Below are 144,179 nucleotides of genomic sequence, written 5' to 3' on the forward strand. Positions count from 1 at the left end.
TTTGATCTTGGATGTAGTAAGCGACGTACGAAGAACGGGCCCCTGTTTCTGAGAGACTAATAACACCAGGATCCTTTTCTAGCTGACAGCTGGTAACTGTGCAGGGGCGGGTCTAGCAAAGTGTTGCCAGGGGGCCAGGTAGGGCATTAACAGGGAGAGGGGGGCACAAGGAAATACTTTTCTTTCTTATTATCATTTAAAATGTCTCACTTTTATTAAATAATTATCTGAATCTTACAACCAAAGTTTTTATCAGATGTAAAATGTATAGAAATCATACATATACCAACAAGACTGTACATCACTGTCACAACAGCGTTTGTTTTCATTCAAAGGCTTTATGGCTTTAATACCTGGGGGGCCGGTCTCTAGTCAAAATGCCCAGGCTGATTTTTTTGTCCCAGTCCAGCCCTGGGCACGACACGCAGTGAGTTAATCTGAGCAGGTGCATTAAAAAATAAATGGCCGGGCCAGCAGTGCACATCGCAAATTAGCTCGCATACACACATTAGTTGTGCTGCTTCTTAATGACGGTATCTTAGCTAACAACCCCAACTACCAGATTCAACTTGTAATTGGCTAAAACTAACTTCGCCAACTGGTGAGAGGGACGTTGTTAGCTGGCAGTTTTTTCAAGCGATGTTGAAATTTCCACATTCCAACACTTCAAATGCTTCAGGAGCTCTCCGCTCAGCGCTGCAACTGTTAATATAGAGCGTTATTAAATTTATTGCTAATGCAATCATATGGCACATTGACTTCTGAGGAAATTTTAGATGGGACTCGTCATCAAAAAGGTTGCCGACCCCTGCTTTAAAATGTCACTGTATGTGTATGTGTGTTTGTGTTTTATGTGTATAGACTTTAAAAAATATATTACTGATGATATAACATTGTCCAGACATGCTCTGTAAGGACATGATGAGGAAGCAGTGACAGAAGAAGCTGTGTGAGGCAGCGGATCCCTCAGCAGCTGGATTACAAAGAGCACAGGTAACAATAACATCTGTACCAGGTGTTGCGTTGCAGAGGTATTCAAGTATAAAAACAATAATAAACACAATGTGTTGGTTCTATAACCTCTTTCAAGAGTTGCTAAGTGTGAATAATTAAATAATAGATTAATACAATAGCAGATTGTGCCTTGTTCTCCGATGGACAGCAGGTGGAGAGTGATAGATGGAGGAAGAGAGGCAAAGAGTGAGTCACAGGCAGAGCTTGGTTTATTTCTCACTGTTTTGTTGTCTTATGGTTCCAAGCGCTGTCACCAATCTTTGCATTTTATTATTATCTCATAACACTTAATCACACTTTAATCAGCTACCATCTCTCCTGTGGACTCTTTAATGTCTACAGGCTCAGATCAACACAGCCCTGCCCTCCTGCACTATCAGCAGCAGGACCAGCAACTCTTCAACAGCAACATTGTACCCATCAGGTAAAACATGGGCTACATTTGCTTTGCATTGTCCCCACCTGGTGACAGTGATATAGTATGATGTGATTCCATATTTGATTCTTGGGTTGTTGTTATTTAGCCTGGTTCTATGTGCCCCTTTAACTTTCAAACGTCTCTGCACAGCCCTGCTCTCGATCCTTTAGTAAAACCAAAACCTTTAGAAGTCTTTATTCAGGATTTTACTCCAGTAACTGGTACATCCTGCTCCAGTCTGAAGTCGCACAAAAAAAGACTCACAGAGATTATGAATGCACAAATCACACAAATGTGTTTTACTTTTCCAAGGTATATTGTTTTAATATAATTAAGGTGTAAAACTTGCCAAACATACTATATTTAATGAATTAAGTCACAATTATATTGCTATGCTTTATCTTAAAAAACAAACATCATTCTTGTAAAACTTGATATGCTATGCCTTTTCACTTTCTTTTGGTTGTCTTGTTAGCAGATCCATTATACTGACACAAACAGTAAAAGCGAAAATGACAGAAATACTAAGTAAACACTAAAACTGCACATCTCATACAATAAGGCTTTGAAAGAATGGAATATTGACAAAACATAGGTGTGCATCACACAATGTTCCTGACACCTGTAAAACAGGAAGGCATAAAAGTTATTAGAAACGAACAGCTGGATTTGAAGATAACCCAAGGAAACGTCAGCTCACACAGGTTGTCTCACAAACTTTCGAGACAACCTTTGGCTACATCCAGGGTGACGATGCTTTAGTGGGCCACTAGTTTGCAGAAAGCACATTAACTAGGCAAAACAAAAAAAAGTGTTTTCACAAGTTTGTAAGCTCTGCAACTGAATCTTACCTCTTATTCTGATGGGTCTGTGTTCACAGAATGATGCAAAGTCTCCTTCAGCTGAAACACAGGATACACAATCCACAGTAAAAAGCAAGATCACATTCACGTAAATATTGTAAATCATTCTGTCAGTTATCTAGGTTTCAAGAAAATGTCACTAGTTCTAATGTCAAACTCCCGTGTACCATCTTAAATTAAAAAATGCCTCATAAGCTGAGGAGTTCATGTAAAATGTGGATTTTCTGAAAAGTTACATTAATTTAATACTCATATTTTAATTTTTCATAGTATAATTAGTCACGTGGACAGTTTAGAAACGTCTTCTATTTCACAATCAGGTTCAATTTAAGAGCTCGTAGTGCAGGCAGCCGAAGATATAGAACCCATGACTTTTGTCACAGTTCGGCTGTGTGGCAGGCAGGATTTATCGACACATGAGAAGATAAAAATGGGATTTTTTTTCTTACTCTCTGCAAGAAGCCTACTATGTCTAGCTTGTCTGCTTTGGTGGGAGAGCCGCCCTGACCATCACAGATGCTCTCAGACCCAGGAAGTGACTGTCTGTTGGAATCCAGTCCAGGTTTCAGAGTCTTCCAGCCTTTCCAATCAGAAATGTGGCTACTCTGTATGTCAGCTGCCGTGAGCAAGGGTAGCAAAGAGCACTGAGTGGCTACTGTCCTGTTGGGCATTGGTTTAGATGATGGTGTGGGGACTGTTCCAGGTAGAAAGACTTTAAGTTGAGAGCAGAGGAGAGACTGTTCATCCAGCAATCTGTGCATCTTCTACTCCAAAACACAGAATCAGAAAACATAAAGTTAAAAAAAACAAAAATATATCGGCCTGCCGATCTGTCTCAGGAGATGAATTTTGTTACCATTTTCAAGCTTTCATCATACTCATAGGCCAGTTCTTTTAACTGCCTCTCCAGCTCACCAGCCTCTCGTTTTACTGCACGCCTCAGCTCTTCGATGTCCCGAATCTTCTCTCTAAACACGCACAACACACACACATTTATTGTTGGGTGCATGAAACTGTATGGTAATTATCACCATGCCAATGCTCGAAGCTGGTTATCATGTGGACCAAAAACAATTAAGTGTTTTCCAAGTGTACACTCATAGTTACACTGCAATGGATGCATCTGGGGCAATTCAGGGTTCAGTATATTGGCCAAGGATCCAGAAAATGCTCCAATAAATAAATATTGGTGATCATTTAAAACTGCTAAATTACTACCTATGCTAATGAACTCCCAGGGTCTATAACTTGAAAAAATAGTATGAAGATAAAATATATGACATATTCCATAAGCAAAAAGAACAATCTGATTCTGAGGTGGGCAGACAGTCAGAACGTTATTAGCACCTCACTCACTGATTCTATGATAAAGCTGCACGTCTACTGCATTCTCGTAAAACAGAGAAATTCCAAGAGAGTGACACAACAGCAGAACCATAACTACCATGTGTGGGAAAAGCTTTTAGGACCTCACTTTTTTGCAAGATCTGGGACCCAGACTAATGTTTTTGTCAGATTTGACTTGTGATTCTATACGTGCAGTTTTTATATTAAATTAAGGTTAAAAATGAATACTTTAAAGAACAAAATATATTTAATTCCTAGACGCGGTTCAAGTGGACTGCTAACTGATAAAACCTGTTTCTGAAAGGACTTTGGTTGTGCCTGTAGCCAGAACACACTAGAAATGTATAAACTATTGTTTGTACCTGTCCTGGTCAGAGAGACAACTGAACACAGCAGCCTGGTCTTCAGAGAGTTGCTCCTCCATGTTACTTAGCACAGACCAAAACTGCTGCAGACACAGCAACATCTCCTCCAGCTCATCCAGAGAGTACTATAGAGAACAAAGACACAGTTATCATTAAAAAAAGAAAACACCTATCTGTCGAAGACATTTCTCCGATAAGCTTCTTCAGTTCTAACAACAGACGGTGGAAAGTCCCAGGTGTTTAGGCCCTAGTGAGACTTGTCACTAAAGAGGGTTTTCGACCTACTATTGATCATAGTCTCATCACATGAGCCATGGAAACTGTATTCCCTGGATACTATGGAAAAAAATGGTTCACCAGTGGTTTGAAGAGCACAAAAACAGGTTTTAGGTGTTGACTTGGCCTCCAAATGATCCAGTCTCAGTCCAATCAAGCAAATGTGGGCCTCCATGGATAAGACTTCTTTGGCAGTAGTTGGGACCAAGAAGTCTGATCCAGCAAAGAGGCCCCACCTTGTAAGCTGCAGAATTTGAAGAATTTCTTGCTAACATCTCGCTGCCAGATACCACAACACTCCTTCACACAGCTTAAGGTTGGTTTGTTTTATAATACACATTATACTTTTGATGGATATGTTATCAAATATGTTACTAAATATTAATTATAGTCTGTTAGTAATAATCCAGTTGCACAAGTGACACAACAGAGAGCATTATTTCTTAACAAGATAGAAGTATATATTGATGTTTTCATGGCTCAAGTGTCTCTTTAATTCAATTCAATTCAATTTTATTTATATAGCGCCAAATCACAACATAAGTCGCCTCAAGGCGCTTCATAGATACAGAGAAAAAACCCAACAATCATATGACCCCCTATGAGCAAGCACTTTGGCAACAGTGGGAAGGAAAAACTCCCTTTTAACAGGAAGAAACCTCCGGCAGAACCAGGCTCAGGGAGGGGCGGGGCCATCTGCTGTGACCGGTTGGGGTGAGAGAAGGAAGACAGGATAAAAACATGCTGTGGAAGAGAGACAGAGGTTAATAACAGATATGATTCAATGCAGAGAGGTCTGTTAACACATAGTGAGTGAGAAAGGTGACTGGAAAGGAAAAACTCAATGCATCATGGGAATCCCCCGGCAGCCTATGTCTATTGCAGCATAACTAAGGGAGGATTCAGGGTCACCTGGTCCAGCCCTAACTATATGCTTTAGCAAAAAGGAAAGTTTGAAGCCTAATCTTAAAAGTAGAGATAGTGTCTGTCTCCCGAATCCAAACTGGAAGCTGGTTCCACAGAAGAGGGGCCTGAAAACTGAAGGCTCTGCCTCCCATTCTACTTTTAAATACTCTAGGAACAACAAGTAGGCCTGCAGAGCGAGAGCGAAGTGCTCTAATAGGGTGATATGGTACTACAAGGTCATTAAGATAAGATGGGCCTGATTATTTAAGACCTTGTATGTGAGGAGCAGGATTTTGAATTCTGGATTTAACAGGAAGCCAAAACAGGAGAAATCTGCTCTCTCTTTCTAGTCCCTGTCAGTACTCTTGCTGCAGCATTTTGGATTAGCTGAAGGCTTTTCAGTGAGTTTTTAGGACTTCCTGATAATAATGAATTACAGTCGTCCAGCCTGGAAGTAATAAATGCATGAACTAGTTTTTCAGCGTCACTCGGAGACAGGATATTTCTAATTTTAGAGATGTTGCACAAATGGAAGAAAGCAGTCTTACATATTTGTTTAATATGTGCATTGAAGGACATGTCCTGGTCAAAAATGACTCCAAGGTTCCTCACAGCGTTACTGGAGGCCAAGGTAATGCCATCCAGAGTAAGAATCTGGTTACATACCATATTTCTAAGCTTTTCAGGGCCGACTACAATAACCTCAGTTTTATCTGAATTACGAAGCAGAAAGTTAGCGGCCATCCAGGTCTTTATGTCTTTACTGGTATTGGCCAGAGGGGCCGATGGCGCGATATGGCAGCCTCGCTTCTGTCAGTCTGCCCCAGGGCAGCTGTGGCTACAACTGTAGCTGTCTCCACCAGTGTATGAATGTGAGAGTGAATGAATAGTGGTATTGTAAAGCGCTTTGGGTGCCTTGAAAAGCGCTATATAAATCCAATCCATTATTATTGTTATTATTTAAGACATTCCTGCAGTTTAACTAATTGGTGTGTGTTATCTGGCTTCATGGACAGATAGAGCTGGGTGTCATCAGCATAGCAGTGTAAATGTATGCTATGTCTTCTAATGATGCTGCCTAAGGGAAGCATGTATAATGTAAACAGAATTGGTCCTAGCACTGAACCCTGTGGAACTCCATAATTAACCTCAGTGTGTGAAGAGGACTCTCCATTTACATGCACAAATTGGAGTCTATTAGATAGATATGATACAAACCACTGCAGTGCAGTACCTGTAATACCTACAGCATGTTCTAATCGCTCTAATAGGATATTATGGTCAACAGTATCGAACGCTCCACTAAGGTCTAGCAGGACAAGCACAGAGATGAGTCCACTGTCAGAGGCCATAAGAAGATCATTTGTAACCTTCACTAAAGCTGTTTCTGTGCTGTGATGAGCTCTGAAACCTGACTGAAACTCTTCAAATAAACCATTCCTCTGCAGATGATCTGTTAGCTGTTTGACAACTACTCTTTCAAGGATGTTCGATATGAAAGGAAGGTTGGAGATTGGCCTATAATTAGCTAAGACTGCTGGGTCTAGAGATGCTTTTTGAGTAAAGGTTTAACTACAGCCAGCTTGAAGGCCTGTGGTACATAGCTGATCATTAGAGATAGGTTGATCATATTTAAGATCGAAGAATTAATTAATGGCAGGACTTCTTTGAGCAGTTTTGTAGGAATGGGGTCTAAAAGACACGTTGATGGTTTGGAGGAAGTAATTATTGAAGTTAGTTATACTTTAGTGTTGTATTTTTCATACTTTGGATTTCTCTGTCTTTGGCTACACTACGGTTGGTAGAAAAAGCTTTTCTTGTGTAATAGCTAGCTAATTACTCACTGATGTATACACAGTAGACCTTTCCAGGACTGGACTTCTAATCTGGCATACCGAGCAGTTGCCCAGTGGGCCGATGCAAACTTGTGGGCAGAGATTACAGATTAGATTCATGCAGATTAATAGCATGCTCTGTGGTCAAATGGTTCTGCATGTGGGGTCATTACTAAAAAACATATTACAAAGAACACTTTTGTTAAAAGTAAAGCAATATGTTACTCAATTACTCCAAGGAGAAAGTAATTTAATATACTACTCATTACATAACTTTTAATGTTACCCACTTAAATAGCTGAAACAAACTGTCTCAGGACCTCAAATTGGCTTAGTAAGCTCAGTGACCCCTGACCTACATACACAGGTGAATCCAATAATGACAAAGAGTATTTAAGGGGGTCAATTGTAATTTTCCCTCGTCTTTTAATTTTCTCTGAAGAGTAGCAACACAGGGGTCTCAAAACAACTCTGTAACGACCTGAAGACAAAGATTGTTCATCATCATGGTTTAGGGCCAGTGTTGGTCAAGTTACTTGAAAAAAGTAATCAGTAACTAATTACTGATTACTTCCCCCAAAAAGTAATCCCGTTACTTTACTGATTACTTATTTTCAAAAGTAATTAATTACTTAGTTACTTAGTTACTTTTTAAAAACACGATTTACAACCTGAAGAGGTGATAAAGCGATAGATCTTTCAGCCCAATTCTACTTTTTCTACATAATCCATCATACAAAATGTAGTTAAAAGGAAAAGTCTCTTTTTTTAACTTGTTTTATCAGTTTTAATCTTTTAACTTTATGCATCAAGCAAAAATTTAATTATATGCAACATTCTCTGACTTGAATAAATTAGTTTAACATTTAAACCTATTTTCTGCACATTCCAGCACATAAAATAAAATATTTTTTGTGTTTACACTCAGTCTTTCAAATAGATGCAAGTAAAACACAGCAGAAAATAAATAAAGTCAAAGACTCAGCGGTCCTGTTGCTCTATTTTCACCTGTAAAGCAGGAGTGGGGCAGGCGGAGGTTTACCCTGGTGCAGGTGTGCCGCGGTCAGTGGAAGAATCCGTGAGTTTCTCTGAGTTTCCCATTACGTCGTAGCTACTCGGTGCTTGTTTGGAAGTTTAGGGGTTTTTTTCGCTGTAAAAATAAGTTTTCTTCCCACACACAACGGACACTAATGTTTTTGTCACTTTTTATGGAATCAAACTCAAAGTCAGGTCAGTACTTCCACGCTTTAAACGCTGCACGCTCATACTCTCTCCCACAATCGATATGTGATCCATTGTTGATCTGCACACAGCTGTTGTCACTAACGGCGCACTCGCTTACGTCACTGTCGTGAGACATTCTCGCAAAGAATCACGGTTTTAGTAACACAGTAACGCAGCGTTACTACGGGAAAGTAACGGTAATCTAATTACAGTTTTTGCAATACTAATCCCTTACTTTACTCGTTACTTGAAAAAAGTAATCAGGTTACAAGTAACGCGTTACTGCCCATCTCTGTTTAGGGCAGCGGTTCCCAGACTTTTTTTGCTGGGCCCCCCTTTGTTTTACAAGAAAAATGTTCGCGCCCCCCTGCGTGCACGCACGCACTAACACATCCTCCAACCACACACACCCATATTTTGCTCCATTGTGGTTTATTTCACACCTCAAACATTTAGTAAATAATTAAGCAAATACAAGTAATCTGCAATAAATTACAGGTAGTAAGAAAATAAACTACTAACTCTTTTACGCTACGTCCGCACCTACATGGGTATTTTTGAACACGCAGCTGTTTCGTCCACGTAAACGGCGTTTCGAATCACCGAAAACTGAGATTTTTTTAAACTCCTTTTTTTTTCGTTTATGTGTGGACGAGGAATACAGAGTTCGTCACGCAACGTCAAAGGTATGTGTCTTTTTTCACGTCACGCTGTGGCCACGTTATTGTTTACATGAGATGAATTGCAGGATGGCAGATAGAGACAAAATACTGTTAATCTGACTGTCTGCAGGTTTTACACGCAGTTACTGTCCCTCCATTTACAAAGGCAGAGGCGTCACGGTGTCATTATTTTACTGTAGCTGTTTTTTTTTCCTGTGTAATAATATTCAACATTGCATCAATACATTATTCAAAAAATGCCTCTCTGTGCAAAATGGGTTCAAAAACATAAACAACTGTGGGATCCTGTTTGTCCGTGATTTGAAGAGCCCAGCGCTGCTCCCGACGAAGGGAAAACCAATCCTGCAGGGAGACCTACCTCGGCACTTGTGCAGGTGAAGCCAAAGGGCAGATTTGCTTCACCATATTTTCTAGTCTTTGGCTTAGAATGAAGTTGGTTTGGAAACATATTCAGCGATGCTTCATCTCCTGCTTTGCGGGCCCCACACTTTGGGAAGGTCTGGTTTAGGGGAAGGATACAGAAAGCTGTCTCAGAGGTTTAAGCCGTCTGTTTCCACAGTTAGGAACATATTGAGACAATGGAAGACCACAGGCTCAGTTCAAGTTAAGGCTCAAAGTGGCAGACCATGAAAAATCTCGGATAGACAGAAGCGACGAATGGTGAGAGCAGTCAGAATCAACCCACAGACCAGCACCAAAGACCTACAACATCATCTTGCAGCAGATGGAGTCACTGTGCAGCGTTCAACCATTCGGCGCACTTTACACAAGGAGATGCTGTATGTGAGAGTGATGCAGAGGAAGCCTTTTCTCCGCCCACAGCACAAACAGAGACACTTGAGGTTTGCTAAAGCACATTTGGACAAGCCAGCTTCATTCTGGAGTAAGGTGCTGTGGACTGATGAAACTAACATTGAGTTATTTGGGCATAACAAGGGGCGTTATGCATGGAGGAAAAAGAACACAGCAGTCCAAGAAAAACACCTGCTGCCTCCAGTAAAATATGGTGGTGGTTCCATCATGCTGTGGGGCTGTGTGGCCAGTGCAGGGACTGGGAATCCCTTCATAGTTGAGGGACACATGGATTCCACTCAGTATCAGCAGATTCTGGAGAATCAGTGACAAAGCTGAAGCTGCGCCGGGGCTGGATCTTTCAACAAGACTACGACCCGAGACACTGCTCAAAATCCACTAAGGCATTCATGTAGAGGAACAAGTAAAACGTTCATCTCAGTCCCCAGACCTGAATATTATTGAAAATCTGTGGTGTGAGTTAAAGAGAGCTGTTGATGCTCGGAAGCCATCAAACCTGAATGAACTAGAGATGTTGTGTAAAGAGGAATGGTCCAAAATACCTTCAACCACAATCCAGACTCCCATTGGAACCTACAGGAAGTGTTTAGAGGCTGGAATTTCTGCAAAAGGCGGATCTACTAAATATTGATTTCATTTCTTTTTTTGTGGAGCCCAAATTTATGCACCTGCCTGATTTTGTTAAAACAATTATTGCGCACTTTCTGTAAATCCAATAAACTTCATTTCACTTCTCAAATATCACTGTGTGTGTCTCCTATATGATATATTTAACTGACATTTTTTATTGTAACAACCAACGATTTATATAAGAAAATAATGACTATTAACAAGGTTGCCCAAACTTTTGCATCCCACTGTATAATCTTTATCTCAATATTTGGATCTATAATTTTATAATTTTGCTCTCCAATGCGTCCATCAGAGTGTGAATGTGTGAATGTTTTTAGATTGCACTTGAGTATAGAAGTGTTTGTATGAGTAGGTGTGAATAGGTGAATGAGGCATGTTGTATACAGTGTTTTGAGTCCTCAGAGAGAGTAGAAAAGCGCTATATAAGAATCAGTCCATTTATATAAGAATCAGTCCATTTACATGAGTCCAACACCACAAAGCAAAAGTGAAAACCAGCAAAACGATATTTCAAACCAATTATCACAGTGATTTTTCTTTAGAAACAGAAGCTGCAGCAGGACCTCTCATGAGTTTGGTCAGCTTTCACACAGCTTTCAGCTTCCATCACTCTGGACTTTTGGCTAGCTTAGTGTTTGCATGCCGTCTTGCTATCTTAGCATTAGCATGCTGTCTGTGCAGATGCTTGCAAAAAGCCAAAGTGATGTTAGCAGCATAATGCAGCTGTTTCTGTCCTGGAGGCAGCTTCCGCTTTACCATCGCTCACATCCTTTTGTGCAATAAAAATAAAAGTTGTCCATATACACTAGCATTTTCCTCCTCTGACAAATGAAGTCAAATCACCTAGTTGTAGTGTAACCAATAAGCAAGATTGATAGGCAAACAGCCTAACAATTCCAAGGAACTGTGCTTCTGGAACCGGTTCTTGATTTCCATCCCTAATAAACAGCGCTGGACTGGTTATCCGGCATACCGGGGATTTTCCCAGTGGGCCGACGTACTTTTAGGCCAATGAGTTGAATGCATTGGGACAATGAAAGATGTGCAACATCGGGCGCTGACAGTAGCCCATTTGTTCATTTTCATTAATGACACTTTTTTGCCCAATCAAATCTCATAACGCAACCGGGCGCTCCCCTATCTTCGCTGTGTGTTCACGCACCTTGTAGAACAGATTATTGTGTGGAAGATTATTGTGTGGAAGATTATTGTTAGATTATTGTGTGGAAGAATGGCCGAAAAGGTGGAGCTCAAAAGCTAAAACAGAAAAAAAAAAAGAAGAAACTAACAATAAATGTAGCAAAGTGTTTCAAATTAATGACATTAGCTTTTGGTGATGTTGCACTGTCAACAGTAGTACCAACAACAACTAGTAACCAGCCCTCACGGTCACAGGAGGCTGCTGTTTTTAGCACCAGATGTGGAGAAGTGTAGGAGGAGTGAAGCAGGGTTTTTTTGTGTGTGATTTGATTTCTTGAGCAAACATGATGGGCTGCCTGAAACAAAATTACCAGTCCCATTCTAGCCTTGCAAATAAATAAATAGGTTTCAGTTAGATTGCAGGGTTGCCGCACACCAGCCCCACAAGCACTGACAGCAGCCCATTCTTGCCCAATCAAATCTCTTAATGCAACCATCCCTGCCCCTACCTACCCTGTGTGCCTTATTGAAAAGTTTCATGTGGAAGAACTGGTTGATACAGGCAAACTCACAGTCATAAGAACCTTCTGTTGGTAGTACCAGCTGTGGGGAAGTGCAGGATGAGGGACAGCAGTCCCAATAACTTTAGTCCTCGGGCCCTAAAGGTTCAGAATGGAACTCAAATTCTAAACTACTTTCATCAGACACTGCCTATCGGCCTTGTTCTGAACCTGAAAAACTGTAAGACTATAGACGTAAAATAAAACCAAACCTTACTCACTGTGGTGCTTGAATACATGTAGTCCAGCAACTGAAGTTATACGTAAAAGGGTGTGAATTTTATATGAGGGTATCAACATAAATCTATTTGGCTAAATACACAAAATTAAGTAAGGATACTGGACAGTGTGGTATTACTCACAGGACTGTTTCCGAAAGTGGGTTCCTTGTTGTTACTCTTGTGAATACAGCAGGTATGGTCACAGGAGCAGCAGCATGCCATGGTGTCTTGCTGATTGCCCTCCCAAAGTTGCTTCTGAGTTTCATTTCCATTTCTGTTCATGTCTTCTTCCTGCTCATCCGGCCACAATCCTGTATCTACAGATACTGACTCTGGCTTACAATTTATAGCCATCTCAGGGATAGTCTCCTGTGATTTCCAATTATTAGACAGGTGAAAGAAAGAAGGAGATGAAGAGAAGAGCTCTTGATGTGTTGGTCTTTGTGTCATTCCTGGGCAACTCATGGACAAATTTGTTTTGTTTGGAACAGCATGAAGAGCCCCATATGATAAATTCTTGGTCAGAGTATTGCGCTGAATTTGCAGGTCTGTCCATGACTGGACAGCACGAAAGGGGCTGGAGGTGTCCAAAGGTAGAATGATAGGGAGACGAGTGCTTTTTGACTCAGGAGTGTATGGAACATCCTTTCTGTGGACAATATGAGAAGACAGATATGACGGCATTTGAACTGAAACAGAACGATTTGATGGTCTGACATTCGGGATTGCAGACTGGGATGTGGATGTCAGTGAGGAAGGTACATCCAAGGAGCCATTTGCAGCTCTTGAGGTCTGGCCTCTGTCTGTGTTCGCTGAGTATGACATCGGTAAAGGGATGGCATTGCCTGTGGAAGAAAATGAATCTACAGGAAGATTTCCAGGAGTTCCATCTGAGATTTCAAAGCTTCCTGACGCTTCAGGGGTTGGATTGGACAACTGGATGGGTTCTGCCCAATAGACTCGCCCTTCAGTATCAAGCTGCTGAAAAAAGTCATCTAAATCTATATTCTCATTGTCAGAGTCATCTACTGAGGTTTCAAATACCAGATCTAAGTTCTCAATTGCAATGAGATTATTGGGTTTTACTTCATCTCCACTGTGTGCCTGTGCAACTTGATTGTGTAAGCGTATGTAACTCCCGGGTGATTCACTTTCTTTACCAGCAACGTGTTTTTGATAGAGTTTTCTAATATCGTTGTGTTTTGTCTTTGCTGACATGTCATCATGCACAGTAGAGGAGTTGACCAGTGTATCCATTTCTGACTGGCTTTCTACTTCAGAAGGTGAAGGTGCAGAACCTTCTGACAGATTAGCGGGAGTTTCTGTGTCTGAGATGTAAACGACAGCTTCTTGAGAAAGTTGGGGACCGTGTCCCTCACTTTTTTCCTGTTGTTTTTCATTCCTCTGAAATTTTTCCAACAGTATATCATTCATCTTGGCATTTGTACCATTTTGGATCTGACAGGATAGAGCAAGATCATTGTTATCATTGTGAGAATGCTGTCTGTTCTCTGGGGGTAAGACTGCACTATGCTGTCCAGAGACAACTTGCTCTGACTGGTCTGAAATTTCTCCTGAAGCTGGGTCTATGAGGTCATTTTGATGATGTGATTGTGATGACACATCAGGCTGACAAACTGGGATGTCAAGTTTATAAGAAAGGGAGGAAGGTGTGGGAAAACCTTCCTCTAATTTTGAGAAGTCCAAAACAGGTGGTGCTGATGGATTAGCTTTGTCCAAATGAAAAGAGAGCAAAGGGAGACTTTCATCCTCTTCCTTTTGTGTATCAGCAGTTGGCTTTGAAAAACTTATTCCATCAGAATCTAGAAAAAAAGATTTGTTTTTGTTGCTTTCGGGAGTTTGTGAGATTAACTTGAGTAATTTGGGAGAGACCAAAGTGGGTGGAGAACAGATCTCTCTGTTAGCAGAGTGAGGTAAAGGAGGAGAAGTGGGATGCTGAGACGATATAGGACCAGAAGAAAAACTTTTTATTGAAGCGGGTGGAGACTGATCCGGATTTGGTACTGTTTCAGTGTTTGCAATTTGCAGGTCACAACTTGAGAGAGGCAGTGAGGCAGAAGCTATGGAAGAGCTCGAGTCTATAGTAGAATCTGGTGAAGGGCAGGGTGAGGAAGGGAGATATTTATTAAAACCACAAGAGGTCATTGTTGAGGCAGGGATGGGAGATTTGTCAGTATGAGGAGAAAAAGCAGAAGACTCTGGTTTCTCACTGTCCTGATTGTCACCACTCATTTCTGAAAACCCTGAGCGAGCCTGAAATCAAACAGGAAATACAGTCAAACATCTGAACATTCAAATGCTCTAAATATCCTAAATAGCAACTTAGTATACTCTACGATCTAGTGTCAGTGTTATGAATTAGGGTAGTGCGCTGCATTTCAATAAACTTGACAGACTGTGAGAAAAGTGAGACTGCATTGACAAGAGAAGAGACCTTGATGATTTCAGATCCTGGTGATGCCAAATGAGGGACCAGTGGTATAAAGGGTTCTTCTAGAAAGCCACTGCTGTCTGACTGGCAGCTGTTGGTCCGCATTACACCTCTCACTGCTCAAACAAATGAAGGAGGAATGAGAAGACAAAGAGAAAGAGGACATGGAATTATATCCACAACTTATCAAAATCTCTGGTATTTGTCTCAACGCTGGAATTTAAAAAGTTTTGAAAACATGTTGTGGGAAATCTGTTTTTTATTCCAAACTTTCTAGAGGTCTATTGTTCCCAGGCCAGCTAATAAAAACAATCTCTCCAGCATGTCCAGTGCCTGCCCCAGGATCAGACACCCTTCAGAGAAAGACATTTGCATACATAGTCTCATTCTTTCCATCAGCTCCCACAGCTCAGGGTCATAGGATGAACCGAGATCAGTCAACTCTTGCTAGTTGAATTGCTGCGATAATTGTATGGAGCTGAATATAATGGATTTAATTGTTTTTAACCCTTGTTCATTGTAGCTTTTTGTGTGTTTTTTGTGTGCACTGTTTTTTATAAGATTGTGACCTCACAAACTTTGAGTTTTTTGCAGGTTTCCTCCAGATTGGTCGAATCCATGTATATCCATGATATTTGGTACTTTGAACATATGTGCATGTCAAAACCCCCGGTCCCCAACAGCTTTTCCCTTGCAGCAAATGACAGCAGCAACATTATTCTCTTGCGCCTTGTGGAGAGACCCTTAGCTTTGCTTGGCCTTGTGTCTGTGAGCTGGTTTCTTGCTAGTAGTTCTTGTGCTTAACTTACTCATTGTGTATATACACAGATCACTGAAACGTAAGAGCTGAACTGCTTTTTTGCTCTGAACACTTGTTCTCCTGTTGTTCATCTAGGGAGTTAGGTTTAGCATATGCCTTCTGTTTGTTTAGTTTTTTGCTTGTTTTTTTGTCACATAGGAATAAGGTAGCACAGCTCCTTGAAAGATAGCCGCTTTTGATTGTTGTTTTGGCATTGGTTCATCCTGGAGTCAGTTACTGGTATTGCTTGTGACCAAGTATGTATTAATAAACAATGTCTTTGACAGAAAATTACTGGTTAGACTCCACCTGTTTTGTGACCACAGTAGGGACTCTCTTTGAAGTTTATACATTCCCAGTGATGTGCAAGATGTCCTACTTATCCTTGGTCTTTGCTTCCTTCCAGGAAGGCATTTTAGTGCGAATCGGGAGATTCTCAAAGTATTCCCTTCACTGCCCTACCTTATATAAATGCCCTTAAGCTAAACATAATGTTTATTATAGACAAACTGAAAGAATCACAAAGGTTCAACAATAAAGACGAGACTCTGTACTCTCAGGATTTAGATTAGGCAAGCTGTTCCTCCCAATCACATCCCTCCAGTAGTCCAATCACACCGAAGTCGCCCAGTTTGACAATGGATGCCCCAGACCACTTTGATCTTGTAGTAGAAAATGAAAAACAGGAACTTTTCTGTCATTTAATTGTTTATTGCTTAATTACTTTGTGTAGTATGAATGGCCATAGGGTGAATTTTTATCAGTAGGAAATGCTGTGAAACCTAGCAGATCAAACATGTTAAGAAATATTATTATTATTATTATTATTATTATTATTATTAATGCTCAATACTGAACTGAGACTTATTTTTATGCATTTACTACTAAGCTTAAATCCAAGCTCTCCCATCTATCCTGCTCTCAAACCCTTGCTGTTTTAGTCAGATGTAGTCCAGTTTATTGTCCAGTGAGCAGACCACACAGTGGGAATTTAGGGACTGCTGCATCTTTGTTTTTACAGAGATGCAGCATGCAGCATTTTACAGAAGCATGGCTCAGTGACAGAGCTCCAGACACCACCATTCAGCTACACGGGCTCATTTCATTTCGTGCAGACAGAAATGCAGCTCTGTGCGGTAAGACTCCTGGTGGTGGCTTGTGTGTCTACATAAACTTGGAATGGTGCAAGAACTCTGTGCTTGTTTCTTACTACTGCTCTTTGTTGGTAGAGTTTAGGACTGTTAGATGCAGACCTTTTTAACTTTCCTCGGGAATTCACTGCGGTGTTCATTACAGCAGTGTAAATGCCACCCAGCACTAACGCTAAGGGGGCGAGCTGCAGAACTCACACCCGATGGACTGTTTATTATCGCCAGAGATTTCAACCACTCAAATCTCAAGTCACTGCTTCTGAAATTGCATCAACACGTGGACTTTGCGGTGAGGGGAAAAAATGGGCTGGATCTTGTTTATACAAACATTTCAGCATGTAGAGAGCAAAGTCTCGCCCCCACCTCAGATACTCAGACCACTTGTTATGCTATTTACAGCATGCAGACCGCTCGTCAGACGCTGGAAACCAGTTCTGAACAGATGAAACTTGGCCTGCAGGAGCTCTCTCTGCTTTTCAGGACTGTTTTGAGCACAGTGACTGGGACATGTTCAGGGAAGCTCTATGAAATGGCGACTGCACCAACTTGAAGGAGAACACATCATCTGTGTGCTCAGCCCAATGCTGTTCACTCTACTGACTCACGACTGTGCAGCGATGCACAGTTCAAACCACATCATCAAGTTCACCAATGACATGACTGTGGTGGGTCTCATCAGCAAGAATGACGAGTCAGCATACAGAAAGGAGGTGCAACAGCTAACGGACTGGTGTAGAGTCAACAACCTGTCTCTGAATGTGGACAAAAGAGATAATTGTTGACTTTAGGAGAGCATGGAGAGATCACTGTCCACTGAACATCGATGGATCCTCTGTGGAGGTGGTCAAGAGCACCAAATTCCTTGGTGTCCACCTGGCGGAGAACCTCTCCTGGTCCCTCAATACCAGCTCCATGACTAAGAAGGCCCAACAGCATCTCTACTTCTTGCAGAAGCTGAGAAAAGCCCATCTCCCTCCATCCATTCTCACTATGTTCTACAGAGGGACTATCGAGAGCATCCTGAGCAGCAGCATCACTGTCTGGTATGGTAACTGCACCGTATCCGATCGCAATACCCTACAACAGACAGTGAGAACAGCTGAGAAGATCATTGGAGCCTCTCTTCCCTCCATCACAGACACTTATGGCACCCACTGCATCTGCAAAGCCACCAGCATTGTGGAGGACCCCACATACCCCTCACATACACTCTTCATCTTGCTGCCTTCAGGCAAGAGGTACCGGACCATTCGGGCCCTCACTGCCAGACTGTGAAACAGTTTCTTTCCCCAAGCCGCCAGACTCCTGAACACTCAGTGACTGGACCGACACACACACACCTTCATACACCAAGTTACTTTTTGCACATTTCTATTGCACTATTGTGTCAGCACTGTCTTGTCTCTGTATTGTTCTGTTCTGTCTACTGTTGCACTGTCTTTGTTTTGTTTTTGTGCAATCTTTGCACATTGCACTTTATGTTATCCTGTGTTGATATGTAGCACCATGGTCTTGGAGTAACGTCGTCTCTGTACTGTACCACTATGCATGGTTGGAATGACAATAAAGCCACTTGACTTAACTTAATGGGAGAACATACATGAGGTTTAAGCCTTGGACAAGTTTGAAACATTATGTCCTCCACAATAAAAGTGGCTGAAAATAAACACCGGTATCACTTCATCCAGTTCCTAATTTTATAAATTCTGCACTCCGCTTTGCAGTCTCCAATATCATTGAGCTGCAGCCAGATGCTGCTCATTTTACATTTTTCACTCAGTTCTCCACTTTTTTCTTGACATGCTTGCATTTAAATCTGGCTCCCCGTCTCTTTGTGCACCTGGCCTGTACCACTACACTTGCTGTCTTCGGAAGGTCTGCCTTGGCATATGAAATTATCTCGTGGGCCGGATATGATTGTATCACAGATAAAGCAGGTCAAGTCCAAGGAATTTTTTTTGGTTGTGCAAAGATCTTGTAGAAGTTCCTCTTAGTGCTGCTTAGTGCTTGTTTAATCTTTAGACCATTGAAAATGTAGTAAGTCTAATAGCTTTTCCAGGAAGAAAAAAGCATGAAAGTTAAGTTGGAAACTGAAACAACCCATGTAGCATTTTTTTTTTTTTTGTTTTTTTGCCTGTCCCGTTTGGCTCTTTTGCATCAGAATTATTGTCTAAAGGCAAAGAAAGATGCCCAACGGATTTACTTTACCAAATTGACCATCCCAGCCTTGCCATAATGGTCCATTTGATTCACCTTTTATTGTTTATTTTATTTTCACTTGCTGTATACGGGACAGACTTGACTGGAGAAAGAAGGAGAGAAAGAAAGAGGGAAAGAGAAACAGCTGAGAAGAGGGACGGGGGAGAAGGGCAAAAAACAAAAACCAACAGAATGAGCAGAAAAAATAAATAAATAAATAAAAAAACAAAAAAAGGAAAAAAAATGCATATATCGATCACCTGGATCACCTGTTGAGAAAGAAAAAAGAAAACAAGCAAAAAGGAACAAGAGTAATAGAATAAACAACATCACAATGATATATGGGAATATGACAGTAAATATTAAATATTAAACATTATTGTGCAGCACATAAGATCAACAGAACACAGTGTGCTTTGAGGTAGGAGCCAAAAAGGGTGTAGTTTGTGGGTGTGATCACCCGTGTGTACACCTGTGAGCATGGACGCGCTTGGTTTTTGTTTTTTAAAAGGTTCCTTCATGTAATGATCTGCTAGAGGGTGTGGGGGGGCCACAGCCCCGTCCTCCAGGGCATGAAGCAGGTATGGAGGAGATCAAAACTCCAGACATCCAGAGGCCCCCAGAACACAAGAGACCAAGGAAGACCAACAGAGGGGCAGCCGCGCCACTGTCCCAGAAAGAGCTGAGGAGAGTCCCAGATGAGGGTTTACCCAGCAGCCGCGGAGCAGAAGCCAGGGGGAGTTGCAGTGACGCGCCCGTGTGCTCCGCCGGCAGCCAGCTGTGCCTGAGTGACCGAGCCCCAGGCCGAGAGGCCGGGGGCACCCCACCTCCGAAGTGGCCTGAGCGAGCCCCAGGCTCCAGGCCCCGATAAGCGGCCGCCAAGGAGTGAGCTGGCGTGTACCTGGACGCCCATCCCCAGACACAAAGAACCACCAACGCACCGATGTCTGAGGGGGTCCGCCACTGGCAGGGGAAGTGGTGGTGGGGGGAGATAGGCCTCCAAACCTTGGAGGGCCTGAGATGTCCCCAGAGAGGTGGCGTCTGATATCCAACCTGACATATAGACACAGACATACAGGCACACACAGACACAAACATCCATTCCCACCCTCATGCTCTCATATGCACTTACTCCACACTCAACCAACGTGGAGACAGACATAAAGAGACGCTGTACACACGATCACACTCCCCAAGCGTACTCTACGAACCGGGTCTAGGTACCCTTGCCCCTGGAGGGGGGAACTGCACCCAGACCCAGGTGGTGTTACCCTTTTCCCTGCGGTGGGGGGAGGCAGACCGCCCCGACTCCGCAGCAGCAGGGAGGCCCCACACTCCAGACCGCAGTCGGACGGCCAACTCCTCCTCCTAGCCCCCCCGCTCCAGCAGGTCGCAGAGAATGGGGGTGGGAGAAGACTCCAAACCTCCCTCCACCCGCTCATTGTAGTGTTGATGCATGTGTGTTCTAAGGTGCATTTAAAACCCAGGAGGGCATGGAGCTACCTGCCAGAGAGCAGCAGGTAAGCGCATGGTCCCTCCTGCTAGCCCTCAATGTCTACGTGTATTTAAAATTGAGAGGTGGGCAACGACGCCAGGGGTGGGGTGTACACCCTGATGGTCTTTTTGGACTCCGTGTATCGTGCCCACCCCCAAGATCCTATATGTATGTGTAATGAGAGTGTGAGTAATGTGAATGTCTAAGTTGTGGGATAAAATTGAGGCAGAGGCAGCCAGAAGGGGACAGAGGGGGGGGGGGGGGGGGGGGTAGCCTCCTCTGCACCTTGGTGACATACCCCTACTCCAAGGCCCTGCATGTGAGGGTGGTTGTGGTGGAGCGGGAAGAGGGAGGCAGCTGGAGATGGGGAGGGAAGGAAGGGAGGGGCAAGTGACCCCTCCCTGGGGCCAGCTCCCCCGCTGACCCCAGTTGGCACTCCCACACTCCGCGACCCGCCAGGGAAAGGGGGCCCAGGCCCATCCAGACCGGGGACCAGTGCAGCAGCGCCTCCCGGCCCCACAGAGCCCGGGACAGTCCACCCAACCCCACCACAGAGAAAACTGCACCCACCCCACCATCCATTCATCTTCCAGACTACATAAGACAATAAACGCCCAGGCTGAGATCTTCCTCCACCTCTCCTGTATTTCCCCTTCCTGCAGAGAGAGTTCCTGAAGAGAGGAAAGCTCCTGCAAGATGTGACAATCTCCCCCACCAGTTGAAGAGCCCCCCAGGTGGCTCGATGCACCGGCGGCACCCCGCGCCAGGGCTGGGCCCCCATGCACCCGCCCGCCCACAACCCCGGCAACACACCAACCAGGACCCAAGCCCCCGAGGCCCGGCCAGGGCCCCAGCCCAGAGACGGAGCGCCCCCAGAACCTCACGCCCATCCCGGACCCACCCAGGGGCAGCCAGGCTACCAGGTCAGTAACCCACGTCCGTCAGCACAGACCCTCCCCTAGCCCCGCTGCACGCAGCCACGAGGAAACAGTCACCTGAGAGCCAACAGAGCCCCTAACCGGACATGACCGCTACCCCGGGTTGAGCCCCCCAAGGAAGATGCCTCCGGGGAACCCCCCGACGCCCTAAGCCTGTCCCTACCCCCACACCAATCACAACAGTGAAGGCGGGACCAAACTATGCCCCCCACCCCCACTAGGTGATGGAGCTGATCAAAGGAGCCCAGAGCAATTGATCTGATGTGGTGGCAGAGGCCGTATCAAGACTAATGTAATCTAATAGATAATTTCTATATTGGTTAGAATTAAGATTATTTTTATTTTTCCAGTTCATGAGGACTGTTTTCTTGGCTATGCATAGGGCAGTGAAAACCATATGGGCTATATTCTTTTCTGAAGTGACATTATCTAAGCTGCCCAACAAACACACTAAGGGGGAAGTTGGAATGTTACATTTCAGACACTTTGATAAGTCTTCACATATCTCACGCCAAAACTTCTGAACTGGTGGACAGAACCAAAGAGCGTGGATATAATTGTCTGGTGAATTGGTTTGGCAGTGTGAGCAGTTGTTGGTAGACGTAAAGCCCATCTTGAACATCCGATGACCTGTATAGTGCACTCTAACCCATGTAGCATTTACCATATAGGTCTATAAATGGACAACATCTCAAGCTCTTCAGTGTAGGTTCAAGTATAAGTCAAGTGTATTTGAAGTATAGTATGGTCAAGTGTATGCTTTTTAAGCAAAAGCTTAATTAGATGTACCTAAAACACAACTGTGTAAATATTAAACATGCTCTGGTCTCTGCACTTGAGGGTGCAAGAGAGCAATGCAATAAAATTCCCTCGATCACATATTAATGCTGCAATTACAACATGATGTAATACTTGGTTTGACAGCAATGATCCAAATATGAAAATGACCAAAGCCTGTAACGACTTTGCATCTCTGGATCATGGTAGACTCTTCCATGATGGTAAAACTGCATGCAAATAATGTAATTGTGCTCTGTTTATGTCCATGAATTACATACCTACAAAGAATCCCAGATGTTTCATGTATGAGGAAGTTTTTATCCTTTTATAATTGGGACTGAATAAAAAATAGTGAGTGAATAAAAAACAGCAAAGAATGAGAAGGTATGCAGAGATTTAACAGATCATGTAGCACCTGAATGAAGCATCCACTTTGTCCTCTTTCCATGTTACTTCTATGAAGAGAAAACTTTGCTGATATTTCTTTAATTGCTACAGTCTTGTTACTTTGTAATTGTACAGTTTTACTAACCAAAGTTTTCTGCTCCTCCCACGTAGCTCACTGCAACACTGCTTTCATCAAAGCTCTGTATCTAGAATGAGATATGAAATATAATGTGTATGATTAGTAAAACTCACAGGAAGTCAACACAGAAGGAAAAATATTAGATATACAGGGTGGGCCATTTATACGGATACACCGTAATAACATGGGAATGGTTGGTGATGTTAACGTCCTGTTTGTGGCACATTAGTAGATGCGAGGGGGCAAACTCCTCAAGGTGGGTGGTGACCATGGTGACCATTTAGAAGTCGGCCATCTTGGATACAATAGGAAGAGGGCCATGTGACACATCAAACTTATTGGTAATGTCACAAGAAAAACAATGGTGTGAAAAACCTAATTAAATTGCACAACACTTTTTTAAGCAATTATTTAAAAAAAATACCAGATGTAGCATAAATGATACAAATGAAATATATGGAAATTAATATGTAATTAATTTTGTAAACAAAATTGTTCACTAAACTCTCTATTTTAAAAAAAACTGTCCATTGTTTTCATATTTCAGGTTTTAAGGGCTTCTCTGTTCTATAACAGACTTCAACTTGCCTCCTCCATTTCAAACGATTCCCTGATCTGTCCTTGGCTCTTCTTCCTCTGTAAGAAAGATTTAGCTGCCAAGGGGTGACCTTCTCTCAGGGGTGCAGATTTGAGCGCTCCCTCCTGGGATAGTAAATAAACCAAGGGATGTTGGGATTGAAGGTCTGGATCATTTCCTTGTTCCTCTGCCAAAGTACTCAGAGACGCAGTCTCTAGAGAGCCTGGTTTAACTCTTTTTAAGCAGACGTTTTTGTCTCTAGGGCTGGATGTGGGTTGCTGTGACTCAGATGCAGGAACACAGTTGGCAGCAGGTATAGTCAGGCCATGGGTTTTATTCCTGTGTATTTGGCCAAGTGACTTTTTTGATGCTCGTCTGAACAGCATGCTCATGCGCCTTCTCCTCTCCTGGGCCTCAGGAGGCAGGTCTTTTCCTTGTGTTGCTTTCAGTGGAGAGGAGGAAGATCCTATAAAGCTGGAGAATGCTGTAGTGACCTGCTGTAGAACCTCAAGTTGTCTAAACCGATCTGAGATAGGAAGAAAAAAAGTCTTGTTTTCAGAAATATGGACTTGATTATACAACGTACAGCATCACGAAAACAATGTCTCTCCATTGTTTGTGTATTTGTAGCACAGATTTAGTATTCCTTGTGTGTGCTGAAGTCTGATGCCTTCAAAATACTTTTGAAAACAGGCTTTTGTTTGTTTTTTCACTTCTATCAACAATCTGAGTTTGATGGGGGCTTGACTGTGAACCAGATCTCATCAGCCTCCATTAGTGTGGACCTCACTGATGACAGTATGAAAGCAAATATTTGTCACCAGATGTCAATATTTTATATAAGAAACAAGGAATCAGTTGGACTCACTGCTGACGTCTGGGTTCTCCAGGTCCAGACGGTTTTTCTGAGCCTCTAGAAACACTTGGAGATTTATTCCTCTTGCATGAGACTGATAATTAATGAATCGTGCCGGAATGCGTCCAGAGAGGTCAGGCTCATCACAGCCAAAGCCCAGGTCCAAGAGAATCTCTTCTGGGTCGTCGTTCCATAGGTTAAGTACATCCATCACACTGCAAGTATGAGAAGGTATAATTGCTCAGAACCGATTCAAATAGTTCCAGTTGTATAGTTCTGTTGTGTGTCGGTCAGTGTTTAACCTGAGTGGTCCAGAGTGACCTGAAGTTGCTGAGCTAAAGCTGTTCCACCTACTAAGGGCTGGACCTGAGCTGCTCCACCTGTATGATACAATCAAAGCACGAGGTTTTATTTGATTTAATGCATTTATATATAAATCGAGGATACTTAACAGTATTTTAAAATATTAGATTTGAACTTATAAACTAGTTTCATGATTTCAATTTGCCATGAAACGGCTGTGTGCAGGCAGGAGAGTCCCAAACGCAAACTGACTGAGGCAGAAACACAGCTTTATTTGCGGACACAAGGAAGTACGAAACTAAACTAGACTGGGTAGCTCTAAGAAATAATGCCTACGAGGAAACACTGGGACCACACAGCATGAGGGAGGGCACGACACAGGACTGAGGGAAGCGCTGACCTAAATACACAGAGGGATAACAAGGAGGTGAGAACACACGAGGAACACAGCTGACATGAAAAACATAACGAGACAGGGGAGGCTGGACTGAACAGAATGACATGAAAACACAGCACCTTCAAAATAAAACAGGAAACATGATGTGGGAGTGGAGGAGAGCACGAGAGAGAGCACGGACATGACGCGCTGCAGAAACATGGAAAACATGACAGAGTAAAACACAAAGGGAAACACGACACAAGAACTCACACCACAATAAAAACAGACACACACACGTCGCTGTGTCCTCAGTTCAAAAGCCACCGTTTGTGTCGAATCTTTACTTTGAACATGTGAAAATAGTATAACAAGAACAACACGAGAGGAAAAAGTGACAAACAATCAAAGCAGAACAAAAGGAAAACAAACAATAATAATAAATGACTTACATGCAGGAAGAAGCCTATGCTTATTTAATCCCGCCCCCCTTTCCACTATAACTCATAGTCTGCACTTTACTTCCTGTTTATGCTCAGTCCATCACAAATTCTTCATTAATATTCTTTCTTTCTTTATTATTTTTATAACCCCATTAACACATTAAAAAATGTACAAATTTACACATACATATGTATATACTTATATAAACGCACCCACACACACATATACACATTGCTGTTGTGAAAATGGTGATCAAAGCCCCGCCTCCTCCTCGTGCTTTGCAAAAACCACATTCAGGTCCTGCTGGGACGTCTGTCTCCACACAGAGCTGCAATCACTTTTTAGATACAGATACAGGGATGTTCCCTTTTAGAAAACAGAGTATTGTCAACAAGCAGGTTGTTTATTGCTTTATACATAATGTGTGCAGTGAGAAAATGAACCCGATCTGTGAATTTTAGTATTTTTGATTTTAATAGGGGATTTGTATGATCTCTGTGACCAGTTTTATGGATTATCCTTATGGCCCTTTTTTGCAATATGAAGGTTGATGATAGCGAACATTTATAAGCTTTGCCCCAAACCTCTGCACAGTAATGCAGAGATGGTGAAAGCAATGAACAATAGAGACTCTGGAGTGACTTGTGGTCCAGAATGTCTCTTACTTTACTTAATATTGAAACGTTATGTAAATTATTTATATGAGACTTCCATCTTATTTTATCATCTATTATCACACCAAGAAACTTGTATTTCAGAACTCTTTTAGTCTCCACACCATGAATCAGCAGTTTTACATATTTAGTGACAGTTTGTTTATGTCAAACCTCTTTTTAATTTTGCACATTTCTGAGTCGATCATATCCAGCAGGTCCTTTGGATTCCCTCCCAGAACAAAAAATACTTACAAATAATGCTAATTTTAATATATCAGATACCTTACAAATATAATTTATAATAAATTATTATAGATAATGAACATTTTTTGACCCAGTACAGAGCCTTGTGGAACACCGCATGTGATGTCCAAGCATGATGAAGAATAGTCACCCAGCTTCACAAATTGTTTCCTGTCACCCAGTGCAGTACAATCCCCCTGATCCCGTACTATTTACCGTTTATTGATTAAGACATGACTGATTGTGTCAATCCAGCTGCATACTGTTTCTGATCTATAGCATTTGTAATCTCCTCGATTGACTCAGTTAATGCCAGTGATATTAATCTTTCAATCTGAATCCGTACCAACTGTCAGAGTAATTTATATTTACAGTAACTAAGAATCATCACTGATGATTAGTGGATTAGTGGATCTGCGAAAGCCTATTAACACACTATGATGAACATGGATTTTAGAACAGCATATATTAAATAGACAGACACACCACTTAACCTTTGAATTCAGGTGTTTTCTCCCCCATTGCCATGGGTCTATGAAACCAACCACCAAGCAGTGTGCCTTTAAAACATTTGTGACAGAATGACTTATTGGAGTTTGTTAAACGATACCAAGTGTATACAATTTGTAAGAAATGAGTATAAAAACTACTGTGAACAAAATGATAATCAAGAGGTGTCCCCAAGTGTTACATGGGATGCATCCAAAGCGGTAATGAGAGGAAAATTGATCATGTGGTCCTCGTACAAAAAGAAAGAGAAACAAAGGCAAATTAATGAGTTACTACTTACATTAAAGAATTTAGAGACTAAACACGCCACTGTTGAAGACTCTCAAACATTGGAAGAGATAAATTTAACAAAACGTAAATTAAATGATATATATGACAAACAAGAAGAATTAAAGGCCAGATTTGTTAAGCAAAAGTATTATGATTACGGCCCTAGAGCAAAGAAACTATTAGCCTGGAGAATTAAAAAACAACAAGAAGAAAGAGGAATTTACAGTATAAAAGATGATGAGACACAAAAAATGTGTTACACTGCTAAAGAAATACAAAACTCATTTGAAAACTATTATAAAAACTTATATTCAGAGACACAAAAGGCTGACCCTCTAAACATTCAGAAATTTTTGCACTCTCTGGATTTACCTAATATTGGACGGGAACAAAACAAAAGACTAATGCAACAAATTACTAAACAAGAACTGGATAAAGCCATTGCGAAAACAAAAACAAATAAGATGCCGGGTATGGACGGATTTACATCAGAATATTATAAAACCTTTAGAGAGTTATTATCATCACTATTATTAAAATGTTTTAACTATGTGTTGGAGGGAGGGGAGTCACCAGCATCCTGGAGACAGGCAATCATTTCAGTAACTCCAAAGGTGGGCAAGGACAAAAGGGAATGCAGCTCATATCGACCAATTTCAAATCTGAATATGGATTATAGATTATTCACCTCAATAATAGCAGAAAGGCTTAAAAATATTATACCAGAAATTATTGACGAAGATCAGACAGGATTTCTCAAAAACAGACAGATACAAGACAGTATAAGACGTGCCTTACATTTAATGGATTATATGAATAAATCCCAAACGGAATCAATTGCACTAAGCCTTGATGCAGAAAAGGCGTTTGACTCCGTCCAGTGGGATTATTTATTTTTGGTTATGGAACGGTTTGGTTTCGGAGACCCTTTTATTCAGCTGATTAAAAATTTATATTATTCACCTTCAGCAAGAATAAAAATAAATGGGAGCTTAACTGGAGTAGTGGCCTTGCAGAGGGGATGCAGGCAGGGATGTCCGCTTAGCCCACCCCTGTTTGCTCTATTTATTGAACCACTGGCGCAAGCTATTAGAGAGGATGAACAAATTAAAGGGATATGGATACGGAATATAAAATGGGATTATATGCAGATGATGTTTTGCTGACCCTCACAGACCCAGAAGGAAGCTTACCTAAGTTATGGTTAAAGATGGAAACGTTTGGAGAACTTTCTGGATATAAAATAAATATACAAAAAACACAGGTGATCACATACAATTACGTACCCACAACAAAGATCAAAAGTATGTCTAAATTTAATTGGAATAATAAAATAATTAAATATTTAGGTATTAAGATTCCCAAAACACTGACAGAAATCTATGAAATAAACTACTCACCAATTACAAGGGAATTGAAAGAAAATATTCAAAGGTGGAACCTACTGCCACTTGATCTGTATAATAGGATTGACCTGATTAAAATGAATATACTTCCACCATTGCTTTTCCTTTTTCAATCTATATCGGTACACATACCAGCTAAACAATTTGCATTATGGAACAGAATGATTTCGGGATTTATATGGAAGGGCCGCAAACCAAGAGTTAGATATATAACCTTGCAACTACCTAAGGAAAGAGGTGGACTCTCCCTCCCAAACTTAGAAAGTTATTTTAAAGCAGCACAATTAAGATATTTAATTTATTGGTGTGATCCAACGTATGAAGCAAAATGGAAATATTTAGAGGTGACACAATTAAAATTACCACTACAGACAATATTAGGAGATAAAAAATTATATTTGGAACAGAAAAATAATTTAAATGAATGGACTAAAACTCCTTTAAAGATATGGTTTGATGAGTGTGAAAGTCTTAAACTAGGAACTGGTCTCAAACAACTCAGATGGGTCTCACATGATAAGGAATTTATCCCTGCACAAATAGATAGACGTTATACAATTTGGTTAACAAGGGTAAAAAAAAATCTATGGCTTCCAAAACTATGGCAATGAATTTGCTCAGCTCGTAACATAAGAAAACTCTAGAAATAAATGAAAAAATAATATCGAACGAGTGCGCTGATATGTCTCGATCAGCTAGCAACCGGAATCCTCTGATTTTTAGCATAAACGGGGGAGGAGATAGCTCAGTAGGTAGAGCGTTCACACCACGATCAATGGCTACCCTGAGATACCCCTGAGCAAGGCACCGTCCCCACACACTGCTCCCCGGGGGCTGGATTGGTGGCTGCCTCACTGAGTGAATGGGTTAAATGCACAGTGTCATTTCCCTACAGGGGATTAATCAAGTATACAAAAAATTAAAATAAAATAGAAGTACAGCAGAGCACTGTATGTGAGATAAGATACTGTAACTTATTGCTGTTTAAAAGAGAGTATAAAGTTTAATAAGTCATTTTATTATGAAACCTTTTTCTGTTGAAGAGCTTTTATTTGCATATGCTGTCAGTTATACTTTGTAGAAAGGAAATCAGACTCTGCAAAACTTGATTGGACAGGTTCAAATCTGAATTAGCGACGATGGTGCAGCTCTAGTTTAAAAAGCTTTCATAGATGAAGTCATTCAGTTACATATTCATTAGTAACCAGGTGGTTTGAAGTTGAGAGCCAGAGACAATGACACCTGTCATGTGTGGATTATTGCATTATATTTAATGGCCTAGCTTCTTTCTTACCGATGTTAAATGAAGTGACCTGTAGCTCATCAGAGTGACCAGCTTTTTATCTCGTATCTCCTTCTATATATGTGCGCATGCAACCCAAACCAGAAATCCCATTATATTCTTTAAAGGCTCAAACGCTATGATAGATACCTACATTTAGTGTTATTTTATTTATTATGCTTATTTGTAAACATTCAAGTTACATTAGAGTACAGTGTTTGGGTATTTAAACCATATTAGATCTGATATTTTAAGCTGCCAAAAGCACACAATCTTTCCAGACCTGCTAATCAAGACTAAAAAAAGAGAAAGAAAAGAGAAAAGACACGTTTAATTGTGCACTCACATCTTCTGCTGGTCTTTGGTGATCACTGCCCGATTGAGCCTGTTGTCTTTGACCCCTTTGCTCTTGGCTGATTCATATTTATTGTACAGCTGTCAAGCATCCTAATAGCTTTTCCATGATCCTTTTACTTTCTATGCAAACTATGTGCTTTGCAGAGGGGGAGTGTGAGCTCATTTGCCTAGTAAATATTACTTGTAGTTGTGCAACTATATTTGTAGTTTTAGGCGCTGGTATCACTGTAACATGTTTTATTAATTCTAATGAAGCACAGTTTTGAAGTGGCACTCACTCACCACTTAGCTCTGCTTAATATAAGGATGTGTAATATCTTATAGTCTGCTTCAACTGAAAGTTATGTAATATGTGTTTGTAGCAGCCTCTCCCTGGCGCTGAGTTAAACCCTGAAAGTCTTTGCTTCTTTCTTTTTTTTTAATTTAATAGTTTTATAGTTTTTAGCAGGTTATAGATCCATCCATTCTCCTTGTCAGGGCTGAGGGGGGCTGGAGCCTGTCCCAGCTAGCATTGGGCGAGAGGCGGGGTACACCCTGCACAGGCTGGCCTAACACAGCGAGACAGACAACCATGCACACCTATGGGCAATTTAGATTCAACACTGCATGTCTTTGGACTGTGGAAGACCCACACATGGGGAGAACATGCAAACTCCACACAGAAACAGCCGGACTCAGAGCCTTCTTGCTGTGAGGCAGCAGAGCTAATTACCATGCCACCATGTCGGTTATAGTCAGATTTGGAAACTCCTCTGAACTATAATAAACATCTTACTGTTGCCATTGTGCACCCTAACATATTGTTCATTGAGAAATTCAATGTTGGCACATACCTCGATTAATTCCCACCTTAAATTTCACCATATTAAATTTGATCCAACCTCTAAAAGCATCATCAATAGTTAGTCCTTGATTTAAAACGATCAGCACTTTCATATTCAAACCACCTTCACTGATAACAACAAACTCATCCGTCTATGCGGGTTGATTATGAGCTATTCTTCTGTAAATACATTTAAGTGGAGCTCTGTGCTGTGTCACAACAGACTCCCTCTGTACTGCTGTCTGTGTGGTTCTGTATGACTGACAGAAACATGGTGAAGAAGAGCGATCTCCTTACCGCAGAAACTCCTGGACCGTCTTCACTCCTTGTTTGGCGTATAAAGACGCTGCAGGGAAGAAAGGTCGTGTTAGCCAAATAGCAAAGCAAATGGAGCATGTGGAGCTATAATGACAGAAACACAGACAGAAACATCAGGAAGGCAGAAACAACACATTTGCTGCTCGTTGAAAGTCGGTACAACCTGTAAAGGTCTGCTGTCAAAGTCCCTGAGCTATATTAGGAAAGTGTTTCTCTGTCCCTCACCCTCCCACCCTTTTTTCTTCTGGAGGATGTTTAAGCTTTGGCACTTGCCCCTGCCTCCCTCTCCCAGACTGGGAGTCCAGAAACAGTCATTTCCATGTGTGTGCTTTGTTGTAATGCTCAGGCCAAAGGTGGTCTGTAGCTCTGTGATCATTATGTCCTCAGCTTCGTTGCTTTGAAGCCTCAGTAAACCCGTTCATGGTGATTTTATGAGCTTAGTTGTTTGTTTAATGTTATACTGAATAAACCATGTTGATGATGATAATTATACGAGTAAGCCAACTTCCTGACCTTTGATTGACAGGTCATCAGCAAATGAGCCGCAGACCAAGACAGCAGTGCAAACACACATAGTAAAAAGAAAGTACAGGACATGGGTTTAAAAATCAGTGTGTAATAGAAAACCATGTGTGCAGTCTTACCTCAGATGGGCAACAACACGCTACATATTCCACCGTGTCATTGTTTATCTAACACACATGAAGCCAAAAAGCAGTGTGTGAAAAAAGTCAATACATGATGATGATGTCATTCCTATAGCTTCTCTCAGGTTTCCTCATTTTAAGACTTGGCAGCAAATAAATGACCCTTTTTATATCCTGGTACATCAAATGTCAGATTGGTTTGTGATGACTGTAGTTCATGTTTGTGACTAAACTTGAAAACGGTGAAATCTGTACTCGAAGAAGTCTGTCCTGATTTCTATGAGCTAAACACTGAGATAGTTGTGGTGAAGTGTCAACACAGCAACTCTGTCCTCAGTATAAATACACAAGATATTCTGGCAACTTTCTGCTGGTGTTGAAAGATATACACTGAAAGATTAAGCAGTGACTTATTTTCCTAAACTGCGAGCTCTGTTTGCTTGTAAGGAATCCCTGCTGATGATGTTGCCTTACAAGTCCAGGAAATGACACTATTTACCTTCTACACCCAGCGCCAAGTCATCGTCACTGCTGGGGTTCCTCTGCAGAGGCCCTAAAGGGAAGATACAGCATTGTGAGAACCAGAAAATACTACGGCAGTGTGCATCAACAGTGTCAGGGCCTGTGCAAGATTTACAGACAATCCCAGGAGAAAGTGCTATACAAGCATCCACTTTGGCTTCCTCCCACAGTCCAAAGACATGGAAGGTTAACTGGTGATTTTAATTGGCCATTAATGGGAGGTAGATCAGGTGTTTACAGTAAGAATGTCTTTGATGGTCATTTAGACATTTAGAAAAGTGCAAAAAGTGTAAATGCAGTTTCCATTTTCTGTTTCAGCCAAAGCAGATACACTTAGATGAAAGTATGCCGTTTCACTGACTGGAACATGAAATCACAAAGATGTCTACATCTCTACAGTAAGCATTTTACAGGGCCAGGTCAAAATGGAAAGAATCTTACAATTATATGTTTTCCATGTGGCACTATGAATCACATCACTATTTCTGTCAAGCTCAAAGGTTCATTTTTCCTCCTGAATATAGAGGGTTAATTGTCATTTAAATGTAACTTTTGTTTGAAATTGAACATGGTATATGTAAGTGTACCGTACAACTGAAACTATGTTGCAGTCATCAGGCATAACATCATGACCATGTGCCTAATATTGGGTCCCCCTTCAGCTACACAGACCTGACCCAGTGAGGCATGGACTGACCCCTGAAGGTGTGCAGAGGTATCTGATGCTAACATGTTAGCAACAGATCCTTTCAGTCCTGTGAATTGTGGGCTGTAGCCTCCATGGATTGAGGCTCATTTCTGCTTTGTGGCAGGGCACAGTGACCTGCTGAATACAGGAATACAGTTTCCATGGAATAGTGCAACAATGCTCAGGTAAGTGGTACGTGGCAAAGAAACCTCCACATGGATGGTTGAAGCCAAGGACTCCCAGCCACACATAAACATCACACTGACTCCACCAGCTAGTTGTCTTCCCATAGTGCATCCTGGTGCCATGTCTTTTACAAACGTTTCCACGAAAAGAAAAAGTGTTTCATCAGATGAGGTCACCTTCTGTCTTTCATCAGTTTGAGCTGCTATAGTAACTTGTCCGTTGTGTACGGACCAGCCTTTGCTCTTTAATTAGTCTTGGCTAATTAAATGACCCTTTCGCTTGTTCACCACTGTTCCTTCCTTGTAGCACTTTTGAACAGTACGACAGTGTGCGCAGTATCTTTGTGTTCCTAGGACAGAGATCTCAGATGTCATTACTGAGATCTGCTGGAGCCGCTCACCCAGTTTGGGAGTCCCTGCCCAGAGTGCTCTGATTACCACAGGGACCACTATTGCCACTGTTACTCTCAACCTCTTCTCAAGATCCTCTCTCAGACCTTGGTATTTCTTGAGTTCCTTGTCTTCCTTCTCCCTGATCTTGCTATCACCATGTATAGCTACATCTATGATTACGACCTTCCTTCTCTGCTTGTAACTGTGAATTTATCTTGTATGTCTGGTTGGTTAGCCATTAGCACTTTGTCCGTCTGTATCTGAAAGTCCCATGGGAGCTTAGCTTGGTTATTCTCAACCACCCCTGGGGACGTATCTCCTTTGGACCGCAGGTCTTCCAGACCAAAACCACCACAAATGTTACTGGAAACTATGCCAGCCACTTGGTTATGCTGTTGCATGTATACCATGCCTTCTAGCATATTTTTCATTCACTTTTTGTTCACTTTCATTTAATAATAAATAATAATAATAATAATAATAATAATAATAATAATGAAGAAGATCTTTGTCTATTACTTTTCCCTTTCACACATTAGATGCTAAGCTAATGGGCCAAAAGCAGCACAGACATGAACAAACCATCTGTTTGTCACTGACAGAACAGCACATTGATTTGAGATCTGTAACGCCATGTTAAAATACATGGTTCCAGCGCAGGTACGTAGAAATGTTCAAGAAACATGTGTTTATTCATGATTGTTGAATAATAATGGCACAAATGACCAGTCACCAGTGTTTTTATTCTCTTAAAGTTATATTTTCTTCTCTAGATATTGTAGCCCAAACTCATCATTCTGTAAAATCCACAGAATCACTGTGAGTGACTTGTTATAGTCAAACAGAGAATAGTGTGGGGTTCTTTTGATTTAAACACGTGTAACAAAGAAGCAACAGTGCCTTGAATTACAGACACAATAGCGAGCTGGATGTTTTTCTTCAGGGAGCCGGAGCGGGAAAGAGGCATAAGGACTATTTGTTGTTCCCATGGTGTTCTCAACCACTATTTGCATGCTGTTTGAATAAGCTTGCCTCAGGATGGGGTGAGGCAAGAAGGCTTACATAATTCATACTGCTCCACAACAACATGCATAAATGTGTGCATGTTGTTGGAACAGCTTTTAATTTCCAAAGCACCAGATTTTCAGTTTTAGTTCAAATGTAGTTATAGTCTTCAGTAAAAAGCATAATGATGACTGTGGCAGCCGTTTTGGATAAAAACAACTCATTAAAACATTAAACAGCACATGATGTTGAGACTGGATCATCTAAAATAGACTGTATAAAAAACGTACAGCAGGAACAACATCTATTGATCAGACAGCTTCGTCTATCAAGGATTTGCAGCGTCTACTCTACAGGATAGAATAACCAACATTTTCTGCTCGTATTTGCAGGCGGAGCTCTCTGCCTCATTTAAAAGGGCTCTAGATGACTACAGAAACAACCGAATCCAAACAGACAAAGTACTCACCACTCTGTAGCACAAACTAACACAAAGAATAAAACAATATACAGCTGAGGCGGAGTGAAGGCGTGAAAGAGCTTACAGGCAAAAGAGAAACAGAAGGATTCCCATTGTTCGTACCTGCGTCTTCCTGCAGTGGCTCTTGCTTTGCATCTTCCCTGCAAACACAGGTCACATTTTATGAGAAGGAGGAACAGAGTACTCACACACAGAGGTAAGTTTCCATCACTTCTGAGATCATTACGCTGAGTCGGGATGGGGATACGTTTACTATCACCACCTGCCATATTCTAAACATGCTCTTAAAATATCCCTGCAGCTCGTCTTCATGCTAAAAATAAACTATTTATATTTTTATTTCATTCATAAAATAAAGCCAAGTCACTACATCCTAAGTAGTCCACTTAAGCACACATAATGTGGGCAGGATACGGTACTATTGTCGTGGGCACCATCCTTTATAAACATTGGGTACTGTGTGTGAAGAGTGGCAACAGTATGCTCCATCTTCATCCTCAATCTCCTCCACAAATATGACAAAAATGAGGTCAATTATACAGGTATTTACTATTTCTTTAAATAGTAAATACCTGTAATAGTAGTAAAGTAGCAGAAGTAATAAACTATTTACTAAGTAGTAGTAAATAGTTTATTACTTATTTTACTTTAGTCAAGAGTTTGAGTACACCTGAGGATGTTTCTCATGATCAATCAAATAAAAACTATGACGCACAAAATGAAATTCTGACTACTATCCACAGGAAACATTTGTGTTTCTTAAAATGTGTTCTCAGCAAAACAAAACAACAATGATGTTAGGAAGTGACATCTCAAAATCATATTGATCAGTGTGGCTTAGTTCATCTTTTGTCTTTGTTTAATTTAATGCCCCAATGAAAAGTCATCATCTATTAAAAACAGTCCTCAGACCTGACCAGCTGTCTGTACTGGAAGAACACATAAAACTGTTGGTGTTGTTGCAACTTAAACTGACAGTATACCGACTACTGACCCTAGTGCCATTGTAACTTTCAGCTTGTGATCATAGAACCAGTGAGTTAATAAAGCCATCGAACCAGAGAAGGTTACAATGATCACCTTTCCTCTTGCATTAGTATGAAGCCAAGTCAGTAAAGTGGGTCTTCACATACATTCTCCCATACAAGGATGTAGTTCATGTTTCAACATTATATATAAAACTAGGTCCAGGATACTTTCTGTGAATCATTACAAAGCAGCTGGGGGTGTGACCAGGTGAACACAGGTTTTCTGGGTAATTGAGATTTGATTTAAAAAGAAAAAAGTCATTTCCATAAAAATCTAGACTCCAAAACGTTTGATTTGAACCCTTAATTTTGCTGCCTAGCTTAGTCACTCATTAGACGAGTAATTTAAAAAAATAATTGTGTTTTGGGCTTAACAGTTCCCAACTAGGCGTGTGAAAAATTCACCGCAAAGTACGCGGCGTTATCACGGCGAAGCGTGTAACAGGCACGCCGTGCCTCTCCTCAACATGAAATGGACACACTTGCGGAAGTTGCAGTATGTTGCCAGCAGAGGGAGATATGTTCAAGCCATCATGAACATAATAATGGGAACGCATTATTACATTATTATCACATTTATATGTATGTACATATCAGTCCCTTAGCTTGATGGTTTCTGACAATGAGGACCCTTCACATGTTTTTGTTCACTACTGATATCATCTCTCCCTGCTGCTAATGCTACTTCTGCAGGCATGAAATGCTGTGTCTATTATGCGTTTTTCTATGATATTGGGTAAGGTCAAATGTGACAAAACTGCAAATAAGTGAAGTGGTATTTTGTAATCTTAGAGGTTGATTGCTAACTGTTTACACTGACAAAGCAGTCTGTATTCATGCCTTGATACTCACTGAGTGACATTGGTGCTGAGCCACTTCCCAACACTGTCCTGACTTGGATTTCCTGCGGTGGACAAGCAAATTATAAAGAAACCACTAACAGTAAACACAAAGAGACGGCAGCAGGACGCTTCCACTAACAGATTGCACCATAACAGCAACAGTTGAACTGACATGGTCATTTTACACTTTAACAGTAAAGACATCCTTTCTAATACAATAAGAAGCATGTGGCTATTTTTGGAAACAAGTTGGAAGTATTGAGGGTCACATGTCAGAAAAGTAATGAAAACACTAACATGATCTGGGGAACTATTATTGTAATTCATCTTTAGTTATCTTTATATTAGCAACATGAGGTTTTAAGCAAACGAGAAGAAAACTGGCAAACAACTAGTATTCTTTAGTTTTGGTATGTAAGTGCATGTAGTTTCCATACCGTGAGTGTCCTGGTCCATAATGGAAACACATGGGCCCGTGTTGCCCCAGTGGACCCTGGATGCAACGAGTTTGGCCCTTTTGGCCGCAGCTCCTTCAAACGCCATGAAAGGAAGGTAGGACGGAGACAACTACAGAGAGAAACTTCAGAACATCAGTATGAAGTATACAGAATTATAGGCTGATGTACACATGACTTACCAGTGTGAATTTCAGGCACCAAGACAGTTGAGCCTATAACTGGATCAACACAGAGAGCAGCTTTCATCGCGCTCTCTTCCCACACTGTAAACATGACAGAGCAAAGGACGGACATGCAAATGACCTGGTTAGACTTTTCAGCCCTACAAGGAAATACTGTTTCCTGGTTGAGTGATTAATGCCTTTGAATACTTCCTGCTCTTATTTTATCAGTGTGTGCCTGCGTACATCCACATGAAAATGTAAGAAAATGTCTTTGTACTCCTCCCCAGGATATGTCGTAAAGGTTTATTCTAAGAGTGTTATAAAAACATGTAATTGTGTGAAACGATCTCGCTCTCATCAGAGTTTTGTTCATTTTTTAATTACTTATTACTTCCTCTGCTGGTTACAGAGTTCATGTCCTAATACAAGCTTTTGTTCTCTGTAAATATCATTTTACAAAATGTTTCAGATTTTCCTGCTGATAGGAAGTTGAAGTATTGTTCTGTGTTTTTCTTTTTTGGGGGGTAAAGGAAAGTTTTGGTCATTAAAGTAGCATGTCGGGTTGTCTCTGCACAGTGGCTTTCCTATCAGGGACACTTTGCATGAACATTAATGGCAGCAGGCGTCAGCAGGCAGGAAGAGCTGATAGGCTGACTTTAAAATGCAAAGTGATTTTCTTTTATGGGCAGTTTTATGAGTAATGTCTGCCCTAAAGTTAGAAAGAGGAAAAGGGAATTAAAAGGATGCATGCAGTCCAAAAATGTACCTTTCCTGATAACCGTGAAGAGAAGCACAGAAAATCCATGTGCACAGCCTTCAAACAGAGAATGATACTGATGTGGGTCTGCTGTGGTAACAGTCGAGTCCTGAAGATTATTGTGCTTGTTCACGCAAGTCATACAGCAGATAAACTACCAGAGAAAAATATATCTGAATTATATGCTGTTAACATATTAATCAGGAATAAATAGTGAAAAGGTTTGTTATACTGACATGAGCTGTATTCCCGCAGACATTCCCTCTTCCTGGTGGAGAGGTTGTGTAACTCCTGCCTTTCATGAAGCCAGATTAAATGTTCACAGTCTGCTTTTGAATATCATCAGATTTTGGTGTGAAACGGGAAAAAATGACAATTACAGACAGTATCAGTCTAAACTGTTTCCTTTTTTATATTTCTTTGACTTTCATAAAAACCAATGTTGAGTGTGTCCTACGGCGATGACAGTAAAGAACAAACTCTTATTATGACCGTTACAGATAGTTCCAGGTGCCTTTACTCCACTTAGAAACCTTTGATCACACCCTAAGTTAATGTCTTTTTTTTACCACTAGGTGTCACCAAAACATCTAAATCATACATAATTCTTGAGCTAACAAGCCACCTGCAGGACTGAATGAAGCTGCCTTCCATAAAACACAGCATGTAAACTGTCTCAGGGTAACTAAAGTAATCTGTAAATTAATCTCTGTGTGTTTCCTAATGAAGGATACTTTTTACAGGGTTCTACTACAGAGTAGTTACAGGATACCCATACGGCTTCGTTTACTCTCATTTCAGCAGTTGGAGTAAGTGGTCACGAGACCTGTTACCTAACGAGTCAGCTCAGGGTTTCCTGGTCTGTCTGTGCACATTCACACACACTGGTAGCATCAGACCGGTCATCAGCAGCAGAGCAACTGATTTTACAAACTACAATATGTTAAGAGAGAGACACACACCACGAAGACGTTAGGCACAGACTGAAAGCAACACAGGGAAATGAGTGGTGTGTTTGAGAGCAAACGTATGCTCTATAAGACAGTTTACGTTCTTATTCTTTCAGCTGCAGCCTCACGGCTGTTTAACCAGAGACAGCAGGTTAAGTTCAATGAAAATGTAAAAAAACAAACAAAGCTGATGTGCAAGGGTCCACAATTACGTGAGGCTTTACAAAAATTACAAAATATACAATCAAAACATTACAAAAAAATAAGAAATGAAAACAAAAATGATGCACTGATCGCACCTGGGGGGTCATATCAAAGCACTCAACCGCTGCTGGGTCAAGTTAACCGTGTGAGCTCTGACTTATCGCAGCTGGCTAACCTGAAGAGAAGCAACCAAGGCTTTTTATGGGAAAACTATTTCATTTTTGTTATTTATCTTTTTATGTGTGTCGGTGGTTATTGGGGGAAAGCTTCTCAGAAAGGCCTGCCATGTGCCCAGCTTGTAAGTGGGTGGCATGTACAAGACACCCAAGGGAGTTGTTATAGGCAGTGGGAAGGATACAGTGGACTGTATCCATTACTAATCAGCACCCTGAGAAGGCTGCCAGATGGGCCTTTTGGATCATCTGTGGCCCGAAGAGACAGCTAGCAGCCAACCAATCAGATCAAAGATTGACAGAAGGAAAAGTGTGCACACCATTTTGTTGTTACACAATTTTCTGGCTGAGAAACAACATGACATTTTATTTAATAAATAACAAAATCATTATGATATCATCAAGATGATATCAGGGGTTTTGTATGTGCAACTACTTTAAAAGGCCTCCTGACAGATGGAAGTGCACAAGTCCACTGTCATGGTAAATATTACTGTTGCTGCTATTAGTAAGAACATTATTATATTGTTATTATTCTTAAATATTACAGTTACGTTTGTTACTAACATTACTAATTACTAGCATTTATTACTGAAAGCTAGTTATAGTCAAACAAAATGAAATTTGCACAACACCGTTGTTGTTTGGGGTGGTGTGTGCATGCAGAGGGGCTACAGGTGGCTCTGAATTTACTTATGCTGAGTGACATCGTTCAAAGCTGAAAAACACTCACACATTGAATAAACAGAAGGACATGATGTTATTAGGAGCCCGATTATTGTTGTGTGCTGTTTTTGTCTTTGTCTGGTTTTGTGTCTCCTTTTTTGGCACAGGTAGGCGGGGCTACACTGAGCCTCTGGCACACCTGTTCTTCACCAGACGCATTCATCAGAAGCGTTCTTAAGGAGCAGCGCGACGCATGTCTAGTGTCGGAGCATGGTCCTTTCAGGAGTGCCTGTGTGCCTGCTCACCCGTGGAGATCATCTTTATTGGGGCTGAAGTTTTGGTTTACATCCCAGCATCCCGCCTCTCGGTCTCTCTCCGTGCCGCCCAGTCTGGCTTCTGATAACGTCCTGGCTCTGCGTTTCTATACACGTCCTGCCTTGTAAATACACTGTGCCTGTAAATAGCTCTTCACTGTTAATACATTTCCTCATTGCAAACCCTCGTGTCTCCTGTGTTCTGCTCTCACTCTCAGATATGTTCTGAAAGAGCCCAAAATAAGGAGCCTCCTGCCCAGTGGGGGTTTCTGTTGTTATTGTTAGGTATGACCTCGCTGTGGATCATTTTCTTCAGCTACCTCGTTTTAAATCAATGAACTGAAATTGGGATTTCTTGTACTATGTCCTTTTTTACAGACCGACAGCTCTCACAGGCTCATATGCTCAATGAGTCCCACGTTCATTATTGCTGCTGTGTTGGCTCAGTGGGATCTCTGCTGTCATTCATTCCAGCCACACGCTGTGACAGCCACTAGCACTTACACAGGGGTCTTCTCTTGTGTACTTTGTGTAAGAGCAGCAAATGTGATAGTTATCTGTGAAAGACTTGTAGAGGCTCAAAGCTGCCACAGCCTTGAGTTCATTACCTCTCGCTTTCTGTGGTATGTCAGAGGTTGGTCACAGTGTGAGAACGGAGGCTATTTGGGGCATGCATGTACAGCGGTGTGTGTGTGTGTGTGTGTGTGGGGGGGGGTATGTAACACTTAAATATTTCAGATCATCAAACAAATTTAAATGTTAGACAAAGATAAAACAAATAAACACAAACAGCACTTCCTGCAGAATGTTCTGGTAGCACCACACTTCTGGCTGCCTTCCCCATCAGTCATCAGACAGGTCTCCAGTTTAGCTCCTCCACCGGCGCTGTAGCGGCTTTTCAGTAAACTGCAGAATGAACTCTCCACCAAGGTGGTGTTATCCCCATGTGAACAACTCACCGAGCACTTTAAGAGCCTGTTTGTACATGGGGCCATCATCAGCATATTTCATTTATGTGTGTCCTTGGCGGTGGAAGCCTTTGGCCTGATGTGAACTTAACCGTTAACTACCTGCTTGCTCCTCTGAAGATCAACTCAAAGACTGTGATAAACAGAATTGTCACGGGCCGTGCGATTTCCGTGAGTCATCTCGCCTCGACTTCTGCAACAGCCTCTACTCTGGTGTTAGCTCGTCATCTATTGGCCGACTACAGCTGGTTCAAAATGCTGCAGCAAGGCTTCTGACTGGCACGTGGGAGCAAGAGCACATATCCCCTATACTCACCTCGCTACACGATCTTGACACTTGTCTTTAAAACATTGCATGGACTAGCTCCTATATATCTTTCTGATCTTTTAAATCGGTATACTCCAGCAAGATGTTTGAGGTCTGCGGACCAAATGCTTCTAGTTGTCCCCAGGTCCAGATTAAAACACAGAGGAGATCAGGCTTTTGCTGTGACTGCTCTGTGGAATAAACTACATATCAGGACCTCTCCAGCACTGGATACTTTTAAAACTCGTTTAAAGACCCATTTTTACTCTTTGGCTTTTAATTCTGTCTGAGTCTGTCATTATTTTATTCTTATTATTTTCTTTCATTTTATTTAACTTTTAAATTTTATCTGATTATTTTATTGTTCAGTACTTTGGTCAACAGTTGTTGTTTTTAGTGCTATATAAATAAAATTGATCGATTGATCAAATACTGATAATCTATTGATTAGTTTGAAATATCAGGACATGGTGTTCTTGACATGACCTGGTGCTGTATCTGATCCCAGACCAGTGGGATGATTGATATTACTTCCACCCCTCTAATGAAGCCAGGCTCTTACTCCCCTGTAGTTAAAGTACTGCTGGGTTTCCCAGTCCATGATAAACAAAGACAAAGCAAACTTTTTTCCCCTTTTTTGGATAAATATTTAAGTTGTTATAACAACAAAAAGAATAGCTGAGCTTTTCTAAGGCAAAGACACAAGATTAAAATTATATCACAAAATAGAAGCAATAAAAGAAAACAGTGCAGAGCTTCCATGTGTGGCATTTGCTTAAAATTGAAAAGTTAAAACAGAAGAGAAGAATGATGAGATGAATGCATGGATGGGTGGATGTGTGATGGAAACTGGAGCTTTGAAACAGGAAGTAGTTTAAATGTATAACAGTAAGTATCCCAGTGTTTCTCTAAACCTTTACAGGATTACACACGACAATCCTGCCAAAACAAAAGGTGGGACAGTGCCAACCACAGAAACAGGATGGCGTCTTCTGGGTCCAGAGGTCATGGAAGATATATCAAGTCATCCCAAAGTGATTCGGATATAAAATGCAAATCACCTGTTGACTGGCTGTTAAGCCACATCCCACGAGGGCCTCTGAGTACTTTCTTATTGAAATGCTCCTGGCAATATTCAGCTTCCTGCTGCTTTGGTCACCCTGTGACTCTGGAGCTTGTTGGAAACCTCTATCAGCGACTAGCTTCACGCATCACAAGTTCAATTCATTGCTTTAATAACAGAGAAAACTCTGCATCTTCTAACTGTAATTCACATCAGAGCTTTAACATTTTCCATCAGTCCATGAAGATCTGCTGTGAAAAAGACGGACCAATGTCCTTTGGGGCTGAATTTGTAATGTAAAAATTGTAGGAAGAGGAAATTGTTCATTAAATGTACTGAGCATGTGAACAGCTGGGAAGACGTTTATCGTCAGTGTTTAGTGCATGACCACTGTAACATCTGACATTAGTCACATACTGCTTTAAATGCAATTCATTATGATGTGTGAGTTTTATTAACATAGCACCAGTTAACAATTACATTTCACTCAAAGTGCTGCCTGTGCATGTAAATCTTCTCTTTGACCACTGGAGCCGAATCTGCCAAATATCTGCAGAGTTCAAGAATCAATACTTCAAATATAATTGTTAATGCTAAGCTGAAGTAAACAGTAACTATTGTTGTTACATTTATTTGGGCCAAATTAATTACATTTAACACAGTGCCAAATCACAACATCAATCACAAGGAACATAATAAGACTTTAAATGATAGTAAATAGTACACATAGTTCAACATAGCATACACGTCCATGTACACAGTATATACCTGCCTGAAGTCAGCTCTGGAAAGCTGCTGAAACACTGACACTTTCATCATTGTGTAACACAATGAATCCAAACATTATTAATGAAACAGAGACTTGTTGTTATCAGCAGAATATTATTTTCATCATGTATTTGTCAGTGAAAACAAAGCTGTGACAAATGTGGTAAAGATGTAATGCAGAACAACAGCTCACCATCAAACATTCACCCAGCAGCTGCTAAAACAAACAAAGTGGAGTTACAGAAACACACAAAATGCATTTGACATCCTTATAATAATTTACTACGTAAAGCAAAACAGAGAGGATCACAATATCACACCACATTTGTTCTGTTCATCCAGCATGCCAGCTGCAGCAAAAACACCATGGAAACGGCCGTGCATTCAATTTAAATGTAGTTTCAGGGAGCAAAGTTCTGGATAAATGCCCTGATATTTTAAAAGTATTCATGTGTTTTGGGTAAAACCCTCAGCGATTTGGCCCACAAGAAGAAAAAGTCATTATGTAGCTAACAGATTATTATTATTATTATTATTATTATTATTATTATTATTGTTATTATCATTATTATTATTATCATTATTATTATTATTATTATTATTATTATTATTATGGAACTCTGCATGTTTTCCTTGTGTGTGTGTCCGTCTGTGTCTGTCACATTACAGGTTGTCGTCCGCAGACAGTTCAGTGAAGATGACTTACTACTTTCTCATCATGCACTCACAAACCCTAGCTTTTTCCCTGTTATTGTTGGCACTACTGAACTTCTTAAGAACTCATCCATTTATATGCTGTTTATTAATTATGGAAAGGCTTGTTTAATTCCCCCTGCACCTGGTAAAACTGTCCCCGGAGTTGGATGTCATAGGGACCAAGGTCTGAGCTGGAGGCCTGATTGATGGGACAATAGCGGAGACCATTGTGACAACTTCGGTAGTCGACCGGTTCCTCGTGTTTGAGGGTGAAAAGCCCACTGAAGTTGAAGGGTGGGCTGAGAGTCCCCATATCCAGAGAACCAGAACTGTCTGGAGAGGAACTGTCGTTTACAGACTCAAAGGGGCTGCAGAAAGAGCCAAAGGGCCGCAGAGACCTACCGCTACCCGCTGTGGTGGAGCCCCCAGCCTCGGGACCAGGATGGTGATCATAGGCTGCGTACAGAGACAATGACTCCTCGTCGGGTTGTGAGATGAGGCTGCAGGTGTTGAGCTGGAGACAGCCAGCGACAAGGTTAGTGGTTGGCTGAGAGAGACCTTTGCACAGAGTCTGAACGAATGTGAGCAAGTCCAGCCTTTTGCCAGTGCTCAGGATCTCACTGAGAAGCCAGATGTAGTTCTTGGCCAAGCGGAGGGTTTCTATTTTGGACAGCTTTTGTGTCTTGGAATAACAGGGAACCACCTTTCTCAGGCTGTCCAATGCATTGTTAAGTCCATGCATACGTTGTCTTTCCCGCGCATTTGCTTCAATCCGTCGTAGTCGAACCCGGTCCAGGCAAGAGTAGCTCAGTTTCTTCTTTTGAGAAGCCCTTCTTCTGAGCCAAGCTGGATCTCCTGCTTCACTTTCCTCCTCCTTCACTTCAACATCCCTCAGTTCATCCTCCCTCCTGGTATCAAGGCTTTCCTCTGGGGCTCTGTCAATCTCTGGCTTAATCAATTTGACTAATTTGTTAGAGGTCCAACTCATCCTTACTGAACTGATGGTTTGATTGGAGGACTGTTCATCAAATGGCAAAGTCAGCATGCTGTCCTGCACGTTAATGGTGGGGAAAGAAAAATTAGATACAAGGCTTCAAACCTTAGAGGATACAAATCCCCAAATTAGGAAAAAACTGGGTTTTTAGCAGAAAATTTGACTGTACACATATGAAACATCATAATCTCATTGTGCAAAATATCACAACAATTACGAACAACTGGGATATAACAAAAGTCCTTATCATGTGAAAAATACCAGTTGTGATAGATACAGCTGAAATTAATTACCCGGCTTACCTCTTTTAATTAGTAGGCTGTTATTATTTTTCAATGACGCACTAAATAACTTGGCTCACCCGGCTCTGTTGTTCAATTTTAAAAGGTATCGTCCTGAAGCCTCCAAGTATCTCGACAAACACGTTCTCCTCCCTCTTTCTCCTGCTAGCGTCTTCTTCTTGTTGCAGCCTCACAGACACTGATGCCATCTGCTGATGTCCTCTCTCTCCCTCACACACACATGCAAACTAGCTTCGTATCCCTCTTTTCTCTCTGCATCACTCTGCCTGTGCCTCTTTCCCTCTGCTCCTAACATGGTGGATGCTGATCTGAGTTTTTAGACTTCACATTGAGCTGCTATAGTCACACAGTGAGCTGAAGCTAGTTGGGCACTTGTTCCTGTCAGCTGTCTAGCTTACACCTTGCAATGTGCTGTCACATGCATATAACCAGTGGTGGACTGGCCATCAGAGGACCAGTAGCCTAAGGGTCGTTTTGGCCTGCTGTGAATTTTCAACTTGATCTGCACATAGTTTATGGACCACAGAGAGTCCATGCATCAGGTGCAACTCTCGGCACAGACGAGAGCCATAGTGATGCCTGATTTGCCAATATCTTTACTTGTATTGGTAAAAAGACTGTGGTGAGCAGAATTTAGTAACAGGGTATTTATTTATGTACTCATTATCAGTGTTGGGTAAGTTACTTTAAAATAGTAACGTAGTTACATTACTAGTTACTTCTCTCAAAAGTAACTCAGTTACTTCAAGTTACTCGTTACTTTTAAAGTAACTAGTTACTAGGGAAAGTAACTTTGGTTTTACTCAGAATTCTCTTGTTAATGTGTTGCTTCCATAACTTTGCAGTCTTCTAGCTTGCTTACTTGCCACAGTGCACTGTGCCACCTACCAATAGAAAGGAAAAGATAATGTGCACATTTCCACGAGAGAAATCCCACGCCTGGACCGTCATTGACTGCTGCCATGATTCTAGCCTACGTCACAGCGTCATGTGCACCTTTTACATCCAACACAAAAACTGCAGTCGTGGTGCTTTCGATTGTACTCAGAACTCGGAAATTCTGCCTTCTGAATAGGAAGATGTAGGCAACACCAGACTGCAGATGAGCTGCATACAGGGCTGGACTGGGACAGAAAATTGGCCCGGGCATTTTGACTAGAGACCGGCCCACCATTATAGGAAAAATCATAAAGCCTTTGAATGAAAACAAACACTGTTGTGACAGTGATGTTCACTGTTCTGATGGTATACATGCATCAATCTATCAATCGTTTGTTGTAAGACTCAGATAATTATTTTTTTTAAAAGCGAGACATTTTAAATGAGAATAAGAAAGAAAAGTATTTCTTTGTGCCCCCCTCTCCCTGTTAATGCCCTACATGCCCCCCTGGCAACACTTTGCTAGACCCGCCCCTGCACAGTTACCAGCTGTCAGCTACTTAGAAAAGGATCCTGGTGTTATTTGTCTCTCAGAAACAGTTCATAACTTCAACTCATCCATGTCACCTAAAAGGTAAATCTGTTTCTCCATCACAGCTCTGATGATCCAGTAAGGACATCTCCTGGTTTCATCTTCATGTTTCCCTCTCACCAGATAACCAAACCATATCATGACCAGCAGCTTTACAGCTGTGGCTCCAGCAAACATCAGCTGATACTAGAAATTAATATTAAATAAATTCTAACAACAGCTGATCAAGCTTAAACGTGCTGCTGTTGTTTATCCGCTGGTTTCCTCTTTCGGCGCAAAGTGAGCAATAAACAAACAAGAGAGCCGATCAGCTGATCATTGATCAGTTTCATGATTGAAGTAGAAACGGGAGAGGGAGGGGAGAGAATGAAAGAAGAAGAGACAGCTGTGCAGCAAAGACATAGAATAACTCCAGCTTTGTGTCTTTTTCATTGTAGCTGAATTACGGGACAAACTGTTCCTTTTCACCTCAATAAGAAACGCGTAATATTTTCTCTGAATACCAGACGGGACGGTTGGCAACTCTAATAACTTATGAACAAAATAAAGTTCAACATCATTAACTTCATAGCACCACCCAGCTGTATAGAAACTCCGTCATGCTAGCTAGCACGCAGTACGGAAAAAGTCAGAATAACGAAAATAAACTCCGCCTAAACTTGGTTCATATCTGACCCAGAGAGACTGCAGGTTATAACTTCTTACCTGAAGTTCAGTTCACACTTGGACCGGCGGCCGCCTCGGGTCTCTTTTCCTTCTGTGTCCCTTTTCCTTCGAGCCTATCTAAATCCCAGTAACGAGTAACGCGTTCCTGATTTTGCCATAATAACTAGTTACCGTGCTCGTTACCACAATAATAACGTAGTTACTGTAACGCGTTACTTAATAACGCGTTAGTCCCAACACTGCTCATTATAAATAAAAGTGCAAATTCTTTATCTTAGTGCATCCTCAAATTGGACAGAGAGTATTTTACCAACTGAATTGTCATCCATGACCTATTCCTATTCCATACTACAGTCAGTGTAACAGATTCAAATACTCATTATGCCTTTTTGGTTAGAGGCAGCATTTAGACTGGCCCTGCACCATGACAGGCCTCCAACGTGTGTTTGATGAATGCAATGCTCATCTATCTGGAAGCCCATTAGGGAAGAAAGAACTGGATGTTAAATATGTATGAACTGATACTCTCTGCACAAAGTAGATGACATTTGTCTCTTCTTAACTTTGGATAATCTGGAACTATTTGGAGTGGCCTGTCATCCAGGCCATTTATAATGACAGTAACTAGCTCTTAATGAGAAGTCCCTCCTAACCACATTAGTTTCTTCTCCCACATTCAACGTGAAACATGGTAAAGTAGACCCCACAACGATGCAGCACAGTGCAGAGCAGCTACCTAAACTCTCCATGCACAGAGGTTGTTTCAACAGTACCCAGAGTCAATATGCGACACAGGGTACTGTTATCATTTTCCTGAATACTATACAAATAAGTCTTCTAAAAACAGCACGCCCAGGCACTCCAGGCCTGTTGCAAGCAAAAGCAAAAACGTATTCGGTGGAGAACACCTGACTGTTCTGTAAAAAGTTTGAAAAGGTTTTAAAAAATAAAAATAAATTTAATAATAGCTGCATGTAACTGTGTTGTTTTAAAACTTGTGCATAGTTTTTTAAAATGTACAGTTTCTATTTCAAGTTGTGATTCATTAAACATGTTTGTGATTCTTACAGTAAAAACTTGTTTCTACTCTGATTTTATGTTTTTTGTCTGATTTTAGATCAATTGTGGTAATACAACATGTCAAACTAAAAAAACATATCTGCTTTTATCACAGGAAGATGCGGTGCTGTGGCTGTTGTCCTCAGCTCCCTCTGTGCAGCCAGAGTTTATACTGTGTGTTGATGCAGAGAAAGCCTTTGACCAAGTAAATGAGATGAAAAACAATATTGTTGTTACTTGGAAACAGTTGTACTGGCTCAGGTCTTTGTGGTCCCAACAGTGCTCACTGGGACCTGGTTCTTCTGTAACCAGAGCAATCAGGCTGTTTTGCTGCAAGAAGCTTGTGAAGCGCTTGAGAGAGCTCTTTAGTTTTATCCATCATGGGTGTTTCTTTTGTGACAGCTTAGTAATGAGAGTAATGTCGTGCAGTTTGAACACTGGATTTGATGACGATGAAATTCCATGAAGAGATTAAATCCAGCAGCGACTGAAGAATTGTGGTGTTGTACATTTCTCTGAGGAATCCAAACTAATTAAAATCGAGTTTTTAATTTAACCTGCTTGTTTTTGAGGACTGCCTTTGCATTTCTCTCATTTCTTACTCCATGACAGAACACAAAATAATCAATACACTGGCTACTCATTTTTAATCATTAAAAGGGTAATAATTCAGGGAACAGCGTGCCAGTGATGTGCATGGTGCTGGTCTGTGTGTGTGTGTGTGTGTCTGTGTCTGTGTCTGTGTGTCTGTGTGTGTCTGTGTGTCTGTGTGTGTCTGTGTGTCTGTGTCTGTCTGTGTGTCTGTGTGTGTCTGTGTCTGTGTGTGTCTGTGTGTGTGTGTCTGTGTCTGTGTCTGTGTGTCTGTGTGTGTCTGTGTGTCTGTGTGTGTCTGTGTGTGTGTGTGTGTGTGCGTGTGTGTGCACCTGGAGGTATTTCAACGGTGAAAGTCATGCAATTCAAAGGTTTAGTGGCATTGTAAAGCGCTTTGAGGGTCTCGAAAAGCTCTATATAAATGCAATCCATTATTATTATTATTATTAAAATAAAACAGGAAACACTAAGGTCGCTAGAGAGGAACGCACATGAGAACATGATTGACTGGGGAGACAGAGGAAGGAGACACAAAGAGGGAAACATGGAAATAGTCAAGGGAGACGAGACATGGAGGGAGGGATGTAAACACAGACGACATGACAGACACATACTGGCGACACAGAGGACAGACCCAACGGGAATCTCACAGACAAGAAGCTACACAAGGAATATAAGAACCTCAAAATGCTGGCTCAAATGGCCCAGAACCATGACCATGTTCCTCCAGACTGACTTCTACTGGGATTTAGGTGCACAGACAAACAGGATCCTACAATTGTTTATGTTTTTGAACCCATTTTGCACAGAGAGGCATTTTTTGAAAAATGTATTGATAGCAATGTTGAATATTATTACACAGAAAAAAAACAACTACAGTAAAATAATCACACCGTGACGCCTCTGCCTTTGTAAATGGAGGGACAGTAACTGCGTGTAAAACCTGCAGACAGTCAGATTAACAGTATTTTGTCTCTATCTGCCATCCTGCAATTCATCTCATGTAAACAATAATGTGGCCACAGCGTGACGTGAAAAAAGGCGCATACCTTTGACGTTGCGTGAAGAACTCTGTATTCCTCGTCCACACGTAAACGCGGTGATTCGAAACGCCGTTTACGTGGACGAAACAGCTGCGTGTTCAAAAATACCCGTGTATATAATCAAACAGCATATGAGCGACTTTGGTCTTTGCGATGCATGGCGCTCCCTTCACCCCACCAGTAAGGAATATACTTTTTTCTCACATGTCCATCACTCCTACTCTCGTCTGGATTATTTTTTGGTCAGCAGCTCACTGCTGAACGACATTTCAGACACTGAGATTCACCCTATAGCTGTCAGCGATCATGGTCCTGTATCTTTAACACTAATGCACAAGAATAATACCACGCCAAGAAAAAACTGGAGATTTAATATATCACTACTTAAAGATGAAGACTTTATTAAATATTTTAAAAAAGAGTGGACTTCATATTTGGACTATAATGACACTGCCGAAACATCAGCTTCTGTTCTATGGGAAGCAGGGAAAGCTGTGATGAGAGGTAAAATAATTTCTTTCTCATCACATAAAAAGAAAAAAGAAAACAAAAATATTCAGGAATTAGAAAAAAACATCAAATCACTAGAAGAAGCCTACGCGTCCCACCAAGATCAGGAAACATTGAACAAAATACGCAAAACAAAACTAGAATTAAATGAGATAATTGATAAAAAAACAAAATTCTTAGTACAAAGACTACGCCTACAAAATTATGAACATGGTAATAAATCCGGTCAATTTCTAGCAAACCAGCTAAAAATAAATAAAGAAAAAACAACTATATGTGCTGTTCAAGATTCATCTGGGAACACAATATATGATCCGATACAAATAAACAACATTTTCAGGGATTTCTATAAAACGTTGTATTCACCACAAATAAACCATCTAAAAAAGAAATTGATCAGTTTTTGGACAACATAACTCTTCCAAAATTATTGGACACTCAAGCAATGGCACTGGATTCACCACTGACACCAGGTGAACTCCAGGAAGCCCTGATAAGTATGCCCAATAATAAGGCTCCAGGTCCAGATGGCTTTCCTGTAGAATTCTACAAAGAATTCTGGTCAATTCTAGCACCAGTTTTCTACAGAACGTTGTTGGAAATTAAAGAAAAGGGCAGACTTCCATCAAATATGAATTCTGCAAACATTAATCTCCTGCTAAAACCAGGCAAAGACCCTGTATATCCCTCAAGCTATCGTCCAATATCCCTTATAAATTTAGACCTTAAAATAATCTGCAAAGCTCTCTCAAAGAGACTGGAGAAAATAACCCCCCTCTTAATTCATCCTGACCAAACTGGTTTCATAAAAGGCAGGCACTCATCAACAAATACACGTAGATTACTTAATTTGATAGACTACTCATACAGTAAAAACCTAGAAACTACAATATTCTCTTTAGACGCAGAAAAAGCATTTGACAGAGTTAACTGGAAATTTCTATTTGCAACTTTACACAAATTTGGTTTTGGATCCTCTTTCATAAACTGGTTAAAAATATTATATAATTCCCCAACAGCTTGTGTTAGAACAAATGACCAGACATCCTCCAGCTTCTGTCTCTTGAGGGGCACCAGGCAGGGATGCCCACTCTCCCCTTCACTGTTTGCAGTTTTTATTGAACCACTAGCAGCAGCAATCAGACAGAATTCAGTAATTAAGGGCATAAAATGCAAGAACGTGGAACATAAAATCAGCCTTTATGCGGATGATGTGTTACTCTTTCTCCAAAATTCACAAACCAATATCTCTGGGGTGATTGAATTGATAAAGTCTTTTGCAAGAATATCAGATTACTCAATTAACTGGTCAAAATCTACAGTCCTACCGATTAATTGTTCCCTCCATAATTCCTCTTCTACACCACTGCAATCGGGAAATATAAAATATTTAGGTATTAATGTTTCTCCCAAGCTTGCAGATCTAACTAAATTAAACCATATCCCACTTTTAAAGAAGGTAGAAGATGATCTGGCTAGATGGAAATGTCTACCCATATCACTCATGGGAAGGGTTGCCGCTATAAAAATGATGGTCTTACCAAAAATAAATTATTTATTCTCAATGATCCCAACTAAACCGCCACAAGATTGGTTCAGATCTCTAGATTCATGTATGTCCAAATTCCTTTGGAAAAATAAACCCCCACGTATAAGCTTAAAAACACTACAAAAGACCAAGGATAAAGGAGGACTAGAACTGCCTAACTTTCAGCACTACTTCTTAGCCAACAGGCTTCAGTTTATCTCAGGATGGCTAAAACACACCCTCTTAGATGAACCTTGGCTAGATGTAGAACAAGCACTTTGCAATAATCTAGAGATCTCAGACCTACCATTTATCAGCTCAAACATCCAACGACATGAATGCTTTAAAAGCATCAACATCAGCTCTTCTCTGACAGCATGGTGGAGTTTCTAAAATTGACGGCGTCTTCATTAATCCCATGCAAACGTACACCTATCTGGAACAACCCTGACATATTACAAAACAATAATATGATAAACTTTCCAGATTGGAGTGGTAAAGGAATCAAATATTTAGAACATATACTAGAAGGAACAGAATTTATTCCATTTGATGGACTAGTTACACAATATGGGATCAACAAGAAAAGATTTTTAGAATATCAACAAATTAAATCCATAGTAAAAAAGAAATTTAAACCGGGTCAAGTTGAACTACAAACACCACCAAGTGTGGTTCAATTTCTTACTCTTAAAACCCCCAAATTACTATCCAAAATATACAGAATGCTTTCTAAAACAGATGAATCAATATCACTTCCTATTGCAAAATGGGAAGCGGATTTATCAGTTAACTTAGACCTAAACTTCTGGTCTCAGATTTGCTTAAAAACCTTTCATCTAATTAGAAATCCCAGTCTTCAATTAATTCAATACAAAATATTACATAGAGTACACTATACAGATCATCGGATGTTCAAGATGGGCTTTACGTCTACCAACAACTGCTCACACTGCCAAACCAATTCACCGGACCATTATATCCACGCTCTTTGGTTCTGTCCACCAGTTCAGAAGTTTTGGCGCGAGATATGTGAGGACTTATCAAAGTGTCTGAAATGTAACATTCCAACTTCCCCCTTAGTGTGTTTGTTGGGCAGCTTAGATAATGTCACTTCAGAAAAGAATATAGCCCATATGGTTTTCACTGCCCTATGCATAGCCAAGAAAACAGTCCTCATGAACTGGAAAAATAAAAACAATCTTAATTCTAACCAATATAGAAATTATCTATTAGATTACATTAGTCTTGATACAGCCTCTGCCACCACATCAGATCAATTGCTCTGGGCTCCTTTGATCAGCTCCATCACCTAGTGGGGGTGGGGGTCATAGTTTGGTCCCACCTTCACTGTTGTGATTGGTGTGGGGGTAGGGACAGGCTTAGGGCGTCGGGGGGTTCCCCGGAGGCATCTTCCTTGGGGGGCTCTGTTGGCTCTCAGGTGACTGTTTCCTCGTGGCTGCGTGCAGCGGGGCTAGGGGAGGGTCTGTGCTGACGGACGTGGGTTACTGACCTGGTAGCCTGGCTGCCCCTGGGTGGGTCCGGGATGGGCGTGAGGTTCTGGGGGCGCTCCGTCTCTGGGCTGGGGCCCGGGCCGGGCCTCGGGGGCTTGGGTCCTGGTTAGTGTGTTGCCGGGGTTGTGGGCGGGTGGGTGCATGGGGGCCCAGCCCTGGAGCAGGGTGCCGCCGGTGCATCGAGCCACCTGGGGGGCTCTTCAACTGGTGGGGTAGATTGTCACATCTCGCAGGAGCTTTCCTCTCTTCAGGAACTCTCTCTGCAGGAAGGGGAAATACAGGAGAGGTGGAGGAAGATCTCAGCCTGGGCGTTTATTGTCTTATGTAGTCTGGAAGATGAGTGGATGGTGGGGTGGGTGCAGTTTTCTCTGTGGTGGGGTTGGGTGGACTGTCCCGGGCTCTGTGGGGCCGGGAGGCGCTGCTGCGCTGGGCCCCGGTCTGGATGGGCCTGGGCCCCCTTTCCCTGGCGGGTCGCGGAGTATGGGGGTGCCTACTGGGGTCAGCGGGGGAGCTGGCCCCAGGGAGGGGTCACTTGCCCCTCCCTTCCTTCCCTCCCCATCTCCACCTGCCTCCCTCTTCCCGCTCCACCACAACACATGCAGGACCTTGGAGTAGGGGTATGTCACCAGGGTGCAGAGGAGGCCCCCCCCCCCCCCCCCCCCCCCCCATCCCCTTCTGGCTGCCTCTGCCTCAATTTTATCCCACAACTTAGACATTCACATTACTCACACCCTCATTACACATACATATAGGATCTTGGGGGTGGGCACGATACACGGAATCCAAAGTACCATCAGGGTGTACACCCCACCCCTAGCGTCGTTGCCCACCTCTCAATTTTAAATACACGTAGACATTGAGGGCTATCAGGAGGGACCATGCGCTTACCTGCTGCTCTCTGGCAGGTAGCTCCATGCCCTCCTGGGTTTTAAATGCACCTTAGAACACACATGCATCAACACTACAATGAGCGGGTGGAGGGAGGTTTGGAGTCTTCTCTCACCCCCATCCTCTGCGACCTGCTGGAGCGGGGGGGCTAGGAGGAGGAGTTGGCCGTCCGACTGCGGTCTGGAGTGTGGGGCCTCCCTGCTGCTGCGGAGTCGGGGCGGTCTGCCTCCCCCCACCGCAGGGAAAAGGGTAACACCACCTGGGTCTGGGTGCAGTTCCCCCCTTCAGGGGCAAGGGTACCTAGACCCAGTTTGTAGAGTACGCTTGGGGAGTGTGATCGTGTGTACAGCGTCTCTTTATGTCTGTCTCCACGTTGGTTGAGTGTGGAGTGAGTGCATATGAGAGCATGAGGGTGGGAATGGATGTTTGTGTCTGTGTGTGCCTGTATGTCTGTGTCTATATGTCAGGTTGGGTATCAGACGCCACCTCTCTGGGGACATCTCAGGCCCTCCGAGGTATGGAGGCCTATCTCCCCCTACCACCACTTCCCCTGCCGGTGGCGGACTCCCTCAGGTGTCGGTGCGTTGGTGGTTCTTTGTGTCCGGGGATGGGCGTCCAGGTACACACCGGCTCACTCCTTGGCGGCCGCTTATCGGGGCCTGGAGCCTGGGGCTCGCTCGGGCCACTTCGGAGGTGGGGTGCCCCCGGCCTCTCGGCCTGGGGCTCGGTCACTCAGGTGCAGCTGGCTGCCGGCGGAGCTCACGGGCGCGTCACTGCAACTCCCCCTGGCTTCTGCTCCGCGGCTGCTGAGTGAGCCCTCATCTGGGACTCTCCTCAGCTCTTTCTGGGACAGTGGCGCGGCTGCCCCTCTGTTGGTCTTCCTTGGTCTCTTGTGTTCTGGGGGCCTCTGGATGTCTGGAGTTTTGATCTCCTCCATACCTACTTCATGCCCTGGAGGACGGGGCTGTGGCCCCCCCCCACACCCTCTAGCAGATCATTACATGAAGGAACCTTTTAAAAAACCAAGCGCGTCCATGCTCACAGGTGTACACACGGGTGATCACACCCACAAACTACACCCTTTTTGGCTCCTACCTCAAAGCACACTGTGTTCTGTTGATCTTATGTGCTGCACAATAATGTTTAATATTTAGTATTTACTGTCATATTCCCATATATCATTGTGATGCTGTTTATTCTATTACTCTTGTTCTCTTCTGCTTGTTTTCTTTTTTCTTTCTCAGCAGGTGATCCAGGTGATTGATATATGCATTTTTTTTCCTGCCCATTCTGTTGGTTTTTGTCTTTTGCCCTTCTCCCCCGTCCCTCTTCTCAGCTGTTTCTCTTTCCCTCTTTCTTTCTCCCCTTCTTTCCCCCAGTCAAGTCTGTCCCGTATTCAGTAAGTGAAAATAAAATAAACAATAAAAGGTGAATCAAATGGACCATTACGGCAAGGCTGGGATGGTCAGTTTGGTAAAGTAAATCCGTTGGGCATCTTTCTTTGCCTTTAGACAACAATTCTGATGCAAAAGAGCCAAACGGGACAGGCAAAAAAATAAAAAAATAAAAAATACCCGTGTAGGTGTGGACACAGCGTAAAAGAGTTAGTAGTTTATTTTATTACTACCTGTAATTTATTGCAGATTACTTGTATTTGCTTAATTATTTACTAAATGTTTGAGGTGTGAAATAAACCGCAATGGAGCAAAATATGGGTGTGTGTGGTTGGAGGATGTGTTAGTGCGTGTGCACGCGCGGGGGGGCGCGAACATTTTTCTTGTAAAACAAAGGGGGGGCCAGCAAAAAAAGTCTGGGAACCACTGGTATAAGACCTTTCAGAGTCTTATATTCTATCTCCTTTTTGTTGTCTTTATAGAAGGCCAGCGAAAAGGCTGGAGACATGATGGTACACTCAAAAGAATGAATGAGGTGGATTGTTCAGTGTATATTAATTATTTTCATTTTACTTAAAATATATGTTTTTGGTAAGTTAAAATATGTTTTTCTAATTAAGTCTACGTAATTGTGTCTATTATTGTGTGTACAGAATACTAATGTGTTACTTGATGGCATAACATTTAAGTTAATTAGGATCGATATACTTCGTATATCCACAATGTGGCGGTAATGCAAAAACAGTTGCAATAAAACTGCAAAGAACAACAAGGTTTCAGGGCTTGGGCCTGCTCATGCGCAAGACTTCAAATTTAACTTAAAAACGTTGTTTTTGGCACCAAGCTGCTGTTTCTTTTTTTTCCAAATAAGTTGGATGTACTTAATTCATTTGTGTGGAACCTGCTGACAAAATAGACAGACTTTCAAAGTAAAACAGGAAACATAACACAGACGTGAACTTGACAAGGGGATACAGCTGACAGGGGAGACAGAGCAACTAGAGAACACAGAGACATAAACCATAAGACAGAACTCAAAGAAACCAAAGGAGGCTGGACCAGACGAGGAGGGTGGCGCTGCAGGCGACGGCGTGGGAGCCGCAGGTGGTGGCGCTGCAGCGGAGACAGGTTGCTGGACGGACCCCTCGGACCCCTCGGACCCTCCAGCGGAGGCGAACAAAGGCTGGTGCGGTTCTCCAGAACCCCCAGCGGGAACAGAAGGCTGGACGGGCCCCTCGGACCCTCCAGTGGAGGCAGAAGGCTGGACGGGCCCCTCGGACCCTCCAGCAGGACCAGGTTGCAGAACAGATGACTGGGGAGAGGAGTGGCGGTGGCGATGTTTCCTTCTGGAAGAGGGAACCGGTGGAGAAATGGAGACGACCTCCTCATCCTCCGACCACATAGCCGCCAGGGAAAAGGCAGGCGAAAGGACAGGCGAACAAGGTCCCGGCTGGCGTGAGGAAGGAGAAGAAGTCCGTGGCAGCGTTGAGGCAGGTGGAGAGTGTGTGTTGTCCTGGGTCAGCGGTAAAGAAGTGGAGGTGGAAATAGAGAGAGCAAGCTCGCCAGCCCGGACTTGCTCCCTCCAGGCAGCTATGGAGTTGCCCAGCACAGTGTCTGTAGAAAGCTGAGTTAGCCGAGGGTTGCTCCGAATGACAGCGTCTACTGCGCTTAGCCCAACCGCCATGGTCCTTAAATCCTTGGACTGGGCAATGCCGTCAAGAAGCTTAATCATCCGCTCCATCTCAGCGTTAAACTCAAAGGCTGAAGAGTCGCAGGGTCCATGTTCTGGTCGCGATCTTCTGTCAGGTGTCGCTGTGTGCAGGCAGGAATAGGACCCAAAGTGCAGACTCACGGCAGGCAAAACTGTATTTCAAAACTCACGTTTTGCCCTCCAGCAATAAAAGCTAACAAAAAGCCAAAAAGTAGTGATATGATGTTCTGTATCGAGGCTTCGAAGCTTATGTCGAGTAATTGAGGGGGCGTTTCCGCGATGCGCATATCGAGGCTTGCTTCATTTATGGGAGGAGCTGAAAATGATGACGTCCGAAGCCTCGCTGCCCGGCTGTACCACGTGACTGGTTCATGAAGCGGTTCGAACTTTGCCGCGAGCTATGACGGCGATATAAACCCTCAGACTTCAATCAAAATGTGGGTGTTTGATGGAGAGTTGTTAGTGAGAGTTTGGAGACAGTTTGGAGGTTTATGAGAGTGAGGAGAGAAAGTCAGGAGAGAATGGAGCCAGCTAAGAAGAGGAGGATGTCCTCCCCTGTGTGGGAACATTTTGATCTTATTCCTCCCAACAAGGTATTTCTACAGAAGATGTATTTTCATAATACTGATGGTGCAATACAATTTATGTTAAGCTGTCTTGACTTTTGTACAAGGTGAAGTGTTTGCTATGTGCCAGGGAGCTGGGATATAACAACAACACCTCATCCATGCTTAGGCACTACAGAGCTTTGCATGAGAATAAGGGGAACACCGATTGTGGAGCAAGACCAGGTGAGCCATCAAATGCAATGATAATATAGGATGCAGTAATGTTACTAAATGATATAACAATATTATACAACTGTTATAAGTTACGTGTGTGATATTTATATTTGTGCTTTGTCTTTATTGTCTTTCCTCAGGAGAACAATCTCCAATAGATGAAGACCTGGTTACCATGGTGATTGAGGACTCCCAGCCATTTAGCATTGTGGAGGACAAAGGATTCAAAAGATTTGTTAAATCATTAAATCCTAGCTATGTTCTCCCCACTAAAAAGGTCATAAAAAATTTAGTTTTTACAGAATAAAATGTGAACAGGCAGGACTGAGGCTCAAAGCCTCAGTGTGTAGCTGTCCATACCTCAACGTTACAAAAGCACAACCACTGTCCACACCCCAACCACACCTCACCTCACAGTAAATGATCATTTCCATTTAAGCATTTCCAAATGATCATTTTCCATACTGCCAGTATAAATATACACAGTATACTGCATCACTACAATATAGATGTTTTACACACTCCTTTTGTTGTTGACATTTACAGGCTGTGTGCAAAAGGCCACACTCTTCAAATTCATGCCAACTAATATTTTTACGTCCAGTAGGTGTCCTACTAGAGCAAATGAAGCTTCAAGAAGCTTCGCGTTGGGGTGAACCAATTGGATGAAAAGCTTCAGTGCTTCATGAAGCTTCATCTGCCCATCACTGCCAAAACACCAAATAAACTTACATGAGCAGGCAGACAGAACACACAGCATAAATGAGGGTAAATCACGACACGGACACAGAGAAACACAGGGCTTAAATACACAGAGGGCGCCATCAGGGAATGGGTAACAGGAGGGAAACACAGTTGGGGCAAATCAGGCCTAACGTAACAGGGGAAGCAAAACCAGACGCATTTACATGAGACAGACTTTCAAAGTAAAACAGGAAACATAACACAGAGACGTGAACTTGACAAGGGGATACAGCTGACAGGGGAGACAGAGCAACTAGAGAACACAGAGACATAAACCATAAGACAGAACTCAAAGAAACCAAAGACTAGAAATGATAAATATAATAAACTCAAAAACCCTGGGCCAACGACCCAGGCATCCTAACAAGAGGTTGGTGCAAAGAGTGATGAGCAGCTAATATGTTCTTGATATTATGGGTCTCATTAACACAGAAAGGTTTCACACTCTTTATTTGACTGAACAGTTGGAGCAGGACGTGCAGACGTGACAATGTTTCTGATTGTGTCAAATAAAACTTCTGAATTCTCTTGCTGTTTGGATAAAATACGTGGCCTTCACATTTGTGATATTATTAGAAGAATGTAAGAGCTCTTTATATCACAAAGATGCAAGTTTATTCTTTGATTGTTTTTTCTGTTGGGAACAAAACATTTTTACAACAATTTGTTGTTCTATAAGGATCGTGGTCCTTGATGGACCTACACTGACCTCATGTCAGATTTGTAGATAGATTTAGCCTATGTTTCTATTTTCAAACCCTTTAAGCTGAGAGAACATTTCATTTACAGCTTGTTTTAAGTGTGATAGAGACTCAGTCCTGGGGGGAATACCCTTTATATGTGCAGGTGTACAGAACTAAAACTGCTGAGTGGAACTGCATGCATTGCACAGAAACGTGCACAGTTCCTGTTACTGTAGAGAATCCCATATTTGCTTTATTAGACTGTAGGACAGAAACCCCAGGGGAAACCGTGGGTTAGCTGACCAAGTTAATAACAAGCTTTGTGTGGCTGTTTGTCCTGATCACCAGTGTTGGGTAAGTGAACTTAGATAACGAACAGAAACCCTGAGTATGCCAAACTCACTTCACTGCATAGGGCCCAGTTACACTGCTGTGTAAATGAAACACTTTAATGATTGGTTATGTGTCAGTACTATTAGAACAGCTGACACATACCTTCTCTAAAGACCAGGTTTTTATGGCTTTTAACCCCAAAACATGCTACGCCAAAAAGCAGTCCACCCACAGTCTCCCGGCACAGATTAGTAATACACTATTAGAGTAGTAATACACCAGTAAGTGCCAGGATGATTGTCCTGTTTTATACATCAAGGAAACCAAACAACCTCTGGCCAAGCACATGGCTTAAGGCAGAAGAGCTACCTCATTATCACCATCATTGATTATTATGTCTAAAGCTGGGTTACATCTTAAACTAATTGAGCTAATTTAAGTTAGAATTTAACTTCTATATAAAAAGAACTTTACAGGTACTTTAAAATGACTAAACCACAAAAACAACACATGCTATTGTAAAGTAAGTGCAGCTTTGATTTAATATTACACTGCGTTCACATGCTTATTTTTTGCATAGACATTTAGACATGATGATTTGTTTTTTGTATGTACATTTATTCACTGACTGTTTTCATTCATTGTTACTGATCTCTTTGGCAGTTCATCCATTCCTATATGCATTTGTACTTGACGCGTCAAAGTAAAAATAGATAAATAATAATGATGATAATTTACTATTATTATTATTATTATTATTATTATTATTATTATTATTGCTGTTATTATTATTGCAGCCACAGGTAGGTGGCAGTAATGCATCTCTATAGTCGTTGTCAGCCGCCGATACAGAAGAAGAAGACTTCGTCCGAAAGACCGTGGAGCGCAGGCCGGTCGTTGTGTCCCAGTCATGGCGGGTTTCAGTAAATATCTGACAGCTAGGAACTCCTCCATAGCGGGCAGCATTTTGTTTGTGTTCGTGCTGCTGAAGCACAGGAAGCGGACCAAGTCAAACAGGTAAGCGGCTGCTGTGTGTCGCTCAGCAGCTGGTTGTCAGCGACAGTCATGCTACTGAGGAGCGGCTAGCAGCTGACAGGCGACCTGCCGCTGCTCGGCGCTCCCGAGGCTCCTTTCTAAGCAGGCACGTTTTCTGTGTGCTCTTCGGGGTCCTCTTGTTTCGGCATACATCCCAACACGAACAGAAATAACGTGTTCCCGACACACTGTCGCACAGCCAGAGTTCTGTGGCTTGGTGTCTTCTACTGTTTCTTTCTCAGTAATGTCGTACTGTCAGCCAAAGTTGTGTGTGTAATCTAATAAGCTAGTGTGTAGTTATCTGTCAGCCACGACAGCAGTAACCCCGCTGGCAGGTGACGTGGTGAATGTTGTGGGAAAGAGGTCGCTCTGAGGCGGTGAAGGCTGAGGCTGTAGTCCCGTGTGTGAGTCCTGTAAACGGGCCTCATGCTACAGGATGGCAGCGGAGGCCACAGTTACCAGCGTGTTTATCGTTTAATGCCCTGTTTTTCAGAGGAAGCTCAGACCTGGTGCTGAACACGCAGGTATGTTGAAACACCCAGAGCGGAGTGTCCAAAGTCTACATAATACTTAGTTTGGTGCATTTAATTCTTGTCTGAACCTCTTCATGCAGAAGGATGGCAAAAAAGATCGCGCAGCTGTGGACAAAGTTTTCTTCCTCCGGATCCTCCGGATCCTCCGGGTCTTGGTGCCTCGCGTTTTCTGCATGGAGGTAAGAGTGGACTCGAACCAGCGACCGCCTGCACTCACTGCTCTCTTCATATAGGTGCTTTGGTTCGACTCCAGGCCAGTGGACAGTTCATCATGCCGGTGTAGACATGCTGCACATTTCTTCTGATCGCGGCCCTTACATGGATGTTGCGTTTGAAGGCTTCATGCATGGTGTACACACTGCATCCTTTATTCTAGAAACTAGCAGAAGAGCCAGTACAGACCCTCACATATCTGTAGGACCTCCCAGAATACAAAGCGTACGTGGCTCCGGAAAGTTCCGGATCAGCAGGTTGCTTTGGTTCGTGTCACAGTGAGGTTACTGTGTTCACATCATTGTCAGTGAAATGAACACAGCAGGTGTATGAATATGGTACTCTGACAGTAATGACCTGATGATAAGGTCGTAGTGATACCAGCTCTTCATCTTTGCTTCCTTCTGGTCAGCATTATGTTGAAGGCACCTGTTGCCAGTCCTCCCATTGAAACGTACTGGTGCCCGTGGTGTTCGATTGGCCGCTCTCTGACATTTTCATAGTTATTGGTATTAAATTGTGATTCTAGTTTTGTGACAGCCCTAATCACTGAGGCCTTTCACCTATTTGACCAGTGATGACTGGGCCAACCATAAACATTGAGTCTGGTAATGGTTGAAAGATACTGGGAAACAGTTTCCACAGCGTTGCTGTGATTGCAGCAGAGCCCTTTGACACAGAGACAATAACTCCACAAGTCAAGGTCGCCGCCACATGGCTGCTCCTGGTCTCGTCTTATCTCATCAGTTCATTAGATACGAGCAGAGTCAAAGGTAGGACCATAAACATCTGCAGTCTTTTACACACTAACCAGTCTGTGGGCGCTGTCTCCCCTCTCCTCCACAGGCTGGCTACCTGATGTTTATTGCTGCCATGCTGGTGGCCAGAACCTACTGTGACGTGTGGATGATCCAGAACGGGACCATGATCGAAAGGTCAGGCTTCAGTGTTTACGATGTTTCTTTGTGTTACAGGAGTAAATCAGACGACACAACAAAGATGAGACGGTGATAAATCACTAGAGTGGGGGGCGGGGCAGTGTGTGGTCGTAGCGTCGGCGATGTTGATGCCCTACCAGGCCGAAGCAGGGGGCGTTCCCGGCTTTCTCTGCTGCTGCTCACACAATGAAAGTTTGAAAACGTAACGTGGATTCTGCTTTGCTGTCTTTACAGGAACTGATGACTGTGTTTTGGTTCTTCACAGTGGTATTATAAGCAGAGACAGCTGTGTGTTCAACACGCACTTTTGTTCCTACATGTCAGTCATACCAGGGGTAACTGTCAACAAGTGCTGTGTTAGAAGAAGCCATTAACATGGTAGCTCTAACATCTGCTTTGTGTGCGGTCTGTGAGGTACAACGCTGACCTGTGGTCGTCATGGGGACGTGTAACATCCTGGCACAGGTTCACTGGAATGCTGTTCAGTGTGTGCTCATTACTCCGGCCGCCGGCTCTGGATCAGCTGGCTCGACCTGCAGCTGGTCAGACGTGGCGTGTAGTATGAACTTGTTCTGCTTCAGAGACTGTGTGCGCCGTTTCAAGTGTCACATGACCCTGGCACACAAAGCGCTGCGTACGAGTGCTGCATCTTTGTAGGAGCAGTGAAAGGCGCTGCATTGTTGAGAAGCGCCTGAAGCTGAGTTTTTCAAACGCAGACTTGTTCTGTGTGCACTCTGCAAATGTCAGAAACCCAGGAGAGAGAGAGCTGGGCGGGACCCAGATGTGCTTTGATCCATGTCTTCACGGTGGAGACCGTCACGCTCTGATCCCGGAGTCGAAGCTGCTGGAGAGCAGACTGAACTACTGTTGATTATAGATTTGATATTGCTGCAGATGTTGAATTACGAGCACACACTGCACTTGGGTTTGGGCTGCCATATTTTGTTATTTTTCTGTGCGATTAGGTGGATCTGACAAATATTTGTAATGTATGTAACAAATGCAGTTTACACATGGCCCAGTGATGCCTCGGGCCTCTGTGCACAGCAGCTAATAACATGGAAATGCATAGATTGAGTAGTGTTCCAGTGTTGCTCCGTGTCAGGATCCACCGTCCTCTTTGTGTCACATCATAAATTGCACACAGCAAGCTTCAGTGTTTGTCTCTGACCTTGGCTTTGTTTGCTCATCTTTGTTCTTGTTGTGGTTTGCAGTGCAATTATTGGTCGTTCCACTAAAGATTTCAAGATCTGCTTGTTGAAGTTTATTGAATTCATGCCAATTGTAAGTGTGAACTCTGGAGTCCTGAGGTTTGTGACACCCACATCCCATCATCACACTAGCATGATCTGCTTGGCTAACTGTGTGACTGACTGCTTTTCATGGCACAGAAACTGGTGTAATTATCACACTGACATAAACTGAGCATGGCTGATTGTCTGTAGTTTGCATGGCTTTCATCACCTCGAGCTGTGTTCCTGCACGCTGTTCTCCTGGGAGCTTTCTTTGAATGTCTGACTGGCTGTTTCCAGATATCCTTGGTGAACAACTTCCTGAAGTTTGGTCTGAATGAGCTGAAGCTGAGGTTTCGTGAGAGGCTAACCCAGCATCTCTACAACCAGTACCTGCAGTAAGTACACCAGTGATGCTGTGCTCGTCGTGTGCAGAGGGTTTCACCTTCAGTGCATGTGAGACACTGACAGCAGCAGGGTTAGGCTGCTGTATTTAAACTTCAGTGAAACGAGTGGCTTTGTTTGCTAAATCTGGGGAGCAGATGTGAGACGGTGTCAGTCGGCTGTGGTGTTGAAGCCTCTGTGTGCCTGTGGTCACTGAACACCTGGAGCATGTTGTTCAAATGCATGTAAGCCAGGCCTGTGTGGCTGCAGCGTTCTCTTGTTTGCTACTATCAGCTCGGCACTACTGAACTTTGACCCTGCAGATGTAACTGAGGAGAGCCAAAGCAAACAGCGTCAGCCTCTCTTCCATCACAGGGACTCTGACCCGACTCGTAGTGATTAGAGCTGTTGTGTGATTGCTGCACTCTGTTTCCTGCTTCTTCAGAGGTTACACTTACTACAAAATGGGAAACTTGGACAACCGTGTAGCCAACGCAGACCAGCTGCTGACACAGGATGTGGAGAAGTTCTGCAACAGTGTGGTGGATCTGTACTCCAACGTCAGCAAGGTACTCCCATACATGTTAATGATCAATCAGCTGCACTCCCCCATCATGCAGGTGTAATTCGGCCACAGTGGGATGTAAATCCACTGTACACATCAGAGTATCATCACCCCGTGGGGCGGGTGGATGGAGAGCAAGGTGACACCGCAGAGTCAAACTGATATCATGGATATATGTAGTAAAAACCTCTGACTGCAATAATTTAACAAGATCGTCGCCTGGGCTTTGAAATGGATAGCAGAGGTGTGGTTACCAGGAGGCTGAGGGTGCAGTGGTGGGAGGACTGGGCCACATCACACCGTTCACTGTGATACCAGTATAATGTGCAGAGCTGGCTGAGTTTCTGTCCGTCACATAGGCACCGAAGCACTTTTTTTTTGTAGAACATGCAAGCGGCCGTCGTTATTACCGTCTTTTTCACAAAAGAAGCCACACTTAAAATCAATCCTTTGATTTTCTCAAAAATCGACAGCGCGCCTTATGTATGAATTCTGGTTGTGCTTACTGACCTCAAACCGATTTTATGTCCACGGCGCTCATGTCAAAATGTTTCAGTACAACTTTGCTAAGCTACGAAGCCGCAGACTGGAGCCTGGTGGAGTGATGCGCACTGTGATGCGCACTGTGATACGCACTGTGCTTCAACATAATATTACAGTATTGTGTGCATAAGGAGCCCAAATGGCTCCTGTTAAGACATGTGCATGAAGTGGATTTTAAAGTCCATCAGTGGCGCAGTCGATCATGAGAACAGAGCAGCTGTGAGAGAATTCAACATTAATGAATCGATGGTACGAAGTGCAGGAAGCAAGAAGAACGAGTCGAGTTTGGTTTTCTTATAATCCCAAAAAAGACATGTTTGACTTATTTATTGGGCACACTGCAAAGCAGCTCTTTAGCTAGTGTGGATATACATGCTGAGGATATGTCGGCCAGTTTCCACTGGAAATGCCTTTTGGTTAAGCTGTTGCATTGTTGTACAGCTGCACATAAAACAGCTGCTTGTTCAAGTGAAAAAGTATTTTGTCTCGCGCCAGTTATATCGTTATCGCACATTTTCAAATATATGGTGATAAATATTTTTGGCCATATTGCCCTGCCCCAGTGGTGGGGCCACCCTCTACCACGTGGGCGGGGCTTTCTGTGCGGGACGTGTTTGCGTCTGTAGCTACAGCTGTTCACTTTCTGTTTGGTGTCTCTGCAGCAGCTCTGGACTCGTGAGGCCTGCTGTGGCGTTTCCCTGTGTCTAACTCTTTCCTGTTTGTGTCCTGCAGCCTCTGTTAGATATTGGCCTGTACATCTTCAAACTGACAAGTGCCATCGGTGCCCAGGTAAGCAAGTTTCCAAGAAATGTCTTTATTTTGGGATGGAACGAGTACAATGATTCCTGTTGGTTCTCAGGTCTGTGTGATCAGCACTGTCAGCTGTAGGCTTGTCTGGGCTGGTTGTAGCAGGACTCCTGAGTCAGCAGAAATCACCTTCCTCCTCATCATGAAACGCTTCCTGTCTTTCCCTCTGCTACAAATCACCCTGACATCTGCATCTCCTCCATCTAGCTGTCCAACAAGAGGAGAGCTGCTGCTTGAAGCCCTCTGTGTACATGTGTGCTCACACAGCTTTCTTCCACAGTATGACTGTTGTGCGTTACCACAGCTCCCATTGTGTGCTTCCACAAAGACATGCTTCTGGCCTTCCCTTCTTTAGGCGTCTGTCAGTGTGCATGTTTCTTTAATTTGTGCGTTGGAGGACAGAGCTTGGTCCAAAGCCTGCGATGGCTGAAGGTCGGTGGGTCGATCGCTGTCTGGTCCAACATAAACACCTAAAGTTCTCCTTCTGAACTCAAACAATCCCGAGGTTGTGCTACTGTGTTGTACCAGAATAAACGTGTCTAACCAGAGTTCAGGTGGCCTCCAATAGTACTGAAGTATTTCTACTCAATCAAAGGACTGTCGAAGTCGTTTTTGACCAGGATATTTCCTCCAGTGAGGGTCCACCTCCTTACATCTGTTACGTCTTCTCATTGTTTGCCGCGGGCACATCTTAAGCTCAGGTGTGCTGCTGTCTCTGTATTCATCATCACCTAGGGTCCAGCCAGCATGATGGTCTACCTGCTGATCTCAGGGCTGTTCCTGACCAGATTAAGGAGGCCAGTAGGCAAGATGACCGTGACTGAGCAGCGTTACGAGGGCGAGTACCGCTACGTGAACTCTCGCCTCATCACCAACAGGTAAGCCTGTCAGCCACTCGTCTGTTACTGTGCAGGCCTGGCGTGTTTGTTAACGATGCATCTTCTCATCAGTGAGGAGATTGCCTTCTACAATGGGAACAAGAGGGAAAAACAGACCATTCATAGCGTTTTCCAGAAACTGGTGAGTAGCCCTGGGTTACCCAGGCTGAGGGACTGTGCTTGACCTCAGTAAGTACTCATGTAGAGAAACTTAGAAGATGCAAACATTTTGCTTTTGAAGGATGAAACCAGTAAAGCAGGAGAAATGTCCAGTTCCTGGTAACTAGAGTGAATATGGGAGTGTAATCCAGACTGTCCTTCCAGGTGGACCACCTGCATGACTTCATCTTCTTCCGGTTCTCTATGGGTGTCGTGGACAGTATAATTGCTAAGTGTAAGTAGCTGTTTTGCTGACGTGCTCCTCGTCCAGTCCTCCACCGAGCATCAGTAACAGCCTGTAACTGACAGAATGAAGCCATTTTCATCACGTTCACCCCAACAACATAAAGCGTCGTCCTGTGTGTGCACGTGCTGTTCCTTTGCAGATCTGGCCACCGTGGTGGGATATCTGGTGGTTAGCCGGCCGTTCCTGAACCTTTCCCATCCACGGCACACACACAGCACACACTCGGAGCTGCTGGAGGTGAGCGGAGCTGTACTGTAACTTAACACGCGTCTGAAAGAGTACTTTATAAATCCTGACATTTGTTAAAGCCGCGATGATCTAGATTACAAATGTAATAATGAACTGTAGCTTCTGTCAGCATCGCTAGAACAACCTTGACTTTGTCCTCTGCTAGCACTGTGGCAGCAGGAGGTACAGTCTGAGGTGTAACCTGGCAGCATCAGACGGGACGAACAGGTGTTACGTTGAGTTTGGGTCAGGTGATCGTGGGATCGTGGCATTAACGGGGAGAGGGGGGCTCAAAAGAGACTTTTCTTTCTTATTCTCATTTAAAATGTCTCGCTTTTATTAAATAATTATCTGAATCTTACAAAGTGGTGATCGGATTAAATGTATAGAAGTCCATTACTGTATATAGGAGCTATTACGTCTAATATACTCTAGTAAGCTACAGTACTTTGGGAACCATCTGTGCAGTTCTGTTGAAGAACGATGTTGAATCCACAGATATTGTAGAAAAATTGATTTCTGTGCTTTGGTTTTACATGTGCATTAAATTAAAGTTGATTATGTCGATTAAGCATTGTGAGGTGGACGGTGGTTACCTAATATTGTTGCTATAAGTTGGCGACCCTGTTAGTTAGTTTAATATTTCTGCTAAGTACTCTTTAAAATACCAGAATAGGGAGGATGGTGCAGGTTTAACTTTATTAGATTGATCAGTGTTGCTGAACTATAAGATGTTTTGGCTGCAGTGTATTCTGTGTATAACAGAATAGCTTCAGTCTCTTGTTTTTAAAAACTTGAGTATGAACTTATACAAAATGCAGCAAGATATTTATAAAAAAGACACTATATCAGATTAATTTAGGTATCGGCAGATATCCAAATTTGTGGTATCGGACATAAAAAGTGTTCTGGTGCCATGTGTAGTGTGGCACTGCAGACCTGTGGCTTTCTATTCAATGGTAAGGATGCGTTTCAGGTCATTATGTAACAAACAGGAAAGTAAAGTAAACACTTCTGTGCAATATGTGTGATGCATTACACTTTAGAGCACCAACTCTAACACTGATCACAGCAAAGAGGGGACATGCAGCATGCAATTATATTGCACACTATGCTGCGATGCTGTTGACTCTCAGAGCGGAGTTATATATGGATCATGGAATGGGAATTCCCACTGGTGTGTCCGGCCTCCTGTGGCAACAGTGGAGTATCTGGAGGATGAAGTGTTGCCTTTAAATGGCTCCGTGCTTCAGTCTATCTGCTGCCAGGCTCCGCCTCCAACTATCCGGGAGCTCCGTGCCGACTGATTCCAGATCTGTGAAAGGGTCCATGATTGATTTGATTTTTCAGGGTGTCTGTGAACTCGGATTCTGTCCTGATCATTTTCATGTCTGTCCAACGATGTGGCGTCCCTTCAGTCCTCATGTTAGACGTCCAGCATAATTAGTTTTCACACATAGATTTAATGCTTTATTAACTGTATGTTTATGCTGCAGTCGGGACGTGCAGCAGGAGCGCAGCTTTAACAAACTGCTGTAGTAATGTTTGGGCTTTGAGGTTTGACTGATTGCTGTTCGTAGGACTACTACCAGAGCGGCAGGATGCTGCTGAGAATGTCCCAGGCCCTGGGCAGGATTGTTCTGGCTGGCCGGGAGATGAGCCGGCTCTCAGGGTGAGTGTGCAGAAGGGGGAGCTGTGCTTTGAGCCAATATTTCCTTAGAGCTTAGATTTGACTGCTCATCTTTAAATGGATAATAATGTCCTACAGCACTGGCATGATGAGCGCTGGCTGTCTGGGTTGTGTAGTGTGTTTCCAAACACAGCTGGTGTGCTGTTCACTGAGGATGTGTTGAATTGTGCCCCCGACAGGTTCACGGCTCGTATCGTTGAACTGATGAAGGTGCTCAAGGACCTTAATGCTGGCAAATACGAGCGCACCATGGTGTCCCAGCAGGAGAAGGGTACGCATGAGTCCTGATGTACTGTGAAGTGGATTTGCGACAGCTGCCATCATCATTTGTTTTTCCGCTGTGTTTAGAAGCAGATGCTGCAGAGAAACTGGTCCCGGGCAGTGGTCAAATTATTAACAAAGACAACCTCATCAAGTATGTGCTGCTTGTGTGGTTTCACTTTGTGCTTTAGTGCGATATCGAGTGTGATTTATGTTTTCCTCTCTGCAGATTTGAGAATACTCCCCTAGCAACACCCAATGGAGACATCCTGATCAGAAATCTTACGTTTGAAGTAAAGTGTGCATGCATTACCTCATCTCCATCGAGTACTACGACATGTTTTAGGATCAAATACTTATTTCACTCAGTGGTGTGCTGACACAGTTCAAACTTTTCGTGGCTGCATGTATGTGTGATGCTGTCTACCTGAGATCAGCCGGGGCTCAGATAGCTTTGTCCCTGTGTCTGATGTTCAATGGGACGTTGTGTAGACGCTGTTCTCTCTTTTCTGAAGGTGAAGTCTGGCACTAATGTTCTTGTGTGTGGACCCAACGGCTGTGGGAAGAGCTCCCTGTTCAGGGTGCTGGGAGAGGTAGGGCTGCACCATCAGTAATCAGTTTCATCTCAAGCTGGTTTTACTTTTATGATGTGGATTTATTTGGTTGTGTTTTAGCTGTGGCCTCTGTTTGGTGGGCATCTGACAAAACCTGAGAGGGGGAAGCTTTTCTACGTCCCACAGGTGAGTCTTCAGGAGGCGATGTGTGAGCTTTACTTTAACTCTGATGCAGTTTGAGGAAGATGGTCTCTAAAAATGAGACGGGATAAAACACAACACTGTCAGAGTTTATTTATAGACTACTCCAGAGTCTCACTGGCTTCCTGCACTTTTCACAACCTCCCTGTTCACCAGGAGCATGCTAGTGTGTTAAAGCCTCCTGTGTGTAAACACAGGTCTGAGCGATTCTTCAGTAGATGCTCATTTCATGCCCAAATATTGTTTGGAGTGTAGGTCTCTGCGGAGATGTTACCCACAACACGTTTAAGGGTCAGCTTGGAAAGCACAGCATTAATGCATCCCTTCACAAGTCCTCCTCTGTTTCTGTCCAGAGACCCTACATGACTCTGGGTTCTCTGAGGGACCAAGTCATTTACCCCGACACCCATGAAGAACAAAAAAGGAAAGGCATCTCTGATCAGGTACGACACTGCAGATTTCCTCCACACTGCCACTGTGTATGTGTGTATGACTCTATATTTGTGTACAGGTGCTGAAGGAATACCTGGATAATGTTCAGCTGGGTCACATCCTGGACCGGGAGGGCAGCTGGGATACTGTCCAGGACTGGATGGACGTTCTCAGTGGAGGGGAAAAACAGAGGATGGCTGTAAGGACTCAGTTGTACCTCTCCACATGCTGAAAAGCACACACCAGCCATTGGTTTGCATATTTATGCTGAACAGCCATAAACATGTGTTAAACTCTTCAGGCCTCCACTGTCACCTCCACTGTCACCTCCACTACTGTCAACTCTACTGTCACCTCTACTGTCACCTCTACTGTCACCTCTACTGTCACCTCCACTGTCACCTCCACTGTCACCTCCACTACTGTCAACTCTACTGTCACCTCCACTGACACCTCTACTGTCACCTCTACTGTCACCTCCACTGTCACCTCCACTGACACCTCTACTGTCACCTCTACTGTCACCTCCACTGTCACCTCCACTGTCACCTCCACTACTGTCACCTCTACTGTCACCTCTACTGTCACCTCTACTGTCACCTCCACTGTCACCTCCACTGTCACCTCCACTACTGTCAACTCTACTGTCACCTCCACTGACACCTCTACTGTCACCTCTACTGTCACCTCCACTGTCACCTCCACTGACACCTCTACTGACACCTCCACTGTCACCTCCACTGACACCTCTACTGTCACCTCCACTGACACCTCTACTGTCACCTCCACTGTCACCTCTACTGTCACCTCTACTGTCACCTCCACTGTCACCTCCACTGACACCTCTACTGTCACCTCTACTGTCACCTCCACTGTCACCTCCACTGACACCTCTACTGTCACCTCCACTGTCACCTCTACTGTCACCTCTACTGTCACCTCCACTGTCACCTCCACTGACACCTCTACTGACACCTCTACTGTCACCTCTACTGTCACCTCCACTTTCACCTCCACTGTCACCTCCACTGTCACCTCCACTGTCACCTCCACTTTCACCTCTACTGTCACCTCCACTGACACCTCCACTGACACCTCCACTTTCACCTCCACTTTCACCTCCACTGTCACCTCTACTGTCACCTCCACTGACACCTCTACTGTCACCTCCACTGACACCTCTACTGTCACCTCTACTGTCACCTCCACTGACACCTCTACTGTCACCTCCACTGACACCTCTACTGTCACCTCCACTGACACCTCTACTGTCACCTCTACTGTCACCTCCACTGACACCTCTACTGTCACCTCCACTGTCACCTCCACTGTCACCTCTACTGTCACCTCCACTTTCACCTCCACTGTCACCTCCACTGTCACCTCCACTGTCACCTCCACTGTCACCTCTACTGTCACCTCCACTGACACCTCCACTGACACCTCTACTGTCACCTCCACTTTCACCTCCACTGTCACCTCCACTTTCACCTCTACTGTCACCTCCACTGACACCTCCACTGACACCTCCACTTTCACCTCCACTTTCACCTCCACTGTCACCTCTACTGTCACCTCCACTGACACCTCTACTGTCACCTCCACTGACACCTCTACTGTCACCTCTACTGTCACCTCCACTTTCACCTCCACTGTCACCTCTACTGTCACCTCCACTGACACCTCTACTGTCACCTCCACTGTCACCTCCACTGTCACCTCCACTTTCACCTCTACTGTCACCTCCACTGACACCTCCACTGACACCTCCACTTTCACCTCCACTTTCACCTCCACTGTCACCTCTACTGTCACCTCCACTGACACCTCCACTGACACCTCCACTGACACCTCTACTGTCACCTCTACTGTCACCTCTACTGTCACCTCCACTGTCACCTCCACTGACACCTCTACTGTCACCTCTACTGACACCTCTACTGACACCTCTACTGACACCTCTACTGTCACCTCTACTGACACCTCTACTGACACCTCCACTGTCACCTCTACTGACACCTCCACTGACACCTCCACTGTCACCTCCACTGACACCTCCACTGTCACCTCCTCCACTGTCACTTCCACTGTCACTTCCACTGACACCTCTACTGACACCTCTACTGACACCTCCACTTTCACCTCCACTGTCACCTCCACTGTCACCTCTACTGTCACTTCCACTGACACCTCTACTGACACCTCCACTGACACCTTTACCGTCACCTCTACTGTCACCTCCACTTTCACCTCTACTGTCACCTCCACTGTCACCTCTACTGACACCTCCACTGACACCTCCACTGTCACCTCCACTGTCACCTCCACTGTCACCTCCACTGACACCTCTACTGTCACCTCCACTGACACCTCCACTGACACCTTTACTGTCACCTCTACTGTCACCTCTACTTTCACCTCTACTGTCACCTCCACTGACACCTCCACTGTCACCTCTACTGACACCTCCACTGTCACCTCCACTGTCACCTCCACTTTCACCTCTACTGTCACTTCCACTGACACCTCTACTGACACCTCCACTGACACCTTTACCGTCACCTCTACTGTCACCTCCACTTTCACCTCTACTGTCACCTCCACTGTCACCTCTACTGACACCTCCACTGACACCTCCACTGTCACCTCCACTGTCACCTCCACTGTCACCTCCACTACTGTCAACTCTACTGTCACCTCCACTGACACCTCCACTACTGTCAACTCTACTGTCAACTCTACTGACACCTCCACTGACACCTCTACTGTCACCTCCACTGTCACCTCCACTGTCACCTCCACTGTCACCTCTACTGTCACCTCCACTGTCACCTCTACTGTCACCTCCACTGTCACCTCCACTGACACCTCTACTGTCACCTCTACTGTCACCTCTACTGTCACCTCTACTGTCACCTCCACTGTCACCTCCACTGTCACCTCTACTGACACCTCCACTGACACCTCCACTGACACCTCCACTGTCACCTCCACTTTCACCTCCACTGTCACCTCCACTGTCACCTCCACTGACACCTCCACTGACACCTCCACTGACACCTCCACTGTCACCTCCACTGTCACCTCCACTGTCACCTCTACTGACACCTCCACTGTCACCTCTACTGACACCACCACTGTCACCGCCACTGACACCTCCACTTTCACTTCTACTGACACCTCCACTGACACCTTTACTGACACCTCTACTGTCACCTCCACTTTCACCTCTACTGTCACCTCTACTGACACCTCTACTGACACCTCCACTGACACCTCTACTGTCACCTCCACTGACACCTCTACTGACACCTCTACTGACACCTCTACTGACACCTCTACTGACACCTCCACTGTCACCTCTACTGTCACCTCTACTGTCACCTCTACTGACACCTCCACTGTCACCTCCACTGTCACCTCTACTGTCACCTCTACTGTCACCTCCACTGTCACCTCTACTGACACCTCCACTGTCACCTCTACTGTCACCTCCACTGTCACCTCTACTGACACCTCCAATGTCACCTCTACTGTCACCTCCACTGTCACCTCCACTACTGTCACCTCCACTGTCACCTCCACTGTCACCTCCACTGTCACCTCTACTGTCACCTCTACTGACACCTCTACTGACACCTCCACTGTCACCTCTACTGACACCTCTACTGTCACCTCCACTGTCACCTCCACTGACACCTCCACTGTCACCTCCTCCACTGTCACTTCCACTGACACCTCTACTGACACCTCTACTGACACCTCCACTGACACCTCTACTGTCACCTCTACTGTCACCTCCACTGACACCTCCACTACTGTCAACTCTACTGTCAACTCTACTGACACCTCCACTGACACCTCTACTGTCACCTCCACTGTCACCTCCACTGTCACCTCCACTGTCACCTCTACTGTCACCTCCACTGTCACCTCTACTGTCACCTCCACTGTCACCTCCACTGACACCTCTACTGTCACCTCTACTGTCACCTCTACTGTCACCTCTACTGTCACCTCCACTGTCACCTCCACTGTCACCTCTACTGACACCTCCACTGACACCTCCACTGACACCTCCACTGTCACCTCCACTTTCACCTCCACTGTCACCTCCACTGTCACCTCCACTGACACCTCCACTGACACCTCCACTGACACCTCCACTGTCACCTCCACTGTCACCTCCACTGTCACCTCTACTGACACCTCCACTGTCACCTCTACTGACACCACCACTGTCACCGCCACTGACACCTCCACTTTCACTTCTACTGACACCTCCACTGACACCTTTACTGACACCTCTACTGTCACCTCCACTTTCACCTCTACTGTCACCTCTACTGACACCTCTACTGACACCTCCACTGACACCTCTACTGTCACCTCCACTGACACCTCTACTGACACCTCTACTGACACCTCTACTGACACCTCTACTGTCACCTCCACTGTCACCTCTACTGTCACCTCTACTGTCACCTCTACTGTCACCTCTACTGACACCTCCACTGTCACCTCCACTGTCACCTCTACTGTCACCTCCACTGTCACCTCTACTGACACCTCCACTGTCACCTCTACTGTCACCTCCACTGTCACCTCTACTGACACCTCCAATGTCACCTCTACTGTCACCTCCACTGTCACCTCCACTACTGTCACCTCCACTGTCACCTCCACTGTCACCTCCACTGTCACCTCCACTGTCACCTCTACTGTCACCTCTACTGACACCTCTACTGACACCTCCACTGTCACCTCTACTGACACCTCTACTGTCACCTCCACTGTCACCTCCACTGACACCTCCACTGTCACCTCCTCCACTGTCACTTCCACTGACACCTCTACTGACACCTCTACTGACACCTCCACTGTCACCTCCACTGTCACCTCCACTGTCACCTCCACTGTCACCTCCACTGTCACCTCTACTGTCACTTCCACTGACACCTCTACTGACACCTCCACTGACACCTTTACCGTCACCTCTACTGTCACCTCCACTTTCACCTCTACTGTCACCTCCACTGTCACCTCTACTGACACCTCCACTGACACCTCCACTGTCACCTCCACTGTCACCTCTACTGTCACCTCTACTGTCACCTCTACTGACACCTCTACTGTCACCTCTACTGTCACCTCCACTGTCACCTCCACTGTCACCTCCACTGTCACCTCTACTGTCACTTCCACTGACACCTCTACTGACACCTCCACTGACACCTTTACCGTCACCTCTACTGTCACCTCCACTTTCACCTCTACTGTCACCTCCACTGTCACCTCTACTGACACCTCCACTGACACCTCCACTGACACCTCTACTGACACCTCCACTGTCACCTCCACTGTCACCTCCACTGTCACCTCCACTGTCACCTCCACTGTCACCTCTACTGTCACTTCCACTGACACCTCTACTGACACCTCCACTGACACCTTTACCGTCACCTCTACTGTCACCTCCACTTTCACCTCTACTGTCACCTCCACTGTCACCTCTACTGACACCTCCACTGTCACCTCCACTGTCACCTCCACTGTCACCTCCACTGACACCTCCACTGACACCTCTACTGTCACCTCTACTGTCACCTCCACTTTCACCTCCACTTTCACCTCTACTGTCACCTCCACTGTCACCTCCACTGTCACCTCTACTGACACCTCCACTGTCACCTCCACTGTCACCTCCACTGTCACCTCCACTGTCACTTCCACTGACACCTCTACTGACACCTCTACTGACACCTCCACTTTCACCTCCACTTTCACCTCCACTGTCACCTCTACTGTCACCTCTACTGACACCTCCACTGTCACCTCTACTGTCACCTCTACTGTCACCTCTACTGACACCTCCACTTTCACCTCCACTTTCACCTCCACTTTCACCTCCACTGTCACCTCTACTGACACCTCTACTGTCACCTCTACTGTCACCTCCACTGACACCTCCACTGACACCTCCACTGACACCTCTACTGTCACCTCTACTGTCACCTCTACTGTCACCTCCACTGACACCTCACTGTCACCTCCACTTTCACCTCTACTGACACCTCCACTGACACCTCCACTGTCACCTCCACTTTCACCTCTACTGACACCTCCACTGTCACCTCCACTGACACCTCCACTTTCACCTCTACTGACACCTCACTGTCACCTCCACTGTCACCTCTATTGACACCTCCACTGTCACCTCCACTTTCACCTCCACTGTCACCTCCACTGACATCTCTACTGACACCTCTACTGTCACCTCCACTGACACCTCCACTGACACCTCTACTGTCACCTCTACTGTCACCTCCACTGACACCTCCACTTTCACCTCTACTGACACCTCCACTGTCACCTCCACTGACACCTCCACTTTCACCTCTACTGACACCTCACTGTCACCTCCACTGACACCTCTACTGTCACCTCCACTGACACCTCCACTGACACCTCTACTGTCACCTCTACTGTCACCTCTACTGTCACCTCCACTGACACCTCCACTTTCACCTCTACTGACACCTCCACTGTCACCTCCACTGACACCTCCACTTTCACCTCTACTGACACCTCACTGTCACCTCCACTGTCACCTCTACTGTCACCTCCACTTTCACCTCTACTGACACCTCACTGTCACCTCTATTGACACCTCCACTGTCACCTCCACTGTCACCTCCACTGTCACCTCCACTGTCACCTCCACTTTCACTCCTACTGACACCTCCACTGTCACCTCCACTGACACCTCCACTTTCACTTCTACTGACACCTCCACTGACACCTTTACTGACATCTCTACTGACACCTCTACTGTCACCTCTACTGACACCTCCACTGTCACCTCCACTGACACCTCCACTTTCACCTCTACTGTCACCTCACTGTCACCTCCACTGTCACCTCCACTGTCACCTCTACTGACACCTCCACTTTCACCTCTACTGTCACCTCCACTGTCACCTCCACTGTCACCTCCACTGTCACCTCTACTGTCACCTCCACTTTCACCTCTACTGACACCTCACTGTCACCTCTATTGACACCTCCACTGTCACCTCCACTGTCACCTCCACTGACACCTCCACTTTCACTTCTACTGACACCTCCACTGACACCTTTACTGACATCTCTACTGACACCTCCACTGACACCTTTACTGACATCTCTACTGACACCTCCACTGACACCTTTACTGACATCTCTACTGACACCTCCACTGACACCTTTACTGACACCTCTACTGTCACCTCTACTGACACCTCCACTGACACCTCTACTGTCACCTCCACTGACACCGCTACTGACACCTCCACTGACACCTCTACTGTCACCTCTACTGTCACCTCCACTGACACCTCCACTGACACCGCTACTGACACCTCCACTGACACCTCTACTGTCACCTCTACTGTCACCTCCACTGTCACCTCCACTGACACCTCCACTTTCACTCCTACTGACACCTCCACTGTCACCTCCACTGACACCTCCACTTTCACTTCTACTGACACCTCCACTGACACCTTTACTGACATCTCTACTGACACCTCCACTGACACCTTTACTGACATCTCTACTGACACCTCCACTGACACCTTTACTGACATCTCTACTGACACCTCCACTGACACCTTCACTGACACCTCTACTGTCACCTCTACTGACACCTCCACTGACACCTCTACTGTCACCTCTACTGTCACCTCCACTGACACCTCCACTGACACCGCTACTGACACCTCCACTGACACCTCTACTGTCACCTCCACTGTCACCTCCACTGTCACCTCCACTGACACCTCCACTGTCACCTCCACTGACACCTCCACTTTCACTTCCACTGACACCTCTACTGTCACCTCTACTGACACCTCCACTGACACCTCTACTGTCACCTCTACTGACACCTCCACTGACACCTCTACTGTCACCTCTACTGTCACCTCCACTGTCACCTCCACTGACACCTCCACTGACACCTCCACTTTCACTTCCACTGTCACCTCCACTGACACCTCTACTGACACCTCTACTGACACCTCCACTGACACCTCCACTTTCACTTCTACTGACACCTCCACTGACACCTCCACTTTCACTTCCACTGTCACCTCCACTGACACCTCCACTGACACCTCCACTTTCACTTCCACTGTCACCTCCACTTTCACCTCCACTGACACCTCCACTGACACCTCCACTGACACCTTTACTGTCACCTCCACTGACACCTCCACTTTCACTTCCACTGTCACCTCCACTTTCACCTCCACTGACACCTCCACTGACACCTCCACTGACACCTTTACTGACACCTCTACTGTCACCTCCACTTTCACCTCCACTTTCACCTCCACTTTCACCTCCACTGACACCTCCACTGTCACCTCCACTGTCACCTCCACTGTCACCTCCACTGTCACCTCCACTGACACCTCCACTGACACCTTTACTGTCACCTCCACTGACACCTCCACTTTCACTTCCACTTTCACCTCCACTGACACCTCCACTGACACCTCCACTGACACCTTTACTGACACCTCTACTGTCACCTCCACTTTCACCTCCACTTTCACCTCCACTGTCACCTCCACTGTCACCTCCACTTTCACCTCCACTTTCACCTCCACTGTCACCTCCACTGACACCTCCACTGACACCTTTACTGTCACCTCCACTGACACCTCCACTTTCACTTCCACTGTCACCTCCACTTTCACCTCCACTGACACCTCCACTGACACCTCCACTGACACCTTTACTGACACCTCCACTTTCACCTCCACTTTCACCTCCACTTTCACCTCCACTGTCACCTCCACTGTCACCTCCACTGTCACCTCCACTGACACCTCCACTGTCACCTCCACTGTCACCTCTACTGTCACCTCCACTGTCACCTCCACTGTCGCTCCTTTGTTTTTCTGGCCCAACCAGTCATGGTTTGGCAGATGCATGAAGTTTGGGCTTTCACCCTCTGCGGGGTCGGGCCTGCGGGGGATGAAAGCCCTTCTCTGCTTGCTAACAGACACATTTGAAGGAGCGCTTTATTCTCACACCTAAACCGGCAGTGTGATGCAGGAGTTGCCCTGTGGCTGTGGATTTGAGTATCATTTTCAGTCAACTGGTCAACTTTTGGAACAGCAGTGACTGACTTACCTAACACATCTATTTCATGTAGATGGCCAGACTGTTCTACCACAAGCCCCAGTTTGCGATCCTGGATGAGTGCACCAGTGCAGTGAGTGTGGATGTTGAGGATTACATCTACACCCATTGCAGGACGGTATGTCTTTGCATATACATAAATATAGCACATGAGCACATTCGTTTACGTCTGGGCCCACATTTGTTGGGGGGGCTCTGCTGAACTGGGGCCAGTTAGAGAGTACCTAAATTATGTGAACCTGCTCACTGGCACGACTCCTCCCGTCCAGTTTAATCATTTCTTCATTCAGTCATATCAAAGTGCATCTTGGAATTCATTGGTTTCTAGAAGTTTCCCTGTTTACAGAAACTGAACAGTTAAATGTTAGTTTGACTTCTCAGTGATGTCAGGGACTGACCTTGATCTGAATTCATTGCTTTCAGAATAGCATCTGTCCAGCGCCCTCCTTTAACTGTTGTCAGTCTAAACTGAAGCTGTCAAGTCACTGAATCCAGATCAACCTCAGAGGGCTTAGCCAGTCCTGAGCATGCAGCTTCTACTACTAACTAAACTCAGACATGCAGAAGCTGCTATCAGCTTTGAAGAAAGAGCAACAAAACTGAGGTGTTGGTCAAAAAGCTGAAAAGTCAGAAGCGTTAGTTAGTTAATCAGCCACCACACAGCTCACTGGCTGCTACCCAACAAGGCTCTCTGGCACTAGAGCTCACCTTTCTCTGGCCTGAAGTACCTTTAAACTCTGATGGGGGTCAGCTGTATGAACAGGTCCATTTGGAAGGAGGCCCTGCTGGGGCCGTAGCACACTATGAGCTTTTGCAGCAGGGTTGGAGATGATGTGGCAAAATCTCACCATGGTGTTCTTTAAAACGGGGGTTTGTTTTTTATCTCAACAGGTGGGCATCACCTTGTTCACTGTGTCTCACAGGAAATCCCTGTGGAAACATCATGAGGTAGGACTGGATGTTCTTATGATTCAAAGTGCAGATCCTGTCATTGTGTCAGCGCTCGGCTTCATTGTTGAGGCTGAGCAGACCACTCATAGTGCAGATTTGGGAGCAGTGAGTCTGTGCATAGTTCAGACTAACACGTCTGTAACGTTCAGTGATTAAGGCTTCAAACAAACTGTATTCAGGGTGGTTTGTTGTTTCAGGGGCACCAAAGCTTCCCCCCTCATCTACTCACTATGATTAGAAGCAGAGTCATTACGATGTCCAGTGTTGATAAACTGTACAGTATGTGATGTGCCACACACTGTGTAATGTTGGCCGCTGAGTCTCTTGATCTTATTGGTCGCGATCATGAAGAGAGGAATCCTATTGGTTGAAGCTGTGCTCGGATCCATGCTGTCACCGCTATGCTAACGTCAGTGAAACGGTCAATGCTACGACGTGCTGGTGCTTTTATGACTGAGCTTATCCTGAGCCTCCTTGATGTCTCATTGGATTACTGCTCATTAGTTTGTGCAGTATAGTCAACCAATGACAACAAAGTCTTTGTGTCACTGTAGAGTAACCTGTGAATAGTGACGGACCTCCCAGGTCTTCTTCATGTGTGTACAGAAACATGTTGATCTTGGTGCTTACTGTTACCTAACCATCTGACACATGGTTACATTTGTAACTGGTCTCTTTGCTGTTGTAAACGACATCTTTGTATTGGTAAATGTGTTTTAACCCACTGGTCTCTTTATTTCTCTCCTTCCCACACTCACTCTGTGTTTCTGGATCTGTCCTGTAGTATTATCTGCACATGGATGGACGAGGAAACTACGAGTTCAAGCCCATCACAGAGGAAACAGTCGAGTTTGGTTCATAACTACCAGCTGCTGACACTGGCGCAGACTTCCTGTTGATTTAGAAACCCGTCCTGTGTTCTTTCTGTTTAGTGTTTTTGTTTGGTGGGTGGGTTGCACTCGTGGCAGCAGTTCAAACTACGCACTGTTAAATCCTTATCACTGTTGTCCTGTCGAAACAATAATTTGTTCACTGCCAAACGTCTGTTTCCGGCCTTTAGGCTATTTCACACTAAGAAGTAGACTCATGCTACTGTGTCACCACTGCAGTCATGGATCATAACAGTACCAGGTTTGCTTGTAATGAGGAGCAGGAGCTGTTCTTCATGTGAGTGTGATGCTGCCTACATGTGTCTGTCTGGGAGCTTCTGACTGAAGATGAGAGTTGACCGTTGGACGGTCCTTCACTCGTAATTAATGTTTTAATGAGCTCATTTATGGAAGCAGTTGTGAGGAGGCGAATCCTGTGGCATCACAAACACATCACACAGGACATCTCGCCTTGTTGCAACCACTCACATTTCTCACTCTGGGTCCGCCTCGCTCTCGGCTAACCTTTAGCTAAACTTGGTTCAGATTCACAATGACGGCTTATTTGTTTTTGTTTGTTGTTTTCAATTGTGGTACCAGGGGGACATCTGGCACTCCACCTACAGGTGACGACGCCAGCAAGCATTTCAACTTTCACATGTAGCTGTGGGTCATAACGAATACCTGTGGGGGAGTTTGTGGGGAGGGACCCCTTATCTGATGGCATAAATGTGCTTGCTGCTTCTGTCATTACTGGCTGTTTCCCCTCCTCTCAAAGCCGAAGGATAAAGGCCGTCTAAATGTGTCATGGAGTTAAAACAAGTTTGCTCGATGACTTTTTCTCTGGCTGTGGGACAAAGTTATCGAGGCCTGTGGTTGTTTCTTGTTAAACACATAAGTACTGTCACAGACGGCAGCCTGTAGTTTTCCAGAACTTTGCTCTTGTTTATAAAGCTGGTCTGAATATCTTGACTGTGTGATCGGACAAACAAACAGTGGAGAGATGGAGAAGCAGAATGCAGCTCGTTAAGTGCAGCGTTTTTATGAAAAACTGTTGGTAACGGCACGAGCTGTGTTTCTGGAGCTCAGTCATTTGAACCTGGTGGTTGTCAAGCTGCACCTTCTCCTGGTTTTGATCAGTGATGATAAAACTGGTCCACACTTAAACACCAAATCATGACTTTGAGCATTTCCCTTCCCGATGTGTCATTACTAATTTCCATGAATGAAATGTAGATTCTGTGGGTGGTGGGACTGTGTTTGTCTTGGGGGTTTGTACCTTATACTAATGTTTTAAAAATGTAAAGGGGAGCCTTAACTGTGTTGGTATTTTCTATAATTAATGTTATCTCACCTCAGATTAATGAAATAAAGAGTTGTAGAAACGATTTTTGTGTCTGTGCATCCACAGAGAGATGGATTTGTAACGTTTTAGAACAGCCCAACGTTTCCAGTTATTCGTTTAACGAATGAAATGGTGCAAAGTGTTGAACTGCCACAGGTTAAAAATAATAATTTCAGAATTATACAAAAAGACTTTTTTGGGGAACTCAACATGGGTAGCAAGAGCTGCTCTGCAGTGATGGAGGTCGATCTTGAAAGCGATCCAGCACATACCTCCACCCCTCCTGGCTCTCCACTCTCACTGCAGCTCAACCTGTCCATCAGCGTTGAGACCAAGAGGAGGCTCAGAGCTGATCTCTGATGTGAACCATCTGCCTCATCTATGACACGCCTCCCCGCCGTCTCGCTGTGCTTACATGTGTGCTGGTCCAGCTCCTGCTCATGAATCCATACTGCTGCTTGCTGATCACGACATCTGTCTTCACCCTAGTTTCAGACGCTGTTTCCATATCATCACACTGTAGTTGCTACAGCCTTGCACATCAACCCTGTTCCCGTTCTCTACCTGAGCTCAGTTAAACATGGAAAAACATGATTCTATAAACGGGGTGGATGAGGACTCTTGTATAAAGTGCTGAGAGTAGAAAGGCGGTGCATGAGAGCCAGTCCATGTACCAAAATATAAATGTGTACGACTGCTTTTCTTCATACGTTTATTACTTCTATCTGTAATCGCTGTCAACAGGAAGTCCTAAAAACTCCCTGAAAAGCTTTGAGTTGATCCAAAACGCCACAGTGAGACTTCTCCTGTACTGGCTTCCTTTGAAGTTCTCCCAGTTTGGATTCACCATCTCTATTTTTAAGAAACTTAAAAACATTGCTTTTCATAAAATTACCACAAAAGAACTAAACGTTGTGTTGGTTGATTTTATTTCTGTTGTAACAATGTTTCTCTTATTTGCCCATAAATAGTAACACAATTACAAGGACAATGCACCTGTGAGTTGTGCAGCATCCATGAAACACCAAGTTTTTTTCTACCAATGTCACATTTTCTGTTATTGATACGTGGGTGTTGTTTATCAGAGGGGATGACTGAAGTGTGAAGAAACTGTCTGGCACTACATCAGTGAAAGTGAATTCACTTCCTACTGGAACGAGCATGGTTATCTTGGAGGGTGGACGGTCCCCGGCTGGGTGGGATTGTTGCAGAACATCATCACTATCTCTTGCTTTTCCACGGAGGGTGACAACATCACACTGCTGTGACCCTGTCAGTGCACCAGTCAGCATAGCGCTCTCTGCACAGCCTGTATTTAGTTAAATTACTCTAATTTAGGAATTGCTGTCGTCGTTAGCCTTGAATGATAGTATAATAAAAGTTGCACACTGTAACCACAGGAAACACCCACACAGGTGTTTAATCTCGTTATGTTTTTGCTTTTTTCAGAGGTTTGTCTTTAGAGCTTCCTTTAAAATCATTTCATGCAGAGCAGAAAATACTGCAAGATCCGTGTGAAGGTCTGCACTTCTTTTACTCGCTGCAGTGTGTCACAACGTGTCTGCTTAGAGCAACTGCAGTCAGTTTGTACTTTGACCTGCTGATCAGCTGATATCCTGTTTTTCTCGCCCGGCCTGATGCAGGAAGTTTCAGGTTTGTTTCGGTTTTAAACGGGAGCACAGTGAAGCCATGGACAGGCTCATGTGTATAGTGTTGATTCTAAGCTTTCATAACTTGTGGAAAGGCCTCGACGCTGTGGAACAAGGTAGGCTGCTGCTTATGTTAGTCAGTGTTAGGTTTGATTTACAGTGTGATGACCTGTCACACAGGAAGTACATGAAGAGTCGTGATTAAGGACTCTCAGGTTCGAGCCTTATATTTGAGCTTAAACATATTACTTTGTTTCCTTGTTGTGACAGGCTGCTAATAAAGTGCCCAAAGTTACAAAACAGGGTATTTGCCAAGTTGTGTGTTTAGTGTAGCTGCATCATTGGTTCATCCCTTGAGCTGGGTACCTTTATAAGGCTTGAATGACTGATAGGTCAGCGTTATAATAACGATAATATTTATTTGTTGGCCCCTACAACACAAAATAACAACAGTTTTAGAAGATAGGAATACTAAAAAGTTAAGGATGATTAGAGTTGACATGCAAATGAAAATGTTAAGTTTTGAGCTGAGATTTGACTCTGTCAGAGTCGAGCTGTTGAAGGTGTAGTAATGAATTTCAAAGTCAAGGTGCAGCGCAGCGAAAGACTCCATCACGTGAAGTGTCCAGTTTGACGTGAGGAGCAGCTGACTGAGCAGAGGACATGAGAAGGAGTCTAAGGCTGAAGCAGGTCAGAGTCAAAGAACCAAAATATTGTACTGAATACAATGTGGATAGGGAGCTAGTGAAGCTGAGAATGGGTGCAACAGTCATTGGTGCAGATTTGTGTAGATGTACCATCTGTACCATGTGGAGCCAACTGAGAAGTTTGTTTTTGAGGAGAGCAAAGAGAATGGTATTACAGTCTCCCAAACGTGAGGTGGGCAGGGCATGAGCCAGCACACGAGTGCTGTGTTGAAAAAGAAAAATGCAAAGTCTGGCAACAATCTGACTCCCTGGAAGCAAAATATAAAGGAATAAGATGTCTTGAGACTTTTGCACACCATTTAAATAAAATTAAAAAAAACATCAAAAGATGTGTTTTTATTAGTGCTGTCAGCGTTAATCTCCTTAAAATGACCTTAACGCCATAACTGCATTAACCCAGCAAATCTCCGTTAGCAAGTTAGCGCAGATTGCCCAATGCGTGGGGCTGCGCGGTGTCAGCGCGTTAGCGCGGTTAGCTGTAGTGTTATTTAGGTCAGTCATTCTCAAACTGTGGTATGCGTACCCCTGGTGGTACTTGGGCTCTCTCTAGTGGTATGCAGGAAATCTCCAATTGTTTTTAGGATTAAAGAATATACCATTGTGGAGGTTTGCAAAGACGACATGAGACTTCACGAGACTCTTCTGGGAGCCCGAGTCAACCAAAAAACGTCTCCCTGAGCATGAGTTCTCTATGAAGAGCAGCCTTTCCTTATCGCCAGCGGTCGCAGCCGCTACAGAGCGCTGGCAGGCTCGTTTCCCTGGGCCTTGAAACTGCAAAGGCGGCAGACAGCGCCGTGCTGTGGTGCCAAAATGCTGTTGGTAAAAACACAGCTGTTTTCCAAGGCGCCGCCGTGCCACGATCCCAGCCACCATCGATGAGTCAGAGGCCCCCGGGAGAATCGGTGGGTGGGCAGGAGATGCCGTCGGAACTATCACCTGGATGCCAAAGCTCCTAGTAGCCAGGAGAATACGATCTGGTTCTTCTGCGAGTGAGCGGTAATCCTCCAAGGCCAGCAGCGGGGAGTTGGCGAGGCCAGCTGGCACTGGTGCCGGCAACTGTCGGAGGAAGACGTGAGTGAAGAGAAATCCGCCATCATCCATTCTTAGCAAGGACAGCGTGCGCTCCATGAGCTCAAGAGCGGTACCATCACCCAGGCCTGAGAGAGAGAGGAGTATCTTGGCCCGCTCTGCATCGGAGAGGGAGTAGCGGCGCAGCAGCAGCGCCTTGAGAGCGGTGAATTTCCCTCGGGTGGGGGGAGCCCAGAGAAGGGTCATCACACAGCGGGTCATCGCAGCAGATCCAGCGAGGCCACCACATGGTGTTATTTTGTTTCTGAAATGCCACAAAGAGCAAACTGAGGTTCGATGTCCACGGACCACGAAGAGTTGTGAAGCCAAAAATCCGGCAGCTTAATCGCCACAACACAAATTAAACTGTACAGCTCTGCTATCACTTCCAGCATAAATGAAGACAGGAAACTAAACAGCAGTGACGTTTGTAGGGTTACTGAAGTTGGGCTAGCTGGTATATAATGATGTGCTACGTGACCGCTAACTACACAGCTATGTTAGCATAACACAAACAGTGAAGATGGAGGATGAACGCTAACTTTTTTCCACTCTGTAAAAGTTAACGTGAGGGTTCCCGATGGTTAGGGACAAATCCAGTCGCCATCGGCGTAACTTTGTGCTGAACATTGGGGGGGTCAAGATCTCTGTCTAAATAAATAAATAAATCTGAGTAAATTCCCAGATGATTAAACATTCAACTATTTTGCTGGTAATAACTGAAATGAGTAAAGAAAATCAACAGCCTATTTATGCAAGATAATTCATAATTTTATTGGGGGGGGGGTTATATTGGTTGGGTCTGATTAATGGGGGGGGGGGGTCATAACCCGCCTAATCCCTCTGGAAATTACGCCCCTGGCAGTCGCATGACAGGATGCTGTAAACGGACCAAACTTCAGTCAGGAGAACAACTGCAATACGAGGTTAGTCATTAATATACTGCTGCATGGGCTGGAGTTACATCGTAAGGGTTTAAAAACTGAGCTTTAAAATGAACAGTGGTAATAAAAACCGAGGGAGGCCAACAGGGCTTGATCAGATTAAACAGAACAAGATCGAAAGCATTAAAACATGTTGAAAACACAACAGCCTTAATAATCTCAGAGTAGTTTGGACTGACGCAGGTTTCATCGGGTCATCACTTAAAGATTGGCTATCCCACCTGCTGTGAATGTTTTAATGCAGTACAGTTGTTATTATTATCACTTGTCACGTCCTGTTTATGAAAGTTAAAATAAAATTCATTCATATAAGAAATAAAATTGTCTTGTGTAAACTATATGTGGTGTTAAATAGGCCCATACTACTGTACTTTAATGTCAGTCATAAGGGTGGTACTTTAAGAGCCATATATTTATTGAGGTGGTACTCATTGTGAAACGGTTGAGAACCACTGATTTAGGTCATATGGCACCACTAGAGGGCAGCATGGGGCACAATATTTAGTGCTGTTGTTGCCCAGCCAAAGTAATAAACAAGAAGGTTGTGGGTGTGAATCCACCATCTGGCCAGGGCCTGTCTGTTTGAATGTTCACCATTTGTTTTCATTAAGGCATTTCACACATAGTTTTTAAACCACAAAACCTGTGGATGGTGCACATGTGTTGAGAAAAGTGTCTTCATTGTCTGTAGGTGTGCTGAACTTTGTGGTGCTTGCAGACTGGGGTGGGATGCCTTTTCCTCCTTACTACACTGCTCAAGAGAAAGCTATTGCTGCAGAGATGGATAGACTGGCCCAATCCGAGGGGGTGGACTTTGTTCTCAGCCTTGGAGATCACTTCTATTTTAGCGGCGTCAAGGATGTGGAAGACCCACGCTTCAAGGTATATCATATCAGGACCCATGCATTAACAGCTGTTGATATATTCTGTTGAGCTCTTCTTGTAGCCCCAGACTTTGCGATGAATAGCATCTCTTCAGAGTTTAGTCTACCCTAAAGGATTCTGCAGGGTGATGTCATTTCCTTGGCTAAAAACTAAAATGTTACAAATCAAACGCATAGTTTTAGATTTGTAGTTAGCACTTCTCACTGGTGTTGCTACACTCTTTTACAGTGAAGATGAGCAGGGATAATTTATTCACTGCCAGTTTCTTTGTGAACTTCACAATAGGTAAGAGAACCAAAAGAAACCCATAGCAACAGGAAGCTTGTCCATGTTTAGCTCTGCTGGACTCCAGAAAGCTGCAAAATGTGGCTTGAGGTTTCCAAAGAAACACCCGATCACCATATTCCCTGCAAAGTGAAGACTGGAGGGACAGTACTGGTACCCAGTGTTGGGAAGGTTACTTTTAAAGCATATTCCACTACAGATTACAGAATACATGCCCCAAAATGTAGTTTGTAACATATTCTGTTCAGTTACTCAATGTGAGTAAGGGATTCTGAATACTTTGGATTACTATTGTCATGCTTTTACAACTACGTGAATGTACTGCTGCTGTGTGATTTATTAGTGTTACTGAGGCTACTCACCACCGAGCTGGCATTAGTTGAGGTGAGGTCATAGTCTGCTTTCAGAACTGCACATGATTATTTGCAGCTAGCAGCTTGTTAACGCTATCATCAGTCTAACAGACTGCAGGCTAAGAGTTGTTGACCCACTACTGATCACGAGCCTCGTCACATGAGTCACGGTGTGATACAAGAACGGAGGCGTGATAAGTATGTTTCAGGTGGAACCATTGTGAGACCTTGCCTTACCCTGTCATGTGACCTGTTGAGGTTACCTGATGTAAATGTCAGGCACCTGGAAGAGAAACTGCATCGTAGCCAGCAGACAGTTGGTGATGTAAGGCAGCCTTTATTTAAAGATGATTATTCACAGTGGACATAGATAACTTCTTTCACTCCTCTTTCAAACCATCTGTCTTCTCTGCCCACAATGTGAACACTGACGTCCTCGAAAGACCTTTGTCCTTGAGATGCAGATGTCCTGGTAAACTGGTAAACGTCAGTGTTGAGGTTTCCGTTCACCTCCGTGCGCACGGCACAGTCCAGAAACAGTGAACAGTTATCCTTTGCCCTGGTGTGTTTCTATCCACAGAGCTCATGTGAGCAGTGAAGGCTTCTACTTCCTGGGTTCTGATTTTGACCCAGGTGTCATCCTCGTATCTGTGCCAGTGGCTAAGTGCTTTATTTTCCGCTTCCTCCATGTAAAGCTTGGCTATAATGGGTGACACTGGGGAGCCCATGGCACACTCATGTTTGTGGAATAAATCCATAGTGGGTCAGTGACTCTCTTGGGTTTAAATACCTCAGGTTTTAGACTTGCAGAAGCTTCTTTGATGACAGGTGAAACAGAAGAAGTCCAGTACTTTCAAAGCTTCTTAGACTACCATGAGCTGGACGACTGAGAGCCTACACAGACATAAACTGTGAGGTATTTCTCCTCCACAGAACACGTTTGAAGGTGTCTTCTCGCAGCCATCTCTACTGGATATACAGTGGTACCTAACTGCTGGAAACCACGACCATATCGGCAACATCTCAGCACAAATGGCTTACTCTAACATATCCCACCGATGGTAAATATCAAGCAATACAGACAAGGTTTGAGTGAGAAGGTCAGTCTTCTTACACCTGTAGCTTTGACCTGAACTAGTTATCATGTGACTTGCATTAAAATCGTGTTTCAGACGTTGCTAAAACGTGCTCTGATGTTTTGTACACTCGTTTCTGTGATAACTGAGATGATTCAAGGTTCCAGACCTCAGTGTTGCTTGGACGTTATGATGTGTTGTCTCTGTAGGAATTACCCAGCTCTTTATTACGATCTTCAGTTTACTGTTCCACACACAAACGTGTCAGTGAGCATCCTGATGATTGATACGGTGGTGCTCTGTGGAAACACCAATGACCAGGTCCAGCCTGTGGGACCAGAGGACTCCACGGCAGCAGCAAACCAGTGGAACTGGATCAGTGCTAAACTGGCCAGCAGCAGGTGATTCAAACACAGATTCGTTTGACCAGTTATCTGCACAGATGTCACTCAATACAAAGATACATTTGTGATTTATTAAAGGTTTGATATACAACTGTGTGACAAATATTACGCAGAATGAGGATTTAAATAAATATACAGTGTACAGAAAACCAAATAAAGAAGAGCATCAAAGAGAGGGAAACATACACCCAACAGTTTAAACCAGTTAGCTCTGCTGGTGTTGCTGGTCCCTCTGTGTGGGAGTTTAAAGGCTGTCTGGCTTGTGCAGGTCTGACTATGTGGTGGTGGCTGGTCATTATCCTGTGTGGTCTATTGGCAATCACGGACCTACAGCCTGTCTAGTCGACAAACTACGGCCTCTGCTGAAGAAGTACGGAGTCACCGTTTACCTGTGTGGCCATGATCATGATCTGCAGGTGTGTTCACATACAGAACATCACTTTCACCAGTTAAAACAAGGGAGGGAAGTGTCTCCATTATATTCAGTCCATCGCACTGACCTGCTGGGACAACCAGTCCTGTGCTATGACGTGTTGACCAAGTGTTTCTGACTGCTGATCAGTTTCTGTGCCCCAAACCAGAGGATATCATATTAATGTTAAAGAAAGAGATGCTAGTTCCTGATCTTTGTGTAGAAAGTGTGACAATCCAACCCATCAAAAGAAGACGCAGTTTCTCTGTTCTCTCCTCCAACAGTTCATCAGAGAGGATGATGGGAGCTCGTATGTTGTCAGCGGGAGTGGGATGGTCAGTGATCATTCCACTCGTCACATCAGCAGTGTCCCTCCGTCCTGGCAGCTCTTTTCCAGTCCTGTCAATCACACAGCAGGAGGCCTGGCTTTCTTCCAAGTGACTGAGCGTCAGATGACAGTCAGTTACATGCAGACAGATGGGAAATGTGTTTACCAGGCTGAGCTGCCAAAACGCAAAGTCTGAGGCCGCAGAGATCGGTAACCATCAGGAGCAGCCATGTTTGTTCATGTGCTGCCCAGCTTTGTGTCATGTACTCTGGCACTCTGTAAATATAAAACCTTCATTTTAATTACAACTTTTAATTATTGTGAAATTAAACAGCTGTTTAATCAATAACAGTTTCAAATGCAATGCTTTTCACTTCTAATCTTTATGAATAGATCAGCGTGTATGTGTACATACCTGCATATGAATATGTAGGGAAATATATATGATGCCACATCACAACAGCAGCCGCTTCAAGGCACTTTATATTGTAAGTTAAAGGTGCTGCAATAACACTGCAGTTACTTTGTTGAGTACTGTTGCTTCGGTTACAGAAAAGCAGCCTGTGTGAAGAATAACATCCTCGTTACTATTTTGTAACCATCAGCATTGTTTTCTTTGCTTTTGTTAAACAAATTTAATGTAAATTCAGTTTCACATTCATAGTCACAGACGGTTTAAAAATAATTAAGCACTGATCGGCTCCTGATCAGTTATCGATCAGATGCTGTGATTGATGATGATGATGGTGATAATCATCTATAATGAAGCTACCTGATTGCGGCTGACGTCAAAGCTTTGTTCTTTAGAACATGTGCAACGTTCCCTCTGGAATCAATATGTTAGCACAAAGTAATAGAAGTACTTGTTTTCTTGAAATACACTTTCAACTTTTTTCTCAGAACGATTGACAACATTTTTCTCTTAATGTGTCCCTAATACGTCTTTGTAATATATGGAGTCCAGTCCCACTGATGAATCCGATATAGTGTTTTTAATCAATAAAACTGTTTTTTAATATCTTGCTGCTTTTTGTATGAGTTCATACTCTAGTGTAAATAAACAACAACACTAAGGCTATTCTGTTAGACCTGTATGCAAAAAATACACTGCACCCAAAATATTTCATAATTCAGCAACACTGATCAATCTAATGAACTTAAACCTGCACCATCCTCCCTACTCTGGTATTTTAAAGAGTACTTAGCAGAAATATTAAGCAACCTAATAACCTAATAAAAAAATAGGGAGCCACCCCTCACGCTCCACCTCATGATGCTTAATCGACGTAATCAACCTTAATTTGATGCAGTGTGAAAAAAAATGCACAGAATCAATAATTTTTCAAGAATAATTAAATAGATTCAACATCTTTCTTCAACAAAATTGCAGACTGCACAGATGGTTCCCAAAGGAAAAAGTACTATAGCTTACTAGGGTATATTAGACTTAACAATTACTATATACAGTAATGGACTTCTATACATTTTACATCAGATTAAAACTTTGGCTGTCAGATAATTATTTATTAAAAGCTCGACATTTTAAATGAGAATAAGAAAGAAAAGTATGTCTTTGTGCCCCCTTTTCCCTGTTCATGCCCTATCGGCCCCCCTGGCTAAACTTTGCTAGATCCGCCCCTGCACAGTTACCAGCGTCAGCTGCGTAGAAAAAGATCCTCGAGTAGAAAGTAATATTAAATACATTCTAACAATAGCTGATCAAGCTTAAACGTGCTGCTGTTGTTCAGCTGCTGGTTTCCTCTTTCTGGTGCAAAGTGGGCCAAAAACAAAGGAGACGATCAGCTGATCATTGATCAGTTTCATGATTGAAGTAGCAGCAGGAGAGAGAGAGAGAGAGAGAGGCAGTCGCTCCATATATCGGTTGTTAAGCTTTACAAACATTCAGAGATGAACTTACACACTTGCTTTACTTCTCTCTGGGGTAACTTCCTCGGAGATGAAATGCTGGTTTGAGGCTAATACACACAGCCACATGACCACACTGCTCGGTTATGAGCCGAGTTACGCCATGTTGCAAGTTTTGTGAGGTGCTTGTTTGATATTTAATGGATCGGATTACATTTTTTATTTCTCTCCGATATCCGATCCAGTAATTTAGGTCAGTATCGGACCGATACGTAATATCGGATCGGTCCATCTCTAGTCTAGTGTTCACGTCCGTAGCACCTCCGTGTGCGGCTATTTACAGTCCCTGTGTGGTCATTGTGGACGTCTTTTAAACGTCAAACTTGGACTCATATTAGACATGGCTTCTATAGGCTCTGATGTCTCCAGAGGGTGGAGGACATGATGTCTGTGAGCTACCAGGTCATTTTTCTGTAGCTTTATGTCTGCAGCTGTCATCTGTGGCTGAGACAGTCACATGGAGCAGCATGAGCCCTGTGAAATGGGACTAGATCATAAGAGTTACGTGTGAAGGAGTCATCAGTGGACATGTTCAGGATGTTTCAGGCTCTTGATGCTCAAACGAGAGTGAGCAGCTGCTCGCAGCGACTGACAAAGACAGCAGATAGTCCAGCTCGTACACAATTACACACTTGGACTAACATCTCCTACTTTCCTCACAGCTTTTCTCAGCAACTGATCACAATCACATTCACTTCCTCTTACAATCACGAGCTTTTCACAATAAAACAGGATGCTGGTCAAAATGGACCATATACATTTTAAATGCTCTTTGAAAACTCGTTAAACATATTCCAAGAAATTCCATATCTGTCTAAATCCTTTAACCATCCTTATTTTACATTTTAACATGGATTGTAACATTAATTAATTAATTAATAAACGGCCGTTTTAACCTGGTGAAGAAATGAATGAACCAGGAAAATGTAAAATAACAAAAACAAACACGTGCACTGAGTAAATCAACACGTAATGAAGGTGTTTGTTTATAAATTATCTGTAAATAAACAACGTGACACATCCAGCCTGCTGCAGCAAATGTATTAAACTGATGGTCTGAGCCAAGCGCTGGGTTTCATCCTGCATCAGCTCAGACAGCGTCCAGCAAAACGCTGACCCCTGAATGTTGTTGTGTTGCTGATGACCACCAAAGCCCAGCGATGCTCTGCTGTTACCAGTAAAATGCACAAACGTAAGGAGTAACATGTTTATTGTCTTTAATATCAGTTAAACACAATAAAATAAATACACCACATACAAAAATATACATCCTACATTTTGATTCCATAAAAATGTGTTCCAAGGTAAAATCCCCACTACAGTCTAAGAATGATTTACATTTACACAGCAGACTGTGAAATTAAATAAAATAAGCTGTTATATTTTACTATAGTAGTCACAGGCACCAGGAAAGGAGATGCAGTATTTGCAGTATCAGTACATACTGTAGCAGGGCTTCAGCAGAGTTTTCCCATCTTCCCAGTGTCAAAAATAAGGTTGTTTCACAGAAACGAAATGAAAGTCCAGTGTTTGGCTGAGGAATGCTGAGCGACATATGTCCGTGTGTCCAGTTCAACGTACCGCGAGAGATGTGTAGTGAAGCACATACTTTATACTACGCCCTTCTTTTCACCGTTTGCAGCTTTTTTCTTGCGCTTGCAGCACACCACTGTGACGGTGATGATGATCCCGGTGAGCAGTAGGATGAGGATGATGGCAGAAATGATCACTGCAGGAGAATACACTGTGGAAAACACAACACAGTCTGTCACAGCAAAGCTTTACTGCTCATTTCTAAGCAGTAACCCACACGGGAGTACGGATGGGCTGGCTTTTATACAGTACTGTAGTCTTAAGTACTCAGAGTACTTAAGACTACAGTACAAGCCACACTGAAGCTTTTCACACAAATTCACAGGCAGACTCTGTGTGGTGTTTGAACCATGTAACACAGTCACACGCATGCTGTGTGAGCAGAATCATCTGCAGCTCAACGTGACAAAGACCAAAGACTGTGGACTGTGGGAGGACCAAGAAACCTGTGACCTGCTTCAGTCCAGGAGGTGGATGTGGACGTCGTGGAGGAGCATAAATGCCTCAGAGTACACACAGAAAACACCTGGACTGGGTTAGAAGCACCACCGCCCTCTAGAGGACGGGCCAGTCGTCTCTGAGGTCCTTCAACATCTGTCGGACAATGCTCAGCATGTTCTGTGAGTCTCTGTGGTCGGCGCCGTCCTCTGTGGAGGCTCACAGACGCCAGCAGACTCAACAAACCGCTCAACAAACGGGGCGATCGCGGCTCAAGAGTTGGGAGTTCATCTTGAATCAGACGGTTGCCGGTTCGAGCCCCGGCTCGGACAGTCTCGGTCGTTGTGTCCTTGGGCGAGACACTTCACCTACTGGTGTTGGCCAGAGGGGCCGATGGCGCGATGTGGCTACTGCTGTAGCTACTGCTGTAGCTGCCTCCACCAGTGTGTGGATGAATAAAGCGCTTTATAAATGCAATGCATTATTATTATCCATAAGTGACATTCATAGGTAATGATATTTGTACATACCTATCAATGTTCCAGTAATTAGAGCTGTTTTGTTATATTTTGTAAAATATTGTATTATTTATTTAGTCACTGTTCTTGCTGCTGTGGAGACGCTGTGACCACGGAGGATTAATGACGTATTCACACACTTGGTTTAACTTTACTAATTAATACTGCATTACTCTGAAAACAAAACAAAGTGATGAGTAATGTGATTACTTTCACTGTTTGCTAATTCAGAATAACATCTGCAGACAGACAGTCCACAGTGACGTGGCTCCGTGTGGGGTTATTGCCTGTAGGGGGCGCTGTGGGATTTCTATTAAGAATCCGTGCACCCACGGCACACTGCAGCTGTAGTTCATCACAAACACCTTCAGAGTAATGAATGCAGAAGTGCTTTTTTCACAGGTTTCACAGTCTGAGGGGAAACATCCTGATGTTTTTGTGTGAGTTACTACAAACACTCACTTTAACACGTTTGTGTTATTGTTCACATATAAAGCACACTGAGGTCACGTGTTGTATAAATAAAACTGGATTAAAAGTAGATGTAATGTTGTTTTAGTCATGAAGAACTCTGGAGGTGCTTGACGACCACCTGTTTCACTAAGACAATAAATAAACATGCTGTGAATTTATAGTCCAAATATTTACGGACGGATGTACACGCTCTGGACGCACATCCGCACGAGGCCGTGGGAAGTGGATGTGCTGGGGTCCTGGAGCGCCCCCTGTCCCAAAGGCAGACATCCCAGCACCACAGCATTGTGTGTAAGCTCTGGTATTTTGGCCCCGCCCTCTTATTCTGTAGACTGAACTGGAGTCACAGTCGTGTAATAAACACCATCAGATCCAGGCACGATTTACTGCCTCACCTCTATTTCCCAGCTCCTTCACACCCACACAGACACACACCGGAGAAGAAAGCCTGGCCCAGTGTTCAAACACTTTACAGAGCTTTTGCAACCTTAACAGTTAGTGTTCTCCTCCGCATCAAAAATAAACACACAGAGTTTGTGAAAACTCCATTTTCACCTCACAAAATGATAAGTTACTCATCAAGTCAACAGGCTTCTGCAGACGATTGTTAGTCAAATAAATCACATCCTGCTGTAACGCTGCTGTGTCAGCAGCTTGTGGTCAGCAGCTCGTGGTCAGTGCTGTGCTGAAATAAAGAGCTCACCTTCTATGATGGTCTGGTTCTCGTCTTTTGAGCACTGCGGGGGACTCAGGTCTCCCAGCTGCTTGCCATAAGTGCGGCTGGGGATGTAGGCTTGGACCTGGAAGCAGTAGCTCTCCCCGTGATCCAGGCCAGTCACCTTTATCATACTTGTGTTGTAGTTGGATGTTTTCTGTGGACAACAGAAGGGAAAGGCCCGTGATGTCATTCACGTATGTTAAAGACTGCTGTTGTGATGTCAGTCTGTGGTGGGTGCTCCTCACTTTGCCAGTGCTCTTATTCTTCCAGTAGGTGACTCTGTAGTGGAGCCGCTCAGAGAAGATGTCCCTCAAAGTCTGCAGGTGTTGACCGTTGGCGATGGCAGTGGGTGAGTCTGTCACGTTCAGGGTGGCGCTGCCTTCACTGACCTCCAGCGTGAACTTGGGCCTGTCGAGTTCAGCTGTGGAGGAGAAGTATTTTTGAAACTGCTGGATATGCACATGTGTGTCCTGTGATCACTGAAGTCTCTGTTAACCTTCCAATATTACACTGAACTAAATGAGAATGACAGCTTCAACAAACAGCTTATGTGTTGACATAAAATGATCAGCTTTTCTTTGAGTTTGCTGAATGATCACATAAATAATCTGCTTATGTTAACATTGCTCTCTGGACCTGTAGACAGAACGACCCCTGATGACCGGGTGTCACACTGTGGGCCACTGCGGACACTGTCGTCTCATTGGAGGACACTTCAAGTAGTACAAAACAAGAAAACAGGAGTGTTTGTTTGTTTGTTTACTTTTCAAATATTGTAAAACAAGACTAAACTTTATTTCCTCTGAAGCCGTTCACTGGACGACTAAATAAACACAGGGGTCCTGTCTGTGTGACACGAGGCAGCAGCGCTGCTGTCATTGTGTTCCTGTTTAAGTCAAGCGCAGAGGTAGGGGTGACCTCGGCTTTGAGACCGCTGCCTGATGACATTGTACCTGACAGAGAAACTGTGATGGGCATTTCTTTATTGGATGGGCAACAACTTTGTGAAAGTCTACAGATCCAGGGACCGATGATGGAAACAACCCTGTGAGTGTGACGGTGAGACTTCTTTGCATCATGCTCACTGAGGGCGACCATGAGAGCGGGTGTGTTACCATGTTAAACTGTTCCTGCGCTGGCTTCATGCGCTCTCCCAGGCATGCTTTCATTTCTATGTTATTCTGATTTATAAAAAATAATATCAAAGGGTCTTACTGTCATCGTATGGGCAGAATTTTGGCGAGGTTTTGTGGGGAAACTCGGAGAGTTCAGAGGTCGCCCCCTGTGGGGGCTGAGATAGGACATCAGCTACGTAGCAGGCTTTGGGGTCAGTCATGGCGGTGGAGAGATCGCACATCGTTTGTGACGACCGGATACAGTTAGTGATTCTCTGTGCGTTCCCACCAACCCTGCAACATATGACGTGTTACACATAGTTTACATGAAACACCCACATACATGAAAACGTGCTGCCGTGGGTGAACTGATGGGGCTGTGAGGCCAGGTGTGGATGGTACTTACGGAGACAGTTCCACTGTGTAAGAGTAATCCGCGGATGGTTTGGGCTCCCAGACCAGAACCGTTTTAAAATTGGTGGATTTCCAGGTGACGTTCTGCGCTTGTGGATACGAGCCTGCAAACAAGGAGTGGATCAGTCACATGATGAAAATCAGACATTACTGATCCTGCTGAATGACTGAAGCTCTTTAACACAGTGTTGCACATCCTTTAGCAGCAAAACGACCCAAACTGTGCTCAGATTCATCATTTCATCAGGTTCACATGGTGAACATCCCAGAGCTGCGCTCTTATCAGTGGAGAAAAAGGCCCCATTCATGTAGTTTTACGGACGGACTGTTCCAGCTGCACTTTGCTTTGTGACCACAGTAAGTGTGCCACCCACGGAGCACACCACAGCTTCTCCCCTCTTACACCGAGGATCGCAAATCTGTCTGAAACATCGTCGCTTGTTTGCAGACCTCGGGAGTGTAAGTACCTCCTTCCTCTTTAGCTGGGGGCAAAGAGTGCAGCTGTCTCACTCTTTTCACAATTCAGATCAAACTGAGGTTATTGTACTCAGCCCTGAAAATCTTAGAAATATGGTATCTAACCAGATTCTTACTCTGGATGGCATTACCTTGGCCTCCAGTAACGCTGTGAGGAACCTTGGAGTCATTTTTGACCAGGACATGTCCTTCAACGCACATATTAAACAAATATGTAAGACTGCTTTCTTCCATTTGTGCAACATCTCTAAAATTAGAAATATCCTGTCTCAGAGTGACGCTGAAAAACTAGTTCATGCATTTATTACTTCCAGGCTGGACGACTGTAATTCATTATTATCAGGAAGTCCTAAAAACTCCCTGAAAAGCCTTCAGCTGATCCAAAATGCTGCAGCAAGAGTCCTGACAGGGACTAGAAAGAGAGAGCGGATTTCTCCTGTTTTGGCTTCCTGTTAAATCCAGAATTGAATTCAAAATCCTGCTCCTCACATACAAGCTCTTAAATAATCAGGCCCCATCTTATCTTAATGACCTTGTAGTACCATATCACCCTATTAGAGCACTTCGCTCTCGCTCTGCAGGCCTACTTGTTGTTCCTAGAGTATTTAAAAGTAGAATGGGAGGCAGAGCCTTCAGTTTTCAGGCCCCTCTTCTGTCGAACCAGCTTCCAGTTTGGATTCAGGAGACAGACACTATCTCTACTTTCAAGATTAGGCTTCAAACTTTCCTTTTTGCTAAAGCATATAGTTAGGGCTGGACCAGGTGACCCTGAATCCTCCCTTAGTTATGCTGCAATAGACGTAGGCTGCCGGGGATTCCCATGATGCATTGAGTTTTTCCTTTCCAGTCACCTTTCTCACTCACTATGTATTAACAGACCTCTCTGCATTGAATCATATCTGTTATTAACCTCTGTCTCTCTTCCACAGCATGTCTTTATGCTGTCTTCCTTCTCTCACCCCAACCGGTCGCAGCAGATGGCCCCGCCCCTCCCTGAGCCTGGTTCTGCCGGAGGTTTCTTCCTGTTAAAAGGGAGTTTTTCCTTCCCACTGTCGCCAAAGTGCTGCTCATAGGGGGTCATATGATTGTTGGGTTTTTCTCTGTATCTATGAAGCGCCTTGAGGCGACTTATGTTGTGATTTGGCGCTATATAAATAAAATTGAATTGAATTGAATTGAATTTCACATGTGAGGCCAAATAAAAAAACAGACGTGTTCTGACTGTACCTCTAAGAATAATGATAATAATAATAATAATAATAATAATAATAATAATAACAACAATAATAATAATAATAATAATAATAATAATAATAATAATAATCACGAGAAGAAGAAGCGTTTCTGTCGCTGCATCCACACTAGGAGAATGCGCCGGACTCACCTGAGGCAGACAGCAGCATGGGGAAAAAAGAAAAGTAAAGAAAATAAAATCCTGCTTCTATTCTTGTGGTCGCCATGGTACCCTCAGGAAGTGTAGTCCAGATCAGACAGCTATCCGCGTGCAGTCCCGGAGCCTCCTTTCACACTGGGATACTTTTCGTTTCTGCTCAGGACTAAAAACCTCCGCTCGTAGCAGTTTAACTCAGTCCAACATGACCAAATAAGGAGCGTCCGGCTCCCCCGTCATCACATCGCTGCGGTATGCGCTGCGTGCCTGTCCCGCTTAAGTCATTGAGCGGATATAGCGGCTCAATGGCTTCTTCGGAATCAGCCGATCATTATTACATCATAAGAACTTCTGTTCGTCCGGACAGAACCAGCTTTGGGGGTTTGCTTACCTGGATGATGGTTTTCATGCCGTGATTGTCTTTTACTTTCTTTATTTTCAGTGAGTCCTGAAAGTGTTTTCAATTGAAACAGTTTGTCTAGATTACAGGTTTGATGTGAAATCACAAGAGCGCCTTCATTCGTGCCTGGTTTCTGCTACAGATGCACGGTTGTGTTTCTGCAGGCAGACCTGTGCAGGTCGTGTTTCACAGAGGACCGTGTGTGTGCTCATGCTGACTACATGACTTTCTAGAGAGATCACTAGAATGACGTGAATGACCGCAGCGTGGACCTTACAGCTCACTGTAACTCACTGTAACTCACTGAGTCAGAGCGGCTCCATTTATAGATCTGATTACTTGTGCTAAATTTCCAGACACACATGTGGAGAGGTTGTTCCAAAATGCTGGAATCCTCTAGTCCAGTCATTTCAAAGTGCACACTTGCACACATGAAAGGGGCATATAGCCTGAACAATGTAGCACAATAACAGTTAGCATGCTTTTAATGATATAAAGAAAGCTGAAGCTGACTTGTTTGTCCCAGGCTGTTATTCTGGCTGTTTCAGCCTTTTAATGGACCGGGAATATCTGCCTGGACTTTGGTAGTCCTGGCCCCCTCGTCCTCCTTCCCCTGAGAGGGCGGAGCAGAGATAATGAGAGGCCCGACTGCCGTAGGGTACAGTGTGGCTTTGAATACCGAGTAAGTCTCAAACAGGAAGGATTGAATACACAAGCTGGAGTCCAACAGTTCCTCTGAAGGAAAGCGGAGTGAGAGCGCAGCTTCTAATGGCTGTTTCCTGCTTTGTCTTAACGTTTGCAGTTCAGCTGTTTGAAATTGAACCTGATGTTTGGAGCACTGATCATTACTGATAATGAATTACTAAGTGTGCATGTTCTGCTTTCCCCAGTTCTACTGAGGAAAGGCTTCACGTGGTCAACGTCCAGATCATTTATTTACCTCTTCCCCAACAGTTATCTCTGTCACCATATCTCAAGGCATTTCCTAACATAGCTACTGTTCTCAGAGGAGAAATACACCGTGGTGTGGGGGCGCACTGCACACAGGGTGAGTCGCCCCGTGCCCTCCCTCCTGCCTTAATTACTTTCTCAGGCTCATTCCTGAAAGGAAGGAAGGGAGCAGCAGTGTATCACTGACTAACCAGCGCTAACACTGCACTGTTCACTGCATTTAGCAAGGAACTGGTGACCAGTAACAAACACTTTAGGCTGTTTTCTTGGCAAGTTAGGACATTGAAGTTGGAGCTGGGTCTTAATCGTCTTTTCTAGATCTTAATCTTCAGACTCAAGTAGTCGAGGCAGACAGTACTGTCCCAACGCTCTGCTTATTATGTCTGTTTTTGAAATCAGAATCAGAATCAGAATCAGAATACTTTATTGATCCCTGGGGGAAATTATTTTTTGTTACAGTGCTCCATTTTAAACCAACATTAAGACAAGACAGACAATACACTAACTAAGAATAGTACAATATATACATATATATACATACATACATACATAAGTCACTTATAAATAAATATTTGGAAAAGAAACATGTGTAGTTGTAGCAGCAAACAGTGTGTTAAGTGGATGCGTTGTACAGGGAGATGGCCACAGGCAGGAATGATTTCCTGTGTCGTTCAGTGGTGCTTTTCGGTAATCTCAGTCTCTCACTGAACGAGCTCCTGTGACTGACCAACATGTCATGGAGTGGGTGGGAGGTGTTATCCAACATTGTCTTTATCTTGGACAGCATCCGCCTCTCCGACACCACCTTGAGGGAGTCCAGCTCCATCCCCACAACATTGCTGGCCTTACGGATCAGTTTATTAAGTCTGTTGGCATCTGCGACCCTCAGCCTGCTCCCCCAGCATGCAACAGCATAGAGGATCGCACTGGCCACAACAGACTCATAGAAAATCCTCAGCATTTTCTGGCAGATGTTGAAGGACCTCAGTCGCCTCAAAAAATAGAGACGACTCTGGCCCTTCCTGTAAAGTGCTGTGGTGTTTTTAGCCCAGTCCAGTTTATTGTCAATGTGTACTCCAAGGTATTTATAGTCCTCCACAATGTCAACACTGACCCCCTGGATTGAAACAGGGGTCAAGTGTTTCCTGGTCTTCCTGAAGTCCACGATCAGTTCCTTGGTCTTTGCCACGTTGAGCTGCAGATGATTCTGCTCACACCACGTGACAAAGGAGTCGACCACAGCCCGGTACTCTGTCTCATCATCCCTGCTGATGCATCCAACCACCACCAAATCCATGCAGTTTCTGGCATTAAAACTAATGAGGGTTAATGATTCACTGATGCTGATCAGAAGTGACTTACAGTATGTTTCTGAGGAGCCTGTTACTCAAAAGAGTCAGCGTTTGAGGATTTGCTCACCTGCAGGACTGAGCACGCACCAACACGTCAGCAGCACATTTAGAGACATTCAGATTCACGTCAGTAGTTGGACTCCTTCTTATATTTGTGCTCAAAGCCTCATTCACCAGTTCAAACACGCTTTTCTATCCCACCTTCACACGTTCACAGCCACGCGGATGCATCTTTGGTGGGTGGTGTGTTCTACGTCCTCAGCTACACCGATAACTTTAGATGTTAGGTCATCAATGAGCACTTAAAAGCTTCGGCATGTTTGAATCAAAGATGGGCTTTTACAGAAGAGTCCACGTCCACTTTTATTTGGCACAAATGTCACAAACTGTGTTCTGATTTTCTATCACTCTGGTTGTGTTTGCAGCACGAGCTGGATCAAGCACCAGCAAACCTAAATCTAGAGAGACTGGCAGGCTGCCCAAGGAAACCTGTTCCTGGTAGCTTTATCCTGCTCAACCTGCACACAGAGTGGCGAGCAGGCTTTAACAGCTTCCAGCAAACAGGGTGTGGTTTTAGAGGCGATCGGAAACAACAGCCTGTTTCTGCAAAGGTGGAACAGCCACAGTGACAGAGAGTGAGATTATGAACCAGAGCTCTGCTGGCAACCATCAGCATCTCTCCAGGTGTTGTGTTCAAACTGCACATGGAGTAACTGTATGAAGCATGCACATGATGTTCAGAGTAGGGAACACAGCAAAGCGGTTTCCACTCCCAGCAGAAGGATTGGAATGCAGGGGTGAATGCTCGGTGCGTTGGTGTGCAGGTTTCAGGGAGATTAGAGAACAGAGGTGGGTTTTCACCTGTTGGAACATGACTGTCTGCGGCTCATGATGAAAACAGGAAAGAGATCAGACACAGAGATATACATGTTTGTCAGGACTTTTTCCTGTGAGGAATAATGGGGACGAAGCAGCCTGTATGTAGACGAGCCTTTTAAGGAGACCAGGGCGCAGTCTGGACTCTGAGCTCAGGTCACGTGAGCTAGAAGCAAGAAGCTGTTTTATTAGAAAACAGAACAAAGGAAGAAACTGACGGGAGCTGAAACATTCAAAAGATCCAAGACTGTAACGTGTCCTGAATGTTGCACACACACACACAAATATAACAACTTTAGACCACGGGGAGGACGAACCCTGCTTTAACAGGATGTTGGGGGACAGAAGAAGGAGAGCACAGGACATGTAAGATAAGATAAGATAGAACTTTATTAATCCCTCGGGTGGGTTCCTCTGGGAAATTCGACTTCCAAAAAAAGCACAGCAACGACCGAAGTTACAGTTACAGAACTGTTATATATATATATACACACACACACACACACACACATATATAAATACAGAGACAAATATAAATAAAATATACAAAGGGGATAAATAGAATAAATAGGAATAAAAAATAAAAATACAAGTGAATGTAATGACGTGCAGTAGTGGCACTTACATGTGTAGTAGATCAGGTCACATTTCACACTCTGGGCTTGTTTTGTGTGTGATGTAGACACACAGAACAGGCAGACAGAACAAATAAACTGTTCCTTCTCAGTTGTCTGCAGCGCAAGCAAGCCACCAACCACAACCCCAGCATGTCAGCTGATGCAGGATCACAGTGTGAGCGTCTCTGCGCGTCTTTTTACCCAGCAGCCTCGAGCTGTGAGCGTGGGAAACAACTTCAGAAGGGTTGTCTTCAAAACCAACAGATAAGCAACACAAGCAACAAGTGACACATATCACAATATCGCGCACACACACAAATCTGCCTTTTAACATATTAATAGACATTATTAGGATAAAGACATTTTTCCATAGAAGTCTAAAAGAAGAAGAAGAAGAAGAAGTGAGAGCAACCAGACTTGGGAAGCAGCAGCCGTCTGCTGTGGCCAGTGGGGGGGACACATTTTCTGTCATGGTGTGTGTGCAGGGAGGCAGGAAAGGACCCAAAACTCAAAGGGCAGCTTTACTGCTGGACACGAGAAAGAAGTAAACTGGACAGTTTGCAGTCAGGACACAGACACGTATGAAGATCATGACAAAGAGAAACACGGGGTTGAATACACTGAGGGATAACGAGGGGATGAGACACAGGCGCACAGCTGGAGGAATCCTCAAGGTTTCATTGATACTTTGACCTTCCTTCTTTGTGCTGAGTAGGATGTTCGGTGTTGACCAGGAGCAGTGTTACATCCCTGATGAAGACTGCTCTTCATTAATGCTTTGTGTGCACTGTGGGGGTGTGTGTGCCTCCTCCACTCGACCCTTTTCCTATTTCTCTCTCTTGGTTGGGTCCAACCCTGTGTGTGCTTACTTACTTTTGTGCAGGTTGTTTAATGAACAATAAAGTTTGTATCTGCATTTTTGACGTCTCCTGTCAAGTACTGTTTTGGACCTGTGAAGCCTCTGGCTCTTACACTCAAACCTTTCATGTCCTGGTGGTCAACAACTAAAGTATTCTTCACCGTCGATGCAGAGCAGGAGAAGTGTGCGTGGGGGGTTAGCCTCCCCAGCAGCAGGACGCAGGAGCTGACATGTATGTGTCGAGCAACGGGAGCTGGACGGCTTTGAGTTGAAGAATCAAACGCTCGTGGATATCTGTGCATGGCTGCACTGTCTCCTGAACCTGTATCAATGAACTGTGCACTCTAACTGGATGTTTGGACTTTGATCTGGCTGAAGTGCTTCGGCTTCTGCGTGAAGGCGTCTGCATATGAACAAAAAGCTCTTTGTTCAGACTGCACACACACTGTATATGAAGGTACCCACAACAGTCTGGAAATGAACGAAGACACAATAAAATGTGATGAGTGGCTGAGCATGTGGACACAGACAGTGGCTATAACCTTTACTGTGGGTGTGTCGTGTGTGTTTATCGACTCTTTGAATCTTTACCTTTGCTTCACCGTGAAACGCCAGCTCCCAGTGTGTGACGAAGGTTTGTGTGTGAGAAGTAAAACAATGATAACTGACTCATTTTGCCTTAAAAAGCTTTTAGCTCCATGTGTAATATCATTTACACACAATGAGATGTCTTTTATTTCCCAGCCTCAGTGACTAAAATCACTCGTCATCCTTCCCAGAATTTCATCATTTTTCTGTTCTCGTGGTGTTAATCATGATGACGACTGCAGATTTTAAACACTGTGTTCATCAGTTCACTGCCAATAGAGCCACAAATGACGGTTCATAAACCAGCAGCAATGGAAAAACTCCATGTATCTGTAAAAGTGCTTGAAGTGCACGCTGGAGCTACAGATGGAAAGTGTGTTATATAAGTGAGACTGGTGCAGAGCAGGGTCTCTTTCAGGGATCCTTCACATACTCAGACGGTGACTTAAAGGTTTTCTGCTCTAATCCTGTCAAAGTGGCACCGCTGAAATCTTTACGTCAAACCTTTATTCTTCTTACTGATGGCAAAGACGACACAGAGCAGACGGACTTCCATAAACTTAGTTGTTGTATTTGTCTTGCTGCTGTTGTCAGTGTTCGCTAACTGAAAGCAGAAATGTGAACACACTCACTGAACCTCAGAGAGTGCAAAAATACTTCCACCTGTGTTTGGAGTATACGTGAATATCCATGTACAGTATAACCAGGTCAGACACCTGTTAATTTACTGTGTTTTCCTGTGAACTTGAAATAGCGTCACTGATATGTTGCTGTTTTATGCCAGCAGACATGTACGATGGGAGGGAAACGACCCTGGCTTCAGCGCCCTGAGTTCATTTTACCGGTTTGTTATCAGCTCCTGTTCTCCTGGTTTTCAGAAAGTTCCTTAACTCTTCACAGGTAACTTCAGCATCCAACCTTTTCCCACACTTACCAGAGAACTATGTACTGAACTCTGGAAAAAGGAAACATTATAATTCAACGAGATCCTCAGCTGGCGCCGTGTTAGCAGCACGCCGCGGCCACTCAAATGGGGCAGTTTTTGTATTTTTGTGATTTCTGAGCCACATGGACACCAGAACAAGAGGTGCTCGCGTTCACCAACGGCAAACGCTTCTAAATTACAAGCATCATATAAAAACTGACCAGGAACTCCTGGGAGCGCTGTGCATCCTTGGGTTGCTACAGAAACCAGGCCTGCAGTCCGCTGCCTGGTGGCGGTGGTCAGGTGTTATCCACGCTGCTCTCAAACATTTGCTCACTGGACAACAAACTGGACTACGTCCGACTCCAGCAGATTAGCGGGAATTTAGGGACTGCTGCGTCTTTGTTTTCCCAGAAGCATGGCTCGGTGACGCACACCACCGTTCAGCTACACGGGCTCACTTCATTTCATGCCAACAGAAATGCAGCTCTGTGCCGTGAGACTCACGTGGTGGCTTGTGTGTCTACATCACAGCACAAGAACTGTGCTAGTTTCTAAAACTGCTCATCGCTGGTAGCGTTTATGACTGTTAGAGGCAGACCTTTTTATCTACCTCGGGAATTCACTGCTGTGCAAAGCGGTTCTGAGACAGGTGAGAAGTTGGCCTGCAGGAGCTCTCTGCTCTTCAGGACTGTTTTGAGCTCACTGACTGGGACATGTTCAGGGACGCTGCAACAAATGGCGACCGCGCCAACTTGGAGGAGAACACATCATCTGTGACCAGCACACAGGTAAGTGCATCGATGATGTCACTGACTCCAAGACTGTCATAACACGCTCCAACCAGAAACTGTGCATTCAATTCAATTTGATTTACACAGCGCCAAATCACAACAGTCGCCTCAAGGTGCTTTATATTGTACAGTAGATACAGAGAAAAACCCAACAATCATATGACCCCCTATGAGCAGCACTTTGGCGACAGTGGGAAGGAAAAACTCTCTTTTAACAGGAAGAAACCTCCGGCAGAACCAGGCTCAGGGAGGGGCGGGGCTATCTGCTGCGACCAGATGACTGCAGAAGTGCGTGACCTGCTAAAGACTTGAGACTCCGCCTTCAGAGCAGGCGACAAGGCGGCCTGTACAGTTGTTGCTGTAATTTGCAGAGTTGGAGCTATCGCCATTAGCACATTCACCTGCCACTAACTGGTTTTCTGGGCAGAGATACAAAGCTAGTCCGAGCTGCACTCATGCGCTCCCTTACTCCGTTCCTTGGCTGTGGATGCAGGACGGGTTATCCTCACCGTCCCTCACAAGTGTCCTAGTTGATGCCAGCTGCATCCAACCACACGCTCTGCCATCTCACTCCGGTCACTCGTGGCGCCGCTCTTCCCGCTCTTCCTTCTCTCTTTGTTCCCGCTCTCTCTGCTTCCTCTTCCACTTGATCTCTTCCTCCAAAATAAAAACACTTTAACAACAACCTAATATGGATTTACACAAATGATCAAATAGAACTATTCATACATCAGAAGTAAAACGTAGCCCCTGTAAATATCTACAGAAGCATAAGAAACCACTACAGGAACATTTCAGCGTTCATAAGGTTTAAAGGAGGTTTTATACGATGATAAGATCAAGATGAGCCACTTTGTTCCCACTGCAGTCTGCAGAACACCAGCTTTGAAGCACAGAGTTGCTTTTATACAAATTTCATGCAAATTTAAAAACAAACTGCACTGCTCAATCCTGGTTTAAGCAGCAGCCGCACACATCGTTGTGCCTCAGCCTGATCATCTGGGATTACAAAAATGCTGCTCAAGTTTAAATCAATCTATGTGTTTGTTGTCTCTGGTTCCTCCTGGAACGCAGCCGTCTGAGTCCAGCTGTGAGGGTCATGCAAGTACAGCAAACACTGTTCAGCCTGTTATAGCAGGTTCCAGATGTGCAAACATTGATCGAGTGAAGAAGCCTGACAGCATACAGACACACACGCCTTTCTTGTTCGTCTTCATCGACACAGGTTGTGTTTGAGTTAAGTGAAGGCTGGTGAGATATTGGACGTTAAATTTGAGAAGAAACGATGACTTATTTGCTGCTTAAAGATAAACAAGCATTAATATAACCCCATACATTATATGGGACCAATCTCTATTAAAACACTCAATATGTTTTAACTGAAGAAGTCATCTGGTCTGTTAAAACAAACAAGCTATAAATTGATCACATGATCCACATCTGTTCAGTTTTACACATTCCCCTTTCTATGCATAGGCACATGTATTTAGTGATTTTGGTCATCTATCCAGCCGAGGGCTCTGCCAACGACAGACCGCTGTCTGCCTGAAGTGCCTCTCATCCAAAGAGTCAATAAACTTTACTAAATATTTGCAAATAGTCTGTAGAAGCTGTCAGCAGGATGCTCTTAGCTACACAGCAGCTTGCTGCCAGGCTCCGGAACATTTCCTGCCGTGTGGCGTAGCAGGGTTTGTTGTTTCACATGCTTGACATGCCTGAGTTTGGACTCAGGTTAAACCTTTTCTGAACTGTTGAGGCTTGTTTGTTGATTGTTTGGAGAGGAAGCAGATGCAAAAACGACCCAGCATTTATGTTACCATTGTCACACTTTGAGTTAAATCCACACAGTTAAGCACTTTACCATTGCAGATACATGCGGATCAATTTGCATCTCAAAACCAGAAATGTTTTGTCTGTTCAGGAGGTTGCTAGGTTACTTCCTACGGGCTTTCTTTTTTAGTCCAAGCACTTCCTGGTCGACAGGAACAAAACAACGTGAAGGACAAGGCCAAACCAAAGGGACTTCCCCGGGGAGTACGTGAAACAGGCATGTCCTCAAGCGCACCTAGAGGGTGACTGCAGGGACTGATCTGGCCTCATGTCCTCTTTGTGAAAGAGGGGAGTTGGAAATCACAGTGATCCCTGTCTGTTCTGCAGAAATGCAAACGGCTCATTTTGCATTAGTGTGAAATGTAACGGCACCAAATCTCAACAACACTCACCTCAAGGCACTTTATATTGTAAGGTCCAGACTCTGCAATCATTCAAAGAAAACTGAGAAAACCACAACAATCATATGACCTGAGGGACCCGAGAGACAGTGGGAAGGAAAAACTCCCTTTTGGCAGGAAGAACCCTCGGGCAGGAGCGTGATGGGTGGGGGTGTATACCATTCAGAAATTGTTGTCTTTTGCGACTTTAAGTTTGTTGTTAACAGTTACAGATGCTGAGTTTGATGGTCACACATACAGTGTTCCCATTTCTAGCACATGCTCTGCTTTCACCAGGTGGAGGGAACTACAAAGCAGCTCTGTAGTCACAGCAGTGATCTGGGCTTGGTGACAACACTGCTGCATTCTCCGAAGACCTGCTGACTGGACCTAAGCAACAAAACCAGTTAGCTGCCAGCAGCAGAGCAGCTCTAAGGACAGATCTCACAAAAGCTTTTGGTGCTTTAAAGTAGGAATGATTGGAGCTGAGATGTTGTCATGGGAACCTAGCTCTTTCTGCAGAATAGACAGGGATCACATGTTTTACATGTTTTAATTATTATTCTGTTGTTATGACCCATGACCCACTTCAAACGTCCCGTGAACACACTGGTCTGCTCGGTTTGTCATGGCCTTTATTTTGTGCCGAGCTAAGAGTTAAGAGCTGGAGTGAAGTGCACCCACTGGTCTGTGCTGCTGCCTCCTTTTATGGTCATGTGGAGCACGGGGCTGAACACCAGAGCGCACACTCCTTTACTCCAGCATTCATGTCGTACAACACACGGTATGGATTGGTTGATTTGTTTTCTTCGTGTGTGTGATCATCTGTCAGAGCTATTGCGTTAATGCATTTCTTAAACGCATGAACCAAATCTGTCATTTAGTTCCTCTTTTGCTCTCTTTGAATTACTGCAGAAGTTGTAAATATAGTTATTTCCACTTTTGCACCAAATGGTTTTATAGATGACGCTGATGAGTCAGTCACATTACAAACAATAAGGCTGGAAAATCCCTTTAAAGACGCTTATTTCAAACACACGACGCGTTCATGCAGATTCACAGGAAAAAGCTACTCCCATGGAGTAACTGGAAAATGGTCCCACCATTGAGATGGTAGCATTAAACATGTCTGAATTACTACATAATTATACAAAATAACAATAATAGTTAATATTCTATGGTTCAAAAAGTAACGTAATAAAATGTGTAGAAAACAACAAAAACAGTCAAAGGTCATCTTGTTCGTTACATGACAAACAGGCCAGCGTGACACCCGGAGATACCTGAACTGCAGAGGCTGCACAGGTACGGAATCCATCAGCCCTAAAGATGACCTCCAGCAGGCAAACAGAAACAGAGGATGGCCTCAGAGCCCAACGTCCTCTAGTGCAGCGGTCCCCAACCCCCGGGCCTCGGACCGGTACCGGGCCGCGAGAGTTGAGGCTCAGGTGTGAATGGTTTTCAGGGTTTTTATTGGTTTTCAGTGTTATGTTGTTATCGTTTTTATCGTTTACTCGGTTTTCCTGGGTCTTTTCACGTGTGTTATGAATAAATCTTCTTTTTTTCGGTACCAGTACCGGTTTTATTTTGTTGCATTTATCCGCGACACCTTAAAGGCCGGTCCGTGAAAATATTGTCGGGCATAAACCGGTCTGTGGCGCAAAAAAGGTTGGAGACCGCTGATCTAGTGGGTCCACTGTGGGGCGCATACGATGCTAAAATTGGCAGATCCACCACCTGAGTTTTTCACAGTTCAAGTCAATGTTATTTATGCAGCACCAAATCACAAGAACAGTCACCTCGAGGCGCTTCATGTTGTAAAGACCTCAAACTGACACATGAACACGCGTGACCGACGTGGCAAAGCTGCCTGGAACACGCTTCACCGTGACCATTATTTCTCAGCCTCACGTGGTGAGAGTACGCAGGCAGTCGCTTAAGGATGAAGACGTCCACTGACTGTGCCCGCACTCACCTAAATAATAGTGTAATGTTTGTGGGACATTACGCCCTGGCCCGTATCTGCGAGGACATCGTTTGACTGACAGGTTGGGACTGTGGAAACTGTGGATTCGCCCGTGGAATCATCCTGACACAGCAGTCGTCTTTAATGACGTCTGATGTGATTTCAGTCTTCATGTGATTCTCACAAGCAGTTTTCATCAAATGTGTTTCACACGTGTGAACGTGACAAAATAACCTAACAAGTGTTTTCACATTAGTATGACTCACTATAATTCACTAAATATGTCTCCCTGTTTTGCAGTTAGGGACTATAAAATGTTTGTTTTCATAAACAACAGGATAAAAATGCCAACGGCTGCATATTTTCTCAGGCTCGGGCCAACACAGCGCGTAGCTTCGAGCTGGGTCTTTGAAACAGACTGGAGTGACCTTACAGCAATACTCCCGAGAGAAGGAAAGATAGACTGTTCCACCCCATATGGAAAAGATATATATAAATCTTATAAAGTTTTTATCTGTCTTGTATGAAACTTGTATAAAAAGCATACAAGAGTGAAAACAGATATAAGATCCCTTCAAAAATTATATAATGAAACTTGTATGTTTTGTATACTTACTAAAAAAATATATGAAAGTAATGAGAAAGTGGCCACTTTCATGAGTAAATGATGTATGTTTTTACTATTTCTTTTCCATATGGGCCTGCTGGTTCATTAAACAAACAGCCGTCTCCTGCTTTAAGGGCCACAGTCTTATCTACACTTTGGGGTGATTGTAGCTCAGGAGATACAGCAGCTCATCCAGAGGTTTGATCCCCAGCTGCTCCAGTCTGCATGCAGCGTCCTCAGGCGAGACAACCCCAAGCAGCTCTGTGATGCCTCCATGGGAGCATGAATGTGTGTGAATCCACCTTCATGCCTCTGCATCAGCAGACTGAACAGAGCTTTACTGAATAGATCATTGTGGAGAGAACATACACGTTATGATCCATGAGCATAAACTAAGATTTACACATGTGTGTCATTTTTAGGACTTTATACTCACAAAGTGGCCATCCATCCAACCTGAATAAATGGTGATTATTTCTGTTCAGTGACTCACGGTTTGACCTTCATAAACATCTCTCTCGCTCAGTCACAAAACCTTAAATGCACCGGTCGCCTGATATGCACAGAGCACATCCAGGTGGGGTTTTGGTTCATGTTGCCAGCTTTGCACAGACTCACAAATGTAAGTTGTATTCATGCAAGTCCCTGTATGAAACCAGGACATCTGGTCGTCCTCTGGATTCCTGCAGGGGGTTGTTTTTTAAACAGAACAGCTAATCTACGAGGAACATCCTGCTAGGATAGCCAGTCAGTGCGCAGCTGCAGAGAGGGGACACATGCAGAGGAGTGAATATATGCAAACTAATCTCTGTTTATTTTGGATATAGTTATAATCCAGGTAATCTGGAACAGCACTGAGATATCAGTCTCACTGTTCTCTGAGAAAGCAGGCTAACACTGATGCCAGCTTAATGTCTCCTCCTGAGCACCTCACGATACAGAAACAGTTCATTAAAGCATATATTAACCTTCATAGGCGTTTTTGTAATGCCTTTAATTGTTAACCCTGTGTTTTATTAGAGCTGTGAAGCAGTTGTGTTTATTTAGAAGAAGAAACTCCTATTGTGTTAAAAACACAGTGAAAGAACGAGTGTGACATGAAGGCAGCTCACATTTGTGGATGTATCAGGCGAGTGGATGTTTCACGTAGTTTGACACATTGTTGGAAGTGAAAATGATGTAAGTGGTGAACCTAATGATCTGTGCATCAGCATTTACTCAGGTCTGGATGTGTGTAAAATAAATACACACGTGGTCAAACACGTGATTTGTGAGTCCTCAGCGGTTACACACAAATCACTGCACACATTTGTAAATCATACTTGATGCTTGTGGATCATATCATACACATTCATAATTTCCTGTCTGTGAAGTTCATTATAAAAGTCAGTTCTCTGTACAAGGATACAGAGAACTGACCCAAGACTTTGTGGACTGGTGCCAGCTGAACTACCTCCAGATCAACGCCAGTAAAACCAAGGAACTGGTGGTAGACTTCCACAGGCACAAACATCCTCCACTGCAACCACTGAACATCCAAGGTATGGACATTGAGGCTGTGGACAGCTACAGGTACCTTGGTGTTCATCTGAACAACAGACTGGACTGGACTCATAACTCAGACGCCCTCTACAGGAAAGGGCAGAGCAGGCTGTACCTGCTGCGGAGACTCAGGTCGTTTGGAGTGGAGGGCCCACTCCTGAAGAAATTCTATGACTCTGTGGTGGCTTCTGCTATCTTTTATGGCGTGGTCTGCTGGGGCGGCAGCATCTCTGCTGGGGACAGGAAGAGACTGAACAGGGTGATCCGAAGGGCCAGCTCTGTTCTAGGATGCCCTCTGGACCCAGTGGAGGTGGTGAGTGACAGGAGAACGGCGGCTAAGCTGTCATCACTGTTGGACAACATCTCCCACCCCATGCAGCAGACTGTGACAGCACTGAGCAGCTCCTTCAGTGGGAGACTGCGGCACCCACGGTGTGGGATGGAGAGATTTCGCAGGTCTTTCCTCCCCACTGCTGTCAGACTCCATAATAAAGACTTTAACTGATCAAGCACACACATCCATACATATGCAATAATACTAAGTGCAATAATCCTTTCTGTCATCGTTGTATTTTTACTCCGTTGTATACAGCATTTGTATTCTATTTTTATCTTATTGTAGGGGAGAGCGGGGTAAGTTGTCACACTCTTCACACTGACTAACTCTTACTGAGCACCATACATCACAACGTAATAAATGTTTCACCAAATGAAAGAAGGAAGTCTCGGGCACATATGATGTATTCATTACATTTTCATATCTTATCTCATTACGGAGTTGTAGACTGTTGAATGGAGAATGTGTACTTGTGACAATTTGCCCCATCGGCAGGTAAGTTGTCACACTAGATTATCTTAAAATAAGAACACAAATACTTAATTGTGATTATTGATTTTAATTGTTAAATTCAAACCAAAACTGGAAATTTGAACAATTATGCCAAGAGAATTTGGAAAAAAACAATTATTTCAATCCAATACACATTTTAATCAAAACATTAAGTAGAAAGAAAACTTTAGTTTGAACTTTAAACTCAAATGTTCTCTGGCTTGCACATAAATCCATCATAAATGAATGGAATGCTGCAAATAACTTGCTTTACTTAACATGTTTATCCTCTGAACAAAACAGATGCCCTATTTCTGATTAATCAGACTCAACTTCAGAGTCACAATTCTGGCACACATAAATTGCCTGGCCTGAGGTGCAAGCATCATGGGCCCATTAGTTGCATTTTACGCATTTTACCCAGGTCTCTTTTGGACAACTGTTTGAAAATGGCTCCACACAGACAAGGCAGAAGCACTCTTCATCATCTGATGATGACTCTTGAATTATTTTTCTTCTTTTAGCTGCGTTGTTCTTCATAGGTCCAGATGTTTTCCCCCCTCGCGTCCCTCTCTTTTGAAACAGCTTTTTGCTAGATTCAGCCTTATTCTTTTCTTTTTCTAGTTGCTGCTTCACTGGCGTGTCGGTTAGAATTGCTGATTTGCGTTGTTTTCTTCCTTTGCTGGATGGTTTTCGGCGGCCAGCTTTTGGATATGGCCGGATGTCCTCTGGAGTTGGTAGTCCGCTGTCAGTAATTGCAGTGCTGGGTAAGGGTGAGCTCGTGATAGAGATGGTGCTGGAGCTTGGCAGTTCAGAGTTGGTGCTGGGGCCTAGCAGTGCAGAGTTGGTGCTGGGGCCTGGCAGTGCAGAGATAGTGCTGGGGCCTGGCAGTGCAGAGATAGTGCTGGGGCCTGGCAGTGCAGAGGTGGTGCTGGGGCCTGGCAGTGCAGAGTTGGTGCTGGAGCCTGGCAGGGCAGGGTCCGGAATAGGGCGATCTGTGACGTAGGATGGTGCTCAACATAGCACATCAGCTGAAGTATCAAAAGACACGTTAATGTCTCCTCTATTTTGTGTAAAATAATAATTTGTAACATCTATACCTAACAAAGTTGTACTGACGAAAATTTAAAGTGATTTATTTTTCCTTTTAGGTCAAAAAAATAAAAAAGATGTGCTCACCTCAGATTAGAGCAGTCTTGACTACATGTGAACAGGAGGTTGACTATAGAAGAAGAAGTCACACAAAGTGGCTATTTCATTTTTGAGATAGAGCCTCTAGTGTTGGAGTTATGAACAGTGTGACAACTTACCCCGCTCTCCCCTATATTTTATTCTACTGTATATAGTATTTTATTCTATTCTGTACAGCTGTGTACTGTATTTATTCTTATTGTATTCTAATTTTTGCCTCATAACTTTTGCACTGTCCACTTCCTGCTGTGACAAAACAAATTTCCCACGTGTGGGACTAATAAAGGTTATCTTATCTTAAAACTATAAAACTGTTTCCAACATTTCGTTGTTTTCGTGGATAACACGTTCAGGCGCGTGTTAGTTAAGAGTGTGCATCACAGTGTGCTTATCCACGGCGTGTGCAGACGGTGTGTGGTTCTTACTGGGTGAACTCAGCAGCAGAGCAGCTTTGAATGAAGTGGACCAGACGTGACTGTGAAATGTTTGTTGACATTATTACGTTTCTTCTTCGAGGATTATCAGAAGCACGGAGACTGCACGCGCCTTCATCAGTGAGTCACGTCAGCCGTTTGTTTTCACAGCAGCACAACACAGCCCGGCCCCACAGTACCGACGCGTGGGTGCGTGGATCGAGCACAGAGCGAAACCCCGTAACGGTGCGTGTTCCGCTTTAGGAAAAACCACGTGACCGGCCTGTAAACCGTGTTTATCGGGAAGCGCGACTTTCGTGCTGCGGGGGCAAAGTGGGTTTGATGACGTAGTGCTGTGGCACGACGTTCCTCGTGGCTGGGTCACAAGGAGAAATCAGGGCAGTGTTGCTGTGGAAGCTGTAATCTCCACATTGATTCTTAAAATGACGTTTTTATTAAACTCCGTGTTCCTGTCTGCAGCGTGGAGTTTGTTTGGTGTCGCTCTCCACGAGGCGCCACGCAGTCTTATTGAATCACACAAAGCTCACGTAGAAACACACGAACAAAACATGTTCTCCTTCGTTTCTGTCAACCACACGTTTGCAGCTATCATGGTTGCTAGGCAACCTGGGCAGCGCGACCGCCCATTTCACAAGCCTCGCACTTCCGGCCTTGGCGGTCTTTGAGTACGCCCCTTGAGGACCGTTGAGGCTGCAGACCCTGAAATGCCGTTACATTACTCCGTCGTGACAACCCACAGTGGGCAGCCGGGTGTAGTGATGGGTGGGTGATAAGTGTGTCGTCATTACGTGGATAAGAACAAGGCCCATTCATCTAGAGACATTTCATACAAACATAAGTCTGTGTTTGTAAGTAACTGGTTTGATAATGGGATTCATGGTGCTGCACAACTTAAATCCAGCTGGAGGTTTACTCTCTTACTCAGAATCTTTGAATACATATGGTCTTCCTGTTCAAAGGAATGTGCCGTAGTGTTTGATGCTATCCCTGCTGGGGTCTTAATGTTGTTTAGAAATCCTGTTGTTAGTGATTTGACCCCTTTACCACTGGACCCTGCTGTTACTTATGTCGGTCAGGTGTGTTTCCCGTCTGTAAGGAGGAAAAACAACCGTGAAATACGAACTCTGTTTCCAAAAGGCAGAACTTGTGTCCCAGCGGCTGTCGCCTACTGGAATAACTTATACCAGGACCTGGAAGGGGAGAAGATTTGGACCTTACCGTCGAAATTTCTATTAAATAACAAAGTAAAGGAAATATCTTTTAAAGTTATTCATCGTTTTTACCCAACTGGGTCTTTTCTTGTACGTTATAAAAAGGACATTGATATTAACTGTACATTTTGTAATTGTGTGAAGGAAGATATTTCTCATTTACTTTGGTCATGCTTATACACGAGTCTTTTCTGCAAGAGTTTTGTGTTTTTGTTGTTTCCTTTATCTTTTCTGAGTTCTCTCTTTGTTACGAGAAAATATTGTTTGGTTTCTTTAACCATGCACAGGGCAAACGAATTTTATTTGATTAATTTATTGATATTATTGGCTAAATTTCATGTACATAAGTCAAAATTTTCTAACGCAAAACCATCCTTTCAGTGCTTTTTAACTGAAACCAAACAATATGTTAAAACCATACAACGTTCTCAAAATCTAAAAGCTGTCAAAACCATAAACCTATGTTCCCTGTTCAATATCATGTGATTCTATAATAGACTGTGTCTATTTTGCTTTTTTATACGAACCCCCTGACATTGTGTTTGCTATTTTGTATTTGTATGTCTGTATTTTGTGCTTTGTCAATAAAACGTATTCAAAAAAAACAAAAAAAACAAGGCCCATTCATTCTGACATGCGCACAACAAGGGACTGTTTAGCTAGGCTCGGGTTACAGCGCGCTAACAGCACACGGGAGGGTCAGTAACAGCCAAAATAATAAAGCAGCACGATGTCACAGAACACATTCTATTAAGGGAGTAACGTCGAAAACAGGAATCGAAGTGAAAGATTTGTTTTGGAAAATTGTGTTTCTGTGAGGGTGAAAGGTTAAACGATGCCAGACTGAAGACGAGGTCCTTTTCCTGTGACGTGAACATACAACCGCACAAACAGTAAACACATCCACAGTGTCAGCGCTGAAGTCTGAGGTTAGTGACGACCTCTCCTGCCCTCCGACTGCTCCACACAAAATGTATACGACCTGATTTCCTGATCAGGTAAAGGCACTACATCCTTCAACTGGACCTGATATGAGACAATAACATATTTCAGTAAAGGACGCACACTTTGAATGGACATTTTTCCAACTAATGATGTTATTAGACTGGAATTTAAGGTGGATGTAGTCCTGGGCAGTCCTGGAACAATGTGGGGAGTCTGGACCCACCCCCACTGAAAACAATCTGTTCAGTGAATATAAACGTGCAGACTCTTCACAGCCTGACGTGAGTTACTGGACCAATCCTCTCAAGCGCTGAGGGAGATGGATCAGCCCAGAAACTACTCTCATTACTCAATAGCCCTAGTTTAATATTCGGTACATTTAACATTGTGTTCAGTGCCGCTCATTTGCTCTTTATTACCCTTTTTGTCTTCAGTATTTAAAGTGGACATGAAGCACTACATGTATCCGGACTTCTTGATTCTTTAAGCACCGTTTCAAAAGTACCGGTTTGGTACTGGTATTGGAGAAAACCACACCCATCCCTCGTCATGATTTTCATTCACAGAAACATTGCTACAGCTCTGATACAGCTTTCACTGAGTCGGCTGATCACAGCCTCGTTAAATCCCTTCTGCCTGCTAACCTTCTGTTTCAGCCCAGCTACAGGCTTCTTCACAGGTTTCTTGGTATAGCTTCGTTTAAGTCGAGAGGTGACGTGACCGTTCCCTTGAAGATGGTTTTCCCTTATATGTCACACACACTCTGATACCCCCTGTTGAAGCTCCATGGATTAAAGACACGTCTGCACCTGTGAGGAGCAGAGCCCTCAGACTGTAAAACTATACTTCCTCCTTTTGTTCCTGGAACACAGCTGATAAGGTGAGTTCTAACTAAACCACTTAACAGCTGAAGGAGTGAACCAAAGAATATTGTGAGTGATGTGAGGCAGCCGCTTGCTGCCTGCTTTTTAAATCAGGACACGTCCTCCATGCACCCCGTGTTCACAGAGCCTGCTCCAAAGTATTTTTCATTCCCTGATCCAAACATCGAAATTAGCAACACAAAGCTCAGCCAGTCCATGTGGTTGTATACAGTGGATGCAAAAGTATTGGGCCCCTTGAACTTTCCCACATTTTGTCACATTACAGCCACAAACATGAATCAGTTTTATTGGAATTCCAGGTGAAAGACCAACACAAAGTGGTGCACACGTGAGAAGTGGAACGGAAATCAGACATGATCCCAAACATGTTTTACAAATAAATAACTGCAAAGTGGGGTGTGCGTAATTATTCAGCCCCTGAGTCAATACTTTGTAGAACCAGCTTTTGCTGCAGCTCCAGCTGCCAGTCTTTTAGGGTCTGTCTCTACCAGCTTTGCACATCTACAGACTGAAATCTTTGCCCATTCTTCTTTGCAAAACAGCTCCAGCTCAGTCAGATTAGATGGACAGCGTTTGTGAACAGCAGTTTTCAGATCTTGCCACAGATTCTGGATTGGATTTAGATCTGGACTTTGACTGGGCCAGTCTAACACATGGATATGTTTTGTTTTAAACCATCCCATTGTTGCCCTGGCTTTATGTTTAGGGTCGTTGTCCTGCTGGAAGCTGAAGCTCCGCCCCAGTCTCAAGTCTTTTGCAGACTCCAAGAGGTTTTCTTCCAAGACTGCCCTGTATTTGGCTCCATCCATCTTCCCATCAACTCTGACCAGCTTCCCTGTCCCTGCTGAAGAGAAGCAGCCCCAGAGCATGATGCTGCCACCACCATATCTGACAGTGGGGATGGTTCAGAGTGATGTGCAGTGTTAGTTTTCCACACATAGCGTTTTGCATGTTGGTCTCATCTGACCAGAGCAGCTTCTTCCACATGTTTGCTGTGTCCCCACATGGCTCGTGGCAAACTGCAAACGGGACTTCTTATGGTTTTCTGTTAACAATGGCTTTCTTCTTGCCACTCTTCCATAAAGGCCAACTTTGTGCAGTGCACGACTAATAGTTGTCCTGTGGACAGATTCCCCCACCTGAGCTGTAGATCTCTGCAGCTCGTCCAGAGTCACCATGGGCCTCTTGGCTGCATTTCTGATCAGCTCCTTGTTCGGCCTGTGAGTTTAGGAGGACGGCCTTGTCTTGGTAGGTTTACAGTTGTGCCATACTCCTTCCATTTCTGAATGATGGCTTGAACAGTGCTCCGTGGGATGTTCAAGGCTTGGGAAATCTTTTTGTAGCCTAAGCCTGCTTTAAATTTCTCAATAACGTTATCCCTGACCTGTCTGGTGTGTTCTTTGGACTTCATGGTGTTGTTGCTCCCAATATTCTCTTAGACAACCTCTGAGGCCGTCACAGAGCAGCTGTATCTGTACTGACATTAGATTACACACAGGTGCAGCCATCAGGGCAACAGGAAACATTCAAACATTTTACTGTAAGAACTGCACAAAGGAGGAAACACAATCCTACACACGAGCACTTTAAAATGGACATTTAGCTTTTCAAACATCAGCTGCAATAACAACACTGTGCCCATTCTGATCAGACTGAAAGATTTATAGAGATTTATCCATGTGCTGCAAAAGGATTTGATATCAACACATATGCAGATTAGTAGGAGGATTTTCTTCAGACTGATTTAGAGTTCAGTACCAGGAATATGTAGAATTAACATCTGTGTACATGATGAGTGATGAAAATTCAAACTTTCAAAGGACGTCAGAATCTCTATCTGTGACTGTCCCAGAGGAACCTACCTGAGGATTATTAAAGATTCACAGTGTACAATTCTTTCTAATCTATCAACATCTTCCTCCAAATCCTGTTTCTGCTGCATCAGAAGGGCTCAAACCTCCTGCTGTTTCTACTGGACCATCAATTCTACTTTATGATGATCTTCAAAGATAAAAACGTGAGTTTATTTGTGAACTCTGTGAAATGCGTCTGACGTTTAGTTTGAACCAATCCTGTGTCAGCTGCAGCCACATCATTGCATACAAATGGCTGCGTTCCTGTTTAGACCTGCTGGCTGTCAGTGGGCTTCATTCCATTTCAGACTGCTGGTGGTCGGCTGTGATCTAAACTCAACATCTTTAGCATCGTAGCGCTCAGAGTCTGATGTTGGCTCATGTGTTGTCACCAACATGACGTTCTAATCAAGGCCTCAGCTTAACCCACTGATGCTGATCACACAGACCCACTAATAGAACTGTTTTATCAGGTTTATGCAGCGTCACCATTAATGTCACATTTAATCAGACACATTTACATTACAAGCCCACTACAACCATTACCAACATGTTAAATTACATTATACATCTGCACTGATTTAAAGTATTTTAACCTGATTCATTTTTTCACTCTAACAGTTCATTCCTCAAATCAAACAAGATATTTGACCCTCAAAAATGTACCAACAAATAATTTTGCAATAAAATATTTATTTTTCAACGTTTCCAAGTGAAATCAAACAAGTGTGTTTAAGAGTGAAACCAGAGTGGAAGCTGCTCATATAGAGTCCAGCCCAGGCTAAAGTAAGCTGAGTAGAGCAGCATCATCAACGTGTCGGCTCTCTGAACACGGTGCAAGATCGCCATCTGCAGGACACTCCTCGTCAACATCAAGATGACGTCATCGTACAGGAAAGCATGCAGAGCAGGTGACATGACTGTCTGAGAGGCGGAGTTAAACTGTGGCAGGTAAGCATGTGGAGGAGGAGCAACAACATGACGCTGGAACATCATCAGGCAATCGTGGCTCAAGAGTTGGGAGTTCGCCTTGTAATCGGAAGGTTGCCGGTTCGAGCCCCGGCTTGGACAGTCTCGGTCGTTGTGTCCTTGGGCAAGACACTTCACCCGTTGCCTACTGGTGGTGGTCAGAGGGCCCGGTGGCGCCAGCGTCCGGCAGCCTCGCCTCTGTCAGTGCGCCCCAGGGTGGCTGTGGCTACAATGTAGCTGCCATCACCAGTGTGTGAATGTGTGTGTGAATGGGTGGATGACTGGATGTGTAAAGTGCTTTGGGACTAGTAAAGCGCTATACAAATACAGGCCATTTAATAGTTGTCCTATGGACAGACCCCCACCTGAGCTGTAGATCTCTGCAGCTCGTCCAGAGTCACCATGGGCCTCAAGTTCAAGGGGGCTGAATGCTTTTGTTTTATTGCAGTGAATGCAGACGTCCGGTGACTTCGAGCAAACTCTCCCACGAGGACAAATAAACTGTCTTGTTGTTTTCCTGCTTCTGATGTCCTCAGCAGTTCTGTTTGTGGCAAAGTGCAGGTTTGTTCTTATTTTCATGTGAAACAGAAAACACAAAGTTGAACATGCTTCACCTTAAAAGCCTTTTTACCTTATTTTGATCTTCTCAGAACACAAGGACAAAGATCCAGACAACCACCGGAGACATCATGACGTGTGTGTGTGTGTGTGTGTGTGTGTGTGTGTGTGTGTGTGTGTCAGTCCTTTGAGCCGGACAGGAGGGCCCATCAGAGCAGTCAGCTGTACTCTGCTCACTCTGGGACTGCATGGATGTGCTACTAGTACAAACATGATGACAGCACAGTTTCATAAAAAGCTGCACACTCCAGGTGTTTGTGCACAAACGCATCCATGCGTGACACTCATGTTAACTGTGTCAGTGCTGTGGTCTGTACATTTATGAATGGAGGTCTTTGGACAGCAGGACAGTAACCGTCTCTGATCACCAGGCCTGTGAACATCTGCCCTTTTTTAACAACAGGACATCGTTTACGCCATCCGCTTGCTTTGTACAGAGAAACCGCTGGAGCAACACTTCCTGCCATACAAGCCATCTACAGGAAGCGGTGTCTGAAAAGGGCTGGGAAAAATCCCAGCACACGGACTCCTCACCCTCCTGCCCTCTGGGAGGCGCTACAGGAGCCTCCGGACTGAGACCGCCACCACAGCTGTCAGACTCCTGAACTCCTGACGTCTCACCCACATTAAACTCATGGACTGAACACACACACACACAACCACCTAAAACTGAACGCACACACAATGGACAAAACAAACAAATGGCCGACTGCACCCTCACACACACAATAATAACATGGACTGAGCCACCACTCACAACCACCAGCACTTTATATACCACTGTACTGTATCCATATATCTCACTGATCTCAACTGCACCACTGTAAATGCTGTATAGACGATCACACTGTGCAATACAATAATTATAGTTGTTACAACAGTTTATTAACACTCACAATCGTACACCTACAATCTGTCTAGTTTTCCTATTTCTAACCATATACCTGTTCATAGCCTGCACATATAGCATATTCATAACATACAGGTGTGTCACACTGTAACATACCTATAACAGATCCATATTCTGTAATATATCTATATTTGTGCTGAAGCACTTCTGGATGGATGCGAGCTGCATTTCGTTGCCTTGTACTTGTGACGTGTGCAATGACAATAAAGTTGAATTCTATTCGATTCTAAGTTGTATGTGCATGTAAAAGAAACCATAGTAAATGTGCTTGTGTGGTGTTCTTGCCTGTTAAAGTTAAATCCTTTTCCATTAAAAGAATTCCGCCTTTAATCTCAGAGGAACATCTCACCTCTTTTTGCCTGTTCTGTGATTCAGAGGAGAAGTTGTTGGTTTATTTTAAGCAGGTTTGGCATGTAAAGAGAATTTTCCCCATCTTAGATCCTCTGACTGGAGAAAAATGAAACCTCTTTGTTGACTACAGGATGGCAGGTTGGCTCTTGCTGCAGAGATGCATTGAATCACAACCTGAGCAGCTGTGAGAACTTGCATGCTAATGACGTCCACGCCTTGCAGGACGACTGTTTCCACAGACACCCAAAACACAGCATATTACACAGAGCAGCGATGATTTCAAACAGAATGATAAGGAGGAAGTAGTTCATCTCCTTCAGCATTTCTTTGTCCACAGTTCTTCAACACAATTCTGCTGTTTTGATAAAAAAAAACTGTAGATTATTAGTAAAGCCTGGCCGGCGTGTTCCTGGGCCCCAGCACTATGTGTGCCGCCAGTGGCGGTCCTAGCCAGTTTGGCGCCCTGGGCGAACACTCCCTCTGGCACCCCCCCACAAAACATATTAAGGATTGTACATTAACATAAAATTGTTGTACACACACACATAGGAAGAGAGAGAGTATGCATAGTATGCAAACAGCCATCATAATTCGTCACACAATGAGAACAGGACAAATCAACAACTGACAATGACTCATTAATATTAAAATCTGTAACTTAATGTGTTGTTTGGAGTTTAGTCTGTTACTGTTGCTATTTTTACCATTTCTTCTGTAACCCACATAATTTTCTTAGGGATTAATAAAGTATTCTGACTCTGATAGTTTCAGGATGACCTGCCATTATCCAATCACACGTCTGCTTACCTCTTCTTTTCTCTTTTTCTAACCTGAGCACCTGATGGCTTTGAACTTTTCTTGTCCATCTTCCATTGGTTTTAATTTTGCACTCCAGTATGAACACCCATCCCTCAACCCAAGGATCACCACAACATGATCTAACAGACCTACACCTTAGTTCACAGATTCACTTTGTCTAGGGTGTATTTCTGAGATTTCACACAACCCAGGATTCAGATCATGAATCCATGATGGGCTTGGATTTACAGCATTATGGATGAAATGTGCTCTGTTTGGAAGCAGCCGGCCCCGCCCCTTTCGACGGCTTGTGTGAGACTTTAAATCATCAAACTGTAAATTTTAAATTGTTATTGATCCTTTACCCCTGGTCCTAAAGTATATATTTATTTTCTGACTCTTCTTACATATATTTTTTGTTTGCTTGCACTGCTGTAACTGGAGCCTCGTCGTCTCGTCTCTCTATATCAGGGATGCCCAATCCCAGTCCACGAGGGCCGGTGTCCTGCAGGTTTTAGATCTCACCCTGGGTCAACACACCTGAATCACATGATTAGTTCATTACGAGGCCTCTGGAGAACTTTAAAACGTGTGGAGGAGGTCATTTAGCCATTTAAATCAGCTGTGATGGATCAAGGACACATCTAAAACCTGCAGGGACACGGCCCTCGTGGACTGGGATTGGGGACCCCTGCTCTATATACTGGACTGTAGCGGAGATGACAATAAAGTTTACTTTGACTTCAGCAGCGAGCAGGCGCACCGAGGGCTCGCGCGCTCACTTTTCGTGTACAGAATTTCGAAAAAACATCAGTGCAGATTATACGTCTGTATCATGATATCTGGTGTTTTTGTGTTTGTTGGTTTATTTTTATTTTGTTTTACTTTGCGAGTCGGTTATTAGACGCTGCTCCAGCCGGTCAGAAAATCCTCGTCGCCCCGCCCTCTCCTCTCTGCCCCGCCAGCAGCAGGCGCACCTCGCAAACGGAGGGCGCCCTTACTCCCAGCAAATGGGCGATAGAAAACCGATCGGTGCCTACGAATTTCCCAATATGCGCTGGCATGACGTCGGGGCAGCATGAGTACAAGCATTTTTTTTTTTTGCCGATGCCCGTGATGCCGCCCCGGGCAACCGCCCGTGTCACCCGTATCTAAAACCTCTACTGTGTGCCGCAGGAGCACAGGACGGTTTGTGCTTGCATCGAGGCGGGCCTGCAGGACTGCCCGTGCCTTTATGCCATGCCTTCTAGGGCCCTCTGCGGTTGCTGCGGTTACCACGTTTTTTTGGACTCTATCATTGAGTCTTGCGCTTTCACTCTGGATTCTGCAGCCCTGTACAAAGCAGCGATTATTTCTGAGCAGCAGAGGAGTTGGGGAGGCCTGGGGTTAAAAGGGGCTTTGAATGAAGGCCATCTGATTCTCATGAAGCTCACTGGCTGCACGCTCTTTGTTTTCAGCTTTCTGAAATGCCCGGGCCTGACTGAGCGCTTAGAACAGACAACAGCTTGTCTCCTCACAATTAGAGGTCTAAATTTAACTAGAAGGACACAGGCTGAATATTTTCATGGCTCTTCAAACTGTCATTATTTCATTATTTATATTGCAGACAGACCATGAAAAACATGAAAGCAATTACAACACTCAAGAAAATTACTTTAACCAGTCTCTGAAGCCCAGTGCTTTAATGTGTGGCCATGCAGAGCAGCTAGCTACACTCTGCTCCCACAGAGGGTGGGTAACAGTGCTGCATCCTCACACTGTGGCTGTTCTGATAAGCCACAGTGTGGCTGCAGCTCAGGAGGTAGAGCAGCTCACCTACTGATCGCTTCTTTCTAATATTGTCTTTAGCTAGCAAACAAAGCACGTGACACAACTGTGAATGAACACTTTATACATAAAAGTGAAGTGAACATAACTAGAGGAGCACTTTTACTATAGTCAGAGCCCTCGTGTATCATTCAAGCTACACTATCCGTCTGAGTTAAGCTGGATATGTGGGCGATATTACAGGACAAGCAGAAGAAAGACACAGAAGCCAATGCTTATTATATCACAGCCAATTAGACGCTGTCATTATCACATGAGCTCAGGCAGCAAACGATGGGTGCACTGAGAGGAAAAAGAGACTGTTTAAAGATCTAAACTTCATATTCTGCCTTTTGTCAGTTACTAACTTTCAGAAGTATGACACAATGGTAACACAATACAGAGTTAAAGGTAATGGAATACAATTTAAAAAGTGTACCTGCACATGGATGTGGCAGCCAGTCACACACTGAAAACATCTGTTTCCAGGCTCTCGTGTGTTACCAGTTGAACACAGGGTTTCTTATATTAGCTGCCATGTTGACATTTTCATGCATCTTGGAATTTTCTGTACTGAAATCTGACCTACTTGTCTGATTTACTGGATTTTCCCTCGCGGAAACTTCTCTTACATGCACCATGAAGAGCCTTTACAGTCTTTTTATTGCACTATGGGAAGAATCTCACTTTTCAAATCCACGTAAATGCATTTGAAAGTTTTCAGCCATTCATCTGTCTTCTTAAGCTTCTCCAGTTCAGGATGAGAGGGTGGTTTGAGCCATAGTGTACACCCTGAACAGGCCAGCAGTCTGTTGCAGGGCTGGCACATAGAGGCAAACACTCATTCACATCTACCACCAATTTCAATCATCAGTTAACTGAACCCCACGCCTGTGTCACCTGCTCCACACAGAAGGATCGTGGCCTGGAGTCAAACCCAGGACCTTCTTGCTGTGCGACATAATGTTAATCATCATTTGAAAGATGATGATTAACATTATGTCACACATTTAGCAGATAAAAGACGTCCCTCAACAAAACGAAATCAGGGTAAAGCCGTGTGTCCATGTGGTCGTTATGAATAACAGGAGTCCAGCCAAGTTCCTACCAAGAGACTAAAAGTTTGAGCGTGTCTGGAAACAGTTTCATTGCAGAGCTGGTCCTGAGTGGGTGCTTAGATGTCCTGTGCACAAATACATACTCTGTACTAATATGGGACCGAGTGGCTCCCAGTAGCACTCTACACAACAGCGTGGCTGCTGCACACTGACCAGCACATAAGGAGATTCTGCAGATAATCATTGTTGGAATTTACAGGGTTTATTTTCACTTCTTCCTTTCATGTTTGCAACGCTACATTGTTACATAAATGTAGACATGATATACTCCCCAGATAAAAAGTAGTAATAGAGTAACATTCCTGTACTGTTTAACAGCGTCTACTGCACACTACATCGACTAGCTACACACATCTTTGAGTTCAGGGAGGCTGGAAAGCCTGGATCGGTCATTCCAGCAGGGACACCACATTATTCCTTCAACCTAGCACACGTGTCTGTGCGGTGAAAGAAAGCAGCCACAGGGGGAATAGGATGAAACCCGGACCTGAAGAGGAGGGTACTTTAGTCCTTGCTAGGAACAGCTGCTGCTAGGGAGCCGGTGCTACCAATCGGGAGGTTGTTGGTTGAATTCCTGGCTTCTCCCACGTAAATGCAACATGTTCTTGGGCAATTTGGCGAAGCCCAAATTGCCTCTGATGACTGTGTATGCACGTGAGGTGGAAAGTACTTCAGCACAGAATAAAGCATCTGTATGAGTGTGTGTGTGATTCAGGCTCTGAATACAAATAGTGCTTTGATTGTTAAAGTACCGTGCACAGGTCCATTGTTGCCATCATACGATTCAGGTACTCTGAATATCTCCTATTAGGATCTACAGATGATTACATTTGGGGTCACACACTCTTGTCACAGACGACGCCTGTTAGCACCGTACCTGTGTGGGGGAGTGGTTACAGTCTGTTCCCCAACTACGAGCGCTGATGTCAGCCTCCAATCAGAGCGAGCGCTGATTGGAGGCTGACACGCTCGGAGCCTCTTTCCACAGACGTGACCTGATTTCCAGGTTAGCAGTAGAAGCATGTTATAGGCTGGGATTAGTGCGTGGTCCAGGTTTAACATTAAAGATTTAAAACTTTATTTATAACATGTCGTTTTCATTGTGAACAGCAGACTGCTTTACTTTGGGACACTGCACATAAATACAGCTCAGCCAAACAAGAGGGCACAGAACAACAAAGAGCAAAGGGAGGCTGGAAATTCAGGACTACTCCGGTCTAGCCATTAGCATGAACGCCAAACGAGGTACGTGCTCTTGGAGCCGACGAATGGATCAGCAGCATTAAGGAATGCAAAGAGCGGGATTCATCGGATTCATCGGCAGCAGCATCTCTACATCAGTGTGCCATCATTTCTTTTATAAAAGAGGCTATTAGCTTAAAAACAGCATCTGCCACTGTGTGCGTGTGGTGATTCTATGCTACGTCTTACAAACTTTGGAGCTGAGATCAAAGTCTAGGTGAAGATGAAATACAAAGCAACGTTTCAGATAACAGAGAATAAAAAGACTAGCGATAGCAAAAGACTTGCTCTGTTGTAGTGATAAAACACATCTGCTAACAGGTGGAGAGCCCGACTAGCAGATGTTCTGATCGTTGTAATGGTAGTCGTGGTGGTAGCCGGCGTGGTACTCGTCCTCGTGGAATTCAGCCTGATAGTCACTGTCGCTGATGTCGGAACCGTTGGTGCCGGTGCCTTGGCTGCCGTTAGTGTGGACGACCGGCTCGGTGGGGGGGGCGCAGTACTTGGGGTCGTAAACCTGGCGGCCCAGCCCGTACACGCTCATTCCTTTCTGAGACGCCACCTTGTTGGTGCCCATCTGCAGAGAGATGGTGGTGTTGTCCAGCGGCTGCACGGCCACTTTCTGATCAAAGATGTCTCTGCGAGTACCGGGGGCCGGCATGCCCGCCTACAGGAAACATGGCGCACATCAGCACGACAAACACATTTACACAGAGAGGACTCAAAGTGATCACTGAGCAATAACGCAGAGCTTCACTGGGCACACGTTTCAGATCAAACTCGTTTGATTATTAGACAAAGGTGACTTTTTAAAATGATGGCTTGGCTAATTAAGATTCATTGTATGTAATTGCATTTTTCAGACTGTGTTTTGTCCTGATGCCAACCATGCTAACCTCTGATGAACAGAATAGCAGGTCGGGTTAAGCAGCCGTCCTCCTGAAGACACGTCAGACTTTTTATACAGTGCAGGATATTTTATTTAAGCTATTTAGCAGGGACGCAGCAAAAGCTAACAAGAGTCCCACAATCAAATCACCTGGCTTTCATAATCAAACTGCTCTGTGCTTGATGCCAGTGCTGATTTCTGATAGGGTCTTCAATGCACGACGCTCCTTTGAGACGTTAATGAGGAAGAGACAGTCTTAAACCCACAGTGGCTGTTTCCTTCTTCAGGTGTTGACCAAAAAAGCTAAACTCATTTATTTATGAATCTGAGCCGCACACCTCACTGTCACTCAGCATGTGAAAAGTCGTATAGATGTGGGGCTCACGTTCCACTCAAGTGTCTCACATGTTGTCGAGACACTGTTGGAGTAATGTTGGGAGGTCGGCCACTCCTGGGAGGGCTGCTCCAGGTCTCCTCCATTTGTGGTTTGAACGAGGCCCAAACGGCTTTGTTACCCAAATGCAGACTGATTTCACTGAGCTTTTCTCGTGTTGCTTTTTGAAAACTTCAGGACTGGCCTGGTGTAGCGAGTGAAATCAAAGCTTTTCCTTTAAGAAATGAAATCTTCAGGTTATCTTTGTCTAAACACACCAAGTGTGGACAATATGCGAAACAAAAGACCATGATAATGATCAGGGAGTGGGCCAATACTTCTGTCACAGCACGACACATGGTAGAGAGTAAAGACTGGGTTTCACCTGGCTGGCTCCTTTGTTGGTGCCCATCTGCAGGCTGATGGTAGTCTGGTCATAAGGTTTGTCAGTGTGAGTCTTTGGATCGTACAGATGTCGTCTCGTTCCATACGCAGTCATTCCAGCCTGACTCGCACACTTGTTTGTTCCCATCTGAGAAACCAGAGACACGAGCTCAGCAAACACAGTTCGTCTCATTTCACTCTACAGTGAACTGTTGGCATTTAAACGTATCAGGTTAAACAGGGAGTGTTTCTCTGCTCCATCAAAAGACACTGAAATGGTTTAAATCTAATGATGACACATCTCAGGTCATGTGACAGTCACACTTCATTTACCTGCAGTCCGATGACACACTGGCCAGCCTTGATCTTCTCATCATCGAAGTGTCGAGCTTGTTTGTCTGCATATTTCACTCCGATATCGATCTTTGTGTCAATGCCTTTAGTCTTAGCCTGTCAGATAACACACGCTCGTCAGACTGATGGCGCTTTGTGTTCTATAACAGAAGAAAGACGCACTCGTCCTCTGTGCTGTGCGTGCACTCACCATGCTAGCCAGTGCGAGTAGTGTTGTCTGGACTTGAGTCATGTTTCCGTTTTCAAACAGGTCATTGGCCTCAAAGATGTCATTGGGCTTCAGGCCGTAGGCCAGGATAGCTTTTATGAAATTCCCGAGGTTTTCCAGCTGCAGAGAGCATCAGGGAAACAGAGTGATAAGAGACGGAGCACTAATAAGACGAGTGACGTGCTTCAGCTGCAGCTCTGCAGTGTTTGTGGGTCGCGCTCACCTTGTGCCAGTTGAGCTGTGAAAGGTTGATTTTCTTCACTGAACCAGGCTGCAGCTTATTAATCAGTCTGTGAGACGCAGGGAAGAAAACATCACATTAGTCCCACTGCTGCAGCGGATATCATGCAGTTCAGACACATTTCCTTCATTTGAGAGGACATTGCATCACTCACATAACTTCCTGTTTTATAACGCTCAAAGTACCATCAAACCAAAATTCACCTGAAATGTGAATTTCTTCAAAATCAAGTTCAAACCATTAGAGAATATTCATAACCACCCCACAGACATAATGTACAGGTAAACAGCAGTGCTACTGACATCGCGTCACGACCTTAAATATGACCACGCCCTTTAAGGTGGCAGTAACCTGACCATCACTGAACCCTCTGGGGTTACGACCCATTCAGTTTGTTGGTGGCCAAAAGTAGGTCTGTAGTTTTTATTATTTTTATGGTTTTTTGCCATTTTTTCTGCATAAAGCTTTTAACTAACTTCAGTTCTTTTCATAAATCTAAAATAATTATTACTTTTTACATTTTTAACCCTTTAAACACCAGTTTGTTTGTCCACTGCACCAGCTGGAAGACAACCTCACAATTTTATATAATTACATTGCTACTGAAATTTCTTGTATTGTTAATAGTAGAGTCTGGGGCATGTAATTGATTCACATCAACATTGATTATAATGCATTGTTGTTTTTGTGCAGGGAGAGCAAAAACATAAAAACTCCCTCTCAGCTTGTTTGTGGCCAAAAATGGACACCCCCTGTTTACGTTTACAAAATGCTATAAAATTCATATATATTAAGAAAAAATTCCACTTTTTCTGACTTGATTTTTTAAGATTAGCATCAGTGCTGCTCATGAAAATCTAAATTTCATTCAAATTCAGAATTTTAACCCTTTAAATACCAGTTAGATCACATAATTTTAATGATTTAAATAGGGATAAAAGCATAAAATCCCCATTTTTTTCTAAATAATACATGCAAACTGATTTATTTTCTAACCATGGTGGAGGTTAGATGTGTAGCAATAATTAAAAGTATCAATGAGTATCAGTGAATGGCCAAAAAGTAAATCACAAATGGTGTGTTAGTGGCCACAAAGGCAATTTAATGACCAAATAACCACTGAGATGACCAATAAAATGATCAAGATTCATATTCCAGTGTGTGCTTCTGTGTGCATCCTCATTAGCAGCAAGATGTACTAACCACAGTAGAGTGGTTTTTGTAGGCACACTTTCTACACCTGGTGCAAGGGGCTGCTGTTCCAATCCTGGAGGTGCGCCTTTTGCACCTTCTTGTCATTTCGTTGGTGGGGTGGGTTAGGGGGTGTGGGGTAGTCTGAACACTCTGGTTCAGACTACTGTATCTTGAGATCAATGGCAGAAGTGGCTGAGAATTAGGAGAAGGGTGTCTTGCAGTTGTTGAGGTCACCAGCATGTGCCCCAGCTCTCCCAGGACACACATTAGTCATCCAGGTCATCGTAGTCAAAGGAGCTTGCAAAGAAAAGCGTCTGGACTTCTTTAAGTTACTTGAAGATGTTTCACCTCTCATCCGAGAAGCTTCTTCAGTTCTAAGGTCAAATGGTGGAGAGTCCCAGATATAAACCTAGTGGGAGTTTCCCCCCACAGAGGGACAAAAGGACCCCCTGATGATCCTCTAATCGCCTGAGCCGAGGTGCGAAACTGGGTGTGGGTCCCAATCAGCCAGGGTTTCGGGTGAGTTCATTGTGAAACCTGGAGCACAAACTTGGAGTAATTAGGACCCTACACCACCGGGCAGAACATGTTCCCTCTAAGCCTGAAGGAAAAAAGAAGGAACACACACATGTAAAGGAAACACTCAAAACATGCGGCTATCCTAAATGGGCGTTCTTAAAGTCAGCAAAGAGGCACAGAAAAGAAGACCAGACACCAGCGAGGGAGGATAAGAAGGACAGACGCAACAACATTGTCATCCCCTATGTAGCCGGTGTATCAGAGAAACTCAGGAGAGTTTTCTCCAAGCATGACATCCCAGTGTATTTCAGACCCAGCAACACGCTCAGACAAAAACTGGTTCACCCGAAAGACAAAACGCCAAAACACAAACTTAACAATGTGGTGTTTGCTGTACAGTGCAGCGAGGAATGCTCAGACCTCTACATTGGAGAGACCAAACAGCCACTTCACAAGCGCATGGCACAACACAGAAGAGCCACCTCCACAGGACAAGACTCAGCAGTCCATCTGCATCTTAAGGATAAAGGACACTCTTTCGAGGATGCCAATGTTCACATTTTGGACAGAGAGGACAGATGGTTTGGAAGAGGAGTGAAAGAAGCATCTATGTCCACTGTGAGCGACCATCTTTGAACAGAGGCGGGGCTTACGACACCAACTCTCTGTCATCTATAATCCAGTTTTGAGATCCTTCCCAGACGCCTTAACGCCCACTCACATCCTGGGCCATCTGACCTCAGGAATTCGCATGATAAGGTGCGGCCAGGTTTCACAATGAACTCACCCGAAACTCTGGCTGATTGGGACCCACACCCAGTTTCACACCTTGGCTCAGGCGATTAGAGGATCATCAGGGGTCCTTTTGTCCCTCTGTGGGGGGAAACTCCCACTAGGTTTATATCTGGGACTCTCCACCATTTGACCTTAGAACTGAAGAAGCTTCTCAGATGAGAGGTGAAACGTCTTCAAGCAACTTAAAGAAGTCCAGACGCTTTTCTTTGCAAGCTCCTTTGACTGTAGGTATGTAGAGGACTCCCCCACTTCAGTGAAGATGTTTCCGGCGGGACAAAGACATCATATCCCAAGACATCCAAGAGATTGGAGAAAAGAGCCATCAGTTAGTTTTCCTTCTACAACTCGAGGTGCCAACACCCTCTAAGTTATCCAAGCAATATTTGTGCCTATTGTAGTCCAGGATTGCTTCTTGCTTTCACGCATCCTTTATTCCCCATCACTGACTGCTGGTTCCTTGTGTGTTGCTGTCAAAAGAAGCACATTCCTCCGTTGCTTTGGCATGTGGGATATGGCCGTGGTAGCTTTGGTGAAGCCAAAGACAGACAACAAAACTTCCTCTGTTGCAACTGGAGGAGCTGGGGGGAAGCTCTGGGTTGTTTCCCCTGTGCCCGTTTTCATCTGAGGAGTTCCAATCTGCAATCTGAAGTGTTCCTCACACATAGACTGTGTAGGAAGCAGGCCCAGACACAGTCTATGCGTGAGGACTTCCTGCAGCAACTCAGGAAGTTCAAGCTGCCACAGGAGGTCACCTTCTACACCTTCTGTCCCATGCACATCAATTACTGTCTGGTTCAGTTCAGCCCCGAAAACTGCAACAGACAATCAGGTCTGCAGAGAGGATCGTCAGCTGCCTGCAGACTCCTCCCATCCTGTTCAAACTGCTGCCTTCAGACCGCCGTCTAGGTTTTCTTCCCTCAGGCTGTCACTCTGATGAACACTGTGAAATAAGCTGTTATAGCATTCATATGTGCATTGGGCTACTATTGTGCTCAGTTTGTATAGTTTGTTAGACTTTGTGTAACTTGTTTTCTCTTACTTTTTGTTTGCATGCATAGATCAAAGTGACCCAGAGTCAGAGTCCATGTTTGTGGACACAGATTTGGCCAAATAAAGAGGATCTGATGATGCCGACTTTGGAGAGTGGGTTTTTGCAACAAACTCTCCAGTTTTCAAAACTGTTCCGACATCTGTCCTGTTTGTCTGCATGTCTCTGAGCTTCTGTGCAGGAACATCATGAAAACGGCAGTAAAAACTATGATCGTCCACTCAGTGTCCACAGGTTAGAGAAACTGAGGGTGCATGACCGGCCGACGCACCACAAAGATGTGGGTGTTACAATAAACAGAGCCTTGGTTTGGTGACAAACTGAATTCAATCGATTAGAAAACATACTTAATGTTACATGGAATTTGCTTTTGTCTCCATTACAAAGATCAAGAGGCCCAACAATGGCAGTAACACAAGAGCAAACAGAACTTACTCGCAGAGGATGACCCCATCCTTCAAGCCTTTCTGGAAATTCTCTCCAATAGACATTCCGGTCACCTCTTCAATCCAGAAACGGAGCTCCTCCTCTTTCTGTGGGTCATATTTTTGAGCAATCTGGAGAGATTAAAACACAAATAATAATATGACCACATGAGTCTGTGATAGCACAGCTGCTAGCACCAGTGCCCAGCAGACCATGCTGAGCCTTTACCATCTACAGACATCGGAGCTTTCAAAAATCATCAGTCGTGTTTCATCTGACCAAAGCCTCACCAATGTATAACGTGTATTCTTTGGTTATACAGAACTAAATAAATATTTCACCCTCACAGGGTACTGTAGGGTCAAAGGTCAGCCACACAGGGTACTGTAGGGTCAAAGGTCAGCCTCAGAGGGTCCTGTAGGGTCAAAGGTCACCCTCAGAGGGTAGTGTAGGGTCAAAGGTCAGCCACACAGGGTACTGTAGGGTCAAAGGTCAGCCTCAGAGGGTCCTGTAGGGTCAAAGGTCACCCTCAGAGGGTAGTGTAGGGTCAAAGGTCAGCCTCAGAGGGTCCTGTAGGGTCAAAGGTCACCCTCAGAGGGTAGTGTAGGGTCAAAGGTCAGCCTCAGAGGGTACTGTAGGGTCTGGGCACTCTTAAATGATGAGGTTTGGCCACTTGCAGCAGAAACAGCTTTTTTAAAACCTTTTCTCAGTAACTTTCAGACCACGAGGGACACACTAACACTGCAGTCATGAATAATAGAATTGTGGTTTACAGGTGCTTGGTGGTCTTAAACTATCTTCTGCTGAGGTCCAAGAGTCTCTCTGTGCTGTCCTTTAAATGGTGGGCTGTCACATGGTACACTTTCCATCAAAGGTTTTTACATGTTAACCCTGAACCGTCGTTTTCTCTTAGGCTCTCCATCAATCACAGTAAAAGACTGAAACAGGGCGTTCCTAGAAAGAGGTCAGGGAGGTAACGGAGAGCAGCCAGCAGGGCTTTTCTTCTTATCGGTTTGATTTAGAACAGGCACTGGCATTTTGCTTCTAATTATTACTGCTTTGGGGTTTTTAAGATGCCAAGTAACACATCCAGTTACCCGTTCAGCTGGTAAAGAACTGCTGACAGATTAAAGTGGTTCACAAAGTCTCCAGAATCAACAGGACATAGAGCGCCCTTGCTGATCACTGTGGTTTGTTCTATTCTATCATGTGGACTAAACAAACACTCCTGCTGGGATCAGCTCATGCCCCAAACACATGTGGAAGCCTCACTCTCCACTGAATCCATCTCACCAGGTAATCCTGTGCTACAGAGGACAGATGGACCACAACCCATCCAAAGCACAGGGACTCTGCTTTTCTGAAGCATACGGAGGAACAATGGAGGACTTTTATCTGATAATATCTCTGAGTGTTTGTTTTTGTAGGAAGTTTCATCATATTGTAAATGTATTATCCAGAAAAACAACTTCTTTTTGCTGCTCCAAAACTACTGTTGATATCGTTTAAAAACATCCATTTCCACATATTTATTTTAACACATTCACTCAGGCAGCCAAGCTGTTGTGTTTGTGTTGTGTGGTAACACAACTGGCTGGCTCCCAGTTCAGTTACTAAAACAGAAAACCATGAAAAACGGGACAAAGTTCAGAACGCGATAACAAAACTGTTTCTTTGAACTTCTGTGATGAAGCAGGAAAAGCACAGAGCTCATGCACAAACATGCAAAGAAAGATCTCTCCCAGACTTGGATGGACACAGCTGCTTTATGGCCAACTGTCCACTGAATAAGGGCTGATTATATCTGTGGGGCCTTTCTTTAATCAGTGCTGTCATGTTTAGCTATATTACACGTTTTTAAAAAAAATCCCCCAAAAGTTTCCCTCAAAACTCCAAATTTCAGTCGAGCTTGAGAGCATCTACTTAGGAGCAGGTTTTAGTTTTTAGTTGGCACTCAGAGAAGCTGCTGTCCCACATCATGCCAGAGACTTGGGGGATCCCAGGTTGTTCCCGAACATCCTAACCGACCTTCTCCAATCCGAGGAAGGCAGTTTGAGTCTTCCTCTCGACCTTGGCAAAGAGGGGAGCATTCGAAGAACTTGTCCTTGCATACAACTGTTAGAACTCACGATCTTGGAACCTGCAGTTGTTCCAAAATGGTTCCATTTCTGAACGACTGCACTTTCAGTTTGGTCAAACAGATGCTTTTTATACTGGCAGAGAAAAACTACCAGCTCTAACAAAAAGGGCTTAAATTTAGCGGCCTGGACAGCAGGTCTCAAGGGTCTGTTACATGTTACTGCAGCAGTTTAAAAGTTATTTATACTACTGAGGAGTAGTACTCAGATTTTTGCCCTTAAAAAGCCGAAAATGTCAAAAGTTTAGACTTCTTTAATGAAGGATATTTTATTAAAGAAAACTAGCAAAGCAAAAACAAATGCAGACAGTAATAATCCCAAAATAATAATCACCTGAAATATAACCTAGTCTGAGCTAACGCTGGGAGTAAGAAGCTTGGAGAGACGACGAGCACCCTCAGATCTGAAGATGCACTCTCCCCGTGTTAGAGGCTGAGCAGAAATCCAAATCTTCTTGAGCTCTTCAGATTTTAAAGCCCAAACTTTTCTTCTTTTCTGTCTTATTGTAACCTAGAATTTCTACACACGAACACTGAGGCAGGTTTGAATATGCTTCATCAGTCTTCAGTTAGATCATGATTCAATTCAATTCAATTTTATTTATATAGCGCCAAATCACAACAACAGTCACCTCAAGGCAATTTTTATTGTAAGGTCGACCCTACAATAACACATACAGAGAAAAACCCAACAATCATATGACCCCCTATGAGCAGCACTTTGGTGACAGTGGGAAGGAAAAACTCCCTTTTAACAGGAAGAAACCTCCGGCAGAACCAGGCTCAGGGAGGGGCGGGGCCATCTGCTGTGATTGGTTGGGGTGAGAGAAGGAAGACAGGATAAAGACATGCTGTGGAAGAGAGACAGAGGTTAATAACAGATATGATTCAGTGCAGAGAGGTCTGTTAACACATAGTGAGTGAGAAAGGTGACTGGAAAGGAAAAACTCAATGCATCATGGGAATCCCCGGCAGCCTACGTCTATTGCAGCATAACTAAGGGAGGATTCAGGGTCACCTGGTCCAGCCCTAACTATATGCTTTAGCAAAAAGGAAAGTTTGAAGCCTAATCTTGAAAGTAGAGATAGTGTCTGTCTCCTGAATCTAAACTGGAAGCTGGTTCCACAGAAGAGGGGCCTGAAAACTGAAGGCTCTGCCTCCCATTCTACTTTTAAATACTCTAGGAACAACAAGTAGGCCTGCAGAGCGAGAGCCAAGTGCTCTAATAGGGTGATATGGTACTACAAGGTCATTAAGATAAGATGGGCCTGATTATTTAAGACCTTGTATGTGAGGAGCAGGATTTTGAATTCTGGATTTAACAGGAAGCCAAAACAGGAGAAATCTGCTCTCTTTCTAGTCCCTGTCAGGACTCTTGCTGCAGCATTTTGGATCAGCTGAAGGCTTTTCAGGGAGTTTTTAGGACTTCCTGATAATAATGAATTACAGTCGTCCAGCCTGGAAGTAATAAATGCATGAACTAGTTTTTCAGCGTCACTCTGAGACAGGATATTTCTAACTTTAGAGATGTTGCACAAATGGAAGAACGCAGTCTTACATATTTGTTTAATATGTGCGTTGAAGGACATGTCCTGGTCAAAAATGACTCCAAGGTTCCTCACAGTGTTACTGGAGGCCAAGGTAATGCCATCCAGAGTAAGAATCTGGTTAGATACCATATTTCTAGGCTTTTCAGGGCCGAGTACAATAACCTCAGTTTGATCTGAATTAAGAAGCATGGTCATCCATTTTAATCCACTTATACAGAAATGCTTTGACCTGTTTCTCTTCCAAACACACACACACACACACACACACACACACACACACACACACACACACACACACACTTTAAGCACCACTATTACAATAAATACAATGAACAAGCCAATAAGAATAAAGAAATAAAAATATCACAGTTCTGCAGATACCTCGTTTTATCCGACCACCAGTCCGGCCTCCTCTCCCAGTTCCTGATAAAAGCCACAAGAAAACCAGTCAAACAGACTCCGTCTGATTCTGACCAGGATTCCCCACCGTTGACAGTTTGGTTTTTTCTGTCATCAGTACCAAACAGCATGTATTTGGAAACACGACCAGTGAAACCAGTGCACGTATGTACTCTGAACTGGTTCCACAGTGGAACTGACGTTTCAAACCTTGCAGGGCTTCAAACTCCTCAGATTGTGTCACAGCTTTAGTTTCAGGCACAGCTGCTTCAAGGCTGTCAGTCACTACCGTCTCACATTTTTACTGAACAAAGAGTAAAGCAGCACAGAGGAACTCCAGTTTGAGTAACCAGACCAGTCTGACTCATCACACCAACACACTGCAGTGTTAAACGATCATGTTAGGATTTCACAGCTCTGATCACAGCACTTCCCTCCAGCAGCCTGAGGAAACATGCAACAATGTGTCCATCGTGTGAAACATGTTGGTCAAATGTTCAAACATTATCTTTGAAACCCAACAAACCGAACACGTTCCAGTCACAGACACTGCAGCTCATGTTCCCCATCAAATACATGCTCATAGTGACATTTCACTCAATATTTAGTTTTCATTTTCAAACAATGCATTTTTACATACATGCGTGTGTGTTATTTTGGTCTGTCAGCCCACTATCAGGTTTGTTTTTTTCAAAACACACTGGAATCTGTCTCCACATGATGATATCAAACAGCAGGTTTCAGTCCAGCACTCGTGCTGAGCACACAACAGGAAACAACGTTACACTGTAATAGAAAACCAGTGAAATAAATGGTACAATACTGGAAACTGTCGAATGCTTGCTTTCGTTTTATGACCAGCGTAAAATTCTTTGGTCACAATGAAGAAAATTGTACTTTTATGTAACTGGCTGCTCCATTCTGCATGCAGAACTGCTGGGGCAACAGACTAAACCCGAGTCTGATACTCATATAATCAAACTATTATTCTGGTATTTCAGCACAAAAGCAACAAAGAAACCTCACTGCAACTGTTGACAAGTCTGTAAAACATCCCTGCCATATTCATCAATGTCATCCTTATGGATAGAGCTGGGTGTCATCTGCACTGCAGTGAGAACACGTGCTATACTTGCTAATGACACTGCCTAAGAGAAGCATGTATGATGTAGACAGAACCCTGTGGAACTCCATAATAACCTTTACTAGTTACATTAACAATTTGCAGGCTGTTGGATACGATTCAAACCCTGCAGCACCAGTGCAACATTGGCTACTGTACTAATGCTGCATGTGCAGCAGGTAAAGACCAACAGGGGGCTCTAAGCTAGTGTACTCCTGAGCCCAGCTAAACAGGACATGTTAGGCCATCTGGTATAAAAACCTCGATAAAATCAAACATATCGTAATAAATAAGATTTCCATAGCGGATCAATCAGAGCCCAGGCTAACAATGACACTCAGGAGATGTACTCGACATGAATTATGCAGCACGTCTACTGAACAGACCGGAATAACACGATCTGCCAACTGAGCCGAGTGAAAAGTAGCGGGCGGACGGCTGGATCGAGGCATTGAAGAATCTCAGGAATGTGATGTATGCTGACAGGATAAGAGCGTGGACTCCTGATCGCACGTTACGCAATGGAAGCCATTTGCTGCTCTGCTTTTGTTGACACAAGGGAACAAAAGTCATATTTACATGTTCAGAAGGAACATGGCTTCACACCAACGTGACTCAAAATCCAGAACTTTGGTAGGGAATCATATCCAGTTCTTACATCGACACCATTATCAGAGCACACGGCAATATGACAGCATCCTAAAAACCTGTTTAAAATGGGTGCTCTCCCATTTTAAACAGGTTTTTAGGATGTGCTGCCGTCGGACGCCCGGCCTGCCGTCGGACGCCCGGCCTGCCGTCGGACGCCCGGCCTGCCGTCGGACGCCCGGCCTGCCGTCGGACGCCCGGCCTGCCGTCGGACATGCTTCATTCTCCCGTCTCTGATCAAGGCTTTATCTGTGCTTCAACTTTCAGAGAGAGTGTTACTTTCAAGCAGTGCACGATGCTGCTTTCAGAGTAATCATGATGTAGTGCAGTGGTTCCCAAAGTGGCGGGCACAGAGCCATTGCAGGGGGGGCGCAGTATGGTTTTTATAAGAAAACACTGCTAGTATAATGGACACAAAAGCAAAGCAGAGGTTGAAGCATCGTCAAAGATGCTTCCAAGCCAAAGACTAGAAGAGCAGCTGTCGTGCCGACAGAAGGAGTTTCCCCTGCGTGGGGAGCAGCACTGGGCTCTCCAAATCACGGACAAACAGGATCCCACATTCTTGATTTTTAGTTCACAAACACTTCTTATAACGACTAACTACTCCTGAAACTTTGGAGATGTTAGCACTTTGTACAGTTACAGGAGGATAAAAGTAATTATCGGGCAAAATGTCCTTCGTTTGTTAAAATAGTCCCGTCCAACACCACGTGAGAACAATAAATATATAATTTTCTGTTGTAACCCTCAAACTGAATGGTATGGAGGCCCGTTTCCACCACTAAAAAAAAAAAAGAAGCATCCACATAACTCCAAATTTTGAGTTATTTTCTCAAAATTTCGAGTTAGTCAGTAATCTACGTGAATGGCGTCATTTCCTTGTTACCCGGAAACTGAAGCCCTCAGCTACAAATGCTACAGCTAAGCTACCAGGATTACAGTCATGAATGCACAAATTGCTGATTATTTTCAGCTTGGCTTCACAAATGATGAAATCCTTGTGTTATTAGCTGAATTATTAGCGTTACTATCAGCAAACGTACTCTCGAAAGCGCCAAGTTGTTGCGACCCGGTTTTGAGTGCGCGTTCCACGTGGATTACTGATTGACAGAGCAAATGACTCGAAATTTGGAGTTATGGATACTTCTTTTGTTGCTGTTGGCTTCCACAGAATGGCGATGTAACGACACTCACCGTTCACAAAACTAAAACATCACTACTTCCCCGTCTAACTCTCTATAATGCAGTAAACTGGATCCCGTGTCCAGCCACTGACGCAGGAGGAACACATTGTGTCGGTGATACCGACCTTGGCACAAACACGGATCCTGCCACAGTTTGTTCCCCAAATCATGGACACACTGTATCCCACAGTTTGAGGTTTTTAAACCCACTTTGCACACAGAGACATTTTTGGAAAAATGTATTGACAGTGATGTTGAATATTCTTGTAAAATTAGGGGGAACCACTGAGGCAGCGTACGGCATCAGGAGCTTCCACGTGTTTTTCATGCGAGCACACAAAGGAACCGTGGTGATTCCTCTCAGCATGTCATCAAAAAGGAAACGGTAACACACAGAAAGCCTCTCCTCCATTCATGTCTATATGAAACACACATAGAAAAGTGTGTGAGCCAACAAACTCACAGAGCTTCGATATGACGTTCCCTCTGTACAAACACACTGTGTAAAGTACACTAGTGTTTCCCCGTTTCCACTGTGATGATGGAAAACCCTTTAAATATTTAGACATTTTTGGGCTCTGGGAAATTTTTACTAATATAAAACCTGCACAGATTCCTGGCCTGTTTCACAGATGCTTCTTTGATACTGCCAATGCTAACGTCAGCACACGCCTGGATGAACAGGAGGGCAGTCGGGCTGAGTGCATTCGTCCCATTGCTGTGTTGTGATCCAGGTAATCATTTACTATCCTTCACAGGAAGCAAATCCTGGAAGTTCACCTGGAACGTTCCGGCGCAGCACCGGTGGCCTTGTATTGGCTGCAGCTCTGTATTAGGATGGAATTGATCATTTAAGTAGGTGGTAATGTGGCAGTTGTT

At 44.1% G+C, this 144,179-nt stretch overlaps 6 protein-coding genes across 12 annotated transcripts in view; 2 read left to right on the forward strand and 4 right to left on the reverse strand.

Moving 5' to 3' along the window:
• Positions 1-1,776: 1,776 nt before the first annotated feature.
• itprid1 (ITPR interacting domain containing 1) lies at positions 1,777-37,638 on the reverse strand. 3 transcript variants are annotated; one of them, XM_082545767.1, is made up of 17 exons: positions 37,488-37,638; positions 37,288-37,417; positions 36,861-36,912; positions 35,083-35,120; positions 32,206-32,259; positions 31,039-31,087; positions 24,374-24,451; positions 24,084-24,286; positions 23,227-23,741; positions 22,645-22,705; positions 14,754-14,866; positions 12,440-14,572; positions 4,005-4,132; positions 3,152-3,263; positions 2,745-3,059; positions 2,284-2,334; positions 1,777-2,054 (listed from the first exon to the last, which is right to left on the reverse strand). In XM_082545767.1, the coding sequence occupies exons 2-16, from the start codon at positions 37,391-37,393 to the stop codon at positions 2,287-2,289; spliced, it is 4,005 nt and encodes a 1,334-aa protein (XP_082401893.1). In that variant the 5' UTR covers positions 37,394-37,417; positions 37,488-37,638; the 3' UTR covers positions 1,777-2,054; positions 2,284-2,286. The 3 variants fall into 3 exon arrangements, with proteins under 3 accessions (XP_082401893.1, XP_082401894.1, XP_082401895.1); XM_082545768.1 differs by lacking the exons at positions 32,206-32,259; positions 35,083-35,120; positions 36,861-36,912; positions 37,288-37,417; positions 37,488-37,638 and adding an exon at positions 31,223-31,419; XM_082545769.1 differs by lacking the exons at positions 1,777-2,054; positions 2,284-2,334; positions 2,745-3,059; positions 3,152-3,263 and having other exon boundaries at positions 4,044-5,027.
• A 6,592-nt stretch (positions 37,639-44,230) lies between these two features.
• Positions 44,231-59,562, reverse strand: LOC309713890 (neurogenic differentiation factor 6-A-like). Of its 2 annotated transcripts, none has more exons than XM_082545821.1 (2): positions 59,524-59,562; positions 44,231-45,389 (listed from the first exon to the last, which is right to left on the reverse strand). In XM_082545821.1, exon 2 carries the CDS (start codon positions 45,381-45,383, stop codon positions 44,445-44,447), a length of 939 nt encoding a protein of 312 aa, XP_082401947.1. In that variant the 5' UTR covers positions 45,384-45,389; positions 59,524-59,562; the 3' UTR covers positions 44,231-44,444. The 2 variants fall into 2 exon arrangements, with proteins under 2 accessions (XP_082401947.1, XP_082401948.1); XM_082545822.1 differs by lacking the exon at positions 59,524-59,562 and adding an exon at positions 47,811-47,863.
• A 1,825-nt stretch (positions 59,563-61,387) lies between these two features.
• abcd3a (ATP-binding cassette, sub-family D (ALD), member 3a) lies at positions 61,388-83,851 on the forward strand. Of its 2 annotated transcripts, XM_082545778.1 has the most exons (23): positions 61,388-61,568; positions 62,080-62,110; positions 62,200-62,298; positions 63,179-63,267; positions 64,485-64,554; positions 64,803-64,900; positions 65,332-65,455; positions 66,727-66,783; positions 67,537-67,679; positions 67,752-67,821; positions 68,004-68,073; positions 68,225-68,322; positions 69,894-69,985; positions 70,183-70,274; positions 70,352-70,418; positions 70,494-70,557; positions 70,780-70,857; positions 70,939-71,004; positions 71,373-71,462; positions 71,531-71,650; positions 80,657-80,761; positions 81,535-81,591; positions 82,379-83,851. In XM_082545778.1, the coding sequence occupies exons 1-23, from the start codon at positions 61,462-61,464 to the stop codon at positions 82,454-82,456; spliced, it is 1,965 nt and encodes a 654-aa protein (XP_082401904.1). In that variant the 5' UTR covers positions 61,388-61,461; the 3' UTR covers positions 82,457-83,851. The 2 variants fall into 2 exon arrangements, with proteins under 2 accessions (XP_082401904.1, XP_082401905.1); XM_082545779.1 differs by lacking the exons at positions 64,485-64,554; positions 64,803-64,900.
• A 1,488-nt stretch (positions 83,852-85,339) lies between these two features.
• LOC309713888 (tartrate-resistant acid phosphatase type 5-like) lies at positions 85,340-92,933 on the forward strand. The gene is made up of 6 exons (XM_082545819.1): positions 85,340-85,573; positions 88,868-89,058; positions 90,633-90,760; positions 90,985-91,176; positions 91,448-91,595; positions 91,876-92,933. The coding sequence occupies exons 1-6, from the start codon at positions 85,498-85,500 to the stop codon at positions 92,113-92,115; spliced, it is 975 nt and encodes a 324-aa protein (XP_082401945.1). The 5' UTR covers positions 85,340-85,497; the 3' UTR covers positions 92,116-92,933.
• Positions 92,934-95,038: 2,105 nt separating this feature from the next.
• On the reverse strand, positions 95,039-101,161 carry f3a (coagulation factor III, tissue factor a). The gene is made up of 6 exons (XM_082545824.1): positions 100,977-101,161; positions 99,108-99,219; positions 98,802-98,995; positions 97,832-98,007; positions 97,572-97,740; positions 95,039-95,589 (listed from the first exon to the last, which is right to left on the reverse strand). The coding sequence occupies exons 1-6, from the start codon at positions 101,050-101,052 to the stop codon at positions 95,456-95,458; spliced, it is 861 nt and encodes a 286-aa protein (XP_082401950.1). The 5' UTR covers positions 101,053-101,161; the 3' UTR covers positions 95,039-95,455.
• Positions 101,162-128,766: 27,605 nt separating this feature from the next.
• LOC309713878 (calponin-3-like) overlaps positions 128,767-144,179 on the reverse strand; it is a 24,678-nt gene continuing 9,265 nt past the window's right edge. For all 3 annotated transcript variants that reach the window (XM_082545800.1, XM_082545801.1, XM_082545802.1), the window contains 6 exons: positions 136,269-136,390; positions 132,260-132,326; positions 132,019-132,156; positions 131,808-131,924; positions 131,476-131,622; positions 128,767-130,495 (listed from right to left, as the gene is read on the reverse strand). In XM_082545800.1, the coding sequence (XP_082401926.1) occupies positions 130,163-130,495; positions 131,476-131,622; positions 131,808-131,924; positions 132,019-132,156; positions 132,260-132,326; positions 136,269-136,390 (924 nt within the window). In that variant the 3' untranslated portion in view covers positions 128,767-130,162. The remainder of the gene's footprint in view (positions 130,496-131,475; positions 131,623-131,807; positions 131,925-132,018; positions 132,157-132,259; positions 132,327-136,268; positions 136,391-144,179) is intronic.

This window comes from Aulonocara stuartgranti (genome assembly GCF_965226115.1).
Source record: "Aulonocara stuartgranti genome assembly, chromosome: 9".
In the NCBI taxonomy this organism is placed as follows: domain Eukaryota; kingdom Metazoa; phylum Chordata; class Actinopteri; order Cichliformes; family Cichlidae; genus Aulonocara; species Aulonocara stuartgranti.

Bases quoted from the DNA above. Each gene is read 5' to 3' on its own strand.
- f3a (XM_082545824.1), bottom strand. From the start codon at position 101,052: ATGGCGACCACAAGAATAGAAGCAGGATTTTATTTTCTTTACTTTTCT. The intron at 98,996-99,107 runs GTAAGTACCATC...CATATGTTGCAG, and splicing joins TACACAGTGGAACTGTCTCC to GGTTGGTGGGAACGCACAGA. The intron at 97,741-97,831 runs GTGAGGAGCACC...TGTTGTCCACAG, and splicing joins AGAATAAGAGCACTGGCAAA to AAAACATCCAACTACAACAC.
- LOC309713890 (XM_082545821.1), bottom strand. From the start codon at position 45,383: ATGCTGACTTTGCCATTTGATGAACAGTCCTCCAATCAAACCATCAGT.
- itprid1 (XM_082545767.1), bottom strand. From the start codon at position 37,393: ATGGCGTTTGAAGGAGCTGCGGCCAAAAGGGCCAAACTCGTTGCATCC. The intron at 14,573-14,753 runs GTCTCTTCTCTT...GTTTGATTTCAG, and splicing joins CAGGATCTGAAATCATCAAG to GCTCGCTCAGGGTTTTCAGA. The intron at 2,335-2,744 runs GTAAGAAAAAAA...CCTGTGTTTCAG, and splicing joins TAGTAGGCTTCTTGCAGAGA to CTGAAGGAGACTTTGCATCA.
- LOC309713888 (XM_082545819.1), top strand. From the start codon at position 85,498: ATGGACAGGCTCATGTGTATAGTGTTGATTCTAAGCTTTCATAACTTG. The intron at 85,574-88,867 runs GTAGGCTGCTGC...CATTGTCTGTAG, and splicing joins CCTCGACGCTGTGGAACAAG to GTGTGCTGAACTTTGTGGTG. The intron at 90,761-90,984 runs GTAAATATCAAG...TTGTCTCTGTAG, and splicing joins TCTAACATATCCCACCGATG to GAATTACCCAGCTCTTTATT.
- abcd3a (XM_082545778.1), top strand. From the start codon at position 61,462: ATGGCGGGTTTCAGTAAATATCTGACAGCTAGGAACTCCTCCATAGCG. The intron at 65,456-66,726 runs GTACTCCCATAC...TGTGTCCTGCAG, and splicing joins TGTACTCCAACGTCAGCAAG to CCTCTGTTAGATATTGGCCT. The intron at 70,858-70,938 runs GTAGGGCTGCAC...GTTGTGTTTTAG, and splicing joins TGTTCAGGGTGCTGGGAGAG to CTGTGGCCTCTGTTTGGTGG.